The sequence below is a fragment of the Hyperoodon ampullatus genome (genome assembly GCF_949752795.1).
Source record: "Hyperoodon ampullatus genome assembly, chromosome: 5".
Taxonomy (NCBI): Eukaryota; Metazoa; Chordata; class Mammalia; order Artiodactyla; family Ziphiidae; genus Hyperoodon; species Hyperoodon ampullatus.
The window spans coordinates 39846861-39990926 of record NC_136918.1 but is presented as its reverse complement, the minus strand read 5'-3'; the positions used below and the strand labels follow the sequence as shown (position 1 = coordinate 39990926).

At 37.9% G+C, this 144066-nt stretch overlaps 1 protein-coding gene across 2 annotated transcripts; it reads left to right on the top strand.

The window, feature by feature from the left end:
- The first annotated feature begins 42707 nt into the window (after positions 1-42707).
- Positions 42708-103330, top strand: CCDC50 (coiled-coil domain containing 50). 2 transcript variants are annotated; one of them, XM_079705474.1, is made up of 12 exons: positions 42708-42988; positions 69258-69320; positions 70174-70300; positions 72975-73065; positions 81228-81345; positions 85788-86321; positions 93390-93505; positions 93935-93979; positions 94105-94209; positions 96436-96515; positions 100847-100953; positions 102773-103330. In XM_079705474.1, exons 1-12 carry the CDS (start codon positions 42940-42942, stop codon positions 102790-102792), a joined length of 1455 nt encoding a protein of 484 aa, XP_079561600.1. In that variant the 5' UTR covers positions 42708-42939; the 3' UTR covers positions 102793-103330. The 2 variants fall into 2 exon arrangements, with proteins under 2 accessions (XP_079561600.1, XP_079561601.1); XM_079705475.1 differs by lacking the exon at positions 85788-86321.
- The last annotated feature ends 40736 nt before the right edge of the window (positions 103331-144066 follow it).

Below are 144066 nucleotides of genomic sequence, written 5' to 3'. Positions count from 1 at the left end.
CAGTGAAAACATAGTTGCTATGTGAATAAATAATAAATGAAATGTGTGGTAATTTAAAGACAAAATGGGATAATGCTCTTCAACGTTATAGCTAGTTATAAAGCTAAATAAGTGAATAGTTGCGACCCTTTAAATGTCTGTTTTTTCTTGAGCCTAAAAAGTTAAGAATAAACATTGTCTTTGAAACCTGATTTTAAAAGTTTATCATGTTTCTATCATTCAAATATACCTTGATGTTATCTATCATAGTTTATTCAGTAAGTTATTTAGATTAGCTTTTTGAACTATTTTCTAAAAACTATATCAATATGGAAAATGGTATATCAGTATCACTTGATGAACAAAGAATATACAAATGTGATGAAAAATAGTTACAAGTTAAATAGTGAAGAAAAAAGAAAAATCATATATAAAATATATAGATAACAAATCTGATAAATCTTATATAAAATATACTGATAAATTTAATAATCCAAAATGAAGAAAGACCTGATAATAAATTATTCAATGAAATTAGAAAGTTAAATATGAGCAAGCCAATATTAAAGACATGTTTAGCTCATGGTTCCTTAATTTTAAAAAATATATATTTTTAAATGTAAATAAGATTGTTCTGATTTTTTTAAATTTTGTTATATAGAACAAGAAACTCCATTTCTTATGGGGTTTGCCTTCTTAACAGAGGCAAAATAATTGGCTTGCCTTCTCTGATAGGGCTGGGTACTGACTTGTTTCTAAACAAACTTATATGTATGACTTTTGTTCCACAACGTTTGTTTCAGGAAATCTGATACAATCGTCTGAATCTTTTCTTCTGTTATATCTTAGTTGATGTTGGCAAGGTGATGAAAAATTAGTTCCCTTTTCATTATCATCCATTCACTGTGGGAAAAAGCGTACAAAGCCCTTTCATTAAATTATTCATCCCTTTCTCCCTAATAATCAAATTATTCTACTAAATTCTTCCCATGAGTGTATAGCCAAATTAATTGTTCAAAGAAAAACAAATTTTCACTATTGATTGTATTGAATAGGTAAATGAAGTCAACATATTTGTTCCTGGAGCCACTAGTATGCACAGTAACATAGCAAGGTTATTGTTGCCATTCATTGAGCAATCATCCCATGTCAGGCCCTGTCCTAAGCACAACACATACAGTATCATATTTAATTCCCACCACAGTCCTTCAATAATTATGTAATTGTCATATTTCACTTTTTCCAGCAAAGGGAGAAAGTTGTGGAGACAAAAGTGAAACCTAGACCTACCCACTGCAAAGCCACACTCTTAACCCAAGTTGTCTCTTGCCCACAAGTGGGGAAAAACAGAGATGAAAAGTCATTGATTGTGCCAATAACAGAGACCCCAATTTTAAGAAACTTATGACACTTTCACTTTGCATTTTCAAGAGCAATTTTTCATCACTTAAACTGTATTTCAATTATAGCATATACATAACATTTCTATTTTGTCAGCAAAGACATTGTCAAGTTATAATTTACAGAAAGCTTTAAGATTTATGTACATTTTATCTATTTCTCATAATGAGTGACGGGAAGAGTCAGGGTCCATATGGTGATTCAAACACATTTGAATACTTACTTTCTGACCCTATTAAAGTATTGGGCTCTCTTTCCAGTAAGTAGAAAAAATGAACAATTTCATTTTGACCTTTCTGACACTGTTAGTTCTTGGTAAAATTCCTGACATATAGTTAAATGAGTGAATGAAAACAGCAGGCAGAAGGAAGAAGGCAAAAACAGAGACTTTGACATTCTGACAAGTGAGTACATGGATTTTTTTTTTAAGAGTTCAGAATTGGCTTTATTTGTCAAAATTAAATAGAAATGTCTATTCAAATACCTTGACAATATTTTATTTTATTTTATTTTATTTTTTCATGTCTATTTTTTATTTTATTTTTTTAAATTTTTTTTATTAGTTTCTGCTTTATAAAAAAGTGAATCAGTCATACATATACATCTGTTCCCACATCCCTTCCCTCATGCATCTCCCTCCCTCCCACCCTCCCCATCCCACCCCTCCAGGTGGTCACAAAGCACCGAGCTCATCTCCCTGTGCTCTGCGGCTGCTTCCCACTATCTATCTACCTTACATTTGGTAGTGTATATATGTCCATGCCTCTCTTTCGTTTTGTCACAGCTTACCCTTCGCCCTCCCCATATCCTCAAGTCCATTCTCAAGTAGGTCTGTGTCTTTATTCCCGTTTTACCCCTAGGTTCTTCATGACTTTTTTTTTTAATTCCATATATATGTGTTAGCATACGGTATTTGTCTTTCTCTTTCTGACTTACTTCACTCTGTATGACAGACTCTAGGTCTATCCACCTCATTACAAATAGCTCAGTTTCGTTTCTTTTTATGGCTGAGTAATATTCCATTGTATATATGTGTCACATCTTCTTTATCCATTCATCCTATGATGGACACTTAGGTTGTTTCCAGCTCCGGGCTATTGTGAATAGAGCTGCAATGAACATTTTGGTACATGTCTCTTTTTGAATTATGGTTTTCTCAGGGTATATGCCTAGTAGTGGGATTGCTGGATCATATGGTAGTTCTATTTTTAGTTTTTTAAGGAACCTCCACACTGTTCTCCATAGTGGCTGTACCAATTCACATTCCCACCAGCAGTGCAAGAGTGTTCCCTTTTCTCCACACCCTCTCCAGCATTTATTGTTTCTAGATTTCTTGATGATGGCCATTCTGACTGGTGTGAGATGATATCTCATTGTAGTTTTGATTTGCATTTCTCTAATGATTAATGATGTTGAGCATTCTTTCATGTGTTTGTTGGCACTCTGTATATCTTCTTTGGAGAAAGGCCTATTTAAGTCTTCTGCCCATTTTTGGATTGGCTTGTTTGTTTTTTTGCTATTGAGATGCATGAGCTGTTTATAAATTTTGGAGATTAATCCTTTGTCAGTTGCTTCATTTGCAAATATTTTCTCCCATTCTGAGGGTTCTCTTTTGGTCTTGTTTATGGTTTCCTTTGCTGTGCAAAAGCTTTGAAGTTTCATTAGGTCCCATTTGTTTACCTTTGCTTTTATTTCCATTTCTCTAGGAGGTGGGTCCAAAAGGACCTTGCTGTGATTTATGTCATAGAGTGTTCTGCCTATGTTTTCCTCTAAGAGTTTGATAGTTTCTGGCCTTACATTTAGGTCTTTAATCCATTTTGAGCTTATTTTTGTGTATGGTTTTAGGGAATGATCTAATCTCATACTTTTACATGTCCCTGTCCAGTTTTCCCAGCACCACTTATTGAAGAGGCTGTCCTTTCTCCACTGTACATTCCTGCCTCCTTTATCAAAGATAAGTTGGCCATATGTGCGTGGGTTAATCTCTCGGCTTTCTATCCTGTTCCATTGATCTATCTTTCTGTTTTTGTGCCAGTACCACACTGTCTTGATTACTGTAGCTTTGTAGTATAGTCTGAAGTCAGGGAGCCTGATTCCTCCAGCTCCGTTTTTCGTTCTCAAGGTTGCTTTGGCTATTCGGGGTCTTTTGTTTCTCCAAACAAATTTTGAAATTTTTTGTTCTAGTTCTGAGAAAAATGCCAGTGGTAGTTTGATAGGGATTGCATTGAATTTGTAGATTGCTTTGCGTAGTAGAGTCATTTTCACAATATTGATTGTTCGAATCCAGGAGCATGGTGTATCTCTCCATCTATTTGTATCATCTTTAATTTCTTTCATCAGTGTCTTATAATTTTATGCATACAGGTCTTTTGTCTCCTTAGGTAGGTTTATTCCTAGATATTTTATTATTTTTGTTGCAATGGTAAATGGGAGTGTTTTCTTGATTTCATTTTCAGATTTTTCATCATTAGTGTACAGCAGTGCCAGAGATTTCTGTGCATTAATTTTGTATCCTGCTACTTTACCAAATTCATTGATTAGCTCTAGTAGTTTTCTGGTAGCATCTTTAGGATTCTCTATGTATAGTATCATGTCATCTGCAAACAGTGGCAGCTTTACTTCTTCTTTTCCAATTTGGATTCCTTTTATTTCCTTTTCTTCTCTGATTGCTGTGGCTAAAACTTCCAAAACTAAGTTGAATAAGAGTGGTGAGAGTGGGCAGTCTTGTCTTGTTCCTGATATTAGTGGAAATGGTTTCAGTTTTTCACCATTGAGGACAATGTTGGCTGTGGGTTTGTCATATATGGCCTTTACTATGTTGAGGAAATTTCCCTCTATGCCTACTTTCTGCAGGGTTTTTATCATAAATGGGTGTTGAATTTTGTCGAAAGCTTTCTCTGCATCTATTGAGATGATCATATGGTTTTTCTCCTTCAACTTGTTAATATGGTGTATCACATTGATAGATTTGCATATATTGAAGAATCCTTGCATTCCTGAAATTAACCCCAGTTGATCATGGTGTATGATCCTTTTAATGTGCTGTTGGATTCTGTTTGCTAGTATTTTGTTGAGGATTTTTTCGTCTATGTTCATCAGTGATATTGGCCTGTAGTTTTCTTTCTTTGTGACATCCTTGCCTGGTTTTGGTATCAAGGTGATGGTGGCCTCATAGAATGAGTTTGGGAGTGTTCCTTCCTCTGAAATTGTTTGGAAGAGTTTGAGAAGGATGGGTGTTAGCTCTTCTCTAAATGTTTGATAGAATTCGCCTGTGAAGCCATCTGGTCCTGGGCTTTTGTTTGCTGGAAGATGTTTAATCACAGTTTCAATTTCAGTGCTTGTGATTGGTCTATTCATATTTTCTATGTCTTCCTGATTCAGTCTTGGCAGGTTGTGCATTTCTAAGAATTTGTCCATTTCTTCCAGGTTGTCCATTTTATTGGCATAGAGTTTCTTGTAGTAATCTCTCATGACCTTTTGTATTTCTGCAGTGTCATTTGTTACTTCCCCTTTTTCATTTCTAATTCTATTGATTTGAGTCTTCTCCCTTTTTCTCTTGATGAGTCTGGCTAATGGTTTGTCTATTTTGTTTATCTTCTCAAAGAACCAGCTTTTAGAAATATTGATCTTTGCTATCGTTTCCTTCATTTCTTTTTCATTTATTTCTGATCTGATCTTTATGATTTCTTTCCTTCTGCTAGCTTTGGGGGTTTTTTGTTCTTCTTTCTCTAATTGCTTTAGGTGCAGGGTCAGGTTGTTTACTCGAGATGTTTCCTGTTTCTTAAGGTGGGATTGTATTGCTATAAACTTCCCCCATTAGAACTGCTTTTGCTGCGTCCCACAGGTTTTCGGTCGTCGTGTCTCCTTTGTCATTTGTTTCTAGGTATTTTTTAATTTCCTCTTTGATTTCTTCAGTGATCACTTCGTTATTGAGTAGTGTATTGTTTAGCCTCCATGTGTTTGTATTTTATACAGATCTTTTCATGTAATTGATGTCTAGTCTCATAGCATTGTGCTCGGAAAAGATACTTGATACAATTTCAATTTTCTTAAATTTACCAAGGCTTGATTTGTGACCCAAGATATGATCTATCCTGGAGAATGTTCCATGAGCACTTGAGAAAAATGTGTATTCTGTTGTTTTTGGATGGAATGTCCTATAAATATCAATTAAGTCCATCTTGTTTAATGTATCATTTGAAGCTTGTGTTTCCTTATTTATTTTCATTTTGGATGATCTGTCCATTGGTGAAAGTGGGGTGTTAAAGCCCCCTACTATGAATGTGTTACTGTCGATTTCCCCTTTTATGGCTGTTAGTATTTGCCTTATGTATTGAGGTGCTCCTATCTTGGGTGCATAAATATTTACAATTGTTATATCTTCTTCTTGGATCAATCCCTTGATCATTATGTAGTGTCCTTCTTTGTCTCTTCTAATAGTCTTTATTTTAAAGTCTATTTTGTCTGCTATAAGAATTGCTACTCCAGCTTTCTTTTGATTTTCATTTGCATGGAATATCTTTTTCCATCCCCTTACTTTCAATCTGTATGTGTCTCTAGGTCTGAAGTGGGTCTCTTGTAGACAGCATATATATGGGTCTTGTTTTTGTAACCATTCAGCCAATCTGTGTCTTTTGGTGGGAGCATTTAGTCCATTTACATTTAAGGTAATTATTGATATGTATGTTCCTATTCCCATTTCCTTAATTGCTTTGGGTTCGTTATTGTAGGTATATTCCTTCTGTTGTGTTTCTTGCCTAGAGAAGTTCCTTTAGCATTTGTTGTAAAGCTGGTTGGGTGGTGCTGAACTCTCTCAGCTTTTGCTTGTCTGTAAATGTTTTAATTTCTCCATCAAATCTGAATGAGATCCTTGCTGGGTAGAGTAATCTTGGTTGCAGGTTTCTCTCCTTCATCACTTTAATTATGTCCTGCCACTCCCTTCTGGCTTATAGAGTTTCTGCTGAGAGATCAGCTGTTAACCTGATGGGGATTCCCTTGTGTGTTATTTGTTTTTTTTTCCCTTGCTGCTTTTAATATGATTTCTTTGTGTTTAATTTTTGACAGTTTGATTAATATGTGTCTTGGCGTATTTCTCCTTGTATTTATTCTGTATGGGACTCTCTGTGCCTCCTGGACTTGATTAACTATTTCCTTTCCCATATTAGGGAAGTTTTCAACTATAATCTCTTCAAATATTTTCTCAGTCCCTTTCTTTTTCTCTTCTTCTTCTGGAACCCCTATAACTCGAATGTTGGTGCGTTTAGTGTTGTCCCAGAGGTCTCTGAGACTGTCCTCTGTTCTTTTCATTCTTTTTTCTTTATTTTGCTCTGCAGCAGTTATTTGCACTATTTTATCTTCCACCTCACTTATCCGTTCTTCTGCCTCAGTTATTCTGCTATTGATCCCATCTAGAGTATTTTTCATTTAATTTATTGTGTTTTTAATTGATGCTTGATTCATCTTTAGTTCTTCTACGTCCTTGTTAACTGTTTCTTGCATTTTCTCTATTCTATTTCCAAGATTTTGGATCTTGGAAATAGAATCTTGGAACATCTTTACTATCATTATTCTGAATTCTTTTTCAGGTAGACTGCCTATTACCTCTTCATTTGTTAGGTCTGGTAGGTTTTTATCTTGCTCCTTCACCTGCTGTGTGTTTTTCTGTCTTCTCATTTTGCTTATGTTACTGTGTTTGGGGTCTCCTTTTTGCAGGCTGCAGATTCGTAGTTCCTGTTGTTTTTGGTGTCTGTCCCCCGTGGCTAAGGTTGTTTCAGTAGGTTGTGTAGGCTTCCTGGTGGGGGGGACTAAAGCCTGTGTTCTGGTGGTTGAGGCTCGATCTTGTCTTTCTGGTGGACAGGTCCACGTCTGGTGGTGTGTTTTGGGGTGCCTGTGGCCTTATTATGTTTTTAGGCAGCCTCTCTGTTAATGGGTGAGGTTGTGTTCCTGCCTTGCTAGTTGCTTGGCATAGGGTGACCAGCACTGTAATTTGCTGGTCGTTGACTGAAGCTGGGTGCTGGTGTTGAGATGGAGATCTCTGGGAGTTTTTCGCTGCTTGATATTATGTGGAGCTTGGAGGTCTCTTGTGGACCCGTGTCCTGAAGTTGGCTCTCCCACTTCAGAGGCACAGCACTGACTCCTGGCTGCAGCACCAAGAGCCTTTCATCTACCCGGCTCAGAATAAAAGGGAGAAAAAGTAGAAAGAAAGAATTTGTAGAAGAAAGAAGAGAGAGAGAAAGAAAGGAAGAAGGAAAGGAAGGAAGGATGGATGGAAAACAGGAAGAAAGGAGGGAGGGAGGGAGGAAGGATGGAAAGAAAGAAAGAAAGGAGGGAGAGAGGGAGGAATGAAAGCAAATGGAAGAGTGAATGGAAGAAGAGAGGGAGGAAGGAAAGAAAGAAAGACAGACAGGAGGGAGGGAGGGAGGGAGGAAAGAAAAAGAAAGTGAAAGGAAGAGGGGTGGGATGGAGGGAGGAAGGAAAGAAAGACAGGAGGGAGGAAGGGAGGAAGGAAAGAAAAAGAAAGTGAAAGGAAGAAGGGAGGGAGGGAGGAAGGAAAGAAAGAGAGAAAGAAGGAAAGGAGGGGCGGAGGGAGGGAAGGAGGAAGGGAAGGTAGGAAAAAAAAGAAATAGCAGGTAAAGTAAAATAGAATAAAGTATGAAATATAGTAGCATTATTAAAATTTAAAAGTAATTATTGAAAAAAAAAAAAACGGACCAATAGAACCCTGGGACATATAGTGGAAGCAAAGCTATACAGAGAGAATCTTACACAGAAGAATACACATACACATTAACAAAAAGAGAGCTGGGGGAAAAATCAAAAATCTTGCTCTCCAAGTCCACCTCCTCAATTTGGGTTACTTCGTTGTAAAAAGAGGAAAAGGGCGAGAAGTCTGAAATCTTGCTAAGTCCACCTCCTTAATTTGGGATAATTCGTTGTAAAAAGAGGAAAAGGGGGGAAAGTCTTAAATCTTGTCCTCAAAGTCCACTTCCTCAATTTGGGATGATTCGCTGTCCATTCATGCACTCCACAGACGCAGGGCACATCAAGTGGACCATGGAACTTTAATCCGCTGCCTCCGAGGCTGCACAGATAGATTTCCCTGTCTCTTCTCTGCTCTCACAGCTCCCGGGTCTCAGCCTTGGACCTGGCCCCGCCTCTGCGCGTAGGTCGCCGGAGGGCGTCCGTTTTTCGCTCGGACAGGACGGGTTTAAAGGAGCCGCTGATGCGGGGGCTCTGACTCACTCAGGCAGAGGGGAGGGAGGGGCGCGCAGAGTGGGGCGGGCCTGCGGCGGCAGAGGCCGGCGTGACGTTGCACCAGACTGAGGCGCTCCGTGCGCTTTCCCGGCAAAGCCGTCCCTGGGTTCCGGGACCCCGGCAGTGGCGGGGTGCACAGGCCCCCCGGAAGGGGGGGCGGACAGTGACCCGCGCTCGCACACTGGCCCTGTGGCGGCGGCAGCTGCAGCAGCAGCAGCCCCAGCGTCCCACTCCCGTCTCCGGGGTCCGCGCCTTTAGCCGCGGCTCGCGCCCGTCTCCGGCGCTTCCCAAAGCAGCCCTCTTAATGCCCTCTCCTCGCGCACCAGGAAACAAAAGGGAAGTAAAAGCCTCTTGCCTCTTCGGCAGCTCCAGACCCTTTCCCCGGACTCCCTCCGGGCCAGCCGTGGTGCACTAACCCCCTCAGGCTCTCTTCCTGCCGCCAGCCCCAGTCCTCTCGCTGCGCTCCGACTGAAAGCCGATACCCGAGCCTCAGCTCCCAGCCCCGCCCGCCCCGGCGGCCGAGCGACAAGCCTCTCGGGCTGGTGTGTGCCTGAGGGCACCGATCCTCTGTGCCGGAATCTCTCCGCTTTGCGCTCCACACCCCTGTTGCTGTTGCTGTGCTCTCCTCCGCTACTCCGAAGCTTTCCCCCTCCGCCACCTGCTGTCTCTGCCCGCGAAGGGGCTTGTAGTGTGTGGAAACCTTTCCTCCTTCACGGCTCCCTCCCACTGGTGCAGGTCCCGTCCCTATCCTTTTGTCTCTGTTTATTCTTTTTTCTTTTGCCCTATCCAGGTATGTGGGGAGTTTCTTGCCTTTTGGGCGGTCTGGGGTCTTCTGTCAGCGTTCAGTAGGTGTTCTGTAGGAGTTGTTCCACGTGTAGATGAATTTCTGATGTATCTGTGGGGAGGAAGGTGATCTCCCCATCTTACTCTTCCGCCATCTTCCCAGGGTCCCCAAATGTATCGACAATATTTTAAATTGAGATATTTGTCTTTTTATTCTTAAATTGTAAGACTTCTTTGTATTTTGGATACTAGTTCCTTAACAGATATATACTTTGAAAACATATTTTGTATGCTGTCAATTGGCTTTTCACTTTGTTGATAGTGTCCTTTGAAGCACAAAAGTGTTTATTTGGATAAAGTCCAACTTATCTATATTTTCTTTTATAGTTTTGTGTTTTGAGTATGGTATCTAAGAAACCATTGCCTGATCAAGAGTCATGGAGACTTATGACTATGGGTTCTTTTAGAGTTTTATAGTTCTAGCTCTAAAATGTAGGCATTTGACCCATTTTGCATTAAGTTTTGCATATGAGGTGAGCAAAATGTACAGACTTATTCTTTTGCATGTGGACATCTAGTTGTCCCAGCACCGTTTGTTGAAATTTCCCCCATTGAATGGTCTCATCATTTTGTCTAAACCAATTGACAATAAATATGTGGTTTTATTTCTGAATTCTTAATCCTATTTCATTATTCAATTTGTCTATCTTTATATTTATACTACATTGTCTTGACTAATGTAGCTTTGTAGTAAGATTTGAAATCAGGAAATGTGAGCCTTCCAACTTTTTTCTTTTTTTCTGGATCACTTGTATTTCTATATAAATTTTTGGATTAACTTGCCTATTTCTGTGAAAAAAGGCAACTAGGATTCTGATAGGAATTGCCTTGAATTTGTAGATCAGTTTAGGAAATATTGCTATCAAGTCTTTCAATCCATAAACAAAGGATATCTTTTGAACTATTTAGGTCTTTAATTACTTTCAAAGTTGTTTTGTAGTTTTCAGTGAACGTCTTACACTAATTTATTCAATTTATTTCTACGTAGTTTATCTTTTTGTTGCTATAGTAAATGGAATTATTTTCTTAACTTAATATTTGCATTGTTCATTGCCAGAGTATAAAATACAATTGAGTATGTATAATGATCTTGTTTCTTGCACACTTGCTGACCTCATTTATTAGCTCTAACATTTTTGTTTGTTTGTCTGTTTTGCAGATTGCTGCAGATTTTCTATTTAGAAGACTGTGTCATCCACAAATACAATTTTACTCTTTCCTTCCTAATCTAGGTGCCTTTATTCATTTCTCTTACCAATTGTTTTGGCTACAACCTTCAGTACAATGTTGAATAGAAATGGTGAGAGTAGATCTATTTATCTTGCTCCTGACCTTAGGTGGAAAAGTTTTCAATCTTTCACCTTTAAGTATGATCTTAGTTCTGGACATTTTGTAGATGCCCTTTACCAGGTTGAAGAAAGTCCCTCAACTCTTAGTTTGTTGAGTGTTTTTATTGTAACAGAGTGTTGGATTCTGTCAAATGTTTTTTCTCATCTATTGAGATGATCATGTGGTTTTATTCTTTTTTTTTTTTTTTTTTTTTTTTTTTTGCAGTATGCGGGCCTTTCACTGTTGTGGCCTCTCCCGTTGCGGAGCACAAACTCCAGACGCGTAGCCTCAGTGGCCATGGCTCACGGGCCCAGCCGCTCCACAGCATGTGGGATCTTCCCGGACCAGGGCACGAACCCATGTCCCCTGCATCGGCAGGCGGACTCTCAACCACTGCACCACCAGGGAAGCCCTGGTTTTATTCTTTATTCAATTACTGTGGTGTATTACATTGATTGATTTTTGTGTGTCAAATGAAACTTGTATTCCTGGGGTAAATCCCATTTGTTCATAGTGTTTGATTCCTTTGAATATGTTACTAGATTCAGGTTGCTAGTATTTTATTGATGGTTTTTACAATTATATTTATAAGGCATATTGTTCTGTAATTTTCTTTTCTTGCTGTGTCATTGCCCACCTTTAGTATCAAGAAAACACTGGCTTCATAGAACTAATTGGGAAGTGTTCTTTTATCTTTTAATTTTTTAAGACTTTCTGGAGGGAGGAGTCAAGATGACAGAATAGGAGGAGGCAAATTTGCCTCTCCTCACAAGTACATCAATAATACATCTACAGATGGAACAGTTCTCACAGAGGACATGCTGAACACTAGTGGAAGATCTCAGACACCTAAAAGTACAAGAAAAATTCCCACACAACTAGGTAGGATGAAAGAAAAAAAAAAAAAGAAAAGAGGAAATGGGAAGCACCCCTGGTGGGGAAGTGAAGGTGAGGAGAGGCCCCCACACTCAGAAAAGCCCATTCACAGCAGGGAATTCAGCTGGGGCAACAAAGAACCTTCAGGGGATTGGAGAGGAATGCAGCAACCGGTCTGTGGAAGGCAGGACAAAGTAAGAACTGCACATATGCTCCATGTCACAGCCCTGCACACCTCCCAGCCTGAGTCGTGTGGAGGGGTGCTGGGTGCTGGAAAGTAGTACTTGGAGAGTGGACCCAGGGAGGGGACAGCTTTTGGCTGTGAAGAGACAGCCTGAAGGGACAGGAATAAGGAGCTCTACAGCCGGGAATGTTTTTGGAAGAAGCCCAGGCCACTATCGAAGCAAGGTGCTGTTGTTGAGTGGCGTGTAAGGGGTGGGGCCACTATTGCAACCCCCTCCTCCACCCACTAACCCCACGGGCATGGGGAGGGTCACCCATCTGAGCAGGCTCGCCCACCCCTCAAGCCAAGGCCTCCTCTGACTGCACAGGCTCCGGCGGGCTTGCACATGCCGCCCATGCCAAGGCCTTCTTCAGAATCAGATCTGGGCACCCCAGTCTGAGACAGGAAGCCACCAGTGCTGGCAGGGGCTGAGTGCTAAAGTGTGGGGTTATGAGAGCAGATCCAAGTAGAGGACCGCTGTTGGCTGTGCAGAGACAACCTGAGGGGATGGAAGTGAGGGGCTCCGCAGCTGGGAATGTTCCTAGAGGAAGCGTGGTCTGCTTTGGAAATGAGGTGCCATTGTTGAGTGGTGTGCAAGGAACGGCACCACCACTGCAAACCCCTTCCTGACCTACCAGCCCCTGCCTTCATGGCACTGAGAGACACTCCCAACAGAGCGAGTGCTCCCCAGTATGTTGCAACTTCCTGCCAGTCTCTGTCACAGGTATTTCACACACACCCCAGTTGTGCCCACTTTATCCCTCCCCGGCCTGAGTGAGTACGTGCCCCAATAAGCTGCTGCTTTTGACACCACTTGGCTGGGTGGGGAACAGAGGCCTGAGGGTGATGCACTTACAGAGGTGTGGCCAAAGCCAGAGCTGAGCCCCAGGGGCTTTGAAACTAAGGAACAGAAACCGAAATCTCTCTGTGCAGCTGCACAAGCCATGGATTAAATCCCATGATCTGCTTGGTAAACTCTGTGTCTGTGGAATACTTGAATAGATAACAAGTGTTCCCACAACTCACACTGGTCTAGCTTTAGAAGCTGACTTTGGGGACAAGTACACATGGGACTTGGGTGAGGTTAGAGTCTGTGCTGCCCCCACAGTGCTCATAACAGTTCCAGAGACCTAGAAGTATATAAGGGCCATGAGTGGATGCAAGTGTTGGCTGTGGCTCATTGTGGGTGCAAAGATATTGACAGCAGAGGCTTCAGGAAAATATTATTATTACTATCATTATTTTGTTTTGTTTCATTTTGTTCTGTTGTTAGTTTTGTGTTTTTTATTTTTATATATATTTTTCTTTTCTGTTTTAAAATTTTTATTAGATTTTTATTTTTCTATTGTTATTTTATTTTTTTTTTGTTGTTGCTTTGTGTTTTATTGTTGTTTTTGGTCTTTGTTTTGTTTTTTGCTTTTTTTGATTTGTTTGTTTGTTTTTTGTTTGTTTGTTTTTGTTTGTTTGTTTGTTTTGTTTTTGCAGTAGGTGGGCCTCTCACTGTTGTGGCCTCTCCCATTGTGGAGCACAGGCTCGGGACATGCAGGCTCAGAGGCCATGGCTCATGGGCCTAGCCACTCTGCGGCATGTGGGATCTTCCTGTACCAGGGCACAAAACCATGTCCCCTGCATCGGCAGGCAGAGTCTCAACAACTGCGCCATCAGGGAAGCCCATTAGTTTTGTTTTTATTGCTTGTTTTGGTTTTGGGGTTCATCTGTTTGTTTGGCTGTTCTCTTGTTTTTTGTTTTTTTGGGGTTTTTTGTTGTTTTTGTTTGATTTTGTTGTTACCATAGGTCTTGGGTTTCATTTACCTATTTGTTTTCTTTTTTTTCTTTTCTTTTCAGCCACACCATGCAGCTTTCCAGGTCTTGGTTCCCTAGCCAGAAGTTGGGCCTTAGCCTCCAGGGTAAGAGTACTGAGTCCAAGACGCTGGACCTCCAGAGAATTCTCAGCGCCAGAGAATATTAATTGGTGTGAGCTCTACCAGAGGTCTCCATCTCAACACCAAGACCCGACTCCACCCAACTGCCTACAGGCTCCAGTGCTGGAGACCTCATGCCAAACAACCAGCAAAACAGGAATACAGTTCCACACATCAGCAGACAGGCTGCCTAAAGTTGTACTAAACTCACAGACACCCCAAAACACACGACCTGATGTGACCCTGCCCTTCAGAGGGACAAGACTCAGCTCCACACGCCAGAGCTCAGGCACCAGTCCCTCCTACCAGCAAGCCTACACCAGCCGCTGGACCAAACCCACCCACAAGGGGGAAGACACCAGAAGCAAGAGGACCTGCAACCCTGCAGCCTGCAGAAAGGAGACCACAGAAACAGTAAATTAGGCAAAATAAGATGACAAAGAAATATGTTGCAGACAAAGGAGCGAGGTAAAAATCCACAAGACCAAATAAATGAAGAGTAAATAATCCATCTACCTGAAAAAGAATTCAGAGCAATGATAGTAAAGATGATCCAAGATCTCTGAAATGGAAAGGAGGCATGGATTGAGAAGACACAAGAAACGTTTAACAAGGACCTAGAAGATCTAAAGAAAAACAGTGATGAACAACACAATAACTGAAATGAAAAATACACTAGAAGGAATCAATAGCAGAATAATTGAGGCAGAAGAAAGGATTAGTGACCTGAAAGATAGAATGGTGGAAATAACTGTCATGGAGCAGAATAAAGAAAAAAGAATGAAAAGAAATGAGGACAGTCTCAGAGACCTCTGGGACAACTAAACACACCAACATTCGAATTATAGGGGTCCCAGAAGAAGAATAAGAGAAAGAGAAGGTGTCTGAGAAACTATTTGAAGAGATTATACTTGAGTTTTCAAGTAATATGGGAAAGGAGATAGTCACCTAAGTCCAGGAAGCACAGAGAGTCCCATACAGGATAAACCAAGGAGAAACACACCAAGACACATATTAATCAAATTAACAAAAACTAAATACAAAGAAAAAATATTAAGAGAAGCAAGGGAAAAGCAACAATGGAATCCCTATAAGGTTATCAGCTAATTTTTCAGAAGAAACTCTGCAGGTCAGAAGGGAGTGACAAGATATATTTAAGTGATAAAAGGGAAAAATATACAACCAAGATGACTCTACCCGGCAAGGATCTCATTCAGATTGGATGGATGGAGAAATCAAAAGCTTTACAGACAAGGAAAAGCTAAGAGAATTAAGCACCAACAAACCAGCTTTACAGCAAATGCTAAAGGAACTTCTCTACGTGGGAAACACAAGAGAAGAAAAAGACCTACAAAAACAAACCCTAAACAATTAAGAAAATGGTAATAGGAACATACATATTCATAATTACCTTAGCAGTAAATGTATTAAATGCTCCAACCAAAACAGACTGGCTGAATGGACACAAAAACGAGACCAGTATATGTGTTGTCTACAAGAAACCCACTTCAGACCTAAGGACACATACAGGCTGAAAGTGAGGGGATGGAAAAAGATATTCTATGCAAATGGAAATCAAAAGAAAGCTGGGGTAGCAATACTCATATCGGACAAAATATACTTTAAAATAAAGACCATTACAAGAGACAAGAAAGGACAAGACATAATGATCAAGGGATCAATCCAAGAAGAAGATATAACAATAGTAAATATTTATGCATCCAACATAAGAGCACCTCAATACATAAGGGAAATGCTAGCAGCCATAAGGGAGAAATTGACAGTAACACAATAATAGCAGGGAACGTTAACACCCCACTTACACTAAAGGACACGTCATCCAGACAGAAAATTAATAAGGAAACACAAGCCTTAAATGACATATTAGACCAAATAGGCTTAATTGATATTTATAGGACATACCACCCAAAAGCAGCAGAATACTTTCTTCTCAAGTGCATACAGAACATTCTCCAGGATAGATCACATCTTGTGTCACAAATCAAGCCTTGGTAAATTTAAGAAAATTGAAATCATATCAAGCATCTTTTGCAACCACAATGCTATGAGATTAGAAATCAATTACAGGAAAAAAAACTGCAAAACATACAAACACAGGGGGGTTAAGCAATATGCTACCAAATAACCAATGGATCACTGAAGAAATCAAAGAGGAAATCAAAAAATACCTAGAAACAAATGACAAAGAAAACACGACAACCCAAAACCTAAGGGATGCAGCAAAAACAGTTCTAAGAGGAGTTTATAGCAATACAATCCCACCTGAAGAAACAAACAAAAGAAAAATCACAAACAAAAAACCTAACCTTACACCTAAAGCAAGTAGAGAAAGAAGAGCAACCAAAACCCAACGTTAGTAGAAGGAAAGAAATCATAAAGATCAAAGCAGAAATGAATGAAATAGAATTGAAGAAAACAATAGCAAAGATCAATGAAACTAAAAGCTGGTTCTTTGAGAAGATAAACAAAATTGATAAACTTTTAGCCAGACTCATCAAGAAAAAAAGGGAGAGGACTCAAATCAATAAAATTAGAAATGAAAAAGGAGAAGTTACAACTGACACCACAGAAATACAAGACATCCTAAGAGACTACTACAAGCAACTCTATGCCAATAAAATGGACAACCTGGAAGAAATGGACAAACTCTTAGAAAGGTACAGCTTTCCAACACTGAACCAGGAAGAAATAGAAAATATAAACAGACCAATCACAAGTAATGAAATTGAACCTGTGATTAAAAATCATCCAGCAAACAAAGTCCAGGACCAGATGGATTCACAGGGGAATTCTGCCAAAAATTTAGAGAAGAGCTAACACCTATCCTTCTCAAACTCTTCCAAAAAATTGCAGAGAGAGGAACACTCCCAAGCTCATTCTACAAGGCCACCATCACCCTGATACCAAAACCAGACAAAGGTATCACACACAAAAAATAAAATTACAGGCCGATATCACTGGTGAACATAGATGAAAAATCCTCAACAAAATACTAGCAAACAGAATCCAACAACACATTAAAAGGATCATACACTATAATCAACTTGGATTTATCCCAGGGATGCAAGGATTCTTCAATGTATGCAAATCAATCAATGTGATACACCATATTAACAAACTGAAGAATAAATCTATATGATCATCTCAACAGATGCAGAAAAAGCTTTCAACAAAATTCAACACTCATTTATGATAAAAACTCTCCAGAAAGTGGGCATAGAGTCAACCTACCTCAACATAATAAAGGCCATATACGACAAACCCACAGCAAATATTATTCTCAATGATGAAAACCTGAAACGGTTTCCTCTAAGATCAGGAAAAAGACAAGGATGTCCACTCTCACCACTTTTATTTAACATAATTTTGGAAGTCCTAGCGATGGCAATCAGAGAAGAAAAAGAAATAAAAGGGATCCAAATTGGAAAAGAAGAAGTAAAACTGTCACCGTTTGCAGATGACATGATACTATACATAGAAAACCCTAAAGATGCCACCAGAAAACTACTAGAGCTAATTGAATTTGGTAAAGTTGCAGGGTACAAAATTAATACACAGAAATTGCTTGCATTCTTATGCACTAACAATGAAAGATCAAAAAGAGAAATTAAGGAAATAATTCCATTTGTCATTGCAACAAATAGAATAAATTACCTAGGGATTAACCTACCTAAGGAGGCAAGGTACTCAGAAATCTATAAGATACTGATGAAGGAAATGAAAGATGACACAAACAGATGGAGTGCTCTACCATGTTCTTGGATTGGAAGAATCAATATTGTGAAAATGACTATACTACCCAAAGCAGTCTGCAGATTCAATGCAATCCCTATCAAATTACCAACAGCATTCTTCACAGAACTAGAACAAAAAATTTCACAATTTGTATGGAAACACAAGAGACCCCAAATAGCCAAAGCAATCTTGAGAAAGAAAAGCAGAAATGGAGGATTCAGACTCCCTGACTTCAGACTATACTATAAAGCTACAGTAATCAAGACAGTATGGCACTGACACAAAAACAAATATAGATCAATGGAACAGGCTAGAAAGCCCAGAGATAAACACATGCACCTATGGCCACCTAATCTATGACAAACGAGGCAAGAATATAAAATGGAGAAAAGACAGTCTCTTTAATAAGTGATGTTGGGAAAACTAGACAGCAACATGTAAAAGAATGAAATTAGAACATTCCCTAACACCATATACAAAAGTAAGCTCAAAATGGATTAAAGAACTAAATGTAAGGCCAGATACTATAAAACTCTTAGAGGAAAACATAGAACACTCTTTGACATAAATTGCAGTGAAATCTTTTTTGAGCCACCTCCTAGAGTAATGAAAATAAAAATAAAAAGAAACAAATGGGACCTAATGAAACTTAAAAGCTTTTGCACAGCAAAGGAAACTATAAACATGACTAAAAGACAGCCCTCAGAATGAGAGAAAATATTTGCAAACAAAGCAACTGAAAAAGGATTAATCTCCAAAATATACAAACATCCCATGCAGCTCAATATCAAAAAAAAACAGCAACCTAATCAAAAAATGGGCAAAAGACCTAAATAGACATTTCTCCGAATAAGACACACAGATGGCCAACAAACACATGAAAAGATGTTCAACATCACTAATCATTAGAGAAATGCAAATCAAAACTACAATGAGGTATCACCTCACACCAGTCAGAATGGCCATCATCAAAAGGTATACAAACAATAAATGCTGGAGAGGGTGTGGAGAAAAGGGGACCCTCTTACACAGTTGGTGGGAATATAAATTGATACAACCACTATGGAGAACAGTATGGAGGTTCCTTAAAAAACTAAAAATTGAACTTCCATATGACCCAGCCATCCCACTCCTGTGCATATACACAGAGAAAACCATAATTCAAAAATATACATGCACCCCAATGTTCATAGCAGCACTATTTACAATAGCCAGCACATGGAAGCAACCTAAATGTCCATTAACAGAGGAATGGATAAAGAAGATGTGGTACATATATACAATGGAATATTACTCAGCCGTAAAAAAGAATGAAATTGTGCAATTTGCAGAGGCATGAATGGACCTAGAGACTGTCATACAGAGATAAGTATGTCAGAAAGAGAAAAACAAATATCATATAATATTGCTTATATGTGAACTCTAGAAAAATGATACAGATGAACTTATTTGCAAAGCAGAAGTAGAGACACAGATGTAGAGAATGGACTATGGATACCAGTGGGGGAAGGGGGTGGAATGAATTAGGAGATTGGGATTGACATATCTACACTACTATATATAAAATAGGTAACTAATGAGAACCTACTATACAGCACAGGCAACTCTGCTCAATGCTCTGTGGGGACCTAAAGGGGAAGGAAATCCAAAATAGAGGGGATATATGTATACGTATAGCTGATTCACTTTGCTGTACAGCAGAATCTAACACAACATTGTAAAGCAACTATACTCCAATAAAAATTAATTTTTAAAAAAATTGTTTCTGAAGGAATGGTGTTTATTCTTCCTTAAATATTGGTAGAATTTGACAGTGAAGTCTTCTGGTCCTGGACATTTTTGTGTGGGGATTTTTTCTGAAATACTAGTTCCAACTTCTTATTTCTTATAGGTCTATTCTACTTCTTGATTTGGCTTTGGCAGTCTTTGGTTTTCAAGGAATTTGCCCATTTCATCTAGGTTATCTAAATGTTGGCATAAAAGTCTTCATAGTATTCCTTTATATGCCTTTTTTATTTCTGTAAGATTAGCAGTAGTTTGGAATTTGATTATATAAGTTTTAAATCTAGAAACAAAACACTGAGATATTTGTCACTTATTTAACAAGAAGAGCTATGAGATACAAAGACCTCTCTGGCACAATCCAGGGGAGAGTAATAATAATAATAACATATACAACTAATACTGAACACCAACAAGAATTGACATCTAGAAGAGACTTTACTCCAGTGGATGAGCATGGCATCAGGAATTTCTAAGCACCAACACAATATAATGTGGGAGTTTAGTCTGTTTTCAAGTAGCATTTTTGATAGTGATTGAGAGCATGGTAAGTGTCTGAGTACAAGTTAAGTAGGGGCTTAGATTCTGGTCCAGACAGGGAACTTAGAATATATGCTTCTTCACTTGTAGCACTTAATGCAAGACAGAACAGCATTCAGAACTGTAACTGAGGTGAAATCACTGAGCAAGAAATCATATGAAATATAGCCTATGGGAACAGAAAGAGACGAGAAACTGGGTTCAAAATCCAGGCTCTACTAGAGGATGCAAAATTAAATTAACAGGGTCTCTGTAACAGAAAGGATTCTCTAAGCTTAAAGATGTTATAAGCGGCAGGAAGCCAGACTCTTAGAATTGAGATCAGAGGAAGAAACTGTTAAAAAAAAAAAAAAAAAGGTTTGGGCCTCAGTTTAAAGAGTAGACTCCTTGGCCAAAAGGGGCCCTTGGTTATAACAAATGTTTCTAAAGTCATCTTCTTTTTTCAGTTATCATGGAGTTGGTAGTTGCAAAGACAGTCTATCCTTCTATCATGGATCAGGACCTCCATGTGCCACTAACATTTAATCAAACCTTTTTTCTCTCCCATCTTAAAACAAACAGCAAATAAACTTTATTAGACTACTCACATAATCTTCCACCTACTGTTCCTAGCTTCTCCATCCCACCATGGCCAAACTTCCTGAAGTAATTTCCTGCCTCCACTTCTTTCTCATATATTTACTTTAGCCTATTTCAGTCTTGCTTTCACCTTCCTCTTCCCAACTCCACTGAAATAGCCTTTCCCAATAATCTTATTGCTGCTAAATGCAGTGAACGCTTTAGCTTTTCCTTTTCCTGGATATCTTTTCAGAATCTCCTTGGTTGACCACATCCTTCTTACTGAAAAACTTACTGTGTTCTCCTACTTTTCTTGTCATTCTTCTTCAGTTTCTTTTACCATTTCCTCCTCCCCTGACTTTTAAAGATGGACTTTCTCAGGGTTTGATTCTAGAATCTCTTTTCTTATCATGCTTCACTCTCTTCTAGGAAATGTTTGACTTTAATTATTATCTACATACCAGTGACTCAAAAATGTATACCTCTCACCTCACCTTTCTTTTGACTACCATACCTGGACTTCTTACAATTTTCTCAACCACATCTAGAAGTGAATCATTCATTTTTCACTCTAATGTTTCACTTCTCTTCCAATGTTTACCACCTGAGTAAGTAGCAGGGCCATTTACCAAGTTATTCATTCAAGAAACCCCTTCCTCTCTCTTCCTTTCCATCTTTACCAACCAACTGCAAAGTTCTGTCTAAACGTCATAGGTATTTTTTCAAATCTTTCCATTTCTATCTTTCATACCACCTCCCTAGACTAAGAAGCTATTATCTCATACCTACATTACTGAAGTACCCTTATTACCAAGTCTCCTCACATCCACTTTTGTCCCCTTCAATACATTTTCCAGAAAGCTTTTGGAGTAATATTTTGGAACTGCAAATACCTGTCTGTAATACTCCTACTTAAAACCCTTCAGTCTTTTCCATTACACTTAGGATAAAGATCAAAAGTCATAATATAGTCTATGAGGTCCTGCGCTATCTGCCTCTACCTACATCTTCCATCTTGTCCAGACCCATCTTTCTCTTACCACAGTTCAGCCACAATGACCTTCTTCAGTTCTTCAAAAATGTCATTACTTTCTGCCATGAGGACTTTGTACCTGCAGGGAGGCACACTCTCTTCTCTTCACTTACACACACACACACACACACACACACACACACACATTTCCTTTTAAGCTTCAGTTAAAAGTGTCACTTCCTCAGCAAAATCTCCGATTTTCCAGACTAGGAGTGTCCTCACATCACAGCCTCTCACTGTGCTGTACTTTTCTGAATAGTGCATATCTTAACTCTAAATCGATTACTCATGTATGTTTTTGTGCATTGTCTGTCTCCATTGCACAATAAGTTTCAATATGCTTGTAAGATTTATGTTTGCCTTGTTCATAACTATATCCCCAGCAACCAGAAGAAATCCTGGCCCACAATTGTCTCCCCCAAAATATCTACTGATTAAACAAATGAATAGATAAGAAGAATGAGTCCATTTGTAGTCCTATTTGTGCTTGGGTACGTTCTATTATTTTGACTAATTCAAACTCCACCTGCTAGAGGGAAGAAGGGTCCTTACTATTCTAGACATAGAATAGGGTTATCTCAAGAAAGGTGGAAGGATGTGTATCTCTAAAACTAGTCAGGGCTGAGATTTCCAAATTGAGAATCTCCGTGCCCAGAGGAAAAGAGGACAAGAGGAGACAAAGGCTGGCATATAGTATTCTTTGATTTTCTCCTAAATGAGGAAACAGCTGGCACTGAGCACGTGAGGTAAAGGGAAACCGAACATGACTTTGAATTAATAGGCAAACTAACTAATAATATCTGAACACCTTAATGTGTATATAGACCAGGCAATAAACTATAATGGTGTTTGCTATGCTTGAGAAAGAATGTCATTATCTGTGAGGAAGAACAGTGTTGGAAACCAAGTGATGTGAGAAAAGGAAACTGGCAGGCATGCTGCAGTTCACTTAGAATCTGAATCAAGCTTCATCCAGAGGAGCTCAAGAGCAAAAAGCATTTTTCTACGAGAATCTCTTCAAATGAAGAGCTTCCCTATAAGTTATTTGCCTTTTCTCCTTGTGTGTGACTTTGGGATTTGGACTGCAGATTAGCCTACAGATTTTGTCTGTTATGAGTGTCTGACTCATAGAGTAATTCATCTATGTTTGGCCATTTTCCTGAGTTTACATTTATTAGGAACTAATCTCAGGACTCCTATTTGCTCTTCTCTGAACCTGATTTCAGCTTTTTCCTTTCTCTTACTCTGAGAGCTGGTTTAGAACTTGCCTCACTATGCAAAGGAGATAGGAGAATACTTTTAAGAGATCATTCTTTTGTTCACACAGGTCCCATTGTCTAGCAGATCCTTATCCTTCATTTAAGCTACCTGGAAAACTTATTTTAAAAAAATCAGAAGTCCAAAATTGTATTTTCCAATTAAGAATGCCAAGAACTCCTTAAGGCAGAATAAATTGCTTCTTCTTCCATATACTTAGAGTATAATATAATTCTATGTGTTACTGTACTTGTGGCATCATACTGGCTACTCCTTAAGTCAGTGTCTGGATTGCCTTCTAAATCTGAGTTGCTTGAGGACAAGGAGAGTAATTCCTTATTTTTCATTGTAATATATATCTTCCAGCCTGTGGTAAGAATTAAGAGAGAAAATATGAGATGTAAAAAATTAAGCATGATGCATTCCACATATTTTCTCTGGGAAGGAAGAATTTAAGACAAGAATCTGGACAGAAGTATCTAGGAACATATTCTCTTTTTAAAAAAATCTCACAGTTAATTCACAAGTACCTATTTATCAATCCCCAACCAGGTAAGCATCAGTGAGCCAAGAGATATGAGGGATGAAAGCATTAAGAAGCTGTGTTCCATAATGGTTATAAATGTTGGTTACAATGAATAATTATACCACCATTCATTATCTTTATTTAAACCATCTCTATTTACTAAGAAATTAATTTTAAGAAAACATTATTCATCATAAAATGTACTTAAAGAAATATTTGCATTGTTATCCAGCCAGGTTAAATGTGCTTTGGTCACCTACCTTAGGAAAAAAAAAGTAATACATTTTGTTCTACCATACAATATTGAGATTTCCAAGCTATGGACTCCAGTCTCCCCCATGTAAGATGCTGAGATTAGTTATGTCTGAGATCCTTTCTGCTTAAACATTCTGTTGCAATATTCTGCTGAACACTTTCTTTTTTTTTTTAACATCTTTATTGGAGTATAATTGCTTTACAATGGTGTGTTAGTTTCTGCTTTATAACAAATTGAATCAGCTATACATATACATATATCCCCATATCTCCTCCCTCTTGTGTCTCCCTCCCACCCTCAATATCCCACCCCTCTAGATGGTCACAGAGCACCGAGCTGATCTCCCTGTGCTATGCGGCTGCTTCCCACTAGCTAGCTATTCTACATTTGGTAGTGTATATATGTCAATGCCACTCTCTCACTTCGTCCCAGCTTACACTTCACCATCCCCGTGTCCTCAAGTCCATTCTCAACGTCTGCATCTTTATTCCTGTCCTGTCCCTACGTTCTTCAGAACCTTTTTTTTAGATTCTATATATGTGTTAGCATATGATATTTGTTTTTCTCTTTCTGACTTACTTCACTCTGTATGACAGACTCCAGGCCCATCCACCTCACTACAAATAACTCAATTTCATTTCTTATTATGTCTGAGTAATATTCCATTGTATATGTGTGCCACACCTTCTTTATCCATTCATCTGTCAATGGACACTTAGGTTGCTTCCATGTCCTGGCTATTGTAAATAGATCTGTGATGAACATTGTGGTACATGACTCCTTTTGAATTATGGTTGTCTCAGGGTATATGCCCAGCAGTGGGATTGCTAGGTCATATGGTAGTTCTATTTTTAGATTTTTAAGGAACCTCCATACTGCTCTCCATAGTGGATGCATCAAGTTACATTCCCACCAACAGTGCAGGAGGGTTCCCTTTTCTCCACACCCTCTCCAGCATTTATTGTTTCTAGATTTTTTGATGGTGGCAATTCTGACTGGTGTGAGGTGATTCCTCATTGTAGTTTTGATTTGCATGTCTCTAACGAGTAGTAATGTTGAGCATCCTTTCATGTGTTTGTTGGCCATCTGTATATCTTCTTTGGAGAAATGTCTATTTAAGCCTTCTGCTCATTTTTGGATTGGGCTATTTGTTTTTTGATATTGAGCTGAATGTGCTACTTGTAAATTTTGGAGATTAAACCTTTGTCAGTTGCTTCATTTTCAAATATTTTCTCCCATTCTGAGAGTTGTCTTTTCATCTTGTTTATGGTTTCCTTTGCTGTGCAAAAGCTTTTATGTTTCATTAGGTCCCATTTGTTTATTTTTGTTTTTATTTCCATTTCTCTAGGAGGTGGGTCAAAAAGGATCTTGCTGTGATTTATGTCATAGAGTGTTCTGCCTATGTTTTCCTCTAAGAGTTTGATAGTGTCTGGCCTTACATTTAGGTCTTTAATACATTTTGAGTTTATTTTTGTGTATGGTGTTAGGGAGTGTTCTAATTTCATTCTTTTACATGTAGCTGTCCAGTTTTCCAAGTGGCTGTCTTTTCTCCATTGTATATTCTTGCCTTCTTTATCAAGATGAGGTGACCATATGTGCGTGGGTTTATCTCTGGGCTTTCTATCCTGTTCCATTGATCTATAATTCTGTTTTTGTGCCAGTACCAGGCTGTCTTGATTACTGTAGCTTTGTAATATAGTCTGAAATCAGAGAGCCTCATTCCTCAAGATCCATTATTCTTTCTCAAGATTGCTTTGGCTATTCGGGTCTTTTGTGATTCCTTACAAATTGTGAAATTTTTTGTTCTAGTTCTGTGAAAAATGCCATTGGTAGTTTGATAGGGATTGCATTGAATCTGCAGACTGCTTTGGGTAGTATAGTCATTTTCACAATATTGATTCTTCCAATCCATGAACATGGTGTATCTCTCCATCTCTTTGTATCATCTTTAATTTCTTTCATCAGTGTCTTATAGTTTTCTGCATACAGGTCTTTTGTCTCCTTAGGTAAGTTTATTCCTAAGTATTTTATTATTTTTGTTGCAATGGTAAATGGGAGTGTTTCCTTAATTTCTCTTTCAGATTTTTCATCATTAGTGTATAGGAATGCAAGTTTAATTCTGTATCCTGCTGCTTTACCAAAATCATTGATTAGCTCTAGTAGTTTTCTGGTAGTGTCTTTAGGATTCTCTAGGTATAGTATCCTGTCATCTGCAAACAGTGACAGCTTTACTTCTTCTTTTATGATTTGGATTCCTTTTATTTCTCTTTCTTCTCTGATTGCTGTGGCTAAAACTTCCAGAACCATGTTGAATAACAGTGGTGGGAGTGGTCAACCTTGTCTTGTTCCTGATCTTAGTAGAAATGGTTTTAGTTTTTCACCATTGAGAATGATGTTTGCTGTGGGTTTGTCTTATATGGCCTTTATTATGTTGAGGTAAGTTCCCTCTATGCCTACTTTCTGGAGGGTTTGTATCATAAACGGGTGCTGAATTTTGTGAAAAGCTTTTTCTGCATCTGTTGAGATGATCATATGGGTTTTATTCTTCAATTTGTTAATATCATGCATCACATTTATTGATTTGCGTATATTGAAGGATCCTTGTATTCCTGGAATAAATCCCACTTGATCATGGTGTATGATCCCTTTAATGTGCTGTTGGATTCTGTTTGCTAGTAGTTTGTTGAGGATTTTTGCATCTATGTTCATCGGTGATATTGGCCTGTTGTTTTCTTTCTTTGTAACATCTTTGTCTGGTTTTGGTATCAGGGTGATTGTGGCCTTGTAGAATGAGTGTGGGAGTGTTCCTCCCTCTGCTATATTTTGGAAGAATCTGTGAAGGATAGGTGTTAGCTCTTCTCTAAATGTTTGATAGATTTCACCTGTGAAGCCATCTGGTCCTGGGCTTTTGTTTGTTGGAAGATTTTTAATCATAGTCTCAATTTCAGTTCTTGTGATTGGTCTGATTATATTTTGTATTTCTTCCTGGTTCAGTCTTGGAAGGTTGTGCTTTTCTAAGAATTTGTCCATTTCTTCCAGGCTGTCCGTTTTATTGGTATATAGTTGCTTTTAGTACTCTCTCATGATCCTTTCTATTTCTGCAGTGTCAGTTGTTACTTCTCCTTTTTCATTTCTAATATTATTGATTTGAGTCTTCCCCCTTCTTTTCTTGATGAGTCTGACTAATGGTTAATCAATTTTGTTTATCTTCTTAAAGAACCAGCTTTTAGTTTTATTGATCTTTGCTATTGTTTCCTTCATCTCTTTTTCATTTATTTCTGAACTGATCTTTATGATTTCTTTGCTTCTGCTAACTTTGGGTTTTTTTTTTTTTTGTTCTTCTTTTTCTAATGAACACTTCCTTATAAGCTATTTGTAACATGCAAAAATCATCTTAAAACAAAGGATAATTCAAGGTTCTTGTCATACTTTTTCACACCCAATGTAATACTGAACACAATAATAGATCCACAGTAGCCTCACAAAAAAATCATTGATTTAAATTATGAAATCATCACTGCTTTGTTTAACTTAGAATGGTTACTCTTTTTTTCTCAGTAAATCTATTTTCTGTGTGTGTGTTCTAGTTCATTTTTCCTTTTCTTCCATTTTTAGTGGTGGCTTTCTGCTTACCCACAATATGTCACTTTCCTCTCCTTGACTGAGCCATCTCCTCTCCTTTTGGTGGATTCCAGGAAGTTTTTTTGGGTGGCTAATCAAATTTAAGAATTTATATAAGCCTTCATCAAAGCAGCAAAGAAATGTGTCTCATTCTAACGGGTGGCCTGAAAAGTTGAATGGAAAACAACATCATTTAAATATGCTTGGCTTGGACAACCCATTTTGCTCAGTCTTGACTGATTCACAATGCTACCTTGCAACAACAAATTTCCAATTATTTTGCACCACAATATTTTTCAAGATTTCACTGTGAGAAATCTTCTATGTTGTCAATACATTAAGTAATGGATGAAGTTAGATATTGAAGAATTCAGTTTTATTAACTAAATTCTTGATGAACTTAATACTCCTAGAGAAACTCAGTGCAAAGAGCAGTGTTTTAGGGAGAAAATGCCATTATAATAATGAGATTTCTTTCTTTGACACAAACCATTAGGTGGAATCAATATTTATGAAGCTTTTATCCTGACGTATAATTTGTAACTCCTGCCTGGGTATGACTTTTTAGCTCAGCTGTTCTTAAGTCCACTAAGTACTATAACAGGATGAACTCAGAATTATTGCTGCTACTGGAAGCTTTGCTAGGAAATGTGAGTCGAGAGGAAAATAGTCCCTGGAAAGAGGGGGATGTTGAAGCAATCAGATTTGTTGACTGCTGAGAGTCAACTCCATACTTAGCTTTGTTATGAGACATCTTCATCAAGCACCCCTTACAAACCATGAACAGATTAATGTCTCTGGGGAGGGAAAATTTAAGACAAGAATTCAGACAGTAGTGTCTAGGAATATATTCTCTTTTTAAAAAATATCTCACAGTTATTTCACAAGTACTTATTTATCCCCAACCATGTAACCATCAGTGAGCCAAGAGACATGAGGGATAAAATCATTTAAGAAGCTGTGTTCCATAATGGTAAGAACTTATTACTAAGATTCAGAATGCGTAAGTTCAATCTGCGATGCACCACTTGTGAATGTCATGGCAATTGGTGAGTCCTGATTTCTTTATCTTCTTCCTCATCTGCTGTTCTTCCCAGTATTTCAAGCTGATGGTACAATCAACAACTGTTCATTGTCCGTGGAGTATTATGTACATGTTATTCACCCACACCAAAGCCGGAGTTGTACTTTTCTATGTAGCCAGACATAGAATAGGATGGGACATACTCATTTAGGTACAACTTGGTGAAGAATATATTTCAGAAGAGAGACTTAGCTGATGACTTTAGAATTAAATCTAGTAGAGTTCCTGAAACAGCCTTCATCCAGTGAAAGGGATTTGAAAAATAATTATGTTGGTTTTCTTGACCTTGATTGGGAAAACTCTGAAGCATGTTCTTCACCATCATCCCAAATTCCCTAGTGGATTACACTCCAGTTGTCCACAGTCGTATCTTGCTCGATAACATACTCTATCGGCTTTCTTCCCTTCCTAGGCTCACTTCTCCTCTCCCCATCAGTCTCTTCTGGTATTTCCTCCCCAATAAACTACCTGTACTTGAATCCTTGTTTCAAGGTATGCTTCTGCAGAAAGAAAATTAAGACACCTCTAATAAAATATAATATTCACATATTGTTTTTAACCTCAAAACTCCATTGTACAGAAACTCAACAAACACAAGATATGTGTAAATTGCTTACCTTTTCCCTCACTTACCATATAAGACAAAGAAAAACTACATTGCTGTAAAAACATAAAGAGCACAAATTAATTTCAGAGACATATTCAGCCTGCTCACTGACTTCATCATCTATAGATTAGGTATAATGATGGTTTAACTCTAGCACATTTACAATTTGCAAATAATCTATTTGGGCTAGAAGACATTTGGTGCTATCTAAAATATCCATCCGCATATTTGGTCCGTGCCAAATGGCTTTGGACAGGATCAAATAGTTCTGCAAATATAAGGACATTTTGGCATAGACCAAATATCTAATAGACCAAATGTCTTATGGACATTTTGGACAGGACCAGATGTCCTGCAAGGATCTACTTGTCATGTATTTTGTCAGTTTATGTCTATTCTTGTTTTATCTTGTATGCAAGTCAGAAACATAAAATAGCCACTAGATTCCATTGCAGTTTCAGAAATTGCCTAAAGCACCATGGAGATATTGATAACAGTTCAAAAGCCCTGCTTTGGGGTTCTTTAGCTGCTTGAGCACTAAATAGTCCCCTCCAGTAAGCATGGGGAAATTTCATGCTTGTAGTTGCTGCAGATTTCTCATTAACTAATTCCCTAAAGAAGCTTTGCTTCACCTCTGGCAGACCTTTCCTCTCCAGCACATGAGAGACGGGCTACTGACAGGAACGAGAGTGCAACCCAAGAAATTAAATGAACGAGAGACTCATAGGAATTATGTGAAGAGAAAGAATCAGCAATCTTCACTTCCCATTTTAATTAGCTAATGAAGGCCTGGACAGGCACTGAGTCATTTATTGAGGCAGAATTCTGTTGCGACCACTCTGTGTGAATACAGAATCATAGATTCTTGGAACCTGAGCTTGCTTTGAATACTAAGCTTGACATTGAAGGCTCTCCATATCTAGCCTCAACTTATCCCTATAGTCTCCTTGCTGACCACATTTCCTCCATATTCTAGTATACTGTGTTTTAGCCTGAGCACTTTAGAAAAGAAAACCTGAGGCAAAATTATATGCTGATGTTTTATTGGAGGGTACTGAAGGGTGACAGAATATGCCACCTTAAAAATATGCCATTTTGACATAAGGATTATTTTGAGCTAAAGACACCTGAAAAAAAAATCAGGTGAAAGAAGGGCACTGTGACCTCCTCTTTTTCTTCCTGAAAGCAGGAGATAAACCCACTTATGGAACATGCCCTCCTACTACCAAGAGGAAAATAGCATTCTTAGCACTGAGAGAAATCTATAAAAGTAAACTTTGTTAAACTACACTTATCTTTCTGGTCACTTTTCTACCCAATGAACTATCCTAGTTCTAGCCCCACTACCTTGCCACATTTTCACGATTTACTACTCTTTGCCTAATTCAGTATATATATGCATTCAAGTCTAGCTGCTTCATTGGGTCTTCAGTTACTTATGAGGGCTCTCTGTCATGTAAAAGTCATATTAAATTCACTTTTATGCTTTTCTCCTATTAATCTATTTATGTCAATTTAATTCTGAGTCCCAGCCAAAATCCCTAAGAGGTTTAGAGGTACCATTTGCCTCCTGAATGGTACAAAGGATCACGAGACAAAAAGGGAAAGTAAGGCATGGAAAGAGGGGAACCAAATACAGAGTAGTGTGTTGCTGTGCTGGCCACAGTCTCCCATTACTCACCTGAGTCCTGCAGGATATATCTGGACTCTCTTCAAGGAATCACTGCACCTCAAAAGAGTCCTTGGTGGATTGGTAGGGCAAGGGATTCTCTGTTACCTCCATCTCATCTCTTGTATCTTATTAGTCTACTCCATGGAGTGTTCCCTCTCCTGAACATTCAGGCTGTGTTATTCCCTGAGGCTTCCAGTAGGGAAGCTAGGACCTCCTCAACTTCATTTCACCAGTAAGCCATGGCAGTTGTTTCTCCTTGTTAATCAGTATGAAACCGAGCAGGGCCTTGTAAGGCTCCTGGGTACAGAGGCCCTTTTGTCCCCCATTTCTTGTAGGCAAGACTTCAGCCTCCATGACCTTCCCTGAGTTCCAAAGGACAGATTCAAACAGTTGTTTTCAAGGTAGGAACAACCAAGAAACCACCTGAGGCAAGATTAAAGGGACCAGAGAAGCTCATCAAGATTAGGAGACTGCCCACCTAAGATGATATTTAGGGAGTACAGGTCCTATTCACACTTTAGTCTTGTCAGCAACCCCACCCTCAAACTATTGCTATAAAACCCTTCACCAAATCCACCCAGGTGGGGACACGTAGTTTTTGAGGGCAGGGATCCGCTGTGTCCCCCTTTGCCTGGCAAAGAAATAAAGCTATTCTCTTCTGCTTCACCCAAACCTCTGTCTCCCAGATTAGATTCTGCAAGGGTGTACAGAGGCTGAGATTTCGGCCTCAAGTACCTTATGCAGGGGGTCATTCCTTTGTGTTTGTGGGAGAAGTAGAAATCGTTGTACCTTTACCATCATGGGAAGGGCAAGAACTATTGCTAAAATCTCTGTGGCTTGGAAGCAAGTGCTAGGGCCGGGGATAAAGGTAAAGAGGAGACACATAAAGATGTTCCAAGTGACAGGGAAGCTTGAATAGCAACATGGACCCACTACAGAACACTCTCTTATACAGGGCTACAAGCAAAACGTGAAGCCCCTAAGTCACAGTTAAAGGTCACAGTAGTATTACCATTTGCTATAAATGTTACCACCAAAATTTAAAGGGGCTCACACGTACTATATCTCTTTTTGTCATGTAGGAGTTGCAAGAGGCAAAATCATATTTATTACTTTCATTTAAAGCAATCTCAATCTTGCCATTACTGAGAAGTAGGGTTGAATACTTCTTTGTTAGAGGAGGCTTTCTTGTGCATTGCAGCATGTTTAGTTGCTTCCATGGCTTCTATCCACTTTAGTTATTTCCCCGACTTCTACCCCTGATGCCCACTAGATGCTACCCACTCACCTTGATTTTTGAAGACCAAAAATGCCTCCAGACGTTGCCAAATGTCTCTCGGGAGCAAAACTTTTCCCCAGTTGATAACCATTGCTTTAGAGGGAAGGACTCAGTGTGCCCCAGATCACCAGACCCAAAACACAAGACTCCTGAATCTTTGTAGGGTCTCCTTCCACTTTCTGGTATATGTGTCTTACTAAAGTATTGAGAATACTTGTTCACTCTTGCTTACCAGGGCAATCAGAATGATTAGAATGATGTCATCTATAGAGTAGACCATTGGGATATTCTGTAGAATGTGAGAATGATCATCATGGTCAAGACACTTGAGGACTAGATCCCGAAAGAGTATCACAGTTAACATAACCATGTAAAGGCAAACTGTGCTTGATCTTCTATGGTAAATGGATCATTAATTGGATAAGAGTGCACCAAATGTCAGAGACTGGGTTAATAGAGATAATAATTAGCTATTGGGAGTCAGTTCTCAATGAGTATCTCACATATCTGTGTAATTTGTAAGCAGAGACACAGACCTTTTTTTTTAACATCTTTATTGAGTATAATTGCTTCACAATGGTGTGCTAGATTCTGTCCCACAATAAAGTGAATCAGCCATACATATACATATATCCCCATATCTCCTTCCTCCCTCATCCCCCTCCCACCCTCCCTATCCCACCCCTCCAGGTGGTCACAAAGCACAACTTTCTTTATTCTAAACTATCTTTCAAGGGATGATTGTATAGTAAACAGCTTTGGAAGATAGATAGAGAAAGCATCCCCTTTCAGAGCCAACAGTAGGTTTATTTACAGTCCAGTATAAGAAAGACAGTATCTCCCATCAAGGCAAGGGGCAACCAGGCTTACTTCACATTATAAAAGATTCAGGATCCTTAAGCTTGAGGTTCCTTTCCTATAATACACCCCATTGAGTGTGAAGGAATCACCTGGTTGTCTTTGTAACATCCTGTGTGAACTGGGGTTTGGGGAACTGGTGCAAATGTTGATACACTGTCTACTGCTATTTCGGTAAGTAATACATTATTTTTGTCTCTAACCCAGGAATCTCCTATTTTCTGCCAGTGTCCAAGAAACTGTGACAGGCTAACTTATTAGCTTGCAAGTGGAGTAAAATCTCACACTTCCCAGTTCTTGATGTCTTGTAGGATAACAATAATTGGAGTTATAATCTGGTTAAGGTCTCCCATCATCAGTCTCCCATCATCCACCATGACCCATGGTTTTTACAAAGGTCAGACAAATGAATGGATCAGAAAAATGCTCGTGGCTAATTTTGCTACATCTTTTATATATTTGATGGTGGCTCAAATCTCTTCAATTCCTTTGGAATGTGATACTGTTTCTTAATTATTGTTTTCGGGGTGATGCTATAGGAAACTGATTTAAAATTTTTTATTCTTTAATTGTTGCTAGTATATAAAAATACAACTGATTTTTGTATATTGACCTTGTACTCTATGCCTTTGTTAAATGTATTACTTCCAGTAGTTGCTTGGCTTCTAAATAGTTTCTATGTAAACAATCATATCAACTATAAATAAAGTTGACCTTTTTTCCAATCTGAGTGAACTTTATTTTCTATCCTTCTTATTTCACTGTGGAGTGTTCCACAGTAAAATGTTGAATAAAAATAGGGAGAACTGATATCCTTCCACTGTTCCCAACTTAGGAGGAAACAGTGCAATATTTCACCAAGCTCTTTATTTTTTCTTCTTTATTTTTCATAGATACCTTTTACAACATTGAGGAAGCTTCCTTCTATTCCTGGTCTGGTAAGAGTTGATTTTCTTAAAATTATGAATTGCTGTTCCATTTTGTCAAAATTGTTTTTGATAATTTCTATTGAGATGATCAAGCTGTTGAATTACAGTGACTGATTTTTAAATATAAAATTAATTTTACATTCCTGGGAGTAGCCTCAATTGGTGTTTATGTGTTATTCCTTTTGTATATTTCTATTGATTTACTAATATTTTGTTGAAAAATTTTGCATCTATCTTCATCAGGGATGTTGGTCTATATTGCTCTTTTCATATGATATCTCTATCAGGTTTTGTATTCAGTGATATGCTAGACACATAAAATAAATTGGGTCATGTTTTCTCCTCCTGGCTTATTCAAGTCTTTCCACACCTAAACCTCATAGCACTTTAATTTCATTTTTGCATCCATTACTTTGTGCTTCTGTTGTCATGAATCTTACTTTTACACACTTTATAAACACTACCTTATAATGATTTTTTTTTGCTTTAAACAATAAATTGTCTTTTAGAGAAACAAAGAAATAAAAGAAAAGAAGTTAGTCTTCTGAAAACCTATCCTCACATTTAGATCTTCTTTCTTTCCTTTAAATCTGAAATTCCATTTGTTATCCTTTCCTTCAGCCTCTTGAACTTCTTTTAGTATTTCTTGCAGTATAGATATGGTGGTTACAAATTTTCTGAGCTTTCATTTTTCAGAAAATATCTTTATTTTTATTTTTGAAGGACAATTTTGTAAGGTATTGAATACTCTTGACAGGTATTTGTTATCACTTTACAGTTGTAATTTTATTATTTTCTGGCCTGTATTGTTTCTGGTTAGAAGTCAGGCAACATTTATATAACTTTTCCCATGTATAAAATATGCCATGTTTCTTTAGATGCTTTGAAGATTTTCTGTTCCTCTGTGGTTGTTGTCCATTTTGACTAGAGTGGTCTAAGTGCTTTTTCTTTGTATTTCTCCTTCCTGGGGTTTCCTGAGCTTCTTGGACCTGTAGACTGAGGTTTTGAAATAAAATCTGGGAAATTTTCAACCATTATTTTCTCAAGGGTGGTTTTTTTTCCCTGCCTCATTATCTTTCCTCTCCTGGGTCCTTATGTACCTGTGTTATAAACAGTATGGTATTATTCCACTGCTACATGAGGCTCTTTTTTAAAAAATCTGTTTTCTGTTTTTTCATATGACATAATTTCTATTCATCTGCTCTCAAGTTCACTGAGTCTGTATGTGTCATCTCCAAAATATTATTAAGTCCATCAGTGATTTTTTTTCACTTCAGATATTGTACTTTTTGTTTCAAAGATTTCCATTTATGTTTTTGGTTTTTATCTACTAAAATTCTATATCTGTTCACTGTTTTTTAGTGTAATTTCTATTTCGCTGAGAGTTTCTAGTCATTTATTCATTATGACCACATATCTTGCTTTAAGTCCCTAAAAATATTTCTAATAACAGCTTAAAATAGCCTCTTTATGTCCTTGCCTGCTAAATTTAACATCTGAGTCATCTTGGCGTTTGTCCCCTCTGATTGTTTTTTTCTTGATTATTCATCATATTTTCCTACTCCTTTACGTGTCTAGTAATTTTTGGTGGGAAAACTTTTCTTTTTTTCCTGAATATTTTGAATGATACTTTGCAAGGAGTCTGGATTAAATTGCTTTTTTTTTTTTTTTAATGATTGTTGATTTTTGTCTCAGCAGGCAGTTATTTGCTAGAAGCTCTTCTGTCAAAGCTTGGTTTTAGACTGTGTTAGGTTAACTACAGAATATCCTTTGCAAGTAGGCTATCCACAAAACTTATGGCCTCTTTGGTAGCTTACCTGAATACCAGACGTGTTAATGAGGTCTCTCCACTCTGAGTGGGTCTTTAACATTTCCCAGCATCTAGTGCCCTCTAGAGTAGCCATTCCATCCTCTATTCTGTGGAAACTGCTTTCTGTTAGGCCTCATAGGGTTTCACCTGGCAGATATGCAGTGCAGGCTTTGACCAAGGACTTGGGAACTCCTGCGTGCAGCTCCTGCTTCTTCAGTCCCCTACCCCAAAAGTTCTAATTATATCAGCAGCCTTGTACTCTATTTTATGCCTCCCCAGAGAGACTCTGCTTGGACTCCACTCCCTTTATAAAAGTTGGAAAATTGTACCAAGCTACAAAGTTAATAAGAGCATGGGAGCTCACTTCATATATTTCTCTTCTCTCAGGGATCATACTCCCTAAAGCCCAGGACTTGTCAACATTGCCGCATACATTTTCTCCAGCTTTATACTTGTTTATGGATTGGAGGACATGTTTGGAACTATTTACTCTATCTTAGCAAGAAGTGCAAGTATAAATATGCTTTTAAGTTTCAAATTATTAAATATGTGATATTTTGTATGTAAAGAAAACAATGGAAAATATCACGACACACAGACCAAGGTCAACATTTTCCATATTTGTCTCAAATATGTGGCTTTTCAAAGAACTGAAACTTTACAGATATAATTGAAACATACTTTTTTGGTTATTTATTGCTATATAATATACCACTCTACAGCTTCTTAGCTTTAAATAGTAACATTCATTTCTTTGTTCAATATTCAACAAATAGGCTCAGGTCAGTGAGGACAGCTTACCTCTGTCCCACCTGGTTTCATCTGGAATGTCTCAGCTGGGTTTTGAAGATCCATATCCAAAATGCTTGGTAATCTTCTTGGTGTTGGCTGTCAATTGGGAACTTCACCAGGGGTTCAGGCTGGGGATCTTTATTCCCTTACAGATAGCCTCTCCACATGGCTAGTTGAACTTCTCACAACAAGGAGATATTAGGATAGTCAGATTTCTTACAAGGCACCTTACTTCTTTCAGAGCATCAAAACAGAAATTTCCTAGTCTTCTTAATGCCAGAGCTTTCAAGTTTCAGAATATTACTTCTGCCACGTTTTACTGGTCAATGTAGTAACAGATCCAGCACAGATTCAATGCGAGGAGAATTAGACTCTATGTTTTGATGGAGCTCTACAACATCATAGTGCAAGAGGGCATGTGATAGGAATCAATATTGTGGTCATTTTTGCAAATGTAATCTACTACTCACAGTTTCCTGCATCCCTTATTCTTTCCCCTTCTCCCACCACTCAGAGGTAGCCACTGTAGTCAATGTGTAAACTTCTCATTCATATTTTTATATCTTTACTACAGTTCTCTCTAGCACTGAACAGCTTTCATACTTCAAGCATTCTCCACAGAGCCAAGCAAAATATTGAAAACTCTCATAAATGTGTTATAGGACAGGAATTCCCTATATGTGTTTACCCAAGAATCTACTAAGACCATTACACTGCTGACAGCTTGAGTTACACAGGTTCATCTGTTTCCTTCTCTCAATTTGAATTTATAGTCCTGCCCTTTTAGTTATAGGTATCATGGGGAAAATAACATGTGGAAAGAAGATTCCTAAATTATGGGTCTCCTGGAGAAAACCTGACTATGTGGTTCATCTTTAAGAGTGGATTCCAATCTTTTCTAGGTTGAAGATCTCCTTTTAATTAAGACCTTCCTCCATACATAATATTTTTTAGTCACCTTTAGTTGAAAAAAATACATAATCACAGAAAGCTATGCTGATCTTAGTAACATTTGTAAATAATTTTTTGTATATGAATCACAAATGCACTTGAGTTCATCTAAAAACTAGAAATATGCTTTATGAGAGATTTATAATTTATGCAATTTGCAGATAATTCCATATATATATATATATATATATATATATATATATATATATATATATATATATATATTAGTGGAACTTATGAAAGTAACTCCAGCATAAAAGGTATTTGTCCCCCAGAGGTTAGAAACCTTTTACCATAGCTCACACTGCTGAATCTTGCTTTAGCTCTGTATTAGATCATGATCCTCCTTGCACAAGTCAGAACCTATGCCAGTGTGCTTAATATCCCTGGATATGAAGCCTACCTTAGTCCCTGCCAAGTCTCTTGGATGAGAATCCCTTGCTCTGGCTCCATATAGACTCACTTTCTTCATTACTGTTCTTGCCTGCACTCTCGTGGCAGTCATGAAAAATCTCCCAAACGACAGTGGTATCCATACTTATTTTTTATTTTCCTTATTTTTTTCACACTGGAAATGTATTTATATGTAACAAATAAATGCCCTGTAAACAAAAGTTAGACTTCAGGCATGGTGGTATATAAGCTAACGTTTCCTCTTGGCAAAATGAGATTTCTGTCTTTTTAACCCAGTTGTTTCTCTAACTTCTTTTTTTTAAATGATGTCTACTGTCTAGTAAGGTCTAGATTTTTTTCTTAAAACTCATTTTTGAAAGAAACATTAAAAATTTACTTTAAAAATTATTGTTTGATCAGCACGGTCATGATCTGCTTTAATACTTCTTTACCAAATGCTTTATTCAACAATGTATTCAATACATATTTTGTGAACAGTTATTATGTGCCAACACTATTCTATGTACTTAGGATACAGTAAAAATTCACATAGGCAAAGTTCCAATCCTCTTACTAGACTGGACAGACATAATAAATAAACATATAAACAAATAATATCTGCAGGAATAACTAACTGACTTGGATAGAAAAAAAAGACAAGATATGGAACGACAGGAATTGGATTACTATTTTAGATAAGGTCAGGAAATGTCTCTCTGAGAAGGTGGCATTTGAATAGATACTTGAATGAAATTGGGGGAGCACATCATGAGGTTGTTTGGCAAGGGGTGGGGTGGGGTGAAGGCTTTCCAGGAAGAGGGACCAGTTAAGTGAAAGGTCCTGTCGCAAGAATATGCACGGCCTAGGACGAAAATCGAGGAAGGGATGAGAGAAGGCCAGTGAGTTAGGGTACAAGAGGAAGGAAATGAAATCAGAGTGGTAGGGGTGATTCTAGCAGATTATGGTAAGCACTTTGGATTGTATTCTAAAGATGAGATGCCACTAGAGATTTAAGTGCAAAGCAGTGACATTCTCTGACTTGTATTATAAAATGTAGGTGATTCTGTAGATATAGAGAACAATCTAGTGGTTACCAGTGGGGGGGGGGCAACATAGGGGTGGGGAATTAAGAGCTACAAACTATTAGGTATACAATAAGCTACAAGGATATATTGTACAACAGGGGGAATATAGCCATTATTTATAATAAATATAAATGGAGTATAACCTTTAAAAATTGTGAATCACTACACTGTATACCTGTAACTTATATAATATTGTAGATAAACTATAACTCAATAAAAAATTTAAAAATTGATTGATATTTCAATGGGAGTGTGGCTTTAGTGGGTTTTCATGAAAGAATGAATTAGATACATAGGTTCAATCCACCATCTTTACTGAAACGTCCTCATTCATTTTTTAAACTTAGTAATCTGGTTACCGGCTCTCAACTCTACAATTGCTCTTTCCTTGTGAATAACCTAGATGTCAAATCAAAAGTCCTCTTTTCCAGTCCTTGTTGCCCTTATTTTTTCAACAGTATTTGACACCACAGACAATGAAACCTTTGAATGAAGATGAAACATATGAGTAGGATACATGAATATGGAACTCATGGGAGAGTCTGGGTTGAAAATATAAATTTTGGAGTTGTCAGAGTATTAGGTTGAACCATATTAATTGTCAGTCAAAATGGTTCCATATTGGCAATTTCGTTTACCCAAGAGTTAATAATTAAAGCAAAGAGACTGAATGAATTACCCAAAGTAGTAAGAATAGTTAGGAAGGAATAGTTTGAGAACTGAACTGCTGTCTGAAACACTCCAGCATTTAAAGGTCGTGGAAGGGACTTCCCTGGCAGTCTAGTGGTTAGGACACCATGCTTCCACTGCAGGGAGCTCGGGTTCCATCCCTTGTCCGGGAACTAAGATCCTGCATGCCTTATGGTGTGGCCACCAAAAAAATAAATAAATAAAGTAAAGGTCTAGGAAATTGGGAGGAACCCCTAAAGAATGTGATATAGGAGTGTGTGTGTGTGTGTGTGTGTGTGTGTGTGTTTAGTTTTGGTGTACATTCTAGGGGTGGTCAGTTGCCTAACTAGGAATACAAACTGCAGGTGTTGTAACCTAGGATTTTACCAGAAGGCTACACTCTAAAGAAAATTATGAGAACTTAAGCTATTTTTTAAAATCTTAGATTAATAACAGAACTTTTATAGCATAATTTAATGAATATTAAAAATGCATTTAAAATCGGGGGCATTTGAAATATGTAGATATGTGGATTGACTGAAATATTTTAAAGAAATTCCCCACTCTTGTTTGAAGAGGGTATAAGAACCAAGAGAGCCTTTCAGCCTTTAATCTGTGCAACGATACCCAACGCATGATTCCAAAATAATGGCTGTGTTTGCACAAATCTTTTATGGACTGTGTAGTTAGAACCTATAAAAGGATAAAGAATTGGGACTGTATTAAGTTTTCAGAGCAGGTTTTATGACTTTGTACCTATTTGCTAATAAATGTGTATATATATATGAATTTGGACATACTTTTTTGGTAACCTAGTAGAAACAATTTGGGTGGAGCTGCTAGCCTATAACTATCTCCAATAATTGGCAGATACCACTATCCAGAAGAACCCTCAAAATGAGCTTTCATTGGTTTGGATAATTTTTGAACAAAGTGGCTAGTGGTGTAGAACTGTCTTGGGAGCTAAATGAGATAAGCAAAAATACAAAAACCAAAACAAAAAATGTTTCAAGAAGATGAACAGAATCATATCTATTACATTGTAATAGTTAGCCAATAGGAGGAGGGCTGAGAATTGACCACTGGATTTGGTAATATGGAGGTCATCATTATTTCTAATAAAAACAGCTGTTTTTGGAGTGGTGAGGCTAAAAAGTATGATTGGAATAGATTCAAGAAAGAATGAGAGAATAGGAAGTGGAGATCATATGAATAGATGAATATGGCTTATGATCTTATGAAGATCATAAGAAATGTAGATATTTTTAAGGAAAACAAAGCAATTACCCTTTGGCATATCTTAACCATATTAGTCAGTCTAGGCAAGAAACAGAAGCCACACTCAAAACGGTTTAACTGGAAAGAATAAAATGCAGGGACTACTTACAAAGACGTGGGTATGGTTAAGGGAACAGCAGTGAAGCCATTACTATCCTAGGCCTGAAGGGGCACTGGAAAGAAATGGTATTATTAGAGACCCACGAGAGCTGGAACAATGGGAAGGAGGGCTCTAGACAGGCATTGTAGTCAGAGGAACACAGTAGGACCAAAATTTTGGCCTAGCATAAAGGAAAGGAGTGTAATACACACCCTGATATTTCTCTCTTCCCTTTTTTGATCTTCTGCCAGTGCTGTGCATTAGTCTAACTCAAAAGGAAGAAGCCAAAGGGCAAGGAGGCCCTGGTGATATATTCATAAATGTCAGCCTCCGAGGGCAGAGCATGACAGAGCAGTGAAGACAATGGGTTTGGGGGAGGGAAACAGACAATACTGCTATTATAAATATTCTCTATGACCACAGGAAGTTAAAAAAAAAAGTCACAGGAGGCAGGCAAGTTAAAAATCCTCACAAAACTACCTTTCTAATAGTACTTCCTTTCTATTTACACATTTAATTTACTGGGTGTTCTTTCTGCCTAGTAATAGGGTTGTCTAACCTTTTCTGAAAAGGTCCAAGAGTAAATATTTTATAATTTGAGTCCTAAGAGGCAAAATTGAAAATATTATGTTATTTCTATAACCACTTAAATGTAATCATTTAAACACATAAAAAGCAGTCATTCAAATCCAGTGGGCTGGATTTGGCCTATGGGCCACGATTTGCCACCCTCTGGCCTAGAAAATCTTTCTTAATTTTTCTCTGGCCTTAGTCAATGTCAAGTCCAAATAAAACCTCCTACATGTGGCCTCTCATACTGTGACTCTGAGCTGTGAGTGACAGAAAATCAACTTTTACTAGTTTAAGATAGTAAAATTACTAGCTTAAATTGAGAGGATGCTGAGGGTAAATCCCAGTATGCAGAGCAGCAGGAATCCCAGCTGCTCCAGGGACCAGCTGGTTTGCTATCGTGGTAACATCGGAACACATCCTCTTCATCTCTATGTCTTCTTATCTTTGCTTGTGTCTTCAGTTTGGCTTCATTGTCTACTAGGAAGAGCAAACCCTCCCCACAAGAAATAGAACGCTTCTCTCTCCTTCTTTATATAATAACCCCAGAGAAGTATTTTGCTTGACCTGTCTTGGTCACACACCTATCCTTAGATGAATGTATGTGGATGAGGGAGGAAGCTTGCTGATGGTGAAGAGGTTCTTCGGTTGTACAAGCTTGTGAGAGGAGGCCCTCCTGAGGAGGGCTTCCCATAGGGAGGGAGAATTCTGTTGCCAGGAGATGCAGACAGGAGATGCTATTTCGGGGAGATAAAAATGTCACAATTATAGACCAATGTGTGACATGCTAGAAGAGAGAGATGTCTGACACACGTTGTTATCACCCTCAGAACCTAAAAATCACACTTGGTAGACATTCATGCATTTCTGATGAATGAATGACTCAGTTCCCCAGGCTGGTTGTGAACACTCTCTTCTCCTAACTGGCCCAGATTTTGATCAGCTGCTCTTTAGTTCTGTACGTTGCAGTAGAGGTTTTTAACGCCCATGTATTAACTTTCCTCTAATCCCAGGAGGCAAAGAGTGCCCGAGAGAGCCAGTCTCACAGCAAATCATCCTGTGGAAACAGCTCACAGAATGGGGACTACACCGGCGCCTGTAACGACTGTGTTCTGGGGGACCCGTGCGGCGTTTTTGAGGAAGCCTTCAGGACACAAAGCCCCACACCGACAGACGCGACCCTCCGTCGGGAGGGAGGCAGGGCGCGGGGGCGGGGGCACCGCCGGGCCCCAGCCTCGGGCGCGCGTCACTCGGCACAAAGGAGACAGCAGGGAGGCGGCCGCGGGAGCCGATCTGCACTCGCCAGCCACTCGCAATTGCGGTTACAGACCTGCAGTTCCCCTCCCCCTCCCCACCCAGGCCCGCCCGCCGGCCTTTCTGTCTCCTCTCTCCCTCCGTACCGGCCGGCCTGGGTCCATTTCCGGGCTCTGGGTATTTGGTATCGATCAGGGCTGGGGGCGCGGGAGCAGGTGGCTGCGGCGGGGCAGCTGGGCCGCCAGCCTGCTGCGCCGGGGCCCGTCTCCCGCCGCCTTTGTCGCCAGTCCTTGCCCGGCGGCCCGCTCTGTCCTCTGGGCCCGCGCGCGCTGCCGGCCGGACTTTGCGCCGGGTCGGGCGCCGCTGCTGCTCCTGCTGCGCTGCGGGCCGCGCTCGGTGCCGCCGGCCGCCGGGAAGCGGGAGGCGAAGGGCAGCCCGGAGCCTGGGCCAACATGGCTGAAGTCAGCATCGACCAATCCAAGCTGCCGGGAGTCAAGGAAGGTAGGGGCCGGGCTGTGGAGCGCGCGCCGGGGCCCCTCCGGCTCCCAGCCCAGCGTCCCTCCCGGCGGGGGCGTCGTCTCGGCGGCCCCAGCGGCTCTCGCTCGGCGCCCACCTGGTGCCGGCCCGCCCTGGCCGGGAGGGGATTGAATTCAGGCTCTGCTGTGGGACCTTGGGCAAGTCACTTTCGTTCTGAGCCTCAGTTTTCTCCTACATAAGGAGATTGTGGGAGAGAGGTCTGCACCACCCTCATCAAGTGGTTGTGTAAAGGTTCTCGGGAAGAGAAATGCCCTTAGTGAATGCTCCAGAGCTGGGTACATCTGACTTATTTCTGTTCCTAAAAATTCAGGCCCAGTCTAGCTAAGTTGAAGGCTAGGAAGTGGGGAGGGGTTGACGTTCAGTTCCTTGTGGAGCCTTTGTTTTGAAACTTGACTCTTTCCCTCCTTCTGTCTACTTTTCCTAGCCCTGCGTCTGGCTGGCTGACTTTCCCACCTTCCTCCAGGTTTAAAAGTTTAGTCTGGGCACTGCCCAGCGCGAGCAGCAGATGGGAAGCTGCTATAAATAAGCATTTTCTCACAAAAAGCACTAAGCAAAGGGGAGCAGGGGACTCACTGTGACCTTGATTTTTACTGGCTCCGTATACTGAGGTCCAGAAGAATCAAGATTGATTAGTATTGGTCTGGCTTGGCTTCTAGCAAGTAGCCCACTGACTTCTTGTTCCTCGTCTTCATCCAGACCTAGTATTTTTTTTTTTTTTTCAACTGAGATCTTGGGTACTGGATAGCCTTATCTTTAGTGATCTTTGGCTGTTATTTTGACCTTGGGCAGCATGGAAGTCCCAGAGTGCTATCCGGGCTTGCAGAGATTGTCTTTATAGTGGATGCTATTTGTTTCAGCTGACTCTTGTGGTCTTAGTTGTCTTGGGAATATGAAATTGAAAATAAGAATCTTTGCTTTCTTGGAACTGCGTGTTTCATTGCCAACCTGATTTGATTCAAAGGGGCTTGTGGGTGCTCAGGCTGACCCCAGAATCCGAAGAAAGCTTGATTACTTTATGTCCCAGAGCTCCAAACACTAGGCGATTTTATGTAGAATTTTTAATTGGGCTGGGCCTGTCCTGTTGTTCCTGAAGGATGTTAGAGCTTAGGCCTGAGATTTTTATCAAACAGTGGTTTTCAACCTTTCAGTTCCTAACCTGGCTTTGGTGAAGATTCTGGCATTCATATGTAAATGAACTTTTCTTAACACTGCCAAGTCTGGAGCCTGAGTGATAGGAAAGGCAAATTTACACTTTGAAAGTCCAGGTCTTTGAGATTGTCCTTAACCTTTCTGGTATGGGAGAGGGAGGGGGAGGGGGAAGGGAGGAGGAGGGAGAGATGTCTCTAGAGAAAAAGTGATCCTTGTGTAGTATGTAGTGCTTCCTTGGGGGTGGATGAGGAGTAGGATGCGAATTGGAGTTCAAACACAGCCTTAATATGTAAAGTATTAGTCAGGTAGTGCTAAGATTTTACCCAGCTCCCTATATGTCAGTGACCTGAAACAAACTTGAAACTCACTTTCTGTGTATGCATTTATATTACTCTTAGGTCTTCCGGTTTCTAACCAAGACATGAATGGTTTATTCTAGTATATTCTTTCTTAAGGGTTTCAACAAACACTTTCCATCTGTAAATGCAAAATTTTTCCATTGCTAAACTCCGGAGTTTAACACATTTGGATTGCTTTTATTTTGCACAACATGGTGTTTGGCAGTCGGGTTTACATGATATGGTAAAGTGGTAAGGAAATTTATGTGGCTGTTTCACTAAGTTAGAATTAAGTATTGATTTACTTTGAAGGTGGTCCGAAATTGTTGAGAAGATTATTGTCTTTGTAAGCATCTGATTTTTCTAGTTCAAAGATCATCAAAGGAAGTGATACACTATACTAGGAATGTGCTAATGGTGGTGTGGTTTTTGATCTGGGAAGTATTCACATCGAATAAAGTGTATCTTTCCCTAATATAACTCTTAATTATGGCCAGTTGCTCCCTAACGATGTTTCTGGACCCTAATTAAAGAAAATAAAGTTGGTGTCCATGATTGGGTAAAACATACACAAACATTGAGACTTCTTAATACTGAAACTCCAACTCAGTTTGAAAAGGAAGTTTAGTAATAATTTGCTTAATATTCTGGCACAGATTTTTAAACTCCAGTTTTAAAAATCTGTCTCCTCTACTTCTCCTATCAATCTAAACCTTTATATACAATTAAAATTTGGGATCATGGGGTAGATTCCAATAGAGATTGAGAAGAATAATGCAGTGGATGTCTGTCCCTTCTCACTGCCCTTTTCTTTAGGAGGGGATGGGGAGCCCTGGGACTTTTGTTGTGAACTTCTCAACAGAGGTCATGGGTAGCAGCTGACATCAGGGAAAGAGACTATTTGAAAACTTTTTTTTTTCTAGGTTAAAATCGAATGCCTGCTTATTTAGTTTTAAGATGGCCAAAGATAATCGTCATTTGGGCAGACCTTAAAAAAAAATAACTACAGCAGTTATTTTTACTTTGGGAAATCTCTCTTAAAATAGGAGACAAAGGGACATGTGTGAGTTCTTATGCAGTGAAAAGAATTAAGTCTAACTAAATGTCAACACACATCATTATTTCTGGTTTAAAACCATATTTGGAACATCTGAATACTTTTTATAATGGAAATACTGTTGCCATTGTTTAGTAGTAATGCTTTATTTCTTCTGAAACGTTTGAGGTTCTCTGCAACAAGATTTGAAATAATTCTCAGCCACTTTTTTATCAGTAGATGTGTAACTCAAATGCATCATGCAATTTGTGAATGCTAGACAAAGGTATTCTCAAATAGACAAAGGTTCCAACAATATTCTGGAAGTTTTTTAGTTTAGATCAGAGCTTCCCCCCCCACTCCCCAAAAAAGAGCACTTTTCATTAGTTAGCAAGCTTAGAGTTTTGGTAAATTTCAGCTTCTTTGCTGAATGTTCTTTCTGAAACCGCAATCCAGACTCCCCACTTTTTTTTGCTCTCTCCAGTCTGATTCCCATCTCTCTACTTAGTTTTAATTGCTCACCAATCACTAATCTTGCCCTTTCCCCCATCTAACAAAGGTTTTACATTATCTTAAAGTTTTGGTCTGAGTGTTGTAGCCTGTCCATCAAAGCCATTTCTAGACCCTTTAAAGTTTATTAACTCCTTTGCAGTTTTTTAGTCATTAGCGTTTTCCCACTTTTAGCCATTGAGCACTTATGTATCAACCCTCCCATCTTCTACCAGGGCTAACCTTCTTTTTTCTTTCCTTTCAGCAGTAAGAAATTTTATTATGTGTTATATATCCTTACTGTCCTTCAACTGGAAGTTTCCACCATCTCCAAAGTTAGTTAACTCTGTGTGTGTGCAGGCACGTGTGCACCTGAGTGCAGTCACGATTAGCATCTGAAATTGGTGCACTTGGTAGAGACATTTCTTGAAATAAAGGTAGCTAGCTATTCTGAGAGCAAATCCTTTTTCTTTAGTGAAAGACAAAGTTAATACATTTTCAGAAATATGCCTAGAAAGCACTGATTCATTTTAGGTCCAGGACACCCCAGTGGCATAATGGGGTAAATTAAATTAATGGCATAAATCCAGAACTTTAAGGTGAAGGATACAAAATTATGTCTGGTGCAGTAAGTTAACCAAGTAGTCCCAGAGATCTAAAGCATATCACATGTGCAGGCACACTAGGTATCTAATGTGATGGTGGTCTCTGAGTGGTGCATTATCTGGCTCCAGGGCAAACTCACTTTCTGTTTTCTTCAAAATTCCACAGCAGTTTTTTTTTTGTTGTTGTTGTTATTGTCTTTTAATGAGACCTCCGCTAGATCTTGAGTTAGGAGGTTTGTGTCTTGCTTTTCTTTACCCTCATCTGGCTTCAGGTCTTTCACATAGCCAGCAAAGAATCAGCAAATATTTGAATGTGTGAATGAATGAATGAGTAAATCATGAATACTAGATGCTCCCTTTTAGTTTAGGAATCCTCTCTCTGGCATAATTTCATATTCCTTCTCAGAGCATAAGCTCTTTTTTTTGTATTTTATTTTATTTATTTATATATTTATTTTATAAATTTATTTTTATTTATTTTTGGCTGTGTTGGGTCTTTGTTGCTTCATGCAGTCTCTCTGTGGCTACCGTGAATGGGAGCTACTTTTTGTTGCTGTGCACGGGCTTCTCATTGCAGTGGCTTCTCTTGCTGCGGAACACGGGCTCTAGGCACACGGTCTTCAGTAGTTGTGGCAGGCGGGCTCAGTAGTTGTGGTACACGGGCTTAGTTGCTCTGTGGCATGTGGGATCTTCCCGGACCAGGATTTGAACCCTTGTCCCCTGCATTAGCAGGCGGATTCTTAACCACTGTGCCACCAGGAAAGTCCTCAGAGCATAAGCTCTTAAAGGGCAGAGATAATGCCTTTTAACCATGGGCATCATGTATCTTAGTGCTGCTATTAAATTTATAAAAATTTTTAATCTATTTTTCTAATGTTTTTCCTTCTCTGATCTTCGCTGTGGTGGAGAGGCAGTCCTGTAGAGTTCAAGGAGTTGTTGTAAAGAACCCTTGAAATTCCATACGTGCACCCAGAATGCCTCTCACATAAGGGAAAAAAACATCTTTCAGTTTATTGCTATATGCAGGTATGCAGTACCTTCTTAAATGAATCAGTGATTTTTAAAAAATGAAATAGCTGTTAATTGTAAAATAAAGATTATCTTAATGATTTGAGAAATGCTTTTTTTTTTTTTTTTTTTTTTTTTAACAAGTACATAAAGGACAACTTCTCCCTTGTGGGAAACTGTAAAGTTAATTGCTATTTTAAAAAAAGTATCTCAGAGTAGAAAGTATTAAAAACCACTGATCTAGGCCAGCCAGATTTTCCAGATGAAAATCTGAGAGCCAGGATGGGAAAGTGAGTTGTATCAAACCTCTGAGGCTAAGTATCTAAAAATTGTCACGTGGGGCCTAGAATTAGAAATGTTCAAAACTGAGTATTCACACAGCTCAGTCTTCCCTGCTCTCTCCTTTCCCACCTTCCCCTTCCTTTCCTGTCTCCTCCCTTCCTCTCTCTTCCTTTGTTCCCTCTCCCTCTTCTTCTCTTTCTTTTAAATTATTCTGTAGATGCATAAGAATCATTCCTCATGTATTTCATTAATACTGTCATTTAAAACAGTGGAATAAAAATAATGAATGACAAAACAATTCCAGAGATTTTTCTCAACTTATTTTAGGGATAATGTTTGATATGAATGTTAATGAGTTAACATAGGTTTCATTTTATTTTTTAATTAAAAGCTTTTTTTTTTTTTAGGTTTTTATTTCGATCCAGCAAATGAATTACTGGATGAACTACAGGAAGTCATACTCCTGCCTCAGTGTTTTTTTCTACCTAGAAAATGCATTTCTTCTCTGGTACACTCAGCTGAAGGGGCTAATGTTTAGAGGCTTGGACATTTTAAGAAGTTTAAACATATTAGGGAAATAAAGAAAGCCATAGGCTATGGTCTTTTCCCTAGTTCTTTTCAGGAACATAAGAGTTTTGATTGAGATAAATGAATTTTTGCCTCAGTAACAAAAAAGCAGTGTGATACCACAAAATTTAAGTAAACTCTGCTTGAAATCCCAGTTCTCTAAGTACAGGAGTGTATTTTAAAATTAACTAGCCTGGGCTTCCCTGGTAGCGCAGTGGTTGAGAGTCTGCCTGCTGATGCAGGGGACATGGGTTCGTGCCCCGGTCCGGGAAGATCCCATGTGCCGCGGAGCGGCTGGGCCTGTGGGCCATGGCAGCTGGGCCTGCGCGTCCGGAGCCTGTGCTCCACAGCGGGAGAGGCCACAGCAGTGAGAGGCCCATGTACCGCAAAAAAAAAAATAAATAAATAAATAAAAAATAACTACGACCTATAAAGGGAAAAAATAAACCTTATCACAACTACATTTGCAGTTTCAGATGTAGCCCCTGGAAGGGCTGTTGGGTTAATGTTTTTAACTGATGACCTATTTAAAGCTGTCCTGTGCTTCAAACCTGTAAAATTAGGATACCCTAGATCCTAAATAAGACCTACAAAGGAACATTGGTCTTATATACCTTGGGAATTATTTAGATTATTTATTCCCAGATGTTTGAATTTAGAAACCAGTACAAAAGAGTTCCTAGATACTACTTTTAAAAGGACACGACAAACATGCATACTCAAAAGAACTATTTTTTTGGTCATTATTATCAATAAAACACATAAACACACACATTAAGATATGTAGGTCTTCACATAATAGTTGGTAACCATACACTGACATAAAAGCATTGAAAACTTTCTGATAAACCAGAACCAATGTAAAACCAGTCTTGCTTGTTGTATATCAGTGTTTTTTTCTTTTTAGTCAAATTCATTGATGTGTAATTCACGTACAGTAAAAACTCATCCTTCTTAGTATGCAGTTCTGAGTTTTGACAAATGTATATAGTCTTGTACCCACCACAGCAATCAAGATACAGAACAGTTACATAACCCCCAGACTGCTCCACCCTTATCCTTTTCCCCACCTCCACCAACCGTTGATGTATTTGCCATCCCTATAGTTTTGCCTTTACAAAAATGTCATATACATGGGATCATCCAATAAGTTGCTTTTTGAGTTTGGCTTCTTTCACTTAGCATAATACATCTGATATCATGTGTGTATCAGTAATTTTGTTCTTTTTTGTTGCTGAGTTCCAGTGTATGGCTGTACCACTATTTGCTTATCCATTCGCTGGTTGACGAACATTGGGGTGTTTTCACTTTTGGTGGTTATAAATAGTCTCTGTAAACATTTGTATACAGGTTTTTTTTTGCGGTGAACATGTTTTCATTTCTCTTGGGTAAGCACCTAGGGTAGGATTACTGGGTCATATGGTGAATGTATGTTTAGCTTTATAAGAAACTGCCAAACTTTTTCAAAGTGGCCTGTACCATTTTGCATTCCCACAAGCAATGTATGTGAGCTACAATTGCTCTGCATCCTTGTCTGCACTTTACATTGTCAAGATATATATTTTTTTAATTTTTAACTATTTTTTAAGGGTTTAAATTCTGGTTTTATTGTTTCATAGCTGTGTGATCTAAATTTTAACAGTGTAATATTATCTTATGTGGCTTTAATTTGCATTTCTCTAATGACTAATGATTGGAGCCTCTTTTCTTGTGCTTATTTCCTATTCTCATATCTTTTGTTGAAGGAGTGTGTGTTCTAAGCTTTGCCTTAAAAAAAATCAGACTGTTGTCTTTTTATTGAGTTTTGAGGGTTCTCTACATATTCTGAATTCAAGTCTTTTATCAGATAAATATTTTGAAAATGTCGGTGGTCTTTAAACCTTGGTGCAACATTAGGATGATGTGGGGAGCTTTGCTATAAACATATTCCTGCCCTACTTGATATCAGCTGAATCTCTTGGAGATGATCCCAGGAATCTGTAGTTTTTTATATCTAGATTATACTCTTGGACTTACAATAGACATTTGGAACATATGACTAAGAATACTGTGTCCACCCTAATACAGGGATTGATCCTACCCTACTCTAATTTTTTTAAGCTTTTGCATTGGCAACTCATTTCTTTATCAGGGTTAAAGAATGGGCAGCATTTTTTTTTTCCTTTTAGTAATTGAAATTAGTTCCTCTAAGATAGGGGTTTGCAAACTATGGCCTATGGGCCACCACTTGTTTTTATACAAGTGAGCTGAAGATAGTCTTTACATTTTTTAATGATTAAAAAAAAGGAAGAAGAATGTTTTGTGACAGGTAAAAATGATATGAAATTCAAATTTCAATGCCTAAAGTTTTGTTGGAACATAACTTTGCTCATTTGTTTACATATTGTCTGTGGCTGCTTTCATGCTGCGGATGCTGAGATGAGTGTCATTGTGACAGAGACTATGATCAGCAAAGCTTAAATTCTTTACTATCTGATACTTTGTGGAAAAACAGTAATTTCTTTGGGACCATTTCAGTGAAACCGTTTTAAAAACTTCCCTATTTAATCTTTTTTGGTATTTCAGTTATCACTATGAACATTTATCAAAACTTTTCTTTAGGGCTTCCCTGGTGGCGCAGTGGTTGAGAGTCCGCCTGCCGATGCAGGGGACACAGGTTCGTGCCCCGGTCCGGGAAGATCCCACATGCCGCGGAGCGGCTGGGCCCGTGAGCCATGGCCGCTGAGCCTGCGCGTCCGGAGCCTGTGCTCCGCAACGGGAGAGGCCACAACAGTGAGAGGCCCGCGTACTGCAAAAAAAAAAAAAAAAAAAAAAAAAAAAAAAAAAAAAAAAAAACTTTTCTTTAATTATAGTGGTGCGCTGTCAGGGACTATTATTGGCTGAACTCGTGTAGCATGTTTTATTTTTGTAGTGACTTTTAAAAATACAGGCTTACATCCTGATTTTTATTTTACTTTTTTTTAAGAAGAAAATGTGCTCTCCATATACATTTCTAGGGACTTCACAATTGATTATCAAGGTAGAAATCTTATGTAAAGTAAGAATAATCCATATGCCAGCTCTGAGTAAGGATCTGTGGGGCTTTCATGAGTGAAGTGCATGAGTAAACAAGTTCAACTTCTAAAAAGTTTGCTTATGATTCTTAGCTTGTTACTTGTTACTGGCTCTCTTCAAAACATGCTACGAATATATGCATGAATGAAGTGTCACTTTGTCTTCTTGGAAACTTGTATCAGAAGTACCTAGGTTGATTAACCACTAAACTTTGAAGGCTTAGTGTGTGATGGGCATTTCTAGTCCTGATACAGCTTCTCAATGACCAAACACCAGGGGAGTCCCCACTGGACTTTTTTGGCTTTTATTTTTCTAATGAGTCATAAAGACTGAGTCACTTTCCATTAGCATTACTCCAGGACTTTTAACTGCATATAGTAAAAGCACGAATGACTTACAAGGATATCTTTCCCTCTTCATTGCCTCCCCATCAATGAATTTTTTTGCCTATTGACTATATAGAGGAGTCCATGATTCACTTTAGGTACTAAATTCACTAATTTTTGAGTAGCACTTCCCACCAAATACTTTAAAATATTAGCTTTGTCTTTCATATTATGAAATTCAGCAAAATACAGAATGTTAGGGTTGGCAAATACTTTCAAAACGTTTTTATTGTCTAGTTGGGAAACCAGAAGTAGAGGAAGAGAAACAAGGAACTTGATTAAGATTCATATCCTCTCATCTGCACGTTGAGTTTGGCCTGACATCTGCCAGCAGCTATTTTGGAAAGGACTGTGCGCTCTCAGTGTCTGCATTTACAGATCACTTTCTGGCTTTGCTTACAAACGGTTCCTTATCCTGTCAGTGATTGCTGGATTCTAACTTGCCATGTCTGCTTCTGTTGTTTTCCTAGTTTTCCATGGTCAGACCTCATTATTTTAAATTGGGCTTTAGTGTACCCATGAAGCATTTCTTCTTTTCTTTTCCCCTTGTAAGTTACCCCATTAAAACTCCACAAAGCTAATGTTTGAAAGATCATTTTGGCTATGTGTGTATATTGGAGGGGACAAGCTGGAGGTTTAGAAAATGGTTAGGGAGCTATTATTGATAGACTCCAGTTTACTGTGCTTTTTTTTTTTTTCTGCAGTACGCGGGCCTCTCACTGTTGTGGCCTCTCCCGTTGCGGAGCACAGGCTCCGGACGCGCAGGCTCAGCGGCCATGGCTCATGCGCCGCGCCGCTCCACGGCATGTGGGATCTTCCCGGACCGGGGCACGAACCCGCATCCCCTGTATCGGCAGGCACACTCTCAACCACTGCTCCACCAGGGAAGCCCCGAAAATTCTACTGTAAATTAGTTAGTTTTCTTTTTGTTTCCTGTTTATTGGTTCTCCCCATTTATTCCCCCTGAATGTGGAGAATGGGTGTTGAAAAGATTTGTGCTATTGAAGGGAGGTAAGAAATGCACACATTTCTGATTCCTACTTACTTGGCAGTATGTAATATAACTGTCATTTTCTTCATCTTAAATAGAGTAGGAGGCTACCATTTTACTCTGTACATTTCTGCTGTGTATCTTTTAAGGAATTGAGCTCCTCCTAGAATTATTTTGCAGTATTTGCTCTTGTTTACTGATACATTAAATAATTTGTCCAGATTGAAAGCAAGCTTGTATAAAATTTAACTTAAGCAGACTGACGTCTTTGGAAAGGGAAGTACTTTGAACCTAGACTTGTTAAGCCTTGGTTTCACATCTCATCTTTCCTACTCATTTGATGTAAGGACTCAGAGAAAACACTCAATATCTCTAAGCTTCACTTTCCTTATCTGTTTATTGGAGATAATATTTACTATGTCTAATATATGGACTTTCCATGAGAGTTAATTGAAGAAATGGATATGAAAGTATTTTGCAAAATGCGGTGTTATGCATTCAGTCTCAGTGATATTACTGTTCAAGTTACCCTAAAGTACTCCAACTTCTCCTTTTTTTCCAGACCATTGTTATTTGAGTCCTAATCCTCTGCATGGTATTTCCTTCTATACTATCTAAATATAGCATTTTTCTATCCTCTCACCACCTCCCCAGGCCCAACTCAAATGCTGATTTTTTGTTAAGTCTACCCTGTTTCTTTCCTGTGTATCTCTTTAACTTACTTCCTTAAGCAACATGTCTCATCCTCTGTATTGGTCTGCAAGCTCTCTATCAAGACAAGACTGATAGCTGACTGATCTCAGTACTTCTTGGGGATCCTTACACATAGGAGATACTCCAGAAAACTTGTCAGAGTATCTGACAGCTTATGTTCAGTGGGCAGACTGACCTGAGCTAACTGAACTAATGACACTAGAATAAGAGCCATGATTATTTGCATGAATTCACTGGGATAGGAATAGAGGATTAGAAGCAATCACTTTTACTTTTTGTTGCATGAAATTTCCCCATCTATGAAATGTCTGTAGGGGACTGATTGGTGTTAAGGTTAACTCAAGGCCAAAACACATAGTAGGCTCCTTTGGAAGCAATGATCTTACCTGTTTATGGATTGATTTTAGTTAAGTAAGACCCTGTTCAAGTGTGTACATTTTCCAGGATTGTGATATGGTATCATTTTGTTGCTGTTACTAAAGGATTCAGTTAGTTTCTTAGATGGTATTGGATTCTATTCAGAATTTTTATGTTTACTGTTTTCTCCTTTAGATTTATTTTTAGGTAAAGGGGTCAAGGTTCTTATAAAGTTTTAACTAAACAGGTCACATGTAACATGTATTTTTTTAAGTTCTTGATTATAGAGGTCCTGACTGTGAAGAATCTGAATATTTTGAGTTGGAAACTAAAAAGATGAACGTACAGATTATAAACCTGGTATGGTTTATGATCAAGAGAAGGTGGTAAAGCGTGAGCAAAAGACCTCAAGAATTTTTGCTTTGGGGGTGGATATGTTTAATTCATACTTATTTTAGGATGGTTTTCTAAATTAGGGCATACTGCTTAGTCTCTTTCAGCTTCATATGGTGTATTAGAAGTTAACACTGTTTTAAAAACATACAGTGCTACAAAAACCAATTTATACTTCTAGGTAGATATTATAACAGTTTTTTAAAATCATCAAAATGACTTTGAATTCTTAAAAAACAAGTGAGACAAGTGAATCAATCCTCTAGAGCAGAAAAGTATTTGGACAGCTTGTCTTCCTGTTCACAGATGCAGGCTGCCCCTGATTTTCTTTCACTTCCTCTTCAGGGGAATTACATGATAACCAAATATACTACAGGATAACCAAATATACTATACTGAAGCCAGTTTCAGTAACAATACATAGAGAAATCCAAGGCATTTAGAACACATTCTAGTTGAGCTTAAATTTAGTGATCTTCAAGAAGACTTCTGAATATTGAGGGTGTTTGCTTTCCCAGGCTGTACTCTGTTCATCTGGCCCCAGGTTAACCTTTTAGTAAATAGTACAGTCCACAGTTGCATTCATTGGACAGTAAATGATAACATGGTCTCATTTTACCATGATACTGAAGGCTCTGTGAGAACTGCTAGTTGAGACAGGATAAGTCTACCATTTTATAAGTCACTAGATTGAACAAAAGGTTACTTTAAGATTTATTGGTGGTTAAGGCTACTATACATAAAATATGATGGATAAAAGCAGATGTTTGCCATTTTGTATGGTAGAAATGGTAAAACCAACAACAGCAATGAAGAAAGCAATATTTGGTACAGCAGAAAGTTAGCATAACAGTCATCCTGTATGGATAGTCTTTTATATAGGCTGTGGTTATGACGTTTTAGATGATGTGTTTGTATCCAAGAGACAAATATATATTACTTATACTGAATCGACTAAATTTCATACTACCCTATATCTAAGTTGTAGGAGTTCTTAAAAATAATTTGGACTGTTTCCTTATAGGTCAGGACACTGAGGTTCTGATTTGGAAAGTGACTTGTCAAAGGTCACTTGGTGAGCTGCTGACAGAGCCAGAACTAAAATTCTGACCGGTATCTGGAATGAAGAACTGGGCTGTTTGTACTTCAACCTGTTTGTTCCTTATATGCTACAATAAGGCCATTATATTTCTATAAATTGGGAAAGAGATATCTACATTTCTTATAGTAAGATACCAAAATGCCATGTGGATTTGGCAGAAAGCTTTTACTGGCGTATTCAAGGAACAGAAATTAGGAAAATTCATCTGGTTTTAGACATGCTGTATTTTAAATTTACATGTTAATATTTTGTTTAGATTTTGATGGCTGCACTTCTTCTCAACAGTCTACTCTCCTACCATTCTTCATGGTGATACTTTGATGATTGTTCTATTTTAGTAAATTATAATTACATGACTTTCACATAGAATTCTACTTTGCTTTCTAATCCTGGACATTCAACTGAAAAAAGTTTGGAGTGGTGGAGTTTATTAAACATTCTAGACACATTGATTTCCTTTTAACTCAGGTGCACAATGCGTATGTATAGGAAACATGTTCTCCCTCATGAGAAAACATATGAAGTTAGAAAGAGCTATTGAAATGTAGTCAGCTGTTGATTATATTGTAATTTCTTGCCAGGAAACATTTCCATACATTCATAAGAGGAAGTAGTGATTGCTTATTCCATTGTAGATTCTATACTACAGAAATGATAGATCTGTATTAATCAGGGACTTAGTGGGACCTGACTAAAAGAAGTACTTAATAGAAAATAAATAATTATAAGAATTCATTAACTCTGATGATGCCAGTAATAATTGGAAGTTCCATTTATTGAACTTCCTTTTACTGAGTGACAGATGTTTTCTCTGGCCCTTCACTTACCTAATTTAGTCCTCACAACATTTATCCTCATTTTGCAGATGAGGAACCTGAAGCTCAAAGAGATCAAATAACTTGCCTAAGATCTTTTAGCCAATAAGAAAGCAATATTTGAATCCTGATCTGTATAGCTCCAAAGTTGTTTTTTCTTCTCTGAAATACTCTTTAAACATTAGGCAAAATCCAAATCAGAACCATGATGCCATTTTATGTACTCTGTTCACTTTTGTATTGTTGAAGAAATCTCAGCTTCTTTCTTATTGGAGTTTATTACTAAACTTCAGTTTTTGCTTCTCTCTTCCCATAGCACTGAGTGTCCAGCTTTCTTTGGTAATAGAGAACCATCAGAAGTTCACATCTAACTTAAATACCACAAAGGTGAATACAGGTTTCCTTCTCAAAAAGAAAAGAAATAAAGTAAAATATCCCCTCTGATGAACTGCATGGAGAATCAAAGTGGTTGACAGAATCCCTTCTTAAAATCTATGCACAACTCCCTGTTATCTGCTTAGGAAGTTTCTGGGTGTACTCTGGAACACAGGCTTGTTTTTTCCAGTTTGCTGTTGGTTCATTACCTTCTTCTGTATAGAGTATTTCTAGGAGATGAAATCTGCTTTTAATGTAAGCCTGCTTGTAAGAGAAATCTCCTGGTCTTCTGGGGAGGCATTCCCCTAGTAAGTGTAAAAACTGAGTTGATCCTAGGAATGTACCCATGATCTCAAGATACCTTTTAGAAAAACACAATCTAGTCAGTAAACATGACCAATTATTGAGCATATGGCAGCATATCAGAGTAGAATTACAGAAATCTCAAGATTTGCCCATTTATTTTATGTGCATACTTTCAGATTTACATTATCCAAGATTACTGGAAATGAGTGTAGAGTTCTGACAAATGGTTACCACAGTGGAACTGTGAGTGTTGCAATTTGCTTTATGGGAACAAGATGGTAAGAGAATATTTTTCCCATACCTACTTATCCCATCAGCAATTTTTTAAGTTTTTTTTTTTTTTTAATTTTGAGTATTACTGTGCTCTCAATCTTTTGAAATTGAAATGAGTTTACGAATCCTAATAAGAAAGAAAGTGCTAGCTAAAGTATCTACTTGCAGAAGAGAAGTTGAAAGTTCAAAGATAAATAGAACTTGCAGTAGCTAGTACTTAAGGAAACTTGTCATATGAAGCCAATAAACCAAAATGGTTTTTCTTCCCTTGGTGTAAACTTGTACTTAAGTTGGCTTGATGTGATCTTTTGGGTTTTAATGGGCATGACTGGGTTTATCCTACAGAGGTTTAAGGAGATGGGTGGCTTTTCTTTCTAGGCTAAGGCAAAGAGAGAAACCAAACCATTTGAGGGCTGCCAAACCATCTGAGGGCTTAAGTGCCAGGAAAAGTGCCATTCAAATAGAGGGACAGAAGGTCGGAGTTTCTTTAGGGATACATGGGGTGAAAATAAAAGAAATAAATCTTTACTACCAGGATATTCATAGTGGAAAATTGCTTTGAAAAAATTGTCTGCTACTGCTTGTTTAAGGGTTTTTACCCTTTTGAAGACCCCTGTGGTTATCAGTGGTCTATTGTTTTCTACATAGAAGGTTTATCTCCATCAGAATAATTTGTGAGTACTTTTCTTTTTTTTTTTTTTTTTTTTTTTTTTTTTTGTGGTACGCGGGCCTCTCACTGTCGTGGTCTCTCCCGTTGTGGAGCACAGGCTCCAGACGCGCAGGCTCAGCGGCCATGGCTCACGGGCCCAGCCGCTCCGCGGCACGTGGGATCCTCTCAGACCGGGGCACGAACCCGCGTCCCCTGCATCAGCAGGCGGACTCTCAACCACTGCGCCACCAGGGAAGCCCGAGTACTTTTCTTAAAAAAGAAAATTTCCTGCAATGCTTAAGTACTTACAGTTGTTATTATTACTCTCATATTACAGGGGAGCAAATGTAAGTGATATTAATTTGTTCAAGATTATTCATCTAGTGAGTGTTAGAGCCAGGATTAGAATCTAGGTAAGCGTACTCTTGGTTATACCGTAGTACCTCTGTATGCAGTAAGTATTCACTGAATATCTCATTACCAATGCTCTGTGCAGTGTACTACAGAATTGTAACACTGTTTAAGAGTTTCATTTTTTTGTAAGTGTAATTTTGATAGTCATCTTTCTATGTTTAATTATGAAATTTTATAAATCTATTTAGAAATCAACTGAATCATTTTAAAGCAGGAGTGCTTCCTTTTTAATCATTTTTATGATAGTAAGAGTAATTACGTATTTAGCTGCTGTGTAAATTCATATATTCCTGAATTATTCTGAAGTGGAACACCCATGTAAAATATAATTGTTCTTTAAGGAAGGTACCAGAGACAGTACTTTTAGGAGAAGGCTCCTCTGATTATGATCGGTTTAATTTTACAAGCCAATTGAAATTCACAAATGCATAATTTGCTAATGAGAATCCACAGTTCTTTGGTAAATGATCTGTAAGGTATTAGAGATCTGGTAGGTTATTCAGTAGTAGTTGTATTTCACAGAATCGAATTCCCTTAACTATATTGAATTAACAGCTCACTTTCCTTTCCAAGAGGATATTTGTTCACTTTGTTTCTGTGACTGTATCTGCACAGTGGTTACTTGATAGATGTACAACAACTCTTATTCTTTTCAGCCGGCTGAGGTTAGCAAAACTACCACCACCTTAAGGCTGAGAAAAAAGAAGCATAGGAGAAATAATGCACTCTGAAGTTAAATCAGTAGCTACTACAAGGCTAAAAATATATTCAGGACCCTTGGTTGTCCATACTGGCAAAGCGAGTTATATCTGTTGGTTAAAATATAAATATGCATTCTCTCTCTCTCTCACACACACACGATTAAAATGGTTTTAAATGCTGCTGAGTGGTCCAGTTGTCTAAATTGACACTGTCCTTTCTGTCATACTGTGATTATTGTTTAGGGCAGTGTTGTCCAGCAGAACTTTTGTGAAGGTGGAAATGCTCTGTATCCCTCACTGTCCAAAATGGTAAGCACCAGCCCCATAAGGCATTTAGCACTGAAAATGTTTTTCATGAGACTGAGGAACTGAATTTTTATAATTTAATTTTGGTTAATTTAAAGAAATAGCTATGTGTGACTAGTGGCTACCATATATGGTGTGAAAAAAAATTTTGTGACCCTAGTGGATAGAATAATGATGGTTGGATAGAACATACAGATTTGGTTCAGTTTAGGGCAGTCTTTTCTAATACATGTTCCATCCAACATTGGACCATGTGAATGCACCTCACTTGGGGTTTTGGAGAGTTGTAATTTTTCTTGGGTAACTTTTTTCTTCTGTTACTGCCAACACAAAAAGGTTTGGCTTCAAAGCACCAGTCCATAAAGTTTATGCCTGTAGCCCAGGAAGCTTGTGAGGTTGTTTGTGTTTGTGGGTATTTTTAATCATTTATGAAAACTTGAGTCAGATATTTCCTAATGGAAAGTCTTATCTCTATCCAGCAGTTCTACAAGGATGAGTAAAAACTGCTGTTTCCACCCTGCTACTTTCCTTCCCTTTTTCAGTATTCCTCTCACCCTCAGTCTTTTACCCTGTCTGATGGAAATTTCTGACTCAGCCAGTTTCACTTTTCCAATAAGTTACCCAGTTACTCTGTGGTCTCTGATAATGATGCAGATGGTCTGTGATATTAAAGTAGTACTTCTGATTTGAGGACTTATATTATCTCAGCATTTTCAAAACCACTTGCCTGCAATCTAGTGTGTCTGTGGTTAGCTATAATATATCTCCTTGCCAAACAAGTGGTTTGGGTTACTGGGGCTTTCATTTAACTTTGAATTGGGAGGATTAGGGGGGAAAAAAACTCAGGAACCTATTTTGATGAATTGCATCAGAGTTCAATGTTGGGATTAAATCAGTTGTTTTGCCTTTTAAAATGTCTCCTTACTGAGCTCAGTCTTGTTCTTTTGTTGAAGGTGTGTGCATATGTTTGTGTGTATGTAGACACGTGTTTAAAACTCATGCTTGAACTATTGAGTAGTACATTATATAACTCAGTGTTTTCTACTTAAGTTCCAACATGGTGGCTGAACTTGCTTTCGTGTTTGGTACTAGTAAAACATTTCTCTCCAGTCAGGAACTGGTGTTATTTCTCCTTTACAATGATGAGAACTGAACAGCTTTTCATATTTCCCTGATTGCTTTGGTTCTCAGGAAAATCAGATGCAAATTTGGGGTCTTACGCAGACTTTGTTTTTGTTAGCATACATTTTTCCTTAAAAAAAAAAAACACTTATTCTCTAACCTTAAGGAAACAGTATAATTAAATTGAATCCATAAACATTGCTACTGCAACTTATTTTTTCCTGTAGTAAATATTTGCTGCTTCACTGTTTCCATGCTTAAATTAGATTAAAAACATGTATTTTTTTAATTATAAAATGTTATGCAAGGGATTATAAATAATAAGATTCCATTTCATGTTAGATAAATTGGAAAATATAGAAATGTTTTAGAAGGAAAATAAGCTACATTATAGTCCTACAGTACCTGATCAATGTTAGGATTTTGATGTTTATCTTTTCTAGTATTTTCTAAATAAACTTTAACTTGAAAAATCAAGTATTTCAGCTATAGTCAGTGTACACTATAGAAAGGCTCAGAAATCAGCCCTGGGCTCTGCCCATATCATGGCGAGTACCTTCAGGACTTCACCTGTGCATAGCCCATATAATATGCCATGTGGATGGTCATCTATGGTGTGTATAAAACAACAGACTGAAGAGTACCAGTGGTTTTTACAAAACACCCACATACACTGTAGGGAATGTGAGTGCACTCTGAGGCTGGAACTAGGACCAGGGATGATATCTATAGATTGGCAGGTTTTGTCCTTCCACAGACCATTTTATAGTTACCCGAAAGGGAACTGTGTTGAAAGGAAGTGGGCTTCCTGTGGTTAAATATTTATGAGGAGTCCAGATGATTATTTGGACAGGATAAAGCTGGACTAAACAACTACTCAGACCCTTTCTGATAATCAATTTCTATAATTTTAAGAAAGTGATGAATCAGCATCTTTTTATGAACAGTGACTAAAATTTAGAAATATTTGAGGAAACTTGGGAACCCAACCTGTCATCTAGGGCCTTTTTTATTTTCAGAGGTGTTTTGGATTAAAGCCTCTTGATGCTCTAATACATTTTAGACTTCTAACCAAGGTGGTGACTTTAGCAAATCAGATATTTGGTAGAACTTTGCAGAAAATCCTGGGTTATACTGTTCTGGTCTTTGTGGAGCTTTTTATGAAAAGGGGAGCTTTCTATCATTTTGTAATGTTGATGGAAGGATAATTAACCCTGAAAATGTCTTTCTGTTACTAGATTTCCAGGACTTTTCTCTCCTCCTACTTTTTTTTTTTTTTTTTTTTGGTTCTGTCATCCTTGACTTGTTTTTCATTCACCTTTTATTTAATTTATTAACATTTTCTAATTTTCAGGACTATTTGGCAGCCTGCAACTATAGAGGACTTCTGAGGACATGAGACAGTTTTATCAAACAAATAGCTCAGGGGACTAGCTCCAGATTCTGAAAATTCATGCCAGCACCTTAGCACACAGTGCATTCTGCTTTAAAATACCACATACATCCTATGTACCCTGTCAGGCTGTTTAGCTTAATAAACATGTCCTCATGTATACAGACATTTTTCATAGCCCTGGGGTCTAATCTTGGAAATGCCACATATTTAACTATGTGATCCTTGGCATGTTATTCTAACTTTCAGAGCCATTTTGAGTGATGTACTTAATTGTCCTCTAAAGGAACCAAGAATCGACCACCTGCCTGAGTGTACAACTTTTCTAGGTGTTCTAGGAGTCTATCAGGTAATTATCCTTTCCATTATAATACATCTGAAATTTGAGGTGTTGGGAACAGAAACCCTTTACTGTCATTTAAGGCATTGTGGGTAGATGTGCAGCTTCTTAGCTTTGTTTAGGTAAGCTGGAGAATGTGGAAATGCAAGATTTCATGGTGCATCATTTATACTAGTCATCATTTTTCTCAGGAGCCCTCCTTTCCACAAGGATTTATTTGAAAACCATCATCCCAGGCATTGAAATAAATATTGGAGAGAAAATGATCCATAAGATTTTTCCTACCTTTCAGGATCTTGAATGTATAATGGGGAAACAAATGAGTACATGTATTTATATGATTAGTTCTCCAGTGTTATATTTACTACATATTATGAAATCACTGGGGGGAAGAAAAGCATAAGTAAATCTGCTGGGTGTGTGAGAGCATCAGTTGTGATGGTTTTGGTTTGGTGTCCTATAGGATTGGATTAATAGAGAAGTAACATTTGAATGAGGTTTCTGAAGGTTGATTATGAATTTTTTGAGAGTAGAGAGGAACCGCTGGCAGATAGAAAAGGGTTCTTATGTCCATCATCTGTGTAATGGTGACTAAACTTCCCTCAGACTTGCAAGACTCCCCAATTCTCTGTGTTTCACACCCACACCAACCACCCAAGAAAAACATACACCAAAACCAATAACCATAAAAATCCCCAAACAATTGAAACAGTGGTTAATGATGCCCCAATCATTTGTACAATATATGGAATGAAAATCTATGTTTTTCATAAAAGAATTGCAGAAATCTGTGTGTACTTTGTGGGTAGTTTAGTAAGGGGGGATAATTATACTGAGAATAATAACTACAGGAAGGTGGATCTGATTTAATTATTTTATAGATTTGTGCTCAGAAGGCTCTTCTATCTCCCAGACAGATGGAGTAACCATAGTATATTGGAAAGAACAGGGCATTTGGAGACTTGATCAGAAAAGTAGCCCTCCCATTGGCTACTTTAACTAGGAATGAAGTAAATGAGTATGGAACACCTGTGTTGTTCACCTCTTTAGCATCAGCCAAAATTAGCTGCCACCCTATTTCCTCTGTCATACTGTATTTCAATTTTGTTCATTTCAACAAGATGAAATTATAGACACTAGAAGTCAGAGAAGGATCAAAGGTTACCTTTCAGTTATGCTTTATCCCAATAAATTAATTGCTCAAACATTACTTGGGTATTATTCTTATTGTTTTCAGCTTTCTGCCTGAAAGTGGGAAATTTCAGTTGTCAGAGTGACCACGGGCTCAGAGCTGTGTTTGTTGTTTTGGGGCTCATAATTGGGGCAGGTGGTTAGGAGAGTGTCTCCATTCCATAGCTGAGCATCTCTAAGAAGCTCCCACTGACGGTGGTGGTAATGGGGTTGGAGACTGGTTTTGGTGTTGGTATTAGTGGTGGTGATGTTGATGTCATCTTAGTCCCTATATATAAACTTTCCTGGGGCTGAGAATGTGGAAGATTTGGCATTAGGATGAGGTCTATTCACAGTTTACCTGCATCCCATTTCTCTTCTACTGAGGCAGTTTTATTAAAGCTTTTAATAAAGGGAAGAGACTTCTTTAATCGAGTAGAGAGACATTTCTCTTGTAGGGCAGCAGACAAAGGCTTAGGGGTTTTGCCTATGTTATCATTTCTTAGTTAAAATTGTCTTTAACAACTCTGAGACACATTAGTCTGAATTCATTAATACTCTCTTACCAAGGGGAAGAAAAGCCATTGATTTTGAATGGAGATGGGGGAAAGTGGTTAGATCCCAAAGGGAGATTTTCCTTGGAATTTCCCACTGCAGTTACTACCTAGGGTTTTTCTTATAGGTCATCTATGAAATACTGTGCAAAATTTTTTTGTCCTTGCTTTTCAGAAGTGAACACAGGCCAACCGTGATAGCTAGAGACTTCTTCTTGGGAGATAGTGAGACCAAGTAAACTATGTCCATTTTTATTGCTCTGTTTTAGGACCTTGGAACCCACCTTCTGAACACATGTACCACCCTTACCTAAATTTTATTTCATCCTCAATTTCAAAGAACCTAATGCATATTTGTATTATTTTAATTAGTATTTAATAATATCACTCTTTTCTGACATACTTAAACATAGACCCATTTCTTCTAGGAGTTCTTTGAGCAGAAATATTGGAGGCCAGAAGAGCTCAGGTTGGTTTGCAATTCATTTGCTCATTTGTTGGGTTATCTTGGTCAAGCCAGTTTATTTCTCTGAGCCTAGTTTCCTCATAAATAAAATGAAGATATTGATAAAACCTTCAGACCCTCAGACAGTTAGGAGGAATAAGTGTGAAAGTGCATTGTAATCTACAAAGTGTTATATCAATGTCAATTGCAGTTGCCTATCATTACCAAACTTTTCAAGACAAAATCTGTGTCTGGAACATCTTCCTCATTCATAGAGGGTGTTTCCATGTGTACAGAAGGAAGGAAAGTAAGCATAAACCCAGCTCTCAAAGCAGTGAGTATGTATTCCATCTGCTACTAATAGCATTTACACTAAAACAGAATAATTCACAAAATTATACCAGAACATAAAAGGCACTACAGACACAGTTGAAAGAAATAGTTTCTAGTGAATGTATTAGTAATCCAGGCTTTTTTTTTTTTTTTTTTTTTTTTTTTTTTTGTACGCGGGCCTCTCACTGTTGTGGCCTCTCCCGTTACGGAGCACAGACTCCGGACGCGCAGGCTCAGTGGCCATGGCTCACGGGCCCAGCCGCTCCACGGCATGTGGGATCTTCCCGGACCGGAGCACGAACCCGCGTCCCCTGCATCGGCAGGCGGACTCTCAACCACTGCGCCACCAGGGAAACCCAATCCAGGCATTTTTATGTGGGAAGAAGCTTGCTCAGTTTTCATAGCAATTTATTTTCAGAAAGTTTGGGGATGTGGGTAAAAAAATGACAAAACAGGAATGACTTCTTCACTCATCTTCTAGTTTGTATAGAGTTAATTCGTCCCTCTGCTAAGAACGCTCACCACTTCTGCCCTAGGAGTTTTAACCTTCCTTTGAGGTTGGTTTTGTATGTTAACTACTTTAAGGTTTCCTGATACAGCTCTGCCAAGTCACCCGCACTCCTTATACCTACCCCCAGTTCATAACAAGCACAACTGCTCCACTTTTATGCCTTCAAGGAATTTTCTATAGGTCTTTATAACCTTTATTAAATTTTATATCATGCTTATTTACCTTTCTGTCAACTCCACCTCCCTGATGGCTTGTAAATGACTTATTCCTCCTAATAATAGAATTTAGCAAATGTTTGTTGAATAACTGTGTTTACTAGTTGCGTACTATGCCATTTGTTTATTGAGGGGGATCCACAGATGAATGAGAATCATCTTTCTCTTCAAGGAAAATAGGTGGGAGATATATACATCCTACTTCCCACTCCTGAGACTTGCTTGCCTTAATATAAACTAATCCACTGTATATATGTACATATCTGGATTTTAAAAATCACTAAAGCTCTGTTCTTTTCATGGGAAAGGGAGAGGTTTCTAGTTTTTATTTGAATGTCTGAAAAATTTTATAAGTCTCTGTGATGCTGTCATTAACGACAGAGCTTAATTCTATTCATAACATTGTTTTCCTCCTGTCTATGGAGCTCTGTTCTTTGACTTTATTGACCAGTATTTCTTCATTTTTTCTATGATGAGCATCTCCTGAAGTCCTACTTTATGCTACATCCAGCACTAACTGTGTGGAAGGTGTAGAGATTGCAGGGCTGGATGGGAATGGAGAATGATGGGGTTGGCTTAATGGCAAGAAGATAACCTGAGATTAGGGTGAATGAAAGTGAGCATAGGAGGGAAAACGTTTGAGAAGTGGCAGGATAAAAGCCCAGGGTCCAGTAGTTCGTCTTAAATGTGCCTGCCTGGAAACGTAGTGAGATGAGTTTATGCTGTTTATTCTCAGTACTGTTTATAGCCGTTTGCTTCAAAGTAGAGTGGATTAGAGGAGGAGCAAAGCTCCTGGCTTTGAACTTGTCCTGGCTGAGAATTGTTTTCTGTAATTCCCAAACTGGTTACTGATTTGCAAGGTGGCTGGATGTGTGACTTTCCCAGGTTGCATTAGATTAGCATTGCAAAGAATACAGAGGCGGACTTTGAAAGCAACTAGAGTGGATGCATAGGAAATTATGGATTAAGTAAGTAATATTTCTGCATAAATGAGACGATATATTTGGAAGTTTTTAGTAAACTTTGAAGGGCTAAATCTGTGTATTGACAATACAACCCTGTGCATGTATGAGTGTGTGTACATCTTTGTAGTCATGAAAGATCTTCTAGGTTCTTTTCTAGTGCAGGCCTTACCCATATTTTGTGGGTACCAATTCAGCCTCTACTGTAATAAGATTCAGGGTCAAATCACAATAATTAAATATACTTCAGCCTTTTTACATATTAAGAAATAATTAAGAAGAGTCATTATTAAGGTAATCATAAATTCACAAATTCCTTGGTGTATTATGATATATCAAATGAGTCATCATGTTTATGGTTTATTTGTGCTGCTGCTGAATAAAGATGTGAATTTTAAAAGTTTGTATATTTAGCTGTAGAATTTAAGTGCAGTATATGTAAAACATTACAAAAAGCACAGAAAATATAGAAACCCAGGAACCTATCACCTAAATTTAATAGATGTTAATATTTTGCCTCACTTCCTTCAGTCTTCTCTAGTTTGTTTATAAAGCAGTGGAATAGCATATATATATATAGTGAAGGCACACCTGCCCCTTTGCTTGTGTCTCTAGGGGTCACTATGTCGGTACCAGATATTAAAAACATATATTTTTACTACAGGTATATGTATCCTTAAACATTATTATTATTATTTTTTAATTTATTTATGGCTGTGTTGGGTCTTCATTTCTGTGCGAGGGCTTTCTCTAGTTGTGGCAAGCGGGGGCCACTCTTCATCGTGGTGCACGGGCCTCTCACTATCGCGGCCTCTCTTGTTGCAGAGCACAGGCTCCAGACGCGCAGGCTCAGTAATTGTGGCTCACGGGCCCAGTTGCTCCGTGGCGTGTGGGATCTTCCCAGACCAGGGCTCGAACCCGTGTCCCCTGAATTGGCAGGCAGATTCTCAACCACTGTGCCGCCAGGGAAGCCCACTTAAACATTATATTTTTAATGTCATGCTGACTGAAATAAAAAAAACATGAAATTATTGCAGTTATTCACATGGTTATCCACATGGAAAACTGTAGTAATTTTGTAATTTTTATTTTATTCAGCATAATATTAAAAGCATATAAAATATATTGTTTTGGCATACCTTTCTGCTCTAATAACATAAATTGAAGTGGCTTTTAAACTTTTTAAAATATTCATTCTGAATATGTGTTTTCTGTGAACTAAATCCATATGTGTCTTAGACATTTAATTAATTAATGTCAATCAGCTAAGTGTTTTAGAGAATGCATGTTGGTCAGCATAGAATATCTTCTTTCAGTCTGTTCCGACTGTGGTTTACCAGAGTCCAGGAGGGCTGGTTGTCATGAGGAGAAAGAGCTCTTGCTTGCTGAGAAACTGACTCCCAGCCCTGCCACCGGCAAACTATGTATACAGCCTTCAGAAGCCCTTTCTTCCTTCTGGCCCTTATTTTCCTCACCTGTTAAATAAGAGATTTAACTAGCTCTTCTTGAAAGCACTTTCATTCTGTGAAATATTGGGGGACTTTGACCTGGGCCTCAAGTTGTTAGAATTTGCTGAGAATATATTGGATATAAAAGAACAGGACTTTCTATTGAAATTGCTGGTTTTGTAGTTGCATTTGAGCCAGGGCTAAGTAGGTCATATTCGTTTTAATATGATTTGGGGGCAGAAATGATTTTTCCATCATAAAACCTTTTCAGAGTAATCTTGACGTCTCCAAGCTCTGCCTGCTTTTTTGTTGCATTATCTCTCAGCGAGGGACAGGGCTGTGTGAATGTGTATGTGAACATACATAAGTGCTAAGAATGGCAAAGGAATGTTTTTTCATTCTGTTTTAATTAAATGTCTTCACAGACAAAGTCAGAGCTTCAGAAAGAAATCTGTAAACTCTGGTAAGCCCTAGAGGACAGTTTCATGAGTCCTACACATTGCAATAGTCTGAGGCTTTGGGAACTTTCCTCTTTAATGTGAGGTACATGTTTGGAATAGAGTAAGGATATATCACCTAAACTACACGTCCTTAAAACAAACAAAACAGCATTTTTCATGATAAGAGTCCTTCACATGTATGTTTTAAGAAGCAGAAGTTTAAATTACAGTTTGGGGTGGAATGGACCTTTAAGACCATCTCTTCTTATTTGCGTCTAAGAAAGTAGTCCAGGAAACGCTCTTGCCTGGCTATCCAGATGGAGGCAAAGTTAGGGGCAGATGCCAGGTACCCTCCAAGGTTCCCACTGTCTTTTGGTTTGCAGGCTCTCTTTAGGCATCTCTGTATTTAGAGAGACCTAGAGAACCAGTTCTAACTCGTGTCGGAGGGTGTGGACCCATTGAAGAATGTGACTACACTTAAAATAGAGATCTGCTCCTGCCTAAGGGACTAATAAAGGTGTGTTTTTCCTTAAGAGCACCAGGATACACATAAGGCTCTGGGAAAGGATCCTCTGAATCCCAGATGGCTTAACTCCTCTGACCATGCAAAAAACTCAGATTTTTCTCAGCTGCAATATGTGAAACATTCTTGTCTCTTATTATTACGGCAGTCCTTGCCCTCTCCTTATAGAAGTGGATTAGAATTTCTGGGCCTCTGGGTTCTGATTCTGTGATTAATTTTCTTAGGCCAGGGACCTAACCATTATTTTGTGATACCTTGTTCTTGGCCCTGAGCAGGTACTATGTGGATTTTTGTGAATGAAGACTTTATACTAACTAGTCACTGTTTTGCGCATTGCGAGTTATAAAGTTGATCATCCTAAAATATTAGGTTGGAGTCTTTGAAGTTCTGAGCAAGATCTTTTTCTTTTTATGTTAAAGTACTACTAATGAGCCTTCCTGTCGGCCCTTCTCCCTCATCCTCTGCAGTGTGCCGAGATTTTGCTGTCCTGGAGGACCACACCCTGGCCCACAGCCTGCAGGAACAAGAGAGTGAGTAATAGCCCTCTGCGTGCTCCTTCAATTTTCTTTTTTAGTGGTAGCTTGCGGCAGATTTCTCAGGATGAGGCAGGGAGAAAACAGAGTCATCGGGCTATATCACCCATCCATCCTGAGGGATCTGTCTAGGCAAATGACACCTCAGTGAAGAATGAAGTTCTGGGTGTTTTGAAGTCAGATAGCTGCTAGGGATGAGAAGACTGTTGGGTGTATCGGAGGAAAAGAGGGACTTGAACCATTTCCTTTGCCTTAGTGCTGTAGGAGGGAGATAGTGGTTATACATGCATGGGGGGTGTGTAGAAGGCTGGCAGAGGGATGGGTTCCTTCCCCTAGAATAGGAGGCCTGAACATCTTTTCCCAGGTGATGGCAGTGTCTAGATTGTAGATTTTTCTGAATTTTTATGTATGTACTCATGAATAGTAAATCTAAGTCATATGTGTTATACAAAAGTGCATAAGTATGAATTTGTAATTTGTGAATCATTAATTCGTGTGTCAATATAAAAATTCAGTATTGAAATAGTATTTTATAAATAAGGGGGCAACTTGTAGAGCAGAAAGAGCACTGGCCCTGGTTTTAGATTATTTGAGTAGAAGTCCTGGCACTGCCACTATTTTATCTTGTGCCCAATACAAATTACTTAACCTTTCTGATTCTCTTTTTCTGCAATGCAAAGATGAAAATAATAACTCCTGTGCTGCGTATTATATAGCATTATTTAGAGCATAAGATGAAATGATGGATGTGAAGCCCTTTTTAATGGAAAGGCTCTTCTTAAGTTTATTCTCAGGTTTATCATTAATAAGCCAAAGCATTATCATTCCTCTCTCCAATTTTACTATCCAGTTGAGCATCATTTGGCATCGAATGTTCAGCGGAACCGTTTGGTCCAGCATGATCTCCAGGTGGCTAAGCAGCTTCAAGAGGAAGATCTGAAAGCTCACGCTCAGCTGCAGAAGCGCTACAAAGACCTGTGAGGACTTGGGGACTGGGATGGCATCATGCCCGGACTGTTTTTCTCTGTGGGGTCAGCAACCAGGGCAGGGAAGAGGACTCTCCCTCTGTTCCTTTGGTTCCTTTCACTATTAGATTACAGATCCTACAGTGACTATCCCATAGTTTTATTTGAATTAAAAAAATTGTCTTTGTTGTTGGAATACTTTACTAGGTTTTGGGACATGTGGTTTCTGGTGTGGACTCAACACTCTTCACTGAAGACTTTGAGTCATTTGGTCCACCTCTCTGACTCAGTTTTCCTTACCTGTACAGGGGGCAAATGATCTCTGTTCCCTCTGCCTCCTGGGCTTTTGGGGGGAATCCAGCGAAATACTGGATGTCAAAGAACTGCATGAGGTCTGTTGGGTTCCTTTATTGTTTCCTAGCAGTGTTTGCTACTCCTATTTTCCTCGAACCCCTGGTTTTTCTTTTTGTGTGTCTGTGCCGCACAGCTTACAGGCTCTTAGTTCCCTGACCAGGGATCAGACCTGTGCCCCAGCAGTAGAAGCACCACGTCCTAACCACTGGACCGCAGGGAAGTCCCAAACCCCTTGCTTTTTAAGTAGAGGCAGAATCTTTTGGAAAGCTCTGAATCGTACCCTTAGTTCTCTTCATAACTTCAGTGTCTGACCAAAGTTATTGCTCTGTCTCCTCCTAAATGGAGAGATCATATCTAAGGTCTCTTCCAGCACAATGACTTTTTATTCTTTTTAATGTTTTAAAGGCTCACAGAGTACATTTCTTCTTTGAGAGAGGCTCCTATACCTAAATCTCTAATGGTGGATTTAACCACAAAATTGTTTTGAGGAGGAAGGGGTAAAGGAGGAAGTGAAGGGACCCTTCTATTTACTTTAGTTGTCATGTTTAAATAAACAGGATAGCCTATTATTTTTGCTGCCTTTGAGGAAGGGTTTTTCTATTTTATTAATTTCAGAGAGGACTTTATTCGTGATTTTATTCAGCTTCCTTATTTTGTACATAAACATTCTTACTGACTCTTGCTAATAACTCTGCCACCGTGAAAGGCACCAGAGAGCACAGATATGAATAAAACATAGTCATTGCCTTTAAGGGACTCAGGGAAAAAAAACTCTGAGCGTTTGCCAAAGCAACACACAAATTTGTGAAGCATTCCATATTTTTAAAACTAGATTAATAAACACTTTTTGGTAAGTTTAAAAAAAAAGTAAGTGAATGAAAAGAGGGTATGGAAATAAAAAATGAGTAGATTTTTGTTTTCAATTCTGTGGTTTGAATGGTTCAGAATCCTTGAATGTTAGACCTGTAATATGAAGTCATTAAGTCCAAAAACTTTTATAGCTGATAAGACGACATAGGAGTGCATGATTCACTGGTTAACAGTGGCAGGACTGGAAATCAGGTCTCCAGGCATCTTGTCCAGTGATTTTTCTACTGATTCTAAAAAAGCTTGCCATTTCTGCTTCTGGCCTGTGCTCTCTGTCTTGTATTCCCTTCCTCCCTTTCTGTCCTGTATGTGTGTTATACACATACATGCATACCCCCATGTGCGCACACATCTACTTTCACCTACACTTATTTCCAAACATGTTGAAAGTGACCAGTTCTTTATACAAATGAGAATAGTCTTCATCCCCTCAGTTTTGTTAGAATAGAATGTATGGATTTTGATTCCTCCAGAGAAGTTAGGATATTGCCCCTAACACCCAACACTTCAGTTACAAAAGACTGCCATTAAACATGGAATATACAACCAAGACTAGATTAACTGAGTACTTTAAGTTCAACTGGCAGGGGGAGAATAAGAGGACATATTTGTGTAGCAAACGAACTGCATATATAAACCACAATTATAATTTTGTTCCAGCATCTTTTTAGATAGTGAACTCTAAACATGCCTATATCTCTCTCCTAGTTAGCAGTTAAAGGTTGTAAAGGCTGTGTAAAGGCTGGCTCCCCAGCACTATCACACTCTAGAGTTATAAGCTGCCCAGTGACTTTTCTTGAAATCTGCAAACAGAAGACTTGTGTACCTGTAGCCATCTCTGAGAGATCCAAATCCCATTTTCTGTTGGAACCACTGTTTCACAGGTGCTGTTTTAAAGGATCTATTTCTCCCACCAAAATGATTTGTCTTGTTTCTCCCACCAAAATGACTTGTCTTGTTTCTCCCACTAAAATGTAGTGTCTGGGTATTGCATTCTGATTCTACCACTTATTTTCTCTGCAATCTTTTTATTTTATTTTTTTTTTTTCGGTACGCGGGCCTCTCACTGTTGTGGCCTCTCCCATTGCGGAGCACAGGCTCCGGATGCGCAGGCTCAGTGGCCATGGTTCACGGGCCCAGCCGCTCCACGGTATGTGGGATCCTCCTGGACCAGGACACGAACCCATGTCCCCTGCATCGGCAGGCGGACTCTCAACCACTGCGCCACTGCTTCCCATCCAGGGAAGCCCCTTCTCTGCAATCTTAGGGAAATGATTCCACTACTCTGCGCCTCCAGTTTTTTCATCTTTAGGATATGACAATATCAACCTCTTTGCATCATTATTGTGAAGATTAACTGAGATAAAAATATATACTGGCTCATAGTGAGTATTCAGGAAATTGTGTTTAGGAAAAATCATTCCTTATGTTCTTTATTCATGTTGTTTTCACCTTTGTGTTTTAGTGAACAACAAGACTGTGAAATTGCTCAGGAGATTCAGGAGAAGCTGGCTATTGAGGCCGAGAGACGACGCATTCAGGAGAAGAAGGATGAGGTACAACTTAGTGCCCCTCCACCCCACAGAGGAGGGTTGCTCAGCTCCAGAGCTGTGACTTTCTGTATTCATGGGCTCAGTGTAGGGTTGCTGGATGGGCAGAAGAACTCTCCCCTTTTGGGGTGCATAGTCCAAGTGTCGCCCTCCATGAACCATGTTTATTGCCCTTTGACCAGTTGTTTAAGTGGTGAAGTCTTAAAAGATGATAATGGATAATTTGACATACATTGTGAATTCGTTTCCGTAGGGCTGCTGTAACAAATTACCACAAACGTGGCTTAAAACAATAGAACTTTACTCTCTCACAGTTCTGAAGGCTGCAAATTGAAATTAAGATGTTCGCAGGGCCATGCTACCTATTAGGAAAGATCCTTCTTTGCCTTCTCCTAGCTTCTGGTGGCTCTTGGCTGTCTGGCATTTCTTGGCTTGTAGTTGCATCATGAGAGTCTCTACCTTTATTGTCACATGGCCTTCTTCCCTGTATCTTTTTGTCCTTTTGTTTTCTTATAAGGACACCAGTCATTGGATTGAGGACCCACCCTAATCCAGTATGATCTCCTCTTAATTATATCTGCAAAGATCCTATTTCCTAATAAGATCATGTTCTGAAGTTCTTGGTATAAATGAATTTTTAAGGGACGCTTCAGCTCAATACTGGGTGTCTTGTCTGTGGGTTATTCCCACAAATTTAGGGAGAGCAGACCTTGAGTGTAGCCTGAACAGGAGTCAGGGACTGTTCATTGCTCTCATTCTTTTTTGTTAATGGTTTCACTCTCCTGTGATACACTGCCTCAAAACAATGATGTGTTTGATTCTGTATATATTTTTAAACTGTGTTGTTTTTAAAGCTGAAAATGGCTAAAATTAGCAGTAGTATATGGTTTGTGAGAAGACTTAAATTTGCACTTAATGATCACTTGATTTTGTGTTATGTTTTCAGCATTTCAAATGGTTCCTTTTCAATTTGCATTGATTCTCTGTCTGCTTTTTCTACACCTATTGTGCTGTTCTTGGCCATTGTCTTGATTTATAATAAGGAAAAAATGATTTATTATTTTTAATAGTACCATATGGTATTTTGCATACTCAGAAATACTTTTCAGGGTTAAAGGGGGTGCTATTAATAAGTACATAAACTGGGACTCTCCTGGGCAAACTGGCACATACGATCACCCTATTAAATAGGTATAATCAGGGTTATCGGTGAACCAGCCTGCATCTTCTGTTCCTCCACTGAGCCATCCTTGTTCCTCTGGAACTCCTTGTTCAATGCCAGGTGAGTGTGAGACGTCTGGTGTGAGTGTATTTAGCTATTTCTTTAAGAAACAAACCATGATTATGTGATGATCAGAGTCGTAAGTAGGAACTAAGGATTCCTTTTCATCCTTCCTGTTAGCAGCACAGGAGCTCTTTCTTACTACAGGATGTGTTGCATCTCTATAGTCAAGACTGCCTTGGAGATGAAACTGGCAACTGAAAGAAGTGATTATGTTTTGTAGACAGAAAAGCTTCTATTTTAAAAATCACAGAGTAATGAAGTTGGCTTCTTATAAATGCTACTGGTGTCCTGTAATTCCCCCCCACTCCCCCCACCCCATTCGGGGAAAAACAGTATTCGGGAAACCAAAATACTTTATTTTACGCATGTGGAATCTAAATAGCAATCACAATAATCTCATTGTTATACTATATAAAGTGTGTAGTGTAGTGAATAACTGCATTTTTCAGATGAAGAAATTAAGTCTTAAAGAAGTACATTACTGGTCCCAAGCTACAATAAGATGCCAGAGAAATGTCTGTACCGTTCAGTCTCCTGACTGACTGCCTCTGACCTGGATATACTGTGACACAACATAGAACACAGAGACTTTGGAGTTAGACTATCCTGGGTTTGAATCTTATCCATTTAACTTTTAGCTGAGACTTTCAGCATCTCACTTAACTGTGGAGAACCTTGGGTTCCAAGTTGAAGAAGTCCATGGTAACTCCACACTTACCCCAAAGGGCTGTTGTGAAGTTTAAATAAAATTAAGTATATACACAGGGAGATCAGCTCGGTGCTTTGTGACCACCTAGAAGGGTGGAATAGGGAGGGTGGGAGGGAGGGAGATGCAAGAGGGAAGAGATATGGGGATATATGTATATGTATAGCTGATTCACTTTGTTATAAAGCAGAAACTAACACACCATTGTAAAGCAATTATACTCCAAAAAAGATGTAAAAAAAATAAATAAATAAAATAATTAAGTATATAAAGTCTCTGCCACATATTAAATTAATAGTTGCTCTTTCCTTTTTGCATTCTTCCCAGGTGTTTTCCCCACCATTCTGCCCCTTACAGCAACTCTGATTTCTCTTATAGGGAGATAAGCGTGAAATTAGGAAGGGGAAACAATACACAGGCTTAGGTGTGTTCTAGTGCAGTCTGATCTGAGGGATCTTCAGGAGTTTGTGCTTTGTTGCCCTCCTACTGCACTGCCTTCCGCTACTGTTTGACCTACTGAAATGTTCCCCCTTCCCCAGTGCAGTGGAATGAGAGAGGAGAAATCCAGTTGTGGACGTTTAGTGAGACTAGCCTTTAAAAAACTGCTTTCAGACTTTTTTGACTTTTCACTGATGCCTTAGATTAGATGGCTGTCCCGCCAAGATGTTCTTCTGTTGTAGAAAAATGTGACTTCCAGCTGACTAGTATGTTGTAATATTAAATAAACAAAATCTGCGTTAGTAAAGTTTGATGTCGAAGGATGTATGATAATGCTTATTTATTTTAGTCCAGGGTGCCTAATAGGGGAGACTAAGACAATTGTGCTAATTTTTCTGGCCAACTTTGCATTGCCTGTTACTCATCAGCTGTCCGAATTCTCCCCCTCCTCACCGCCCCCATGCTCTTCTGCTTCCTTGTAGAGTCTGCTTAGCTAATGAGTTCTTACTGAACGGCAGGGCTGTGGAAAATTCCTCTCTGGATTTTCACCCAAATCTCTTTTAGAGATTTTTGGGGTCAACTCTCTTGGGTAGTTCATAGTCCCCCAAAACAGATATAGAATCCAAGGCCCCTTTCCTCTTGGGACAGATTTTTTTCTGAGTAACATTGTTCCTGAGTAGAGTTATATGACTTTGTGTGGGTGAATTAGCATGTCTAGCTTTGTTATGGTATCATTTTATTGTGTTTTTTAACAAAGCACAGATGTAAGGAAGGTAGCATTTCCACTGGGGAGACAGCTGTAGAAAAGTTTAAAAAAGATCTTTTATATTCTTACCAGCATTGTGGCCTCTCCCTCCCTCTTTTCTATCTTTCCCTCTCCCTTCTTTCCTTCCTCTCAGTGCCCTGTTGAAGGGGCTTGTAGCCTTTGGTAATACTGGACTGTATGAGTTTGTGACTAATATGGCGGGATTAATTTTATTGGGATCTTTCTCTTTGGTCACAGCTTTAGCATTTGTCAGTGTTGTTTAATGAAGCCAAGAAATGTGTGTTTAGTTGATTTAACTCAGTTATTCTTAAATAAAACTCTTAACTAATTGTGTGTGAATGTATACATATGTGTGTCTTTGAACCTAGGTCCAAATATATGTGAATGTGAAACTAGCGAAAAAAAAAATTTTTTTTTTTTGCGTAAATAAACAGTAGCATGGCCAACCATGTTATGAAAAATCTGTGGCACTAGTCCAACAATTTGGAGCCATTTATAATGTGAACTGTTCAGGGATAAACTTAGTAACCAATTTACATTAAAAATTAATCTAGTGTGAGCCATGATACTTTTTCATAGCATTCTTAAGGTCATTAGAAATTTGTGTTCTAAAAAAATATTTATATAAGTTGGTAATATCTAGAGAATAGCTCAGATAATAATAATTTTAGCAACTGAAATTTTTTCCTATATTTTGGCACTTTAGAAATAGGTTTATACATATATAGCCAGACGGGGAGTGAGTGGGTTTTTTCTGGTTGAGAAAATTCTTCTCTCTCTCTCTCTCTCTCTCTCTCTTTTTTTTTTTTTTTTTTTTTTTTTTTTTTTTTTTTGTGGTACGCAGACCTCTCACTGTTGTGGCCTCTCCCATTGTGGAGCACAGGCTCTGGACGCGCAGGCTCAGCAGCCATGGCTCACGGGCCCAGCCGCTCCGTGGCATGTGGGATCTTCCCAGACCGGGGCACGAACCCGCGTCCCCTGCATCGGCAGGCGGACTCTCAACCACTGCGCCACCAGGGAAGCCCCTCTTCTCTCTTTTTATCCTAGTTATACTGATTTTTTTTTAGCAATGGAATTGGTGTTACCCTCTTTTTCTGGTCTTATAGAGTAACCCTTTTGGGATTATTCCTGCTTTGAGTTCCCTACTGAGTTAGATGTTAATATATTAATTGCTAGTTAATAAAAGAAATTTAGCAATCTAACGGAATGGCTTCCTTTTTTTTGTTCTTCTGACAGTCATTTGACAATCACATTTTCAGATCTCCTTTAGATTGTCTTTATACCCAAGATTTTCTCATTTTGAATCCCAGTACTGTTGTATGAGAGAGGTGAAAACTTTAAGGGGGAAGTAACCCTGATATAAAATCATATAAACCATAAAAATACCCTAAGGGATCCAGCACCACAGTTCAGTAATTTGTCTTCTACTTGAGAAAGATGCGTGGGGTTCCTCTGGGTTCCACTGCACCTTGATTGTATGAATGTTTCTCTTAGAGCACTCATCTTTGCGTGTCTTACATTACGTTAATCACTTTTCTTCTAGCACTTAGTAGATAAGAACATTAATGATATTGACCACATATCTTGTTTCCCTATAGGAGGTCTCTAGCAGAATGTTTGACCCATTGAAGGGAATCAGTAAATCTATGTTTTTCTTAAAATAACTTTCCTCTAGCATTCCAGGGATCCTTACCTGTGCCCTTACTTATGCTCACAGCTTCCAGTTTTCCAGAGTTGAGTGTTGTTTCAATAAATGTATTTACTAGAAAATCTTGTATGCAACAGAGTTGTTTCTACATATTAACCCAAAGTAAGTCTACCTGATTAATTAAAAAATAATTGAATGTGACTTCAAAAAGGCTTACGAGTTCTTTTAGATTTTTTTCCCCAAGTTATGTTTTATTGAACACTAGTTTCATAAGGTTTATATTTTTTTATGTAACAAAAAGGCATCTGTCACAAAATAAATTTGGAAATTCCTGGGTTACAGGAAGATAACAGGTTACTTGTCTTTTATCAAAGTGTCAAAATGAGCTAATGTGTTTAAAGAGTTAGATATAATACATGTTTTCTATTGAATGCTTTCTGTTTTTTTTGGAGAAACTTTTGATACCAGTGTTCTCAGAAACAGAGCTTAGGAAATGCTGTTCTAGACTAACCTTTAGCAGGAAGGAAGCTGAAGACTAAGGAGGTTGTTTATGTCAAGGGTGACTAAGCTGCATCCAAGCATTGTGACTAATAATTGCCATCTTTAGCTTGTTTCAGGGGAAATTTTTTATATTGAAATCACCTAACTAAACCCATTGTGCAGTAATGTTGGAAAGCAGGGAAGAAAACTGACTTGGGGTAAATCACGGTTTATAATATAGCAGCAATTTTCCTTTCCCTCCTCAAGTCTAGCTAGCTGTTCTTGTTCTTCTCAGACAGAAGAAGCTTGCTCAGAAAAGAGCTGAGATGTTAAAAGAGCAAAAGGTTTGGGTGCTAAGGTGCATGACACATTATGATTATTATTATTCTACTTGGTTAAAAGCCCTCCTTTTGACTAGCTAATGCATTGTACAAAAGAGGCATCACCTTTGTTTCTCTTTGGTTCAACTTTGGCTCTTCACATTGAGAAGGCTTATTATTATGTATTAATTAGGACTAAATTCAATAGCAGCAAAGCAATTATAAAGTCCCTGGCGTACAGTTTAATAATTTCTACTGGCAGTTGGACCTGGTAATTTTCCTTTATATTTTTATTCAGTTATATCAAGGGAAACTTTTTGTTTTCAGTAAAACAAACCACTTAGGAAAATGAATGTTGGGTGCTTAGTAAACATGACAACTCAGGGAAGTGTTTATATTTTCTTCCTACTTTTGCAGTAAAATAAATAGGGATTGGGGAATTCTGTAACAGGTATTACTTTGGGGAGAATAAATTATCTTGTCACACCTCTCTCTTTTCCTAACTGACTGGTATATTGCTTTGCAAGACATCAAATAGAATGAACCTGGCACAGGGGATGGCACCTGGTAATACTCCCAGATTTATTAAAATGGTGCATTAGGGTGTCAAGACATTTGACTTTAAGGTTGAGTAGTTCAGACTCTTTATTTTACAGATAAAGAATTCAGGCCCAAAGAAATCCATTTTAGTAGTTAATGTTTCTCTCCCAATGTCTCTAAAGTGTCTCTGACTTGAACTGGAAGGGAAAAAGAAAATCATCATATTCTTTAAGTTTAGGGGATTTTTTTCCATCAGCGTATTAGAAATTCAGATTTCTTTGCATGAAAATTATACTTGTGTTTTAAGTGGGATTGTGTTCTTTACCTTGCATTCTGAGCTGCAGTATTTTGTGAGTGCTTTTACATGGATTACTTATCAAATATATATGTATATATTTTACAGACTTAAATGAGAAGTTTCCAGCATAGAAATTAGTTAAAGGATATATGTTAATAGTATATTTATAAGTTTGAATTTAGGCATGTACTTAACATAAAGTCAGATTTGTAAGGCTATTTTGTGAACATTAAAAGCCAAGTATATGGATAACGTTTGCTAATGTACCTAGCCTCAGTATCCAACTTATTGCTACACTGATATAAGAGAAATTGAGTCATTCAGATGAATTTTATTTGCCTTTCAGTCTTAGTATATTCTTCACTTTGACTTATTCAGAAAATTGCAAAAAGAAGAATAGTGATTAATTCTTGCCTTAAAATTTGCACCATTTACATCTTAGCACATCTTATATTCCTCATTGTAAATATAAAGAAGTTATCCCCTCAAACTACCTATGGCTGTTATTGCCATTTGCATCAATGAGTATTGTTGCCATATTTGTAAGATCTTTAAGAATCTGACGATGGCTAGGGATCTTTTTTCCAAAAAAGTGTACATGAATAAAGTGTATGTGCTATTTTATTGGGCCTTTCATAGAAATAACCTTCAAATTCAGAACACTGTCACTTTCTAGCTCAAAACCTTTAGGAACCCCTCATCCCTTACATTACAGACGCCAGACTTCTTAAGAGTGTCTGTAAGGGGCGCCTATGATCCAGCTTCTGCCTGGTTTTTTAGCCTCACCTTTCTCTGTAACACCCCACATCCAGTGTTCTAATTGGACTATTGGTTGTTCCCTAGATTGATGCCCATTAAAATATTTATAACTTTGCTGATGTTGTTCTCTGTTCTTCCCTTACCTGTTGGAATCCAGTTCTTTGTTCAAAACCTAACATTAATGCAAAGCCTTGAATTAATCCGTTTGAGTAGAAATAATATTCCCTCTTTTGTGCTCCCATAGACATTTTACCCTCTTTTTTGAGGCATTTATAATTTAGTTGTATTGCAGTTATTTGTATATACCTTTGTTTTCATGAGGAATGGTAATTGTTTAGGGGATGCAGTCAGAATGTTATTATTCATCACTCAGTAACTGCTAAAAACTTGCCTGGAGTTAGAGCAGAGGGGAGACAGGAGGAAGACTGTTTTCTCTTTTTTATTGCTAGTTAAGACAGTGGTCCTCTAATGCAAAGCTAAATCAGAATCAACTGAAAAATTCTTTGTAAAAAGTTTTCAAATTATATTGTAAATACAGTTTATAAAAGTTATAGATTATGGTACTCTTCCTCATTTAAACTTAGTGAATCATCATCTTGGAAAAAGGGCCCATAAATATGTATTTAAAAAATTCTGTTCTATAACCACCTTTAGGAACATTACATTTGAATGTCTTCAAGTTCAGTTAGATTTAAATTCAATTAAAAAAACCTTTCCCTATCATCTGGATCTTGTGCCCTTCCTATAGAGCAGTCATCTGTGGCATTTGGACAGAATGAGCTTAATATCAGAGAGTCTAGAGAGCCTAGCTGGAGGCAGAGCCGCAAAAGCCTGGCAGTGGAATGTCAAACCATTGACCTATAGGGTCACTGTATGGAGTTTGTTCATTCTCTGGTAATAATTATTTCCCTTCTCTTTGTATTTGTAGGACATAGCTCGACTCTTGCAAGAAAAAGAGTTACAGGAAGAGAAAAAGCGAAAAAAACACTTTCCAGAGTCCCCTGGAGCCAATGCTTATGGTGATAGTTACTATTATGAAGATGGAGGTAAGTTTTTGCATCATGACCTACTCTATCCTTAGACTCAGTTGCAAGACACCCCTTTAAATTTGTCTGTAAAGTGACCCTATGTCCCCTTTAGATTTGTGGTGGAATTTTATCTTATCTAATAAATTCATCTGTTCTTTAGTTGGATGACCAGAGCCATTTTTATGGCTGTTAAAACTTGAATATAGTTTAGCAAAATTTGGCATGCATTCTTTTGCACTGTTGCTACTTGGAATGTTGTATTACATTCTAAGCACATAAACTGGGGTGTGGAAAAGTGGCATATGAGTCTCTGGGCTTGATCTTTCTCAAGGAAATCTGGGCAGTACTGTTTGAAACAGCAAAGTGGCACAAATAATAAAGGAGGTACAGCATTTATCAGTTACTGGATACCAAAGCTTTTTTCCATGCTTCTTATCTTTTAAACCTAGACCAATGGGTTAGCCTGCTGATGACAAAATTGAATTTTAAGATTCTCTGTTCATTTTTTGCTCTTGATGCTTTCTTTGCTATTTGATTACCATATAGAAAAATTTCTGAGATAGAGAGATCCCTTCTCTAGTGCTTGCTTTTGCAATGCGGTGGTGGTGATGATGGTGTGGTGGTGGCACTTGCGGTGGTGGTGATTCTTTATCTTAAAAGTGTGTTGGGAAACGAGTATTGACAAATATTGTTCAGTCCTTTTTAAAGATCTGTCAAAGGAAAGACATTTCCTATAGTTTTTAGCTTCAGTATTTATTGTAGTTCAGCTTGGAGACTATACTTAGGATACCAGCTAAATAAAATCTAAAAGCAGCTTCTAGAGAGTAAAGATTTTAAGATCAGTAATCCCCAAGTCCCTTGAAAATTAATTGTCAATTGCTTTTCTATAATTTCATTGTAAAAGGTAAGTAAGTATTTGATGAGTAGAATGAAAGATACATATATGTAGGTGATAGGATTATTATAGTTTGAGTCTTGCAGTCACATTGTTCTAAATCTATCCTAATCAGTAGAGCTCAACTCTATAACACAGTCAGTAAGCAGGTTGATTCTCTACTTATTGCTTGGTGTGTTGTTCTTCCATATGTAAAATGCTCAGCTCTTTGTTGATAGCCATTTTCCTTATGCTGGTTTTTCTAATCAAATGCGATACATCATTTAAAAAGAAAAAAATATTGCCGTATTTTTCTCTACTAGAGGTCAGAAGGTAAAGAGTTACTCGTCAGCTTTAATTAAAATCTTAGAAATGTGGTCTGGCGTAAAACATTAGGGTAGTAAGTAAATTAAGTACACTAAAGTACTAATTTTAGCATTTCTCTATTAAAACCTTATACTAACTTGAATTGGGACTCAAGCCTGGTGGTTTTGACCAGAGTGCTGATATACTGTTTCATCTCTCTAGACTATGTTAAGAATTCAGTGGATTTTCAGAGACACCTAAAATTTTTACAAATCTCTATTTAATTGCTTTTGTAAAGTTATGGAGAATGGCATATATGCTACTTTTTTGGAGTTGGGGGGATTGGTAAGAGAAAACGATGACCTTCTGAGCATGTGCCTGTAAAGTACTGTTGGAATTTCTCTTCAGTTGTGTTGTTGTTGGGAGACGATATATCGCTGAACACGTGATCTTCATTTATATGCCTTTGAGTTAGGCTAAGTTGAGTTCCACAGAAACCATATTGCAGTCCAGCTCATATTTACGAAGCAGACTTATGTTCTTTGCAGTGGTCCTTTCCCAACACATAAGGGATATTCTTTAATTGTACTTCTTTGCGTGCAATATGATTTTTGTCTGTCTTATACTAATCGCAGCAAATCATTACAGAAGTGGTTGTTTTAGCTTTCATTTTACTTAAACTTTAATAAATTAATCTTTTAAGAATAATCATTTATAGATATTCTACAAATCTGAAATTATCCAAAATATCTGTCAGATTTATATCGATTGAAATGGTATAACTTATTCATTTATGAATCCATGTTTTTTTTTCAAAGCCACTTACCTGTATTGAAAGCATATTAGAGACTTTAAGTCATGGTCTTTGGAGTCATTAGACCTTGATTCACGTTTCATCCATTCCTTAGAAAAATTGTAATGTTAAGGAAGTTATCTACTGTAATCACTCTAAGCCTTTTTCTCATCTCTAAAATGGAGATTCTAAAAATAAATCCTTCACATGGATGTTGAGAAGAGTAAACGATGTAATTTTTCTGAAGACTTATAAACTCTAAAGTACTATTATTTATACATATATTAATGTAATGTGTGTACTACATAGTATTTTGTCTGTTTAAACAAAAATCATTTTATTTTGAAAGACAAACATGGAAGCACACAAATCAAATGTTTGCATATATATATGCAAGCATATATATATGCATATATATGCAAACATGTGTGGGTGTATATATATATGTATACGTATATACATATATATGTATGTATATATTGTCTATAAGGAAGTTAATTATATTTGCCAAATAACTTGGTCTCAAGAAACATAAAAGTCTCAATCCTTAACTGAACTGGGTTTTAAAGGATTCAAACAGATACCTCCACCCCTGTCTTTTTTTTTTTTTTTTTTTCTTTCCCAGGTTTAAAGATATCACAGGGGATCACAATAAATATTTTTTCCTGTCAACTCTGTGAAAACATAGTGACAGCTCTGTTCTAATTCTTGCAACACACTTCCCTAAAGTAAAATTACTAATATTTGTTAACTTGTTATAAAGAAGTAAAAATAAAAAACAAAACAGTCATAACTTGACAAATCCATGTTGAAAACAAAACCTTTCTTGTCTCTTTTTGGGCTTAAAGGCAGGCTTCACTCCTGCAGTTTTCTGTGGGAACATAGATATTAACACTAAACCATCGTCTCCTAGTTGTGGTCATCATTTATGTAGCTGGTCACTATTATGTTAATTCACAGCAGTAGTAAATTGATTCTTTCTCAGCTGTCAAGATACTCCTAAAGTAACAGTTTGGTTAAAAGAGTAGATACTTTATTTTATTACAGAGAGTAATTGTTCTGTTTCACTTCTGCTTATGTAAAAAATAAGTTTTCCCATAAATTATGAAGATAAATACCTCTACAGACTTTTTAGAAGACATATTTTAATTTAAATGTCATCTCTGAGGCAAATGTTCTTTTCTTCTGGAAAGCTCAAGAGGAAACAATTTGGAGTTTTTAGTGGAAGTTTATGGCATAAGAGATACATTTAACACTCTCCCCACCTCTGTTCCTTCATTAGATAACAATAACACACTTTAACAAAAACAAAAAACCCAAAACAAGCAAACAAAACCCATAATAACTAAGGAAATTTATGGTCATCTATTTTTTCTACATCCCACCCAATTACGGTAGCTGTTTCAAAGGCAGTTCAGCGAGTGACTAATTCCAATAGGGAATCTTGGCTATCTTAGCAATTTTCCATGGAATTAGGATTTCTTTTTGTTACTTCCCAATTAAAGTAAAAGTCTTAGAAAATGTTAAAATAAATATGCTCTTGCAATATGCATTGTCAATTTACTTCCTTTGTTTTCACAGTTTGCTTGTTCTTAAATGAGACCTGACTAAAAAAGCACCCATCTGTGTGCTGTTTCTTCAGTTTGTGTTAAACTTAGGGACTTGTATATTTAGCACATATTGTATTTTTATACCCAGAAAACAATATCATAAAGTTTTTTGAAATGTATTTAGGAAGTGACTCCTTTTTATGTATTCTGTTATGGCATCTCTTTTTAATTTTTTTCCTCTGAAGAATTTCAAGTAAGATTAGGAACAGAGTTATCCAAAGATAATATGGTCATTTACTCACTTAAAATTCTCCTTTACTCCCTCTTCTTCCACACTGAACTGTAACATGGCTGGGATTGTTGGCTTTGGCCACCTATGGGGAAAGGACAGAGGAATACAAAAATCTGTGGCTCATCACTCTAGTGGACTAAGTAGAAATTAGCAATATTCTGACATAGATTTATTGTTATTTCAAGTAAGAATATTTGAAAGTCTCTGACTGGAATCACAAAGCTTAGTTCTTTTTCTGTTTTATAAGACTCCCTCAACTCTCACTTTTCCCCCATATACTAGTTCCAAATTGGTTTTATAAATAGAATTAAACATTTAATGACTAGAATTTTTGTTATTGGCAAATATTAAAGTATGTGTTAACTCTTCGCTAATCATGATCAAGCTCTTCTTTCAGATTTACTTTTTTTCACTTACTTTCATTTTAGTTTCTTACCTTTCTGGCTATGTACCCAGAATCCTTCATGTATGCATGGACCATTCCAGCAAATGCCCATCCCTTCGTTTCAGTTTGTTAAATTGAAAAAGTAATCTTCTTCATTTTAAAATATGTTGAACTTGGTCCCTGTCTCTGTCCTGTAGTGAGTTCATACTCATTAAGTTAACTTGCATTTCTATTTTTCACATTCCTCCACCTCCGCTCAGACCAGCCACGGTCACGGAGGGCAAGGGAGTTGGGTTCTGGAGTCTCAAAGCCTTATAGACTCCAAAGTGAGGAAAAGACTGTGAAGCAGAGAAAGGAGAAATCGAAACATCAACAGGAGCACTTGGAAGAACTGGAAAAGCATTGTTCATCAGAGAAACCTCTTTCATCCTCTAGCTTGGGTAAAGTGAGGGATGATCCCCAAATTAACACTGAGCAGCCTGAAAGGAAACGATCTGGTCATGAGAGGCTCCGAAGACCTCCTCTCCCCAAGATCAGTGGTGAGGTGTTTCTGAGCACTGAATCGGAAGACTGGGGCTCAGAGGCTAACCATAGCCATCGAACTCGAAATTGGGAAAAACAGTCCAGACACCAAGACCAACTTTCTCCCAAGGCCTCACAGGAAGCGGGGCTTCACTGCAAGGAAGCTGTATATAGAAGCAACCATGGGCAAGGTGAGCAGAGAGACAGGAGGCACAGGCCCAGGGCTCCTCCCTTCTCAGAGAGTGAGGCGCGGCACCAACGCCATGATGCAGGTAATAAAGGGCAGCCTCGTTGGAAGTTCTGGTATCATGTATATACATACAAACAAATGTATTTAATAAGCATCATAAACAACCTGTCCTTTCTCTCTGGTTTGTCCTCCTGGCTTGGAAATAAATCCTGGAGCCAAATATTACAAAAAGGTATTCACTTAATCTCAAATCTCTGCCTTCTAAGAGAATACACTCATTTCTTACAACATTCTTCCAGCTCCAGATTGCAGTGGAGGTACCCATCCCAGATACCCATCCCAAATATGGGTACCCATCCCAAATTTTTAATTTGCCAAGACCATATATCAGAGATTCTGATACCAAAGCAATGCTCTTGAGTTTCTGGTTTTGATTCAGTGAACCCAGAAGGTTTAGTAACACCACCTTCATAGTATTTGCCTAAATAGAAGACCTGCGGGGCTGGAAGTACTGGATTTTCTTGACCTCATCTTTCCCAGCTGTAAAGTGAGAGATGGGATAGGCAATCTCTTAAGATAGCGTTTTTCAAATAGTGAGCCCCAAGTTTGTTTTCATCAGAATCAGCTGGGCTATTTCCTAAAAGTTCAGATTTCTGAGTCTTACATATGTTATCATCTCTGGAGTGCAACATGGCAATTCGGGTTTGTTTTAGACAAGGAGGTGTTTCTTATGTACTTAAAGTTTGAAAACTATTGCCTTGAGTTCCTTCCTGTGCTTTAACCATCTTCAACTCTCACTCTACAGTTGGTGTTCTGAAGTGCCAATATGAGGTAAGTTCTTGGTACTTATATAAGAACGAGGTGAACATTAGTCTTAAGCTTCAAATTTCTGGCATCCATGATGCCTAACTCTGAAGTCCGTCACTGACATAGTAATGGTTCTCTCTATTCTTGTCTGGAAACTGCCGCTGTGATGTTTTCTGTGTGGCTGTACCACTGCAAGTCATAGTACTGCACTGTCTGGTGTTTTAATTAGACCATACTCATCTCCCTAGTTCTGTTTTGCTCTTATGGAAGTTTTACAGAGATGAGAGGATTATCGGGAAAAAAGTACCAAGGAGATGACTGTTCTTACTTACTTCCATTACTGTTGCCTAGCCAACCTCTACTTCTGGTCTGGAAAGTGGTTTCTAGATTGCAGGTTCAGGTTGATCCTTTTGGTTCCTCCTTTCATGTTATCTCTTCCTATCATGTTAGTCCTTTAAGTTTTTAAAGGACTTGGTGATAAAAAAAAGAATGAAAATTCAGTTCAGCAAGCCAAATGAGTGTCTGCCACAAATATTCTTGCCTCAGGCTTTATGTTTGGGGATAGATGCTTGGATCTGAGCCTCAGAAGTTTCATGAGTCAAGCCAAAAAGATGGATATGTAGACAAACAATTGCAAATTTGATATACTTTTAACAAAGAGCTGTGGGGCAGTAGAGGAGGAAGTGATAAAATCTACCTGGAGTAGGCTTTATGAATAAGTTACACTGGATCCAGTTTTAGAAAGACATGTTGGAGTCCAAAAGATACTGGGGAGGAATGGTGATTACATCGACCTCTACATTTCTGATTCTGTGACTCCAACCTTCTAAGTGTGCTCTGAGGGCTGGTTAAATCTTTATGGCTTTCAGTATACTTGAGGGTATCTTAAACAAGCTTAGAAAGGGTGGAACTAATATGAAACAAACACTGACTCACAGGCCCTAGTACTGGAGTTATAGGCAAATGTTTTGTTTCTTTTATTTTAATAGCATAAGTGTTTAAAAACAGTGTGACTAGGCAGCTACTAAAATGGCTACAACATAGCTGCTAGCGTCTGTCATTTTATATTCAACTTACTTTGCAAACTTTACCTACGTGGGCCCTGTAGGCATCTGAATTTGCGATGCCCTTCCCCCTCACCTACCCAGAATAGGTCAGAAGATACATTAAAGTATAATTATTAGATACAGGTGTCTATTATTGGTGGCTGTTGTGAAAGCACAGTTCTTAAAGTTGTTAGCATAGGCCAAAGTTTTATTTAACTTAATAATAAAGAAACTAGCAGGACAACAAAGAGCTAGTTCTAAGAGCATTGATCTGCAGGACATGTTGTTTTTTGTTTGTTTGTTTTGTTTTGTTTTGTTTTTTGCGGTATGCGGGCCTCTCACTGTTGTGGCCTCTCCCATTGCGGAGCACAGGCTCCGGATGCTCAGTCAGCAGCCATGGCTCACGGGCCCAGCCGCTCCACGGCTCGTGGGATCTTTCCGGACCGGGGCACGAACCTGCGTCCCCTGCATCGGCAGGCGGACTCTCAACCACTGTGCCACCAGGGAAGCCCAGGACATGGTATTATAATCAGTTGAAAATGGAACACAGAATAAAATTGCTAAATTAAATATAAGATTGGTTAATTTTCTAAAGGGCAGTAAATCCATACCACCTTTGAGGATAAACATCTCTATTGAGCTATCAAATTACAACAGCTTGGGCTTCCCTGGTGGCGCAGTGGTTGAGAATCTGCCTGCCGATGCAGGGGACATGGGTTCGTGCCCCGGTCCGGGAAGATCCCACATGCCGCAGAGCGGCTGGGCCCGTGAGCCATGGCTGCTGGGCCTGCGCGTCCAGAGCCTGTGCTCTGCAACGGGAGAGGCCACAACAGTGAGAGGCCTGTGTACCGCAAAAAAACAAACAAAAAATTACAACAGCTTATTAATTTTCTGCTGGTCAACTTCCAACCTCTCAGAGCCATTAAACACCATGCTACTATGATATTCCCCAAGTGTCAGAATGGCTTAATACAAAATACTCTTGAATGGTATCAGGATCCATGTGTCATCAGATTACCTTATTCCATAGTTTGGGATAAGTTTATCTTGAGTACCAGTACTTTTAACAGTTTTATTTTATCAGAATTTCTCGAAAGCTTTGTTTGTGTTTATTGAGGGAGGTTCTTGTGTCCTCAGACTGGAGAATGATGAATGGAAAAAGATAAGCAAGAACTTGATTAAGAAGTGAACTTGGAACTCTTGAAAGTATGGTTCACCTGGTTTTTTGAAAGCTAGTTTTCAAATTATGTTTGGGTTTCCAAAAAGAAGGCAGCCATCTTGGTAATTTCTTTGAATTAACTATGTTTAATAACATTTTAGAACACCTCTGTTTTCTGTAATGACAGCCTTACAGTTTACTATCTGAAGTTCCTCATTACATACTTACAAAAGCTCTTTTCACATTTGGTACAGAGTATACTGCATTTAATGGGCAGTCCTGTTGGTCCAGAAATCTAGTATTCCAGGCGGTAGAAATTTTCTACTTATGAGACGTGAAAGTTCCAAACATATATCAAGAGTTCAAATAAACTCTTCTTTTTCCCTCTAAATATTTGACCTAGAGAGATATTACCTCAAAATATAACTGTTTGTTTTTATTGGGGTATAGTTGACATATAATATTATATTACTTTCAAGTGTATATTTGTATATATTGCAAAATGATCACCACAATAAGTCTAGTTAACATCCGTCACCATACATAATTACACATTTTTTTTCTTGTGATGAGAACTTTGGGGATCTATTCTCTTAGCAACTTTCAGATATGCAATGCAGTACTTATAGTCTCCATGCTGTACATTGATTGCATCCCCATGACTTATTTATTTTATAACTGGAAGTTTGTATCTTATGACTATCATCACACATTTTGCCCACCCCACCAACCCCCACTCTGGCAACCACAAATATATTCTTTGTATCTCTGAGCTCAGGAATTTTTGTTTTGTTTTAGATTCCACATATAAGTGAAATCGTACAGTATTTGCCTTTCTCTTTCTGACTTACTTCGCCTACCATGATGCCCTCAGGGTCCATCCCTGTTATCATAAATGGCAAGATTTAATTATTTTTTATGGCTGAATAATATTCCTCTGTGTGTGTGTGTGTGTGTCTGTATCTAACATTTTCTTTATCCATTAATCCATCAATGGACACTTAGGTTGTTTCCATGTCTTGGCTATTGTAAATAAAAATAATTCAGTAAGCACAGGGTGCATATATCTTTTTGAGTTTTTGTTTTCATTTCCTTCAGATAAATTCCCAGAAGTGAAATTACTGGATTGTATGGTAGTTCTAACTTTTTAAAAATTTTTGAGGGACTTTTGTACTGTTCTTCATAGTGGCTGTACCAATTTACATTCCCACCAACAGTGCACAGGGGTTTCCTTTTCTTCACATCCTTGCCAACACTTTTTATTTCTTGTCTTTTTGATAATAGTTATTCTAACTGGTGTGAGGTGTGTTACCTCACTGTGGTTTTGATTTGCATTTCCCTGATGATTAGTGATGTTCAGCACCTTTTTGTATGTGTTGGCCATCTGTATGTCTTTTTTGGAAAAATGTCTATTCAGATCCTCTGCACATTTTTTTAATCAGATTGTGTTTTTGCTGTTGAGTTGTATGAGTTCTTTATATATTTTGGATGTTAGCTCCTTATCAGATATGTAATTAGTGAATATTTTCTCCCATTCTGTAGGTTGCCTTTTTATTTTGTTGATGGTTTCTTTGCTGTGAAGAAGTTTTTTAGTTTGTTATAGTCCCACTTCCTTATTTTTGTTTTTGTTGAGTTTGCTTTTGGTGTCAAATCCAAAAAATCATCTCCAAAACCAGTGTCAAGAAGCTTATTGCCTATATTTTCTTCCAGGAGTTTTTTTGTTTTGGGTCTTATATTCAAGTCTTCAAACCATTTTGAATTAATTTTTGTGTATGATATAGGTTGGTGGTCAAATTTCACTCTTTTGCATGTGGCTGTCCAGTTTTCCCAGCACTATTTACTGAAGAGACTGTCCTTTCTCCATTGTGTATTCTTGTCTTCTTTGCCATAAATTAATTGAACATATATGCATGGGCTTATTTCTGGGCTCTCTGTTTTGTTTCACTGATCTATATGTCATTCTCTCTCTCTCTCTCTTTTTTTTTTTTTTCTTGGCCATGCTGCGTGGCTTGAGGGATCTTAGTTCCCTGACCAGGGATTGAACCCGAGCCCTTGGCAGTGAAAGTGCAGAGTCCTAACCAGTGGACCGCCAGGGAATTCTCATGTGTAATTCTCTTTTTAACTGCCAAGGTGTCACAGTCTTAACTAACACCTTTCAAACCAAATAAGACTCTTTGTTTGACTATTTCATTTGAATGCCTTCCAAGAATATTTGATTGGTATTAAAACAAAATATTTTCTCAGTTAATTTTGTGGTGTACAGTAGGAGGCGTAGTAGTGGAGAAAGTTTAGTTCTCGAAATCTGAGCACATTTCCATTGTACTTCTTTCCCCAGATGGCAAAATTGAAAGAGCAGGGCATATGTGTGATCTCCCCTGTCATCCTCAGCTAGGCTTTGGATTGCTCATGGAAGTGCCATTTCTGTAGAAGGGCATATGGTATAGCAGCCTGTCTTGTCCACTGACTTTTCCCAATGCCAACTTCCCTATCTAATTTTACTTATTTTTCCCTGAAATCTTCCCTTCTAGTTATAACTAAGCTAATCATAACTCAAGGAGTTTTATCTACTCTTGGGAGTGAGTATACCACTGTTTCCTGACTGTCCCAGACCACTCAGAAATCTGTGTTAAAACCAGCCCAGCTTAACATAAGATTCAGTAGCTCTAGAGATAATGTGAAGTTGAAGTAGATTCTGTATTCTGGGTAATCATGTGCTAATAGACCTGAAGGTAAGAAAGCCAGGTTTAATAGTCTTTATTTGGGGAAAGGCAGATGAGTCTGTGGCTTTTGGATTTACCACAAAGCTAGGTTTAAAGTTCAAAAAGAGGCTTCACCAGATCATTTAAACTTTTCATTTGCTCAGAATTTAGTTGTATTTTTTTCTTTCATTTTTCCTCTTTTGTTTAAAGTGAATCATGTGCTGAGGCATTTTGATAAAAATTATTTTCATGTACAGTTAATGTGATGGACATAATACACCAAACTAGTAGTTCTAATGGTAATTGCAATTAAGAATCAACTGGTAAGTTTTAAAATAAACTAACAAAGGCCAGATCTCACCCAGGCTACTTATATTAGAATCTCAGGGGTTTGGATCAAAAATTTTCATGTGTATATAAAGTACTCCAAGTGATTCTAATATATAGACATGATTGAGAAGCTCTAATGTAAAGAAATAGGCAACTAGGAGTAAATTTTCTTTCTCCCTTTAGTAATCCATTTACTGAAAGTCACTATTCCAGATGGTTAATTTTATTCACTGCATTAAAATTTTTTATTATTTTTGAATGTAATACAGTCACATTTTTGAATAATTGTAATTTATAAAGGATACAAAGAAGGAAATACCCACAATTTTAGAATAACCATTAGCATTTACCACTTAATTGAAAGTTATAAAAGGAATATATGCTGCTTATAAAATTTCAAAGTAAAAAGCCAAAATTCCCCACTGGTCCCTGTGTTCCTTTCTCCTCAGAACAATAGAACTCTAAGGTCATTGTGCTCTCTGGCATTTCACTTATGTTACATCTTCCCTATAATTTATCAACATTAAGCTGATAAGAGCTATAGGAAAGCTCTAAAGCAAGTGGGTTTGGAGGCCATAAGAGCAGAAGCCACTTGGCAGGGCCACTGATTGGTTAATAAGGACTGTCACATAACTCCCAGGTGACGCTGTTTCTGTTGCCTCTGAAGTAAGGTGTGCAGGGCCAAGGTAAAAAGATGGAAAGCCTCTCATCTCCTCCAGCCTTGACAGTTTAGTCTCTTTAAAACTCCAAATAGCTTGCTTTTCTCTAAATTCTTTTTATTTCAGGGACTTAATCTTTTTTCACTTCCTGTTTTGCAAAAGCCTCACTTATAGTTCCTTGTATGATTTTCTACTGCTGGAGAAACTGTGTGAGAGGGCAGTTTTTACCAAGCAGGTTTGGGTGGGTAACTTTGTTTTACATGTGTGGACTACCTGTATCACCTCTTGCATGCCTAGGGGAAACAATTATTTCCAGCACACCCTACATTGAATTTTAGAGTGGAGGCAGTACTGTCACTGTTAGATACTGAAGAAAAATTTCTTTATCATAAATTTTGCAACTTTTCAGAAAACACACTCAGTAGCCTTACTGCACTGAGTTTTTTCTAGGAATGAAGCCCAGAGTGATGAAGGAAGCAGTCTCTACTCCATCACGAGTGACCAACAGGAATCAGGAATGGTATGATGCTGAAATTGCCAGAAAACTGCAAGAAGAAGAAATTTTGGTGAGCAAACTTTAATACAGAATTTTAGGTAAATCACTGGGTTTTTTGTGAATTGAATCAATCTTGACATTATATAATAGGCATTATAGTCCTCTCTCTGTCAAGAAACTGATACCTTTTTTATAGGTGGAAAAATCAAGACAATAGGAATAATGTGTCCAGTTGTACTCACTGAGTAAGCATTAGCAACAGAATTCCATATCCCTGTCTCTCCATTATTGAGTTCTGATAATTCTCTAAGAATCCGCTGTAGAATTTGATAAAAATAGACCCTGCTCTGGCTAACAAAAGTATACCAACTGATTATCATCTTCAGGGGTGTTAATCACCACTAGTTTCAAATACCAATTTATTTTTATGTAAGATTTTTTTTAATGGCCAACACAGATTCCAATTAAATTATACTTTTTTGTATTTTCTATACCATAGGCTACCCAGGTGGACATGAGAGCAGCTCAGGTAGCTCAGGATGAGGTGAGTTCGTGTTAGTTAATTTGTTTAGCTGATATTCTTCGGAAATATCCCAGTTTTTATCCCAATTTATCCCAATTTTCTACCTGCAACTTTGTAATCAATGATATTGACTGGATTTTGTTTAGGAAATCGCTAGACTTCTGATGGCTGAAGAAAAGAAAGCTTACAAGAAAGCCAGGGAACGGGAGAAATCATCTTTGGACAAAAGAAAGCATGACCCCGAGTGGAAGGTAGGGTCTGTCTGTTTGTTTTTAATTAGAAATACAATTAGAACTGAAATGGGGAGTCCTCTTTTAGGGTAAGCTCACAAATATATTTAGGGTATACAAATTATCTGTATTGCATATGTGAATCAGATTTGTAAAAGTTGATTCACCATGAAAAATCATATTGAATTCTTCAAAGTAACTATGTAAAAAGTTACTGCTAAGGTTGGAAAATTCATTTCCTTCATTTTAAGACCAACTGAGATGCAGGTAGGTGCCTCTGGCCATGAGCAATCTTAGTTTTCCTATGCTTGCCTTACAGGAGAATGTAGTGTTTTCACTTGCTCTTAAATTTCCACAGTGCCCTTCTCTTCTTCTCTCAACTTTCCCTGTTTGCGCATACTGCCCTTCCTCCTTGATCATGTGCAGGTGTCTCTGTTTCCTCTGACACCACTTGACCCATGGCAGACAGGTGTCTCTGTTTCCTCTGACACCACTTGACCCATGGCCATTCTTATCACCAGCAATCATTGCATATGAAACCCTCTAGCATGAGCTTGAACTGTAAGCATCCCCTCGTTAATCAGAAAGAGTAGACAAAATAGTCAGCAACTACTGTTCATTCTCCTGTAATCTAATTGTTGTATATGGTGATTGCAAGTTTAGTTGAACAGATCTTACTCATTAGCTACTGTGTGCAAAGGACCACTCTGGACTTACAGGAAAAGACAAAGACAGATTTTCCCCAGAATAATGTGTAATGTAGAGAGGAAGACCAACTATAGACAGCTAACAAATACAAGGTCAAGCTGGCTGAAAAATGCAAAATGGAAAAACAACAAAGGAGTAGGGGTGAGAATTCATATAGTAAAGGCTTTTAGGGAGGGAGTTTCTACTATGCTGAAAGAATGGAGCCAGGGTGTGTGTCCATGATATGGTTGATGTTTAGAGCTGTTCTTCCCCTCCCCGCTTCCCTCCCTGTCTCAAACAAAATCCTCCCTTGTGTTTCTGATCCTGTCACAGTCTCAGCATGTTTTGAGGAAAACAAAGACAGAGAAAGCATGATAACAGTACCACTCTACTATTGCCTGTTGCTCAGTTACCTAGTTGTGAGTCTGAAAGCAGATGAAAATATTATTTGCATGTTAATTATTTAATTTATCTCCCTCCTGTACTCTCTTAGTAATTCAGGATTTTTCCTAACAGACATATTTCATTTTGGTAGAAGGGTTCCCAAATGCTTCTGTTATGTAAATTAAACCATAAGTAGTTGACCAGGAGTTACTCAGGTTCTTTGTTAACTGTGAGGGAGTAGGTATTTTTAAAGATTGCAAAGCAGGAAAGGAAGAGGGGGTAGACCACATTTCTAGCAATATCAGGACTTCTGTCATTTCTAGATTCTGTAACTGGTGCTGGAATTGTTTCTCTCCTGGAAAAGTTGGCATGAATATGCCTTAGTTTCTGAGCTTGAAAATTAGCATCCCTAAGTCAGATGTTCAGAAATAAGCTTAAGAGCATGAAACTAGATTCCACAGACTCTGGAAGTCCGCCAGTTCTGCTACTGAACCAAACTTGAGTCCGCTCACCCATGTGCAGTAAAGCCACTCTACTGACATCGGGTTGTGGGGAAGGAAAGTGCAGCGTTTACTGTAAGGCTCTATACTAGTAGTCTGGGACTGCTAGTACTCAAGAAGCCCGAACTCCCCAGTGGGTTTCAGGAAAGCATTTTTAGAAGGCTTAGGGGCTGTGTGCTCATGGTCATCAAGTAGTTAACATCTTCCATTTGTAGGGGGTTTTCACATCTGTAAAACCACTCAGGAAATGTGCACCAGATACTATTACCTAGGTACTTCAAAGAGGAGCTAAGGCAGAGAATATGGGGGAGGGGGTCTGTCCCTGGAAGGCGTGATAGGGTCCTGATCAGTTACAGTTCTCATCAGCTGCTGTGCAGCTGTTTTGTTAAGAATGGGTGGCCAAGCGCATCTCTATGGGGGATCGTGTTTGTGTGTGTTTAGCCCACTCATCTGGCTGTACTGAAAACCTGCAACACACTTTCATGATTATATATTTTTTTGTCTCTGAGTGTCTGTATTTAAAAATATTTTAAGTTGCTCAACTGGATGTAAGTAACCTGAAATTACTAAAGGAGAGTTTCACATCATTTAGATAATTAATAAATCTAATCTTTCTCTGTTTGTTTGCTGTTTTCTGTATGTGTGTGTGTTTTTCTTTTCTTTTTTTTCCCCATAGCCCAAGACAGCTAAATCAGCACACTCAAAGTCAAAAGAGAGTGATGAACCTCACCATTCTAAGAATGACAGGCCAGCACGGTAAGATGACACCTGAAAAGGGGAGTGAAGAACTTGATCTTGGGGTGAGTAAGGAGATGTTGGCTGCCTGAAAAGAGTGTTTGTTCCTTGGAAAGGAGATCCAGAAATCTGCTGTTGTAAGGTGGTATTAAGTCTTGCAGAGTTATTTTCAAGCTTTGTTTTCAGTTTTAAATTGGGTTGAACACGTCAAATCAGGAAGACGGAGAATTTTACAGAAGCTGGGGTATAGAAGGAAAGTTGTACTTTTGGTTAGGACCAAGTTCTTGTCTCTGGAGTCCCTGAAGTGACTGCCCTCAGCTAGGAAGGGATGAGATTAACCATTTTCCTAAGTAAAATCTCAGGTTTTAAATTTTTTCTGAGTTTCATGGTCACATTAGTGTGTGCATAACATTTACATACACCTTAATTCATTTCTGTGTGAGTCTCAACGTCCTAGGCAAATACTCATTGAGTCATTGCAGATTTTTCTAAATCCCACTAGATCAAATAGCTGTTGCTATGCTATGTATACTTTCTGACTTCTCTCAAGCAGTCTTGGGTCATGGTTATGGAGCATCTGCTGTTTTTCCACTGCAGATTCTCAACATTTAAGTCTCTGGGGAAGCAACCTTTATTTTTTCTTTATTTCTTTCTGTTGCTTTTCAAAGGGAAATTGATTGGAAGAGGAAGAGAGAACATTAAATAGAAAAAGACAAAAGTAACACTAAATCTAATATTTTGAAAACTCTAAATTATTGAAACTTTGTATTTTGGTCCTGATTATTAATAATATATTCATTAATTATTAAAACAAAAGTTTTTTCACACTGAAAAATATACACTGTTGTTGCCACTCATTGCTCACACTTAAACTACTAGACTTGTTTCCTTAAAGAGAATATAGTGTCCTTAAAATGCCATACTCTACTTTTAAATCCATGGGCTTTCAGAAGATAAATACATTTCAGAAAATTATATCAGGTTGTAAAGCTTTTAGGGCAACAGTAGTGTAGTTTGTCTAATTGTATAAAATTGGTTCCTCTTCCAGCTTTTAGTTATGCACATACCAAATGGCTTTTAAAGCAAATTTTAGAACTACATACTTCAGCTTTATTTACATCCCTGCAACAGCCAAGTAAAATAAGAAGTAACTAAACTGTTCTCAGTAGGTAAATAGGTGTGGCCTATTATGCTTTTTTTAATGAAGGGAATTAAAATCATCTTTAGAGTTAGTAATTTTGCAGTCTTCGAAGTCCTTGGGCTTTTTAGAACACCAATAACTTTGACAGCATATGATAGAACAGTCTGGAATGTCTATTTAAAGGATTTATTAAAGTTGAAAACAAGTTTCTGGAATGTAATAGGTACTCTTTAAAATATTTGATGTATTTGATTATGAATAATCAAATGATCCTGTGCTAAAAATGGCTATTGTAAATGAGTGAGAAGTGGCCTATGACTAGTAGAACTGAAGTCTTTTTTGAATTAAGAGGAATGTTTGTCTTTAAATAGCTTTTGCAGAAAGACTATATATATGGCAAAACAAAAATGAATAAGAATTTTATGAAACCTATATTTTCATAGTTAAAACTTAAAGCCTATTATTATAGGTATCTTACACAATTAATATCAGAATGTATGCTTTCTGGTTAGAGTCTGTGGTTTCCTCTTTCACATTTAATCATGGTGGAAGTTGAGTTATCCATTTGTACAGAAAGAGATGGTTTCAAGGATTGAGAAACATGGAGCTTACTAGTTCAAGATGTTTACTTCAGTGTAACAGTCATGGTTAAAAGTCATTTTCATTGTCTATTATAAGATTTCTAGTCTAAAAAAATAGAGAACCAGTTGGCAATCTGAGTTAATTCCAATTCTTTGTAATTGGAAAATGTTTCAACCCAAGTTCCAAATTGTTTTAACTATAGGATTGTATATTAATAATACTACTTGGTAATTTAGTTTTGCATTTTTCCCTTAGAAAAACTTAAGGATTTTATAAATCTCATTTAGTTCCTACAGTATTCTTATGAATATGAAATATATTTGTCTCCCTTTACTCATTTATCAAGTATTTATTGAGCACCCTAGTAAATTGTCCAGAACTAAAGTAAGCAACAGTCAAAAAAAGTTGTTTCCTGCTCTTATGAAATTTATAATCTAAACAGATAATTATACAAATAACTATTATGATTGTGTTAAATGCTAAGGATGAAAAATACAGATTGTTAGCAGAACATACGGAGACACGTAAACTAGTCTAAGTGTCTAGACGGGCTTCTTGAAGAAATGAATTTTGAGTGGATTCTGAAGCATATTTGGCTTTATCACTAGCTTAAAGATACAAATCATTTCATAAGAGCAGTTGGAAACAAGTAATCCTAATACATCAAAAACTGTAAAACAAACTATTAGTTAACAGGATTTTTCCAACTTTGGATATGAATACCCTTAACTGAAGTAACTGTCTCTAGTGCAACAAATAATTTGGTAGGACCCCTGGAAGCAGTAAGCCAAGATTTGTTCTCCGTGTAACCAAATATTGAACAAAACAGCACATCAAGAGAACTGAGGGCATTCTAGATTGATTTGTTTATCCTTATGGGGGAACCTAGAGAATTCGTTGGTGTCCTATACTTTGTTTCACTCTTTAGCATCCCTTTCCTTGATGATGAGTTGATGGTAAGGCAATAAACATAGAGTTTTTTTGACAGTACCAGTTGGCTTGTGTTTCTCCAGTTTCCAGTCACCTAATGAGGGTATTAAAAAGAGTAAAAAGAGAGCCTGCCACCCTGATTACCAATCCTGTTTTCTTGAGCCTGTTACTTCTTTAGTTAACTTTCTTAATCCTGGAGTCAGATTGCTTTGTCTCAACTGTTCCTACCAAGTCTTATGTTACTTTTTAAAGGCGAATGTTATAAATATCCATGAATAATGAAAGGAAAACACTTATTTGATTTCTAATATTTGTAAACAAATGGTCCAAAAAGAAAAACAAGAAAAATGCCACTTTATTTGTTATGCTCATATTTATCATATGCGTATAAAAATGTATGAAAGTATAAAAATATATGCCTTGTACCATTTGAAAGTATAAGGAGTATGTGTGCTTGTGTGTATGTGTGTGTGTGTTTGTATAATCTTGAATGCGGATAATGCTAATGATAAAAATACACACCTATGTAGCAGAGCATAGTATAGTAGTTAAGAGCACTGGTTTTGAAGTCCAGTTGAGTTTGAGCCCTGGCTCTACCACTAACCAACTGTGTGAACTTAGATCACTTACCTGCTCTAACCTAATCTAACTCTAAAATATGTAGATGATAGCTACCATGCAAACTCATCCTGAAAGCTGAGATTGTCTCTGTAGAGCCCATAGCATAGCCCTCAATATATACACAAATTTACATCCGATGCTGACCTCTTCCAGACACTGACTACCCATGGAGATACCTACTGCTTGGGTCAGGGTGAGAAATTTGAACACTTGTCCTCATTGTTATATGACAGAACCCATTATACCCACACCGACCATAACTTTCCAAACTTCAAAATGTTTATGCTTTCCTTATTGCATATATAATTACACGAAGCATCCTACAACATGGCTGTATATTTGGCAGGTCTTAACCTCATCTGGTTCCATGCTTTAACGCAAATGTTGAGCACACCTTTAGGAAACAACAACCAAAAAAGGGGAGAGATTTTGTTCTATCTTTATCAGTGCCAAATGTCTGCAAAAATCTATGTTATGTAAGTAAAATAATACAAAGTTTGGAGTATTAAAAATTTCCCATTTTTTTTTTTACAGTTTGTCTTGTTTTGACATGAAAAGTTGCACATGTATTGATATTACCGCCCTTTCCTTCTCTAAGTTCTACTCTGCCACCTTGTGGTTTAAGGAACTTTGCTCTAAATTTTCTGTGTTGGCCAGCGTCCCCTCTCTGTCCTCCCTTCTTACCTGCCTCCCTCTCTCCCTTAATTACTTTCTTCCCTTCTATCCTTTCCTTTCTTTCTCTTTTTCTTCGTAATACCTACCAAAACAAAGTATACTTCTCATTAATGGCAGTGATAACATTAATCTTTGTTTCTCTAGCCCTTAGCACAATGCCTCACACATATTAGGTGTTCAGAAAATATTTGTTTTTATTGAATTATGTGCATCAGAACAAAGGAACAGTAAGATTAAATAATTTATCCAAAGTCATGTAACTGGCCAGGAACTAACATGAGGATTCTAAAATATTCTGGCTTTGTATTTCTACTGAAAATGTCTTTGCCAAGTGATCCAGTGAGAGGTGGAATTGTTGTCATTACTCCTTAGAGTATCTCTTTAAATTCTAACTTATTTTCAGGCCACTACCACCTACCATGACAGAGTCTGAGGATTTGGATTACACTCATTTTACAAACCAGCATAATTCCACACGTCATTTCTCAAAGTCAGAGTCTTCTCATAAAGGTAATAAAAATATATATGGTCAGATTTAAGATCCGTTTTAATAATCCTCATGCTGTGGTGGAAAAGCCAGATGCTGTCTTATAGATCACTAGAGTGGAAAAATAAGTTATTCTTCCTCTTGGCAGATCATTATAGTACTCTTCATTTTTTGGAAAACAAACAAAAATGATTAAAAAACAGAAAGCAAACACCTTAAGCTGAATATAGGACTTTTCTATGTACAGTTAGTTGACCCTTGAACAACACAGGTTTGAACTGCACAGGGGTTCATTTATACATGGATTTTTTTCAATAATAAATATTACAGTACTACACCATCCATATTGGCTGAGTCTTCAGATGTGTATACAGAGGACCAACTATAAATTATACATGGATTTTCAACTGTGCAGAGAATCAGCACCCCTAAACCCCACATTGTTCAAGGGTCCAGAGAGAGTTCGTTCATAGCTTTTATCAGATTCTTAAAGGGTGACTATGTCCCCCACTTAGAGCTACTGGGCTTTTCCTGTCTTGGCTCTTGTTTCTCATCTGCCCATGATTCTCTTTATTAGATTAAAATACGCACATACATACACACATTACACAAAACACATCACATGGAAGAAAAATGGGACAAAGAAAATGACAAAAAAAATATGAGATCTAAGTTGGACCAGATCTTTAAAATGAAAGGAATAATCGGGTCTAGTTCCTCTGCTAACCATATGCGTTCCCTTATATGTATTTTTATGACAGTCATAAAATGAGTGATGAAAATGTAGTTTCTCATATTAAGTTGCTCATCTAAAAATGGAGGTGATTTTAATGGTATCAGCATGGTCAGGATTATATGAGTAAAATATATGAAAGCAGATTGCAGCATACTTTACAAAGATTAGGTCTTATCAATTGATGTTTGGGTTTTTTTATGGTTTTGAAGATTTATTAGGTGATGTTTTCATTATCCTTTCCCAAATCTAATGATTGCCTTCCCAAACTTACTTAAATTTTCTTTTCTGAGGTGATGACAAGATACCATTGCACAGGTGCCACTCTAGACTAATTAAATTAGAATTTCTGGGGGCAGGTTTTGCCAGGCATTTGTATTTTTTTAAAAGCTCTCCTTCTCCTGCTTCCCTGTCATTCTATCACTCATCCAATGTTGACATTAAGACAAAAAACATTATTTAAAAGATGAGATTAGTTGAATATTATCAAAATAACCCATACACTACAATTTTCATCAGTTGGTAGCCTTTTTACCATCCCTTGTTTAACTGGAGGAAGTTCATGATCTTCTTTCTCAAATTATATACATGCATCACTTTTAAGAGGTGCCTTCCTGTCCTTGACATATATCTGATACATAATATTAAAAAAGCACATTGATTCTGAATGTAAATACAACCTGGTTATCTGCAGGAGATTGGCTCCGGGACCCCCGAGGATCTCAGAATCCTCAGATACTCAAGACCCTTGTATAAAATGGCATAGCATTTGCCATGCGTCCTCCCCTAGACTGTAAATCATCTCTAGATTACTTACAATACACAATACAGTGTAAATGCTCTGTAAATACTTGCAAACATATGGCAAATTCAAGTTTTGCTTTTTGGAACTTTCTGGAAATTTTTTTTCTGAATATTTTCAGTCCATGGTGGATGGGAAACCTGCAGATATGGAGAGCCAATTATATTCTTACAAACAAAAACAAACAAAATATGAACCACTTGAAATGCATATAAATATAGGTAAATTATTTTAACTGAGCAGGGAGGAAAAGTGTCTCAGAGATTTTTCCTTCATCGTTTTTCTTCTCTTTTCCTTCTCTCTCCAGGTTTCCATTATAAGCCGTAAAAACCTAGGAACCTGCCTTGAAAGCGGACTCACTGTAGCAAAATTACTGGATGATACAGAATGCATTCCATGCTTATTTTTTTCTCCTATATTTTGTATTCCTCAGATTTATCCTCAAGTGTTTTTTAGACCATAAATAATTTTCATTCATTTAAAATGTTTTGGTTATTCCTGATCACTTGGGCAGTACAAGAAAATCTAGCTTCTGAATATTGGCCACCTTTATGCTGCATATGCTTCCTGGGGTATAGTATCTAAGAGCTCTATAAAATGCCATTTTCGTTAGGTATGGAGTATTGATATCTAGGGAATAGGCTTTATTTAGCAATTAGAATTTTGTGGAGATAATGATCAAAGTAACACAATGTTTGGATGAAATGCAGAATAAAAGAATATAAGAAATAGCTTTTTTTTGGTTCATTAGTGTATGATATATTAAAAGACAGAGACGTTTGCTTTTTACTATTCAAGGAAAGAAAAAAAATGCACAACCATAAAATATTAAAAAAAAAAAACCTGGAACAGTTGAAATATGTAACAGACTACCAGGACTGTAGAGGTTTTATGTATCCTTACACGCCCTCCTGGGAAGATTGGCCTAGATGTCATTCACTAACACTGTCGCTGCCATTGCCTCCTCAATAGCAAGGCTTTCTGAAGCCTCTGGGCATTGGACCATTTATTAGTATTTACTAGCAAAAATTTAATTCTGTGAAGTTTTAACTAAAGTCTGTGCAAAATCAACTGAAAATCGAAAAACTGAAAATGAAAAATTGTGTATCCCTTCTCTTATTTTACATTTACTTATAAAGCCGAGGGGAATGGGATTGGAAAGATGTTTATATACATGATGCTGCCATCATTTTCTCTAGCTGCAAGATTGATCATAGCAGCATATGTTGGCAACCTCTCAAAAATATTTTGTGTATTTGTCAATAAATAGATTAATTGGGCATGAAGTTGATAAAGGGGTTCTTCATCCAACTATTTGGTTCTACACATTTGTTAACGACACATGGGCATTAGATTCCTTTTGTGCCAGACCTTTAAAGCCCTCTTCAAGAAATATGGAATTTTTTTCCATCTTCTAACCTCATGGAAATGCCTCTTTTCCCATACTAGTTAGTTAACATAAATATCAGTCATGCTATATATATAAATAATATCCTTTCAGCCTGACTTCCTGTTATTTTTCATAGTATGAATCTGACGTTTTTGGCATTTTAGTATGATGTTTGTTTAGGAAAGAAATCTGTGGGTGACTTGAGAAAAATTGTTAATCCATTCTTTTCTGGCTTCTGTTTGCCTTATCTTTTGAGATAGTCTTTAAAGTTGGGCAATATTCAGGAAGCTTTTTAGACTAGTTTCTCAGAGCAGATTTGGGTTTTTCATTTTGAGAAAGATCTTTAGTTTCATAAAGTTTTTGGACTGTATGAACTTAAGTAAAAGATATCTAAGAATTAAGTTTTGGGAAAATGTTAATCTAGAAAGAAACAAAACCCTTAAGGATGTAGTCATTTCGGAAAATTGGGGAAAGGAAGAATAACAGGACTTTGAATGTTCAGGATGAAATGAATGAGAAAAAGTCTTTATTTAAATAGGCAAGGGCAGATCAAATGGAGATCCTAGCCTTAAATTCCAGAGGGTGATTTCAATATCCAAGTTTAGGTATTGTTGATTTACAGTAATGCTATATTTTTCTTTGTCTGCCCTGTGATTTTGCTTCATGTTTTAAAAAGTTTTTTATGGTAGCTTTAAAGAAAAAAAACAGTATATTTTTACTTGAAAATCAGGCAAATGGGCAACATTTGCCATATTTTTATTTTATAAATGTTTATTTTTCTATCTCATACAATGATCAGTTCTTCTTTTCAAATTCTACATTTCTCTTGTCTCTCATGTATTACTTCATCCAGTCATATTTATTATTGTAAAATGCTAACTGACTATATTTTACTCAAAAAAAAAAGTCACGTCAGTTAACACGTGACCAGGATGTTAATGTTTCAGCTGTCTTAGTGAGTGGCCAAAGGTGGTATTTCCCTCGTGACACACAAATTCAGCATCTGTATTGAAAATTTGTTATTTTTTTAAGGTTTTTAAAAGATTAGAATTTTAAAATATTTTAATTTAATTTTTTTTGTAAAGCAAACACTTTAAGGAATATCATTATAATTCTTTCCCTGTGAGTAAGGAGACAGATCAAATTCAACCAGTCGAATTCCTCTTACTCTCATTCAAATAGTGTAATTGTTATCTTTGAGACTATAGAAGCAACTAACAATTGTATTTTAAGAAACTGTCAGACATTCTTCACTGTGTTCTCTGCTTTTCACTTCGTCATTTTTATATAAATATGGAAGCATTTATTTTGTTTCTGTTCCTACTGCTGGAACACACGCAATTTAATTTTTAGGCCCACAATGTATTATGCTTTAATGTTGTGATGTAAACTAATACTTCTGGCCTTGGAAAATCTTTCTGTTTCCATACCTCTGTTCTGTGGAGACCAGGCCTCATTAACATCAGTGTCACTGAATGAGCACAGTGTGTTGTGGAGCCTCATCATAAAGCTACTGGACATGCACACCCCATTGCCCCAACCTAACTTTTTGTAAGTCATCGCCTGGAAGCAAGGTTAGATAAGGATAAGATTAAATGTTCTGAGTTGAAAATAATGTGACTCTACTGTCTAACCATTGTTAGACATAATTTTATTGGGAGACTGGACGGTTGCTACACATGCTTTAAAATAACACTGCAATTTTTAGAAGGTGACTTTGCATACAAAGTCTTGGACTTACTATTTCCCAAGTGACTTTACAACAACCAGCAACAGACTAATGAACTGAAGAAAAGACTATATGGTTTTCGATCATAGAGAAACATCTAAATTAGAAAAGATATGGATAGATGCTCCCAGGAGGAAAACCTTTTTAGAATGGCAGTGACCACTTGGATCTAGATCAACATATTCCATAATGTGTGAACTTGGGCCTTGTGTTCCACTGGACTCACGAGGAAATTAGGAACCAGACCTGTTTTCCCCTTTTCTTCTCTACTGTAGCCCGCAGTGGGACTGGACCATGAATAAATCCGTTGCTGATATTGTCCATACCTTTCGCACAATCTTGGGACTTTTCAGTATAAAACTAATTAACTTTCAACTGATTATTATTTTTCTTTACTACTGTCAAATGTTCTCTGAATTTTGTCTTGTGCCAAATTGCTCTTTGGAAACACCGGTTATAATATGGTGCATTCAGTTTACCACATAAGTGGTTAACATTCTAGGGCCTTGGTTTTTAATGAGTGTTGTCTTTATATAAAAATCACGTTGAGGAGTACCAAAATTATTCATTTATTCAGAGATGATTTCCTTGAAAGATAACTGTGGTGATTGGCTGTAATATCCTCAGCCAAATAAAGGCGTAAGACCCCTGTGTAAGCAGCTTTCTGAAGGACTGAGAACAAAATAGAACTTGCACTCAAAGGCTTTTTTCCCTTTTTGGAAAGCACTGTTTGTGTTGGGGACATTAATACAGAAAAGGGAATCCTTCAGGTAGATTTCACTGTTACATAGTGTGCCATGTTCTGATAATACTGGCTTTTTAGAAACAAGCATACAGAAATCAAAACCTGCTCTTTGAGTGAAAAGGAAAAGAAACAAAGACAAAAAACAGATTTTTAGAGTACTTTGTCCATTGCTTACTGCTTGGAGTCAGAGAAAAGTTAGATAAATGATCCCATTTTTCCTCCTATCTGGTGGTGCCTGTGAGTTTTAAAGCCATAACTGCTTATCTTACTGGTGATAGGATCTTTTTTTTCTCCCTAGTCCATAGTAGGTCATCTGGGCAGGGCGAAGCAAACTGGGCACTGGCCTGATAATGCTGCACGGGTCACAGTGTCACCCGGAGTTCTCTGGGAAGACTCTCTTTTATCCCTGAGGATACATAAGACTGTTAAAGGGAAGAGTTGAGGCTGTTGTTACTCCTGCCATTTAACTCTCATTAGAAATGCTGAATTTATTTCTAGAGAAATCAGGAAGGAAAGGGTAAAGTAGTAAATCCTCACTTCTACAGAGTCACTTTTCTTAGGAGACCTGCACTGTATACCAGCAACGTCTGTAAGGAGCAGTATTGCCTTAAATTAGTTTGATTCTGACCAAGGTCAGTGTACTATATTTCCTATATGTGAACGACTGTCAGCTCTCCATTGAGATATAAAATTCACAGGTGAACCCCAGACATTGTCATCATCAGAAGCTTTGAACATCCTCACACCAAGCTGTGAGTGACGTCCACACTGATAGGTATGTCATTCCATTTCAAATCGCCTCTCAATCTATGAATGAGCAGTGGCATGACCAAGAAGGCTAGTAGTAGGCGAGAGAGAATTTCCTGACCGGATTCTTCAGGTGATCACTTCCTGAATAATTGAGAGTTGACTGTCCTCCTTTTCTGTGGCTACTGTGTAGAAGATATTTCCAAAGGTTCTCTTATGCAGTGTGAAGTCATTATGTTTTGTAAGAATTTCACCAACACTCTTATGTATTAAAATGCATACATTAACAAAAAAAGAAAACCAAACAAAACAGAGACATTTACTCAAATGGGAGATTTGTTGATATGAAGAGTGTTTCTATTTTATTACTTTTAAGAGAAAATCAATCAGAAACTTTTGCTATGGTAGGGGAGACATCAGAGTGTTTTTTAGGGTTGTATTTGATGCTACAGACTAACACAATCATCTAAGTAATCACGTTGATTTGTGGAAATGTCTGGTACTAAAAATCATTCTCTTTGCCCTTAAATATGTGCGAACACTGCCTAGATATATGTTCCTAATAGACTTAAATGTTTTTGTGTATTCTCAGCAAACTAGAAAATTTTTCTCTCATCTTGAGTAACGTTTTCATAGCATAAGGCATTTCAGATAAGAACAGAATTAATTGTGTAACTTAGTGCCCCATGATTCATTGCTGAGTTTCATATAGAAAGAATGGAAGAATTGAAAGACGGGTCAAGTGACATTTCCTTCACAAAAGAGCAAGGATTAAGGACAGCAAAGAGAAGACAGTTGAGAGAATATACTATTACACATCATACGTGTACTTAGGATAAGTTTTTGTTGCACTGAGTTTCAGACCATAATTGCTAAAAGAGTTTCTAACTGTTAAATTTAGTGAGAGGGTTTTTGATATCAGAATTTCTAAAATTTCTTATTGAATTAGCCTCTGAAATCCCTGTAGGCTATACCTTCAGCTTTGTCATAAACTGAAAGCCAAATGCCCTTTCTCGGATATAACTATATTTTTCACCTGCCTCTTAAAGGCAACCCAATATTTAGTTCATGAAGTATTATGATAGCATATAAAAATGATGTTCCAAAATGAGAATTCTCTGTAATACAGTTTTCCTTAAGAAGAATCCATCCCAACACACTATTGTATTTTGAAAGGTGCCGAAGTATAAAGTATAGGAGTTTGTTCATATAAATCAAGTTGCTCCGGAAATTTGAGGTGGTGCTGTCATTTGTCTCAAAATTTGGAAAAGTATCCTCTTGAGAGAGGTAACTGCACAGTGCCCAGAGGTTTTGGATGCTTTGGTAAGAAGCCCTTTGACATTTGGAAAGTAGATGTTTAAAAAACAAGTGAAATGTTATCTCAAGTGCTCATCAGTTTGTAGCCAAGCCCCAGAGGGAAAGGCAGCTTTGAAATAGTTACTTCATGGAACTGAACAGAACCTTAATGGAATAGAGTTGCCAGTCTGAGGACAGAAAACAAGGAGGCCACCTCAAATCACATGCCTATCTAGAGATTAAGTGAAACTGTGAGGGACACTGGATGCCTTAAGGTGACTGATGTTGGGTACCAGTGGGTATGTGTGCACGCTTCTGGAAGAGGTTGATGGAAACAATCTGTTTCAATCCACCTTCATACAGCACAGGTTTCTGCTCATGACCTAATTGGGGAAAGTGAGAAATGTGGTGCTGGAGACGTTCTTATGTCTTGGGCGGCTGAGGTGCTAACGTCATTCAGAGTCCAGTGCTCAAGACTCCCTTCAGTGCCAGTTATACAGCTTCATTCATTCATCTATGCAAGCTTGTGTTTCAGTGGTTCGTTTTTTACACCTTGTGACCCATTGGATTCTTTCAATATCAGGTTTAACATTGATATTATGAATCATTTTTAAACCAAAGTATTGTATAAGCCTGTGTGCTTGTTTTCCTGAATGGACGGAGGCAAACACCAATCGTGTCCTTTTCTCTTAATACAGTCATCCATTTGTTACGTTAATGGTCTCTGTCTCATGTTTTCTTTACCACATTCAAGGACTTGGGAAGATCTGGGAATATTCATTTATTTTTTCTTCTTTACAAAGTTAACCCTAATGTATCTTTGTTTAATAACAGTAGCTTTTTATCTTATTCTGGTTACTGTAACCATGTATAACACTATACTGCCTAGTACATTAACATTCTCAACAAGTACTCCCAAGTCTAAATCCGTTAGGGGGAAAAAAAATCCGTTAGAGAAGTGGCTTTGTTTTGTGTATGGTGACTGGTGGCTTGGTTGATGTATTTGAAAAACAGGTAAGTGGATGTTCACACAGTAATTTGAATGATTAAAGGCTCCATGAGACCCAAAACCAAGTCTGCACCACACATGCGCTCCATGGATGTTAAAAAGAGACATTAATAATAACTACCATTTAGCATTTTATCTTTATGAGGTGTTTATCTAATTTTCTTTACTAGACTAGCCATGATGTGGAAACTGATTCTGCAGAAATTTGGCAGGTTACTTAAAAATAAAATACTATTTTCAATGACTGTTAAACTGATTTTTAAAGAGGTAACTAGTGGGTTGGCCAGAAAGTTCGTTCAGGTTTTTCATGACTCTACGGAAAAAGCTGAATGAACTTTTTGGCCAACCCAATATTTAGTTTCCCTCGGCCAGACTCAAGACCTCACTTCCTTCTTCGGCAAATATTACAGGGAATCTAAGTGATCTCTGTTATATATCTATACTGTTGTGAAAATGTGTTAAGGAAACCTAATCCAAAATTGGAGTTGGGAAGCAACGAAGGGAGGGCTGTCGCACGTGCCACACATTGCAGCTTGTATAGTTCAGCAGGAAGGAGGAAGATTTCCTCTCTCACCTGGCAACAGTAAGCTGCCCTAGTCTTCAGCCAATGAGAAGCAGCCACCACTTCAAAATCTCATTCTCCTCCAGTGAACTTTTGTTCAAAACAACCCCTCCCCATTTGTTCTCCAGACTTGCTTATGGTTCAACATAGTTTGCTTGTCCCAAGTTGCAAGTCCTTTGCTTTTCCCATATAAACTAATTTTTGCTTAAGGAAAATTGCTCTTTGCTCTGTTTAAGGTTTACACTGTGTATCACTACCAGACACCTAAGGAGCACTGGTGATATGCAGACATTACAGTATTTTTTAGTTGAAGAAATTTGCTGTGTTGATTTCAGCCTTCAGTTTCTAAAGAATGGGTGAAAGTTGCCAGGGATAAAAGTTTGCATACCTAGAAGTCAATTAAAAAATTAAATATGTAATTAAGGCAGCTCCTCAATCTGTGGCAGGAGGTACCCAATATGCCTGGGTGGGTTTTGTGGGTATGGCTGGGTCCAAGTATCAGGCTGTGACCATGTGGTGTGGAGAGGTAGCACACTAGAAAGCTCCTCAAAGACAGCCGGGAGAACCTTAGCTGCCTTCTACTCCTTGGAAATTTGGAGAAATCTCAGAGGGCTTTGGACTACTACATGTCACAGGGTAGGGATTTGAAGAAATTTCACCCATATATCAAGGGACAGAAAAATTACGTGTTTCCTCCCCATTATATCTGAGTTACGTGCTTAAACAAACATGAACTAAACACTGCAGTAGAGCCAATGACTAAGGAAATCGACAGGAATAAGGAGGTCTGAGTCCTAGTCCTGGCTTTGCTGTGAACTTGGTTCAGGACATTGGGACACCACTTATCCTTTCTACTAATAAGCTCATTGCAGTGAAAGTTGGCAACCTGTAAGTACTCCTTCAGGTCTAATATTCTAGGATCCTGGCTGTCAAGATGTGCTGGGTTCCTTTAAGATGCCCCAAAAAGAGAAGAGCCTCATGCCCTACTGGGAGCCTGGAAAATCACGAGCTCTTCCTAGGCATTCGTTTGAAGGCCTCATTCCTGACCTCGTGTCCTTTAAAAAATTTTTTTTGTTTATTTTTGACAAAAAATGTATATACTTCAGGTGTACAATGTGATGTTTTGATGTATGTATACACTGAAATGATTACCACAATCAAAGCAGCATACACATCGCGTCTCATAGTTACCTGTGTGTGCAGGTGTGTGTAGTGAGAACGCTTGGGACCTACTCTCTTAGCAAATCTCTAGTATATGCCACATTACCATTAACTGTATTCACCATGTTGTATGTTAGTCTCTGGAACTTACAGCTGAGTATTTGTTCCCTTTGCTTATCTTGTGTTCCTGACTGTGTTGTTCTGCTTCTAGCTCCGCACCCAGCACATTGCCCTCAACTTAACATGTGTTCCTCTAACCAAATCTGTCTCTTTCTATCCCCAAGCTTCAAATATGAGCCTCTTTCACTGAAAGGTCTTTAGATATTCTTGTGAACTCTTGAAGCTCCTGCTAGTATACCTTACTTTTCATACTCCCGAAACATATATTTCTGACTGATTCCTGAGCCTTTGGTCATGTGAATTGTGATGTGCACCTGCCACACTTGATTATTTTGTGTCATTCCTTTCCTGATCTGTGCCCTCACGAGCAGTGCTCTCAGTGTCTGCCTGACTTTGAGGAAGATTTTCCAGCTGACCCACCAAGCACCTGCCCTCAAATCCCTGACCAGACCTTGGGGGCTCTCAGACACAGAGCTGGGGACGGGGTGTGTGTGTGAGTGTGTGTGTCTGCAGGTATATCTGCCATTGGGAGATGTGTGTGTAAATGACAGTGGACTTTTCTGGCCTGGAGAGGTGGGTACCAAGTGATATATCTCAATTGTTCCTTTTATGGATCATGCTTTTGGTGTCAAGTCTTAAGGACTCTGCCTAGTCTTACATACTGATGATTTTCTTTCTTTCTTTCTTTCTTTTTTCGGTACGCGGGCCTCTCACCGCCGCAGCCTCTCCCGTTGCGGAGCACAGGCTCCGGATGCGCAGGCTCAGCGGCCATGGCTCACGGGCCCAGCTGCTCCGCGGCATGTGGGATCTTCCCGGACCGGGGCACGAACCCGTGTCCCTTGCATCCGCAGGCAGACTCTCAACCACTGCGCCACCAGGGAAGCCCTATGAGTGCTTTTGATTGCTCCAATTTCACAAAGAAACTCCCCGGGTTTTTCTCCTAAGACAGGCTACCTGTTGTCTCAACTGTAATCTCTTGCCTCAGTTGCCTGTGAATTGTTTATCTACTTTGCAATGTTTTCAAATGATGCCCACTGCTTTTCTAGCCTCAGTGAATTCCAACTTAGGCAAAACAGAGATGAGCATTTTGCATCACTCCTTCAGGTAGCCCCCCAGTCAAGTTATAAAGATTTACACAGTAATTTGAAAATAAATTCTGCTCTGCTTCCTTTGGAACCAGAGACTAGGGTGCCCCCAACTGGGAATGGAGGCTGCTGTCTTCAACTGTGGCTGAGCCAGAGAAGGTGGCGGGGCAATGGCGAGTAAAATGCCTAGAAGCTTTTCTACTGTTTTTAAGTTAACTTTTTCTGGATTCCGTGTTCACTTGGTTAATGTAAACCTATGACTATTTCCCAGAGTTCTGACAAAGTTTCTGCTTATTTCTTGATATTTCTGTGGTGGAATTCGGAGCTTGGAGGTGCCTACATAGTCACTTTGCTGCCATCACTCTGGGCAGTTTCTTAAAAAGCAAATTTGAGTCATTTTATAGATTAATGTTGGGAAATTTATCTTACTATGCTTTTCATGAGTAACAAGAGGAGTAATAAACAATGGAGTACAATTTAGCTGTCCAAAGGAACGAGGGAAATCTCAGCCATGGAGTCATTTCCAGGATATATTTTTAAATGAGAAAAGCAAGGTGGTAAAAGCATAAAGGTTTTGCATCATGTATCTGGAAAAGGGGATAAGTGGGGAAGTGATGCTACTATGTATGCATGTTTCCTTATAATAAGAAAAAAAATGGAATGTTTATAAAAATTTTAAATTTAGCTATAGGGAGGGAGGAAATACATGCGTAGGAGATATGTAGAAGCTAGACATAATGGTATATACCTTATCTTGTAGATTTGATGTTATAACCAGATACTTATTTTAAATCACTATGAAACAAAATTTTACAAGTAAAAGGAAAACTATAAAAATGAAAGTAAAAATAAAGCAAATAAACCTAGAAGCAAAGAGTACCCTGGTAGTGATTAACATCCTTCATGCACAGATTGTGGTCTTTTTTTCTACCAAAAAAAAAAAAAAACCCCAATCAGATTTTCTTAGAGAAATGGCTTATTTTAGATATTTAAATTTGCAAGATGAAACTGCAATATCTTGTACTACCAGATAGCAAAGAAGCTATCAAAGAAAAAAAGGTTTTGTCAAAATATCCCCAATCAGCCAAAGACAGGATAATTTGTGCATCAATAGGGATAATAACTGAAATGGATAGAAAGACATAAAATATGTTTAAACCCATGTATTTAAAATGATCTTTATCCCCTTAAAATAACCCTTACTGATCACCTGTGGCAGATGCTATGGACCAGCTCATTATTTTGAAAACTGGTGAATATGGGGAATAATCAAGCATTTATCCTGCCTGTTGTTTTTTTCTTTTTAAAATAAGATCTGTATCTTACTGATGAATAAATGAATAGTTGATTATGATAAATTTCCCTTTATAGAATATTTTAGCTAATAGTCAAATTAAAAAAAATGATAGAATGATAGAATCATTTTGCAACCCTCAAAGAATTAATAGATTTACACAATGATCACCAACAGTTGGTACCATAAAAAGAGAGAGAATTAGATATTATGTCCCTCCAAATGAAAGTAACAATATTATCAACAAAATTACCAAGTTTCTAGATTTATCTACTAATATATAGGAAGTATAGGGCATTCAGGACAATTTTAAATAGCAACATAAGATTGCAATCTGCAAAATCCAGACTTTGAGAAACTCTATAAAACAAACAACAAAAATTCTTCAAAATAAAATATATTTGTAAAGAAAATGGAGAAGGGGAATAGTATAAGATACAAGCAATACTTTTAACTAGTTGAAAACAGACTGAAATCTATAAGGTGATTAGGGAAATGTGAACACTGACTGGATATTTGTTGATATTAAGAATTTAGTGTTAATTTCTTAGGTCTGATAATGAAATTGGGGTTGTGTTGTAAACAAAAATTTCTTATATATCAGAGATACACACTGAAATATTTATAGATGAAATGATACGGTGTCAGGGGGTAGGACATAAATGAGTATAAAAAAGAAAAGATAGGCCATATATCAATAACTGGGGATGGGTAAATCAGATTTATTATCCTATTCTCTCTACTTTTATATATGTTTGAAAATATCCATAATGAAGTTTTAAAAATGACAGGGAAATAAATTTTCAAACAAAAACTATGAAAAGCCACACTAAAGATGTATGTGTACTTCAGGCAAAAGCGAAAAGATCTTGGATGAAAGGTCAGAAATATAGAAAGGAATAAACATAAATGAAAAGTATATATTTGTTGGTAAATATAAATGAATATTGACTGTCTAAAACAATGATTAGGTACCTTGTGGGTTTAAAACAAATAAAATACACCAAAATGGTGTACGAATTATGATACAGTAAATGGAGTTAAAGTGCCATAAAGCAGTATTTCTCAAATTTTTAATATATGAATAATCTAGAGATCTTGTTAAATTGTAGATTTTGACCAAAAAGTCTGGAGTGGGGCTGGAGATTTTAAATTTTAACAAGCTCCCAGGTGATTTTTATGCTGCTGGTCTAACAACACATTAAGTAACAAGGTAAAGGAAGAGGTAAAAATACTAACTTTTATTAGACTTTGATATGTCAGATATGCTTGCTGTAATCTTTATTATAACAACAAAAAGAGTGGTAAAATAATGTAAAACTACTAAGAGAGAAATGGAATAATAAAATATAATCAATCTAAAAGGAACATAGAAAAAGTGAAACAAGTAGAAAGCCAGTAGTTAGACGGTAAATTCAAAACTAAACATTTCAGTAGTTATATTAAGTGTTTGTGGACTAAATGTTCCAATTAAAAGACATAGATTGTCAGACTGAGAAAACCCAATTATATGATGCTTATAAGAAATATTTAAAATACATGATACAGAAATGTTGAAATTAAAAATAAACCCACAAAAAGCAAACAAAAATGTTCCATGAAAACACTAACCAAAATAAAGCGATAAATATCAGAAAAGTCAAACTTCAGTAAAAATATTACTGGCAAAAAGAGGAACATTTTATAAACTTGCGGACTTCATCTTACCAGGATGATTTTGACAAAGTGGACAAGTGAAGTTTTCTAACAGTTAAATCTGTTAGGCTGGGCTTCCCTGGTGGCGCGGTGGTTGAGAGTCTGCCTGCTAGTGCAGGAGACACGGGTTCGGGCCCTGGTCTGGGAGGATCCCACATGCCGCGGAGCAACTGAGCCCATGCGCTGCGGCTGCTGAGCCTGCACGTCTGGAGCCTGTGCTCCTCAACAAGAGAGGCCACAATAGTGAGAGGCCCGCGCACCGTGATGAGGAGTGGCCCCCGCTCGCCGCAACTGGAGAGAGCCCTCGCATAGAAACGAAGACCCAACGCAGTCAAAAATAAATAAATTAATTCATTAATTTAAAAAAAAAGCTGTTAGGCTGCCTCAGGAAGTAGCAAGTTATTCATTAAACTATGTTCCAACCACTATAAACTCACTTTCTCCAAACATACAGGCTCCTTTGTAATTCTATTTCGATGTAAACAGAATATTTCTAATATGAAATATTTTTCAAGGTGAAGTGGGCTACACTGGGAAATAGTGATTTCTAACCACATATAACCCTGGTTAGGACTACATCTTATTCTTGCTTAGCATAGTGCCTGACACATAGTAGGAGCTCAACGTAGAAGTTTCTATGTTGAATAAATTGATGGATGGAAAGGAAAGAGGGCTCCTAAAGCTCTCTCAAACCTTGACATTCTTGGGATCCCCATTTACTATGCAGAGTGTTAAAAAATGATTAAAGAAGACAATTTAGGTGATACTAACAAACTAAGTGGGCAAACTATGAAGTGGAGTCTTCCTTCAGAGAACTGAAGAATGGGGTGGAAGGCAGGAAGCTTTTATAGGATAAAGAATAAAAGAACAAGGGAGAGCAATGTCAGCATCATGGTAGAGTGAGATGTTTCCTTTGTCCCTCCATTTCAATCTACAACCAATAAAACATCCACAACTCAACAAAGGCGCCTCTGTCCAACACACCAGGATGCCAGATAATTCCACATATCTGTACATTTGAAGATGGGTGGAACAGGGCTTCCCTGGTGGCACAGTGGTTGAGAGTCCACCTGCCGATGCAGGGGACACGGGTTCGTGCCCTGGTCCGGGAGGATCCCACATGCCACGGAGCGGCTGGGCCTGTGAGCCATGGCCGCTGAGCCTGTGCGTCTGGAGCCTGTGCTCTGCAACGGGAGAAGCCATAACAGTGAGAGGCCCGCGTACCGAAAAAAAAAAAAAAAAAAAAAAAGATGGGTGGAACAGATAGAGGAGACAAAACCAAGGGAACAGTGGAGGCTGTGCCTGCAATCCTGGTCCCCTGGCCATGGCAGCTGAGCTTGAAGCCCCAGAGAACCCGGGATCAGCAGGAAAGGTGGTGCACACAACTCCAGCCCCCTGACGGTTGCCTGCAGTGATGGCATCCAGGAACACAATAACACCGGACAAGGCAGAAGCACCCATGACCCTGACTTCCCCTCTTCCCATTTCTCTCTCTCTGTGGCAGCAGAGCCTGCAACTCAGAAGATCTTGAATGCTGCAGAAGTGCCCACCATCACAGTGCCCCAGGCAGCAATGCCACCAGCAACACCAACCGCAGCAAAGCACCAACAACCTCAGGGGCACAAAAGCAGTGATAATAAGAGCACTTGGTGAAATCTCTGACAGAGGTGGTGGAGGGTTGGAAAGTGAGGGCTTTCAAATGCAACCAGAGACAGCTCAGATAAGGGAAACCAAAATGTTATGCTATAGTGCCACTTACTGAGAAATAAAAGAAAGGCCTCTAATTTCTAATCTGTTGAATCTTTAGATTCAAGTTAGAAAAAAAGCTTTATCTAAAGTAGAAACATGTTCACTACTTTAAAGGCACCAGCAAAGGAACAACTCATCAAACACCATGAAGCACCACAATAACACTATCACTAAAAGAAAATGACAATTCTTCAGAATACAAACTTAAAGTCCTGGAATATCTGACTTTTTGAATCTGTTAGAGAATTCAAAATAGCTGTCATGAAGAAACTTGGCAAACTACAAGAAAACTAAGAGAGGCAATTTCATGAGCTCAGGAATAAAATTAGTGAACAGAAGTAATACTTTACCAAAGAAATTGAAATTCTAAAAAAGAACCAAACAGATATTCTGGAGCTAAAGAACTCAATAAATGAGATAAAGAATGCATTAAAAAGCATTGGAGGGCTTCCCTGGTGGCGCAGTGGTTGAGAGTCCGCCTGCCGATTCAGGGGACGCGGGTTCGTGCCCCAGTCCGGGAAGATCCCACATGCCGCGGAGCGGCTGGACCCGTGAGCCATGGCCGCTGAGCCTGCGCATCCGGAGCCTGTGCTCCGCAACGGGAGGGGCCACAGCAGTGAGAGGCCCACGTACCGCAAAAAAAAAAAAAAAAAAAAAGCATTGGAAATAAAGCAGGGCATATGGAAGTGAGAAATAGTGAGCTTGAAATAGAAATGTAGAAATGAGACAGGTAGAAGGGAAAAGATAATTAAGATCTAAAAACATGAGGAAATTCTCTAAAACAATCTTGACTCTTTTAGAAAGGGCAACATTAGGGTAATGGGTATCACAGAAGGAGAAGAGAGCAGAGAGTTTATTTCACGAAAAAATAGCTGAGAACCTCCCAGACAATTTTTTTAAGCTTAATTTTTTCCCACAATGACTTCTGAAAGAAGGTGTGTATTTTACACTCCCAAGACCTGTCAATTCAAACTAGGTATATTTCAAGTGCTCAGGAGTCACACGTGGCTAGTGGCTCCACTTAACAGACAGCACAGATCTATTACATGCCTCAGTTCAAACGGAGACGGGGGGAGTCCCATTTTAACATGTTAACTAGCTCTTATACAATAATGCAAGTGAAAACAAAATGATTGATCAATACAAATTGGGGTTTTCTAACCTTCACCGAACTGTAATTTCCGCTTATTTGTCTGTTGTACCCACATTTTACCAGCAGAGGGCGCTCGGAGCTGGCAAGACGGCTTAAACCTTGAAGTAGTAGAGACTTGGCACTCATCAACTGGATTGGCTGGATATAAAAACCAATACACTGGTTTAGTTAGGAAAAGTCATACTCTTTACAAAAACAATACCTTATGAAAGTATTAAATGCTAATTATAGAATTTTTTAGAATTGTGATAAGTAGAATTTAAATCAATTACTGCATTATCCATAGTCCTACGGAAACACAATGACAAACACTTTTTACTACATTCTGTTCCAGGCCCTTTTCTGTACATAGGATTTAATTCCATGTAATTGTAGTCACATTAAGGAGAACGTAGGGTTCAGAGAGATTTGAGCATGTTTCAAAGCTAGTGAGATTGATCAACCAGGGTGAAAAAAAGTTTGAAGAACTTGCACTATTAATAAAGAAATTCCACTACTGATAGAATTAAATTTCTGATAAAGTGAAGAGCCAGAGACACATAGTCATATGCATTCTATGTGTATAACATACACACACACACACACACACATACTTATATATGTTTGTACTTGGCCTTGGAGATCACATTATATAATAGGTTATATATAATATGAAGGCCAGAGAAAACGGAGAGTAGATGACATAGATTTGGTGGTAGGAAGTGGATGGAGTTTCTATCTTTCATTTCTTCCTTCCTTCCTTTCTTTTTTTTTTTTTTTTTTTCCTCCTGTGTAGTAGGAGAGAATTTCCTGTGCTGAGAACGAGGGGGTAAGGATGGAAGTCTGAAGAGTGTGAAATAAGAAGCAAAGTTCTATTCTACAACAAAAAAAGTGGGATTTAGAAGCCAGTGGAGAATGGTGACAGTTTGGAAAAATGGCCAAGGGAAATGATGAAGGGGACTGACTAGGAACTGCTGAGTACTGTGGATCAAGAGAGCAGCTGGGATTGGATTCTCTACATTTATGGTGGCATCAATCTTTATGAATGCTTGCTTTTCAGCAGCTGCCTCAGCAACCCACGTGTAGAGGCAGAAGATCTGAATGGTTGGAAGTGATCCATTGTTGGAGTTTAGATGGGCATGTGTAGCAGAGTCACAGGGCCAGAAAGAAAGAAAGAGAATAAGTGAGGTACCATGACATCTTGGGATGAGGCCCAGGGGTAAGAGAGTAACATTCTTGAAGAAGAGGGAAAAGTTTTCCAAGAGATCATAGTGATCAGGGTGCAGGGATCAGGAAATGAGGGAGTGAGTGTAAAGAATAAAAGCTTTTGGTCAGAAGGAGGATATTTTAGATCTGGAAAAGGACTTAAGCCCAAGGAGTAGATGAGAAGTGCAGTGCAAAGAAAGATGACTGTAGTTTAGGGTCAAGGACATTGAACACTTGGTGGTCTAAAGTGTCATTTACGTGGGCCTTGAGTCCCAGAACATGACCGAAGGCGTTGTTGTGGAGGTTTACATTAACAGCAAAGAAAACAGATCTGGGAAGGGCAAAGATCTTATGATGCTAATCTCGAAGGAATCCTTGAGTAACCAGGAATTTATGTCAATTTCTAGGCATAGAATTTGGTAATGCAACAAAGGCTCCTAGAGCAAAATGAGAAAAAGTATTCTTTCAAGGTAATAAATTTGAAGTGTTTTCAGGCCTCGCACCCTGGGATTTAAGTGCATCAGATAGATTTGGGTTAGAAATAAGTTTCTGATTCTCTTGCTAGCTGTGTGGCTTGAACAAATTACATATCAACTCTGAAACTTAGTTTTCCTATCTGTAAAATGGGGATAATAATATAATCTATTTCAAAAATGTACAGTACCTTTTTCATAGAAAATATTCGATAAATGATAGTTGTCGTAGTCAAAACTAAGGGGAGAAAAAAAAAACAAACTCAGACATGTTTATTGATAAAGGGCAGAACATATTCAGACTTGGAAGGATGTTCTGAGTTCATCATCAATAACAACTTCAATTATGGGCAAAGAAAAACAGAAAGAAGACAGGAGTTTTTCCAGATCAAACTGCAGGATTATCAGGATCTCTAACTCCTTGCTAGAACCTGTAGCGTCCTCCCCTTTCCTTCCCTTCCCCTCCCCCCTCCTCCCTTTCCCTCCTTTCTTCTCTTCTCTTCTCTTTTCCTTTCCTCTTGACAGGTTTAAGGGTTAACAGTTTTCTCTTTATGCAGCATAAATCTGGTTTCCTTATTTCCAATCATTTGACCTTCTTATGCCCTCTAGCAGTTTTACTTTCTCTTCTCATGACAGCTCTTCAGACATTTGGAGACAGTGACTATCTCCCTGATGGTTCACTCCTCCTACATAGTCATCCCTGGGTCTTCAGTGTCCTTTTACGACACAGCCCAGGGCCTTGGCACTTCCAATCACCTCTTTGCCGGTGTTAGTCTGTCTCTGTTCCTATGGGCACCTCACCTCCAGGCACAGTCTGAGTTCCACAAAACTGAGTAGTATGGACCATCTGAAGTATGGACGTAGTTCACGCAGTTAAAACTCACATTGGTCTTTTATTAAGCTTTCCGTTTGTTTCTCATGCACCATTTTTATGGGCTTCCCCAGAAGTGCAGATGGATTTTACAACAGAAGGCAGGGCTTGCTCTTTTTCCAGGTTATATTTCATTTCGTAGATTTGCCTATCATTTACCTTTGATGATTTTGGGGATCCTGATTCTGGCAAATTGAATATATGTGCAGATTTGAAGAACACTGGCTAAGGCTCAGGTGACTGACAGCTGCATCATTTAGAAGCCTGGAAATTGACTTCACAGTCAGAGCCCCTGAGGCTTGCAGTGGGAAAGTGGGAGGGAAGGGAGCTATAGACAGCAACGAGCTTCCTCCTTAGAGAAGATGAGCTGGAGAAAAGGGGCATGCGAGCTCCAGGGTTTGTCCTAACAGTGACCCTGACAACGTTTTTCTCATCAGAAGCAAAAGTATTGTTCCTTTTTGAGAAGGATTGTTTTTATTTTTCAAATTGTATCCTTTCTACTACTTTGAATTTAAGCATTCTTTAGTTTGCAAGATAGATGTGCTAGTAAGTGGATTTTTTTTTTTTAATCTGCTTACTTGGGAGAAGAAAATTGGGCAATCTGTTGATCTACCAAATTCGAGAGCATTGGTCTCTAACTTATCTGGGTACATTAAATACATTGAGTGAACAATAAATTTACTTTGTAAGGAAGGAAGAACTTTTCCTCTACCCTCTTAAGGTCACTGGCAGGGTCTGAAAATTAATCTGACAAAGATAGATTTAACAGGAGAAAAGCATACACGTTTTATTGAATTTTCACATGTCCAAGGGAGCGTTCACAAGAGAATGAAGACCTGAAGAAATGACCAGAGCCAAAAGCTTTTATACCTTTTAGACAAAGAAACAATAAATCTGTGAAAAATTGACAAGAAGGTGTTTGGGCCTGAAGTACTAAATGGTGAAGAAGTAACTGGGAAGATAAGGGCGAGTTTAACAAGGTTTGTTTATAGAGATTTCTCAGCTCCAAACTCCCCATCTCTAGGGATAAGAATATCTCCCTTCCTCCTGATACAGGGAGGGAACCTTCACATGAGAGTTGTATGACCTGTTTCAGGGAAGAAGGGCAAGGGCGGAAGGTGGGGAGAATTTTCTAATTCTGCTCTTTTCTCGAACTCCTTCAGCCTCAGATATTCAATACGCCCAGGTGCCGTATTTTGGGGTTTGTCCTGAACCCATCAACCTCCTCTGAAAACTAATTTCCACATAAGAAAGAGTCTGTAAGTAAAACTCACTGTGTATTCAGACCAAAGAGCTTTGTCAACACTGACTGTCTTACTGCTGTAACTTCCCACCTTACAGAGGAGGAAGCTAGTAAGTGGCAAGACCAATGAGGCATAGTAGGCTTGGCTTTCAGCCCCGCATGTGATTGCCTCTCTAGGTCTTAGACCTGGTTCTTGAGACAAGGAGAGCCTGGGAACGTAGCTGTGCAATGAAAGTGTGCATCGCCTAGAAAGCCAGGTAGGAAGGAGAGTGTCTGTGTAGCCTTGCGCAAGTGAGTTCAGCTCTCTGGACCTCTGCTCACTCATCCTTTAGACGCTATGTAGTGAAGCCCCCTTGCAGCTCTAAAAATCAAGGTTTTAGCCATGACAGTAGAATGTTAATAGGAAAAAACCAAGGACAAATAGGTGAATGAAAAGAAATAGGGCTTCTTCTTTTGTGATATCTGTGTGTGTAGTTTGGGGAGTTCTCCTCTCATGGAAATATGTAGGTAGCTCCAGGGACAAACCCTTTTGCTAAAGAACAGAACAAATTATAGGAGAGAGAAAAGTCTGCTAGAGCAGGGCAAAGGAGACAGATGCTGCCATCAGTTGCTGTATTCGTAGTGTTGGTGGGAAATGACCTGCCCATTAATCAAGCAGGGCCATGAGGCATAAGGAAAGCCATCAGCCCAGCAGGAAATGGGTTGTCTTCATAAATGCCAGATCTTTTCTGCCCTCTTCCACTCTATTTTAATTGACATGTTCAGTACTTTTTGATCTATAGCAATTAAGAGGCAGCTTCTGCCGGTGGAAGCTGGTCAGGACTTTGAATCTGACACCGAACGAGACGGAGAGGTGCCGTGGGAGTCTGGGCTGTCAGGAGATGACAGCGGCCTGTGGCAGGACTAAGTGCTTTTCACCCAGAGGCAGCGCTGCTAGTGAGATGAGAGCAGGGTGCCCCAAGTTTGCAGACGCAGGGGAATGAGCTGGCAGAAAGAATCACATCACATCTGCCGGAGAAAGTGATCAAAAGCAGCAGGACTCCGGCAACGGGCAAAAGGTGACCCTGGATACTCGTCTGCTTCAAGAGCACAGATGATCCTGAAGATTGTGAGAAAGTGAATGAATGTGCCAGGATAAGCTTCGACCAAGTTAAACGATCTCTCTGTCTGTCTCAGAGTTTAAAAACTCCATCCTTGCTATTTGACCACTTGCAGACTATTAGGAAATAATGTTTTGTACAATGTCTGTAATTTTGGAATTTCAGTGTTCCAGTTTTATTCCTTGGGGAGTTCTGCCAATACTCATCTGAACATTTCTTCAAGCAAGAGACCCGACACTTGATTTTTCCTTACCTCCCATCAGTTCCGAGCCAGATGTTAAAATGAAATAAAGGAAAATCTGCTTCATTCCAAATTCAAAGTGTATGTATTGCTGAAAGCCATGCCTGAGGCCGAAAAGTAGTGTATCCATTTCTATATTTTAATCTCCTGGATCATGGTTTTTTTGGCCATGTTCTCTGTTTACTGTTTCATTCAGTCTGTGACTTCGTAAAAAGAAAGGGTCAGTTTCTCATGGAGGTAATTTAGTTTTCCATTTCTTTATAATCACATGGTAACTATTTGAGATTGCACTCTCAGCAGGAAAACATTTACCATTTTTAAATAAATATGTTAACTGCAATTAAATCAACTTTAGCTTGTTCATCCTGAAGCCTTGAAGTTTGTTAAATTTTTATTGAAAACATACCTTATGTCCTAGAAAACAATTTGCTCTTCTAATGCAGATTTCTACATTGTGAAAACTGAGGCCCCAAATGATTAAAGGATCTATCCATGGTACCTAGCTCGTTGATGGCAGACAAGTCTTAGATTTCTTATCCTGACCCCACCCTTGTGCCCTTTCCCACCTGCTGTTCCACCTCCATTTTCAAGGAGAAAAATCTATTATCCAGCAGTAAGCAATCGATTTCTATGTTCTTATTCAAAATGTGATCTGGGAACCAGCGCCGTGGATCACCCCCCACCGCCGGCAGAATGTTCAAATGCAAAATCCAGCCCAAACCCATGGAATCAGAATCTGCATTTTATCTCAGTTCTTGGAAGAGTCATGTGCACACTGAAATCTGTGATGCACTAAGCTCTCAGGTTGGACTTTGACATTTAATTGATAGATCTATTTGGTTAGGGTAGCCTCTCAGACTTTATAGGATTGGAAAACAATATATGTGCATATGTTTTCATTTCAACTAATAAAGCTGTTGCTTATTCTTTAATTTAGCTTGTTACATGACAAAAGTTTAGCATTATAAAAAAAAAGTTTAGCATTATAGATAACTAAAGAGATGATTACTTAAAATCAAGTACAAATCTAAGGATGATCTCTAATATTACTCTGACTATGGGATAAAGTAAAGCATTTAAGGCCTGTCTTAATTTGTTGTATAATAATAGGGACTGTGATGGTATAAAAAGATTTTTAGAAATAAAATGGGAAACTGGACTATCTCCTTCCACTGAGAAGTAAGCCACCCATTACAAACTCAATCTTTTTTTATTTTTTTAACATCTTTATTGGAGTAAAATTGCTTTACAGTGTTGTGTTAATTTCTGCTGTATAACAAAGTGAATCACCTATACGTATACATATGTCCCCATATCCCCTCCCTCTTGTGTCTCCCTCCCACCCTCCCTATCCCACCCCTCTAGGTGGTCACAAAGCACCGAGCTGATCTCCCCATGCAATGCAGCTGAGAAAACCGTAATTCAAAAAGAGTCATGTACCACAATGTTCATTGCAGACTCGATCTTAAAACATCCTTTGCAAGCATAGGTTAAAAACAGGGAACATTTCTTGTCCTGTTTCTTATGTGTGAGTTTTCATACCAGTGAAAAGAGAAGGTCTGGCATCACAAACTTAAACTATTTTATTCCTATTGTGGAATGTAGGAGTGGCGCTTACTTTTGCACACTGGATTTTGGCCCATCTCTTATTTTTCCTCCCCTTCATCCATACAGTCTCCACCTTGTCCTCTTTCCTCTCATGATTCCAGGAATTTATTAAAGTGCCTTTTTCTGTAAAACCATTTTCTGTAATATTTCACCAACAGAAATACCTTTTAAAAAACAAAAAGAAACAATCTCAGAATCTTCCCTCCTCCTTAAAACCCCCAATTTTTATAAGATTAAGTAAAAACTTCTTAATAGATCTTCATCTTTTTGAAAAATATTTATTTTTTTAATTGAAATATAGTTGGTTTACAATGTTTCAGGTGTACAGAAAAGTGATTCAGTCATACACACACACATATGTATGTGTATATATATGTGAATATATGTATGTGACTTTTTCAGTTTCTTTTCCATTACATGTTATTACAAGATATTGAGTATAGTTCCCTGTGCTATACAGTAGGTCCTTGTTGTTTATCTATTTTATATACAGCAGTGTGTATCTGTTAATCCTAAATTCCCAGTTTATCCCTCCCCAACCCTTACCTCCTTGGTAACCATAAGTCTGTTTTCTGTGTCTGTAAGTCTGTTTCTATTTAGTAAATAAGTTCATTTGTATCATATTTTTTAAGATTCCACATATAAGTGATATCATAGGATATTTGTCTTTCTCTGAATAGGCCTACATCTTAATGTTCACCCTGATCTGGTTCTTACCCAATTCACTAACACAATATGTGATCCTTGATTGGTCCCAGATAAGAAAAAGAAAATTCCTATTCTATAAAAATTTTAAGGGACAACTGGAGAAATTTGAATAAAGTCTGTATATCAAAAGTATCATATCAGTGTTAATTTCCTGCTTTTAATGATGGTACTCGGTTTATGTAAGATAATGTCCTTCATTGTAGAAAGTTACCCACTAGTGTTTAGAGGTAAAGGGGTATCACCCTGTCTGCAGCTTACTCTTAAATGGTTCAGGAAAAAAAGTATAATTCACAAACATACACACACACACACGCACACACACACACAGGAAGAGTGAGAGAGACATTCACACAGATAAACAAGTGCAGTAAAATAATATTTAGGGAAATTAGGTGAAAGGATTTTAGGATTTCTTTGTACAGTACTATTATTGCAACTCTTCTGTGAGTCTAAAATTTCAAAATGAAAAAAATTTGACAGATGGTCATGTAGATCATCCTGTTGTTATTACAATTACAGTATAAAATCTTAATCTGTAAAATATTTTCATGATTTATTTTTTAATGAAATGAAGGCTTATAAAACAATAGGCATACTATGATCCAAGTTATATAAGCTATGCGTACACGTATATTTTAGAATAGAAAACAGACTGAAACAATAAGCTTATAAATATGAAGGATAGTCATTCCTTAGCAGTGAGATTTATGGGTAATTTTAATATATTTTTCCTTTGCTTGTCTATTTTTTCTTAACTTATTCAAATGGCTGTTTTATTTGTTAAAACGAGAAAATAATAGAAGTATTATACTTGCAAATTCTTCATTAGATTTTATTCCATCTTGTTGAGAAATTAAGATTACAAGTAACAAATTTATTTTGCATCTTAATTTGCAAAACATTAGTGCCTGTTTTAACCTTGCTGAAATCAGAAATACAATGGTTTCCCTTGTATTTGGTTTTTCTTACTTGTTGACATGGAAAAAGATTGAAAACATCTCTTGTTCTTTCTCATAATTTAAGCAACAATTTTCACCTATTTTAACACTTGAATTTTAACCGAACCTGCAAACAAGAAAAAACTGAGTCATTTGGATAAGTATATGTACACTTGTCTTGAACCCACTTGTCAAAGGCACTAAAAAGTGCCAAGGCAGGCACAGGAGAAAATCTAAAGAAACAAAGGCCCTAGATACTGTTTCTATTGAAGGGATAAGTTTAGTTACATTTTTAGTTAATGAACAATCAGGGCAGCAATATTTCTCCTCCTGCCCACCTCTGCTTCTATGGCTTGGAGCCACCTTGTCTTCTTCCAGCTGACTTTACATTTTCGAAGTTGAGAGAGAAGGTATCTAAAGCCTTCAAATGCCATAGAAAACTTCTGCCATATTGTTCATCAGCAAGCTTAGCAGTAATTTCTCACCTCTCCCAGAAAATAACTGTCAATCAGTTAGTAGAAAAACTTTAAAATTTAATTAAATTATTGAGGGGGCACCTTCAAGATGGCAGAGGAGTAAGATGTGGGGATCACCTTCCTCCCCACAAATACATCAAAACTACATCTACACGTGGAACAACTCCTACAGGACACCTACTGAATGCTGGCAGAAGACCTCAGACTTTCCAAAAGACACCCTCAGGCGGCCTACACACAGAGGCAGGGCCAAATCCAAAGCTGAGCCCCAGGAGCTGTATGAACAAAGAAGAGAAAGAGAAATTTCTCCCAGCAGCCTCAGAAGCAGTGGATTAAATCTCCACAATCAACTTGATGTACCCTGCCTCTGTGGAATACCTGAATAAACAATGAATCACCCCAAAATTGAGGTGGTGGACCTTGGGAGCAACTGTAGACTTGGGGTTTGATTTCTGCATCTAATTTGTTTCTGGTTTTATGTTTATCTTAGTTTAGTATTTAGAGCTTATTATTATTGGTAGATTTGTTTATTGATTTGGTTGTTCTCTTCCTTTTTCTTTTTTCTCTTTTTGTGAGTGTGTATGTGTATACTTCTTTATGTGATTTTGTCTGTATATCTTTGCTTTTGCCATTTCTCCTAGGGTTCTGACTGTCTTTTTTTTTTTTTTTTTTTAGTATAGTTTTTAGTACTTGTTATCATTGGTAGATTTGTTTTTTGCTTTGGTTGCTCTCTTCTTTCTTTCTCTATTTTTAATTACTTTTCTTTTTTAATTTTTAATAATTTTTAAAATATTTTAATAACTTTATTTTATTTATTATTTCTTTCTTTCTTTCTTTTTTCCTCCCTTTTCTTCTGAGCTGTGTGGCTGACAGGGTCTTGGTGCTCTGGACGGGTGTCAGGCCTGAGCCTCTGAGGTGTGAGAGCTGTGTTTAGGACATTGGTCCAACAAAGACCTCCCAGCCCCACGTAATAGCAAACGGCAAAAGCTCTCCCTGAGATCCCTGTCTCAACGCTAAGACCCAGCTCCACTCAATGACCAACAAGCTACAGTGCTGGACACCCTATGCCAAACAACAAGCAAGACAGGAACACAAACCCACCCATTAGCAGAGAGGCTGCCTAAAATCATAATAAGTTCACAGGCACCCCATAACACACCACCCAATGCAGTCCTGCTCACCAGAAAGACAATATCCAGCCTCTCATCAGAACACAGGCACGAGTCCCCTCCACCAGGAAGCCTACACAAACCACTGAACCAACCTTACCCACTGGGAGCAGACACCAAAAACAATGGGAACTATGAACCTGCAGAGTGCAAACCAGAGATCCCAAACACAGTAAGTTAAGCAAAATGGCAGAGTGCAAACCAGAGATCCCAAACACAGTAAGTTAAGCAAAATGGCAGAGTGCAAACCAGAGATCCCAAACACAGTAAGTTAGGCAAAATGAGGAGACAAAGAAATACATAGCAGAAGAAGGAGCAAGGTAAAAACCCACCATATCAAACAAATGAAGAGGAAATAGGCAGTCTACCTGAAAAAGAATTCAGAGCAATGATAGTAAAGATGATCCAAAATCTTGGAAATAGAATGGAGAAAACAAGAAACGTTTCACAAGGACCTAAAAGAACTAAAGAGCAAACAAACAATGATGAACACCACAATCAATGAAATTAAAAATTCTCTAGAAGGAATCAATTACAGAATAATTGGGGCAGAAGAATGGATAAGTGACCTGGAAGATGAAATAGTGGAAACAACTACCACAGAGCGGAAAAAAGAATGAAAATATTTGAGGACAATCTCAGATACATCTGGGACAACACTAAATGCACCAACCATTGAATTATAGGGGTCCCAGAATAAGAAGAGAAAATAAAGGGACTAAGGGCTTCCCTGGTGGAAGAGTGGTTGAGAGTCCGCCTGCCGATGCAGGGGACATGGGTTCGTGCCCCAGTCTGGGAAGATCCCACATGCCACGGAGCAGCTGGGCCCATGAGCCATGGCTGCTGAGCCTGCACATTTGGAGCCTGTGCTCTGCAACGGGAGAGGCCACAGCAGTGAGAGGTCCACGTACCACTAAATAAATAAATAAATAAATAAATAAATAAATAAATAAATAAATAAAGGGACTAAGAAAATATTTGAAGGATTAAAGTTGAAAACTTCCCTAATATGTGCAAGGAAATAGTTAATCAAGTCCAGGAAGCACAGAGAGTCCCATAAAGGATAAATCCAAGGAGAAACATGCCAAGACACATTTTAATCAAATTATCAAAAATTAAATACAAAGAAAAAATATTTCAGCAGAAATATTTTTTCAGCAGAAACTCTGAAACCCAGAAGGGAGTGGCAGGATATATTTAAAGTGATGAAAGGGAAAACCATACAACCAAGATTACTCTCCCCAGCAAGAATCTCATTCAGATTCAATGGAGAAATTAAAACCGTTACAGACAAGCAAAAGTTAGGAGAATTCAGAACCACAAAAACCAGCTTTACAACAAATGCTAAAGGAACTTCTCTAGGCAGGAAACACAAAGAAAGTAAGACCTACAATAACAAACCCAAAACAATTAAGAAAATAGTAATAGGAACATACATATCGATAATTACCTTAAATGTAAATGGACTAAATGCTCCAGCCAAAAGACATAGACTGGATGAATGGATACAAAAACAAGACCTGTACATATGCTATCTACAAGAGACCTGCTTCAGACCTAGGGACACATAAAGACTGAAAGTGAGGGGATGGAAAAAGATATTCCATGCAAATTCAAATCAAAAGAAAACTGGAGTAGCAATTCTCATATCAGACAAAATAGACTTTAAAACAAAGACTATTACAAGAGACAAAGAAGGACACTACATAATGATCAATGGATCGATCCAAGAAGAAGATATAACAATTGTAAATATTTATGCACCCAACATAGGAGAGCCTCAAAACATAAGGCAAATGCTGACAGCCATAAAAGGGGAAATCAACAGTAACACAATAATAGTGGGGAACTTTAACACCCTACTTTGATCAATGGACAGATCATCCAAAATGAAAATAAATAAGGAAACACAAGCTTTAAATGATACATTAAACAAGATGGACTTAATTGACATTTATGGGACATTCCATACAAAACAGCAGATCACACTTTGTTCTCAAGTGCTTATGGAACAATCTCTAGGATAGATCACATCTTGGGTCACAAATCAAGCCTTGGTAAATTTAAGAAAATTGAAATCATACCAAGCATCTTTTCCAACTGCAACACTATGAGACTAGATATCAATTATAGGAAAAAACTGTAAAAAATACAAATACATGAGGCTAAATAATACACTACTTAATAACCAAGAGATCACTGAAGAAATCAAAGAGGACATGTACTCATGCAAGCTACCAGGACAATAACAGTTTATTCATCACGAACTGGGAAAATTCCAAGTAAACCTGATTACTGCTTTCTTCCTCCCTGTTATTAACTCTTTAGAGAAGATCTTAACATTTGGAGCAGGTTCCCAGACTTAATTCAGTCTGACATATAGGGAAAATCAGGGAAACCAGGATTATAGTTTAATTACTGACTTCTGTATGGCTAGAGTTGCAGGGATATAAGAGAACACTTAGTTCAGTCCTTCTCAGACTCAAATATGCAAACCAGCCCTAAGACTCCAATTAAAAATGCAGGTCTGGGCTTCCCTAGTGGTGCAGTGGTTGAGAGTCCACCTGCCGATGCAGGGGACACGGGTTTGTGCCCCGGCCCAGGAAGATTCCACATGCCATGGAGCGGCTAGGCCCGTGAGCCATGGCCACTGAGCCTGCGCGTCCAGAGCCTGTGCTCCGCAGTGGGAGAGGCCACAGTGGTGAAAGGCCCGTGTACCGCAAAAAAAAAAAAGAAAAATGCAGTTCTGAGGTGGGGACTTATGTTCTGCCTTTCTAGTATTGTCCCCAGGAGTGTCCAGACTTCTGTTCTAGGGAGCACACTTGGGAGCAAAATCTGGTTCAACTCCCTTATTTCAGAGACAAATTCCTTGAGACATAGAGAGGTGAGGACTTCTATTTTATTTACCTGTATGGCAGACTATATGACCAGAGCCCCACCTCCACAACACACACACACACACAACTACCTGGGATGCTAGGTGAAATGTAATTGATATCCTACTGAAAGCACACAACTGAGCTTGAAGTAAGAAATCTTCAGGAACACCAAGGAAAAAGAACAGAAAACTGGAGAGTAAGTACATGAACTACCATAGGACACACTGAGAACTACTCACTTAATTTTCTAAATGTGTTCCAGAGAGGGACTGTGACCTACTCAAAATTATATTTGTGTAGGACCATGACTTGCTCAAAATTACATTTTTGCAAACCCTGTGTAAGAACTTTATCATTAGCCATAGAAACTAAGGAAGATATTTTGTGTTATTTTTCAATTAAAAAAATATACAATTTTTAAATGTTACACTCCATTTACAGTTATTACAAAATATTGGCTATATTTCCATGTTTCCCAGTACATTTCTGTAGCCTATCTTATATTCAGCAGAAACTGAAGAAGGCTTTGACAAATAGTAATGAAGACCTACATATCAGATTTAAAAGTTACTATAATGCCGGTATGATTTAAGAAGAAAAACAGGAATAGGCAAATACATGAGTAGATCAGCATAGAGAGTAGAAACAGAATTAAATATAAATGTAAATATATATTTTCTTAGTATCTGAGTAGGCTGCATTTCAATTCAGGGGGAAAAACAAGGTAGATCAGTTAATAAATGGTAATGGGACAGTTGACTTTCCTTTGAAGGAAATCAAGATTGGTATACAGTATATGATGGTACATGGTGCGTTGTAGTCTAAATTTAAAAAGATCAAATAAATTATGTAATAAATTTAAAACACAGCTGTGAGAAGAAAATAAAACACAACTGTGAGAAGCAAATAAAGGATACTATTTGTGTAAATCTTAGGAATCCAGAAGCCCCATATAACAACAACGAGGACAGATTTAATCACATACAAATAAAAACTTATGCACAGCCAAAGACCCTCTTTGAAACAAAGTCACAAAACAAACAATCATCTGGGAGAAACAATCTAACACTTATTGATAAAGGGTTACCACACCTAATATAAAAAAGTTTCCTAAAAAATTAATTAGAAAAACACAACAACCCATAGAAAATGTTTAAAAAATACAAACAGATAGTCTGGAGAAGAAATGCAGACAGGAACTTAATGGTAATCAGAGAGATGCAAATTAAGACTGCAATGCCCACTCTGCCTGATCAGTTGGTGTTGATCTTAGGTTTGAGCTGACATACTCATGAGAGAAGGAATAGACTTTACTCAGCACCAAGTTTATTTCACTCTATGACAGGATAAATGAAAGGCAACAACAAATCATGCATGACACCAACAGAGTGGGGTCTTCTGACTATTAGGCAGAGCTTGCAGTAGCCCCAAATCACTACACGCTCAGGACATGGAGGCCATCAGCCCTGGATTTGAATACCTTGTTAATTGTACCACTGTCTGGTACTGCAGTATCTCAACAATATCATTTATTTTTTACTTGAAAAAGCATCTTGATGATAATGTGCAGGTGCCTGGCCAAGTATATACACCTCAAGCTGCTTATCATTTATCTTAGATAAGCTATGGGTATAGTTCTAGTGTTAGTGTCACAAGAAAGATTTAACCAACAGTCAAATACATATGTCCATGTATGTATGTATTTATATATATATATTATATATATATATATATATATATATATATATATATATATGAAAGAGTATGAATAAATATATACCAGATTGTTCCAGAAAGAATGGAAGAAAATTTTATTCTATAAATGACTATATTTTCTTTTAAATTACTATAGCAAACATATATTACTCATGAGTTTTATTAAAAAAAATAGTTGGCTTCAGGGACATTTGTTAAGGAAATAACACTATCAACTAATGCTAAATCTGACCCTGATGTAATAACTTGTGAAATGGACTGCAGAATGGCTTACCAGAGTCCCTAGTTCTTAGAGGACATTTGGGTCTTACTAAGTGAAGGCCATTCCTACTATTAGGGTGTTTCTGTGACTTGCAGAGGTGTTTGTTCTATGGGTGTCCCACTGCAAGGAGAATGAGGTTTCATAGTAGCTGTCAGACTTCCCTGGAAGCTGGGCCCCTAAACACTAGGATTAGCCTGTGTTTATTTTGTTGTTTTTGTTTTGTTTTTGGTAGTGAAAACCTCTAACACCTGGCTCCTGCGGCTGAGATATTCAGTCATATCGTGTCTCTTCACATAAAGACAACATTCCCCAAGAATCTGGTCAAGTTCACGTAGAAGCTTCTCTAGTCCAGTAATATTAACTGTCCAAGCCTAGGATAAGTTTTCAGGGGTCTCAGAACTGAGGTTCTCTGGATGTCGTCAGAACTCAGTCTCTACTTGCAGGTTTAAGCCAAGTTCTTGATGGCATCAACTTTACCAGAGTTGACTTGTGGCTCCTGGTGTGACTTTGAGACCTTCATAGTCAGCTCTGATAGATTTTCAATAAGCTTCATCTAGAACCTTGATAGGAATGCTGGCTAATGACTGCTGGCATTTGCTGTGAGCTGAGAGGTCAATTGACAGTCCCTGCTTGCTCCAGAAGATGGGGGAGAATCTTCGAGATCTTCATCTTGGATTCCAATACTCCCAGTGGCCTTTAGGGCCATGTTCTCCCTGGGGAGGGGGTGGGGGGGATTATCTCATGAGAGCATCAGGAAAAAGATTCCTGAGGTTCCCAGGGCCCAGCTCAACCCTGTGTGATCAGGGAGACCCGTTTGGAATTGTGTGCATGAGGTTCTAGGAAGTTAGATTTCTGAAGCTAGACACTAGCTAGACTCAATCTGTCCTGGAAGCAATTGGGAAGACCCATGGTGAGGTTCTGAGGCCTTCCAGACTCAGTGGGAAGAGAATTAGAAAATCTCCCATCTCCAGGGATAAGATTAGTCCTGGTATGCCAGCAATTCCATTACTGGCCCTGGCTCTCACTAAAGAACAAATTTTGCTGCTGGGCATAAGCTGTCTTTCTTAGGGAAATTTTCACAGGTTTTGGCCTATTTAAAAGGACAGCCCTAATAATCAGAAGATCCATGGGTATTTAGGTAAATTATTTATGGTCTGAAATCTTGTACATCCACTTTTCAAAGGAGTAATGCAATATGGATGAGAAATGAGTTCTGCCTCAGTGCATACACCATACTCAGCATTCTTGCAGAATGGTCTTCACTGTGTGGAGTCTTTTGGCAACCTCTGTGGTTTTTAAACTTTTATGGCCCAAGCATTGCTCAAGGTGAAGCAGGTGTCCATGGAATTTTATTTTAGTAGTAACTTCCTTGTGGAATGGTTATTTGATTCTCTTCTTTATTAGGATATTTCTGGGCTGAGTTTTCAGCATGAGAGCACTGGCTATTATGATTATTTCAAATTCTAAAATATACAGTAAGAAGGTGTTTTTTTCATTTTGCCAGAGAATAAATTTAGGCCATGAAAAATTGGATTATTTACCCTAGATGACACAGTGGACACTTACAAATTCAAATTTGACCTTAAATTTAATTATTCCATTAGACCTAAAGTTCTGAAACTTCAGCATGCATCAGAATTACCTGGAGGCATTTGTAAAAGGCAGAGTTCTGGGTTCCATCACCAGAGTAATGATTCAGTGGGGCCCAAGAATTTGCTCTTCTCACAAATTCCCCAGTGATGTTGATGTTACTGGTCCAGGGACCACAGAGAACCATTGCTCTAGACTATGCTGAGGTTTTGGAAACTCTCATCTGCTTTAGTTTATTCCTTAGAAGCTTATCTGTGCTTTCTAGCTTGTAGAGTGCCATCAACATCTTTTATATTGTTATACACAGGAGTCATTCAAGGACAGTTCTAGGCTGTGTTAGACCAAAGGTTTTTTTCTTTGGACTTTCCTTTATGAAAGAAAGACTTTAGCTCCAAGGGAATGTTTGTCGCTCCATTATTTGTTTCTATTTCCTTGTGAATACAAGATAAAATCTTGCTTGGGTCTGGCTGAAATAATTCATCCTCTGGTATCTCTGAAACAGGTCTGAAATAAAACATTTATCATTTCCTTTGAAAAAAATGAAAGTTAAACCCCGAGTATATCCTCTCTGTTTGGGAGTATTGGGGACCACATTCCCCAGCTCTGTGATGATTATGACTCTTAGTCTTGGCTCCCCACTCCACATTGTGTGATCAGGCCTAAGCCCCCCACCCCCCAGGAGCATTCATGTTTTTCCTTTGTCAAGTCAGAGTGATACTTCTGCGAGGATCAGATTAGTTAAGAGATATGAAAGAATTTGTACATTCTAAAAATACGAAATGGCACTATTTTATTTTTAAAAGACAGAAATGACCAAGGACAAAACTATTTTGCTGGGATAGTCTGTCTCTAGAAACATCAATATAATGAACTAACTGTTCTGCCAGAATAGTCACAGATGAGTAGGAAAGCCCAGCTTGCTCTTAATACCTGTGGGTCATATATGTCTCTCCATTTCAAAGGTCTTGAAGGTCCTTAGTTACTTTCAATAGGTTATATGTTATTTCTGCTGGCAGCAGTCAGTGGGTATCAATGTAAATTATTGAAATCTTTAGAACAACTCTGCCATGATTCACATATAATTTGGCTGTAGCCATAAAATTATGTCTCAAGTATATCTTAATGGGTGACCTACTAGCACTATTTATTGCCTTCATTCTAAAAGACATTTAAGTGCTGTGCTGTTTTCTTGAACTAAAATATTTAACATTTAAAATAACATTACCTTTATCCCCAAGATTACATTAAAATGATGGTTTCAGCTTTCATTTAATTTTTCACTAAATGAGAGTGTGATAGCTGAAAGACAACAAAATTTCTGGGGTGCCTTTTGAGAGGAATCAGAAATTAGTTGTTAACAGAGAAAACCCCTGAACTCAAAAACTTATTGTATATTCTGTATTGCTTTGCAGAAAATACCTAAATTACTCATAAAACTTTTATGAATGAGGCCATTTTTGAAGCTGAAAAGCATAAAATAATGTTGAAACTCTTGAAGTGAAGATAAAAATGTTCCTCAAACCACCTCCCCTCCCTTTTGTGACCCAGTTTCTAGTGGAAAACTCTCTTACAAAACTGTTCTCCTTTTACTTCCTCTTTTCTGAGTGATTGGTGTGTAGGAAATTTTGTTTTGACTGGGGTAACTTCGGAAGAGAATACATCTTTTGCTCACTGGATTCAGCACATGTTTGTTTCTGTTTGGCTCCAAAGGGCAGGACGCTGTCATTGACATTTTTTTTTTTTTCTTTTTTTGGCCAATCTTCTCATCATATCCATCTATGGTCATTGTAGGAGATGGTAAAACATTTACAGACTGGCATTCAATTGGAAATCCTTTATAGCATCAATTGGAATCCTGATGGGAAAATGAAAACTGCATTAGTCATTGAAAATAAAATAGATTTGATTTGGGATATCACTACACAATAGTTAAAGAGTTGAAAGAGCAAAAAGGAAACACTGTGGCCTAGAATAATAGCTACAGGAAGAGCCTGGGATAAAGAGGAAACAATGAAGATAAGGGACACAGTGTGGTTGCTTTGGGGATGCAAAAAGAAGCTGCAGGCTTGGTCAAGTGTCATTGCTACAACAGCTACAGTGGTAGGGGCCTAGGCTGAAAGGAAATTCTTTGTCCCCTCCTCCTACTTTCCAGGATTGCTCTCAGAATGCTGCCTGTTGGTGGGAGGTCACAGTCAGCCAACCATCATGGGAATCTGGGAAATAGAGTTGGTGTATTTTGAGCCCCAGCATCTCAGAGTATAGAATGAATGTGGAGGCGTGAGCAAACTGATAACTAATCAGCATAGTCACAATAATTTTTAATACAAAGAGAGTAATTTCTTAGCATACTTTTTCCTTATTAATATACTACCATCACTTCAGGGTCCTTTAATTAAATATATAATGAAGTTTTCATCAAATGGCATTTTAGATTTCTAATTTTCAACTCTATATGTTTGTCATTCTGTAATTCATGGATTTCTGTCTGTCTCCCTGTATCATTGATAAGCACTATTTTAAATTACCATAGTATATTTTACACATGCATATTTATACATATATATACACATATAGGGTAATTTGGGATATGGGATTTTCACCTTCTGTGCTCATCTGGGAACTTAATTAATCCCTATATATGGTGCAACTTCACGGTATCTAATAACCTATGACAATTTCAAACATGTTAAAGCAATTTAAAAATAACCGAAGTATATGAAAGTTTATTTTCTCTAAAGAAAAAGAATTTGAGAACATAAAATAATAGCATTTTTAGAAAAGGACTTTAGAGTTCATCTAACCAATGAACCTTAAGTTTCTAAAATTAGTTCCACACGATAGTCAATTCTTTCTTAAAGATTTTAGTGTTGGACTGAGATAGTAATGAAAAAGCTTAAATAAATTTACCCTCAACACATGTGACTTCAATTAAGCCAGTTTTCTTGAATTGTATGAACTGGAAATGTTTTAGGTGGATGGATGAGAAAACGGAACTCAAAAAGAAATGAGCATGGGCTAGGTTGGGATGTTAGCTCATTCCAAAGAGTTATAATTAGGATCTACATTATCCAAAAGGCAAATATGCTTTGAGGTCTGCTCTGTCTATATACCTAGGGAAAAATATTTGATTTCTTTGGTGGGAAAAATTACTAAATGCTTTATGAGAGTGAGGCAGGAAGCATACATAGTGTAACAAGCACTAACTGAGCCTTTCTATAATGGAGTAGATCTGAGGCTTGTCCTTTATAAATAAGAGCTAAGAGAAAACGCAGAGCTGGAAACCAGGTTTAGGGCTCACGTTTCTCCTCTGTAAATTAAAGAATGGGAAACAAACCATCTTTTTCAGGTCAGAGACTCTGGCATTATTATTCTTACTGAAGCTAACATAAACTGCTTTCAAAACAAGAAAATAAACTTGTTGCCCTTCCTGAAGCACTCCAGCCCACCTGACCCCTAAACATGATCTAAGTTCTTGTTATGTTACAATCATCTGCATTTTCCCAAACATACATTTTTCTTCCATATCTTTGCTCCTACTTTTCCTTAGCAAGAAATGTCCTCTCCTCTTTTGCCCTTCCTGTGGAAATTCAACCTATCTTTCAGATTCCATGAGTGTCAATAAGCCCCTCCAAGATTCCCTTTGCTTCATTCAGTTGCCTCTTCCTTATGCTTAGAACTTTCTGCCTTATTATTTTCTGTCTCCTACACAAACAGTTCCTTATTTTAGGAGATACACTCCTCTGATAATACTACAACAGACTACTAGGAGTGAAAGACTTATACTCTTTTCTCCAGAAAGTCATACACATTTATATACAAAGAACTGTATATAGAGTTTGTTAAAAGAGCTAAAGATTTAAAAGGTGGAGTCTTTTAGACTCCTAATGTACATTTTTTTCTTTAAAATGAAGTATCTGATGTTTCTTTTCCTTCCCTTTCTTTTCCCTCCCTTCCTCCCTTTATACTTCTTCCCTCCTCCCTCCCTCCCTCTTTCTTTTTGTTTCTTTCCTTCCTTCTTTTTCTTTTTTTTCCTTTTCTTTCCCTTCCTTCTTTCTTTCTTTCTTTCTTTCTTTCTCTCTTTCTTTCTTTCTTTCTTTCTTTCATCTTTATGGAATAGTAGTTTCTACTTTTTATTTAGAGAATCAAATGTTTGGGTACTTTTGTTTCTTAGAGAGGAAGCATATCTCAACAAAGCAAGTACAGTTGAAACCCTATATACTTATAACCCAATATACTTACTCTGAAAAACTTTGTTGAAGAAAAAGTATATTACACTCTAATATTATGTCTTTAAGGACATTGTAGAATTAAGTAGTGGAAAGAACATTGGACTTCATGTCTAAAGACGTGGGATCAATTTTATGATCCACCAGTTAGTATGTATGTGAACTTCCAAATTAATGTAATATCCCCGAGCCTACTAAAACTCTGTAAAGTAAAAAATAAAAATACTTACATGACTGTAGAGATCAGATGAAACACAAATGAAAACATGTGTGAACTGTGTATTACATTAGCTAAGTTGTAGAAGTTGTTTTTCTTGTCGTGAATGAATAAGAATCCTTATAATGTAAAATCATATTTAAACATAAGCATCAAGTTGCTCTTGGGATATGAAACATTTCAGGGAAATAAAGAAAATACTACTTTATGTAAAATGCCTCATGTATTCCTCATTGTATAGCTAATTTTTAAGAAAACTAAATGTGAGATCTAAAACTCATTTGCATCATATGCACTGAATTAATACCAGTGAAAGGAACTATAATGTAGTAAGAATGGCAGTGGTCTTACCTCAGACACATCTGTGTCCTCCTCTAACGATCTCTTAGCCTCACGTCTGTGTGGCAGATGTGGTATAACCAGGTTGGTAGGGTAAAGAGCCCCTTTAGTAGTGGGGCTTGATATGAAAAGGGAAGCTTTGCTTTTCTGGGGACTTTTTCTTGCGACCTGATGGTTTCCTTCCCCTCAGAATAGTTAAGTCATGGCTGGCATTATCTAGCTTTAAATTTCTCCATTGATCAGGGACCCTGATGATTTAATGACACATAAATTGTATTCCCTGAGATTCTACTTGTCAGGAGTTTAATGGTGGAAGCAGATGTCCCTGTGGTACCATCACACTTACATAAACGAGTCCCATGATGAGTGGGTACCACATAGAATCACTATTCTTTTCATTTTTAAGAGTCTTAAGAGTCTAAATGAGACTTTAAAATTACAGAAGAGGCTACAATATGTTCAATTAAACCAATCATTTCCAATAAAGGAATGAGATATACTTAATTTTTAAAATGCCAACATTTCATGACTTTTTCATTTACAAGCTATATGCTTTTATGCAAGATAGTTTTCCCTGAGTCTTACTGTTATTTTTAATATTCTTTGAAGTCTCAGAGATGCATTTGATTATTTAATATAATGTTTTAAAGATAACCATATGTAATGTTTCTCTTTAGAAGAATACTATATAAAAGAGAATTATAAGCTCAAAAATGCCAATGGAATATTTTTTACTTGCATTAGATTTTTTCATCTGCCTGTTCTAGTTACATGTAACTAATTACAGTAAGTCTTTCCCATTCACAGAAGCATTGTTAATCATTTTCTTTACCAGTGATCCCTAAAATAATAATTTGTACTTCTGCAGAGTGAGAAGCTTTTGTGCATGTATGTTTGTGTGTGAGCACACATGTAAAATTATGGATGATGATTTTAATGTCTACAGTAGGAAAGATCAGTTTACAAATTCCTGATTTATTTTTGTTTTATACATCTATCTATACATCTGTATAAAATAAAATGCTTATAAGTTTAACTGAGACCATATGATTTTATCATATGACTAACCACAAAAGAGTATTGGTAAGTAGCTCTTATATTCATTCATTTGACATTGATGGAGTACATAGTGTGTGCCAGTCATTGAGAAGAACAGTGGGGACATGAAGAAGATAGGATCCACGCCCTCAAGGAACACGGAATCTGTGGCTTAGAGAATATACATGTAAATACATTGACTATCATAAAACAAGACAGTCTTGTAGCTGAGATTGGTTCAATGAGCTATGAGAATACACAGCAGCAGAATTTCCTCAGTCCCTTGGGAAAGAGCAAACAAAGTTTCCTGGGTGATGCTCCAGCTGAGTCAAGAAATGATGATGTGCAGAGGTGCAGATGCTTGAAAGAGCATGTTTTATCAGGGATTTGTTCAAAGCATGTATTTCAGTATGATTGAAATGTCAGTATTTGGTATACACATTTTAGTATAACTAAAATGTAGTCAGCAAAGCAAATGTGGTTAAGAGAGGAGGCTGCAGAGATTGGCAGTGCCAGACTGTGGAGGGTCATGCTCAGGGGTTGATATTTTATTTTGAAGGCTGTAGGAATCCAATGAGCGGTTTTAAGTAGTGTTGGAAATGAGAAATAGCTTGATCAGTTCTTCATTTTACAAAGATCATCCTAGTAAGATTGTGGTAGAAACACTGAAGGTCATTAAAATGAGGGCAGGGAGAAGAGGTAGGCAGGTAATGTAAATGGCAAGGTTTTAAACATCAGGAACTGTGCAAGGGAAAAGCATCTGACAAAACCAAGAGACCTCTGTGGGTAGACTCAAGAGGCTTGACGACCAATTATATGTGAGGAGTAGGGGAGAGGGAAGGACCAAGCATAATTCCTGGATTCTGAATTAGGCGAGGTGGTGGTTCCATTGACTGAAAAGGGAGGCGGTTTGGAGAGACGATGAAAAGTACTGAGTGATCCCCTGGGGACTAAGATGACCCCTGAAAATGTAGATAGAGAAGTGCAAAAGGCATTTGTTGTGGCCAGGTACTTTGGAGAATCACCTAAGTTGGAAGAATAGATCTGTGCTTTAGCAACCCAGTGTTAATTGAAATCTAAAGAGTAGATAGGGCCACCCAGGGAGATCAAATACATTAAGAGGAAAAGAAGGACAAAGATGGAACTCTGATAAACACTGTCTTTTAAAGGACAGCTGAGAGAAAATGAATTCGTGCAGGAGGTTAAGTGGCTAGAGATGTAGATGGAAAAATAGGTAAGAATTGCATCATGGAAGTCTTCCAGGAGAAAATTTCAAGAGGTTTGGTCCAGACTTCTATATATTTCAGAGGAATTAAGTAAGATCAAGGCTGAAATGTGTTTATTTTATTAGGAAAAATGGGATAACTGATCACCCTTGTGAGAAAAATTTCCCTGGAGAGATAGGAATAGAAATCACATAGTATTAGGGTGAGGACAGGATGGAAGGGAGAAAATGTAGATTACTTTTAAAGTAGTTGGTTACAGAGGAAATCAGGGAGATTAAAGGATGGCTAGAAGACCCTGGAAATCAGACTGAACATTCAATTCTTAATAATGGGAGAGAGATTCATATGTACCTATGTATGAAGAGAAAAGAAACAGTAGAGAGAGTTGCTGAGAGTACAGAAAAGAAGGAAGATATTGTGAGGTCTCTAAGGAAGAAAATGTGACTTAGGGAACAGTTTGAAGGATTATGTTTGACTTGATATAAGACCAACTTACTTGTGAAACTGGAGAGAGATGATAAGAGCCAGTGGAGATACAGCTATTTATTGATGGACAGGGATGAGGTAAAAGCAGGAAATTGAATGATGACCTATATCTTGGGAAGTAAGAGAAATCTCCTCTGTGATAAAAAATAAAATAAAATGACAATATTTCTGTGGATCTTTTCGTAGGAATTCTGATGATCTCCATGAAATTGAAATGGTATACTAAAAGTATAAAATGATTTGTCCTAAAAAATGTTGTGTGGAACAAGATATTGATAAATTTTTTTCAATCTTTTTTTTTTTATTGTTGTGAATGTCAATGTTTGGTACTTTATTGTGGCACATTTTTAATTACAAATATGACAAAAAAGCTACAGTGACCAATTGAAAATAGTTTATAGGAGTTGAAGATGATAGGGGAATCAAAAGTTTATGTATTTCACAAAGTGAATGTGTGATTGGCAAGACTTAAGAGAGACCAGAAGTTGCAGAGTGACTGCGGAGTCCAGGGTCTCTCATAATGTTGAGACTTAAAAATATATTTTTGATGTTATCTCTAAGATGTCACATACACAGTGACTGAATTTTCTAGAGCATAAACATAATTAATTTGTTAAATGTAAACCTTTAACGTACATCAGTTTTATAGCCATATTGTGACATTTCTTTATTCTGCAACTGGGAACCTCAATAAATAGAAATGGCCTTGACTTTACTTGCCCACTGAGATGCCCTGATGCTCACATGGTAATGATGGGTCTTAGAAGCATAACTGAGGAAACTTCCATCCCAAGATCATATATTTGGATTTTTAAAAATTATTATTTTGGGAGGATAGGAGAAACAGAAGAAAAGGGAATGTTTGTTGATAGAGTCTGTCCACTTATTTACTAATGTATCAGTTGATTGGAAATTAAGACTAATCCATTCTGAATCTGGTTAGCATAGTAAATCTATATAATAATTTAATAGAGGTTATGCTAAACTAATGATTAAACATCACTGTATGTTGCACATTTCTGGGTTAGCTTATTGTTTACTATCAACTGAACAAGGAATAATTTATATAAGAGGAAAAACTCTACTCACACAGAATTCTACTGTCTAGATGTCTTACTTATGGAAAACCCTATTGAAACCTAGAAGTTGGCAAAATATTCATTCTGAACAACTTAAAATAGGAATATACAACATACTTTCAGCACTAAGGTTGCCAGACAATTTCAATTAAATATTTTGGGATTCTTGATAGAAAACTGTTCAGTCAAAAATAAATAACGGTAAATTTGATAATCTCCATTGTACTCTATACTGGGTATTGTGTGGCTTTTAATATTCAATTTTTCCCAAAAATCTCATTTTTTTGCTTCAACATAAATGAAAAGCATAATAAGAAATATGCAGTGTTCCCGTCCTACTATCTTGAGCATTATTTTTTTTTTGTTCTTTAGTCTATACACTTCTCTCAAGTCTGTACATTTCTTTTCCCATACCAGTAATAAACCATTTTATACAATAATGGTACAGCAAATTCTTTGTTGAAAAAGAACATTTTAATTCATCGAGAAATGCTATTCTTTCCAAGATGTGAACGTCATATTCAAAGCACCAACTCCTCTCTAAAGAAAATATGAAAGGAACTATTTTTAAAGTAGCAGCAGGAAGATTGGAATATTTCATCAAAATAAGGAAGTTACTCACTATTAGCCAAACCCAAAACACTCAGGGGACATGACATTGAACTTTCAAAAGGCAATGCTTCTCCAGATATCTGGAACTTCTGGTGTACATATGTATTTCTCCAGAGAGCAATTTAGTTCTGTTGAAATTCAAAAGTTAAGTTTAGAAATGACCTTCTATTAGGGGAGGGATAGG

Coding starts and splice junctions, on each gene's coding strand:
- CCDC50 (XM_079705474.1), top strand. CDS start 42,940: ATGGCTGAAGTCAGCATCGACCAATCCAAGCTGCCGGGAGTCAAGGAA. Junction 81,346..85,787: donor TTACTATTATGAAGATGGAG/GTAAGTTTTTGC, acceptor ACCTCCGCTCAG/ACCAGCCACGGTCACGGAGG. Junction 93,506..93,934: donor TGCAAGAAGAAGAAATTTTG/GTGAGCAAACTT, acceptor TCTATACCATAG/GCTACCCAGGTGGACATGAG.